Raw genomic sequence first — 144179 nt, 5'->3', positions numbered from 1 at the left:
AGGGAGAAATTAAGATATTCCCAGATAAACAAAAGCTGAGGGAGCTGAGGAGCATTAGATTGGCCCTACAGGTAATGCTAAAAAGAGCTCTGCAGGTTGAAGGAAAAGTACAATAGGCAATCGATAGAAGCTGCAAGAAAAAAAATTAACGATTTCTGCTGAGGATAACCACAGGGGCAAATATAAATGCCAGTATTATTGTATTTTTTGTTTGTAACTCTACTTTTTACTTCCCACAGGATCTAAAAGGCAAATGCATCAAATGTAATGATAAATCTGTGGTTTGGTGCTCAATGTAAAAACCTGTAATTAGTGACAAGAACTACTTAGAGGTGGGGGGATGGAGAAATTCGGAACATAGTTTATGTATATTATTGAAGTTAATTTGGTACCAAAGCAAACAAGATTGTTGTAGATTTAGGAAGTTGATTTTAAGCCCCATGATAACTACAAAGAAAGTATTAGAGAAGAGGCAAGCTCATAGAGACAGAAATTAGAACACAGGTTGATGGGGGCAGGAGGGCAGAGGAAATGGGGAGTCAGTGCATAATGGGAGTAGGGTTTCTGTTTGGGGAGATGGGGACGTTTTTAGTTTTTAGTACTTTAAGTACATTTAATACAATATCATGAATGTGATTAATCCCATTGAATAGCATGCTTGGGAGTGGTCAAGATGGGAAAGTTTATGTTGTATACATGTTCCCACAATTAAAAAAAAAAGTGCAACCAAAGAGACAATGACAATTAAATGCAATACATGATCCTGGATGGGATCTAGTAAGGGAGAGGGAAGGTACAAAGGGACATTATTGAGATGTGTGAAAAATTGGAATATAGACTGTAAGCTTTGTGTCAGTGTTAAATTTCTTGAACTTGGTAACTGCATTTAAGTCAGTTACATAAGTGAATATCCTTATTCTGAGGAAATGTACATAAGAGTAATAAGTGTGGAAGAATAAAGGTATATACAACTACACTCAAGCTTTCAGAAATGTATTGATAAATAGACAAGGACAGATATGACTAGGTAGGTAGGTAATAGATAGATAGATAGATAGATAGATAGATAGATAGATAGATAGATAGGTAAGTAGGTAGGTAGAATGATGTGACAAAGGTTAAAATTGGGGAATCTGGGTATGTGGGGTGTGTTTGTATATATATTATGTCCCCCAGAAAAAGCCATGTTCTTTGATGCAGTCTCATGGCGGCAGAGGTTATTACATTAATTAGGTTGGAAGCTTTTGATTGAGTGTTTCCATGGAGATGTGACCCACCCAATAGTGAGTGAAACCTTTGATTAGGATGTGACCTCTTGCTTGAATGTTTCCAAGGAAATGTGGCCCCACCCATTCAGCTTGGGTCTTTGTTTTAATCACTGGAGTCCTATATAAGTACTCAGACAGAAAGAACTCGCTGCTGCAGCTGAGAGACGTTTTGAAGATGGCTGTTGAAAGCTGATATTTTGGAGAACGCCATTTTGAAACACAGACACCAACAACTTGCCTTCCCAGCTAACAGAGGCTTTCTGGATGCCAATGGCCTTTCTCCAGTGAAGGTACCCAATTGTTGATGCCTTACCTTGGACACTTTATGGCCTTCAGACTGTAATTTTGTAACCAAATAAACCCCCCCAATCCATTTCTGGTATTGTGCAAAATGGCAGCATTAGCAAACTGGAACATGGGGATAGGGGTATATTGGAATTCTCTCTATGAGGTTTGTATTAATTTTGTAATTGTCCTGTAAGTTTGCAAGTATCTCAAGCTGAATGTTTAAAAAAAAAAAAAATAGTAAAACAGACATGATATGGAGAAGATCTTTTGGTGAGCCTCACATTACACTTTTGTAGCTGCCTTCTTATAAAGACATAAAATTAATCCTATTCAGTAAGAATTTTCTTTTTGGATACTAATTGTTTTTTGCATGAGAAATCTAATTCATTCAGTTTTTCTTACAACTTCACTAAATTACCATATCCTATCCCTGCAAATGTTATAATACTTGGCAAACAATGATGGAAAAGAACTAAAAAGTTTAGTGATTTCCCAGGATTCACAGGAAATTAGTCGTAAATTGGGAGTTGAACTTGTAACCATTAGTCCTCAGTCATTTACTTAATTCCTAGAAGCACATAGAAACTCCTAACTTCCATGTTCTGTTATTACTTCCCTAACCTAAAATGTACTTTTTTGCTACCTACTATAGGTGCCACCCATTCTTATGAAGAACATACATAGGAATGTTGTATATTTCTACATTTTATCTTAAAAGAACCCTTTACATGCTACTTCAATGCAAAGTGAAAATGAAGAGGAAATGATTATGATTAGTAAAAAGTGTCATATAATGCAACTTCTTGATAAAATTTTAAGAAAATATAAAAGCATATAAATCTGAGGGAAGAAAATTAAGTCTCCTGAGATAATATAAGAAATTTTAAAGTAATGTAATGTTTCCCAAAATATAAAATTTTAAATTTTAAAATGTTTTCTTGATGTTCTGTGTATAATATTTGATTAGAACAAATTATATAATAAAGTCCAAATTCAGTCAAAACTGATTCATTCAAATGTGTTAAAGTATAATTTTCATGAAAGTAAAATCATTACCCTCATATAAATATAATACTAATATGTGTGAAAATGTTACTGAACTCACTCATTAATGAGGGAACCAGTAAAATGTTAAAAGTGGCTCAAGGACCATTTGAGAAGCTAGTTATACACATACACACACATAACACACATAAAAATGTTTAGATGAGATGATAGCTGGGTGAGGTTCAAAATTGATAGTGTCTTATAAGGCAATAAATAGCATTATCTATTTAGCTTGATACAAATTATTTCCTGAAAAAAAAATAGTATATGAATTTACTTTTAACTTCACTAAGCCTGGAAACTTTAAGTGTACAGTAAGTCTATGTAGATATCTTCTCCTATATCAGCAATTTTGAAATTGTAGTTCCTGGGTCAGCAATCTTCATCACTTGAGAATTTCTTCCAAATGAAAATTCCCAGGCCCCATGTCAGATGTACAGAATCAAAAATTGTGGTGTGGGATAAAACCATCTGTGCTTTTATAAGCCCTTTGGATGATTCTTATGCATGCTGAAGTTTGAAAACCACTTCCCTAGATAATCCTTGAGTGGCCTTCACCTCAGTACGATATTGAAGTAACATGGCATCAACTTTTTTGCCTCCCTTTTGCATATTTTTGCTGTAGCAAATAAAAATGTTAATACACGGCACCCTTTATTTTTCCCATATTCTGAAAATGCCTCCCACTGTCACTTCCACATTTTAGGGCCATCTTCTGTCCCTAATTCCAAAGGCAATTTTATAGGATGAGTGTGAAATAAAAAATAAAGAAAAATGCTAATGCTGTAATATTTTAATAAATAATCTTTGTGCACACAGTTTTCATATAATTTATGGAGAAATTTGAGAGATGTGGGTTGTAAGTCAAATTATAAGTGGGGCCCACAAAGCTCTATATTTGCCGTTTTAAACCTTAGAGGAGATCTCATCATGTAATGCTAGTAGTACATTATTTCTTCTGCATAATAAATGTTATTGTTAAATGAACAGTTAACATCAATTCTTTTGTTGCACATTCCTAACAAAATTATAGTTCTTTTAAGGTGTGCTGACAGGACTAATTTCTAAATACAGTTTTTATAATTTTGTTCTACCTTTTTGCAGTACTGCCAAACAGTACTAAAAAGACCAAGGAGAGAAAAACTTCTAGCAATAACAAGTTTCTTTCACACTGATTCTCATGAGTCATCCCAATAATATGCTGAAGGTCAGTGGCTGGCAGGAAAAAGCAGAGAAGAAATAAGGTATAAGGTTTAAACTTGAATGTTCTACCATAGTATATGAAAAAACTATGCCATCTGTACGCTTTAGGCTATTTAGACTTTTAGATTTTCCATATCTTAAAATTACTCTTCTAAAAAATGATTACTTCTCTATGTATCCACAGGCATGGCATAACATTTGTCTAGCAAACAGAAAGAAAACATAACCAAATACATTTTTTTCTTTATTATACAAACACATTTCTTTTTAATTGCCTCCCTTGTAATTACATACATGTTCATTGTAGAAAAATTAGAAAATACAATGAAAAAGCAAAAATATGAACATCACCCCAAATTCTACCATCCAGGATAATCATAAATAATATTTTAATTTTCATATGAAAATGTATTTATTTTAATGTTTTTTATACTAATGGCCATATATGAAGTTCAGAAAAAAAAAGAAAAATTCTCAGCAGAAGTACTGAAATGAATTATACAAATATCAAATAGTACTTTTCATTAAAAAAAAAAACCACTTAAAGATGCCAATGTCCAAGGAATCTATTGACACAAACAGAAGTTCCAAATTTACCAAGGAAAAAAGCTGAAATTCCCTTGATTATTTTATATATCATAAACTAGCATGATAATTTTAATTTTACCCATTAATTTATTCACCCATTAGGAAGGAGAGAAAACAAAGGTGGCTACCACACCAAGGTGACAGACATTATTACCTTTCATCCATAAGATCACCTTGAAAAATAAGAGTGATATGGAAAAAGAAGAAATGTATAACAGTACTGGAGCCAAAGAAAGGAGTCGTCATCAAATTGGAAATGTGAGGAATTTCTTGAAAATATACATCAGATGGCAGGATGAGTACTAGAAACCTCAGAGGAATGCAAAGCATTAAGTCAGCCAGATTGGTAATGGGAGCAGTTCTCAGGTCAATCAGTGAGCTAATTCATTAAAGAATTGCAGCAGTTGGGCTAGTTCCAACTTGAATGCTCTTTAGCCTAAAGGTTACTTCCCTATAAAAGAGTTAAATAGGGCAGAGGCTCTGACTGCTAGAAGGAGAAAACAACCCAAGAACCAAGAACTTCTGGGCTGCAAAAGTAAAATCTAACCCTCAGATTGGACATAAAGAAAACGAGAGGGATCAGCAGCTCCACATTAAAGTGAGTTAAACTACAGTGATAATTTCTTTATTTCACTATTTAAGCAAGGTTAGTAGGTTGTCTGCCTGTCCTAAGCTGCCTTTTGTTCCCCTACAGGAAGCATTCACATAAGCACTCCCCACCACATTTATGGAGCTCTAAAGTTACTTGTCCCTGTTGGAGGCTAGCTCTTTCTATGAAAAACAGCTTGCAAATGGCCAAGGAACCCCATGATGGCTATACAGAAGTACTCCACATATAAATATAAATGCATATACATGAATTTCCAGGCATGTTGAGGAAAACAGAAAGCAAAAAGAGAGGCACTAAGATAAATTCACAAAACAATGGAGAAAACAGAAAGTGAAAGAAAGATAACTTAAAATTTTCTTTTAGTTAGAATCCTAAAATAGATTTGAAAGTTTATTTCATCCAAAGAAATAATACTATCAGAGGAAGAGAGGATTCTTGGAAATAAAACCATGATGACATAATTTTTTTTTTTTAAAAATGAACTCATTAGAGGACTGAAGAGCAATGAAATATTTGTAGAATAACTTCATGACAGGAAGATAGATTAGAAAGAAATTCTGCTCTCGTTTAGTTGTTTTAGGCAATGAGCAAAGAGGTGCAAAATTTGAGAAAAAACTGTAAAAGTATATGTAAATAGTAGGCATTTGTCATTCTTTTAGGCCATCTAACAATTTTGAACATCCACCAATGCTTGAGGAATTTCCTACCTTGTGAGCCTCGCCAAAGTAGAAGCTGGACACTTGCTTTCCCAGCCTCCCTTGCAGCTAAAGCCCAGCCATGTAGCCTGGGTATGCTTTGCCAATCAGAAAATAAACATAACAATAAAGAAAACCCACAAAGCCCAAACCTCTCTTTATTGAATAATAAATTTAATAAATTAATAATTATTAATAAATTAATAAAATCATTAAGCCTTTGGGAGACTAATCTTTTTTTAAAAGGGAGAGAAGTCACTAGTAACCAGTATCTGAAATGAAAAGAAACTATCATTACAGATCATATTTAAATGTAGAAGAAATTTTGAATAACCTTATATGAAAAAATTGAAAATTTGCATTAAATTTTCAAGTCTCTTAGAGGAAAGCTTTAGAAAACTGGAGACATTTCCATTTTCAGTTCTAACATGTAAAAAGCTTAGAAGTCATCACTCCTGTCCTTAATACAAAAATTGAACAAACTGAACAAACAATTACTTTTCTTGAGCATTTTAGAAAACTGATGCCCCAGGGCAAACCATGGCCTCAAAATCCAGAGGTAGAAGCAAATACAGAGAATAATAGTTGAGATTTCCTTAGCAGTAGCAGAAGCCACTGAAGCCAGAACCCAGTAGGAAACTTTAAATGGTAATTCTGACAAATTGCTGGTGACTGAGTGTGGACAAGTGTGAGTGTGAGAAACTCCTGGGGTTTGCAGTCTTAGGAGGGCCCCCATGCTTTCATAGATTTTATCTCTAAGAACCCCATCAAATTGTTATCCTGATAAGCCAAGAAAGATCCCTTTGTGGCTCTGGCAGGGGGAGGGGAAAAAGTAACCATGTGAATTATGCCCAAAGTGTTCTTGATAACAAAGGCCTACTCTTCAGGGGGACAGACTTTACCAGAGCCTTATTTGACCTGTGAAAAAGGTATTTTCTTGACTCCAGCCCCTTCTAGGCCTTCTTGTCTCACATAACAGGGATTGGGTTGGGGGAAAACAAAGAAATGCTTATGAGGATCATGGAACAAAGGCATAACACTAAAAAACTAAGAATTAATCACTAGATTACAGACTGCTCCCCCATAAACACACTTTATCACCATTGAACAGGTCCCCAGTATAATAACGGTGGATTACAGTTGAAAGAGCCACAAGACACAGACTGTCTCTGAGGAGTAGTACTTAGGGAACCCCAGAGTCAAGAGGGGAGACCACAACAAGAACCCCACAGGAAGCCAAAGCCTGCGGCACCTACAGCGTACAGCATCCGCTAGCATTAAGCATAGCCTAACTACTAGTACGACAAACACTCACCCTGAAGGCCTAGGTACTTCAGTTTCTATAACCAGATAACAACATGTCCAACTTTCAACAAAAAATTATGAGGAATTCCAAAAGGCAAGTATAAAACACAGCCTGAAGAACAAGGCAATCATCAGAATCAGGCTCAGATAGGACACTGATTGATGTTGAAATTATCAGAAAAGGGAATTTAAAATGACTGTGATTAATATGTCAATGGTTCTTGTGAAAAAAGTAAGCAACATGCAAGAGCAGATGGGTAATTTAAGCATAGAGATGGGAAGACTAATAAAGAAAAGAAAATTCTGAAAATAAAAAAAGCACCTTAGGATTAATGAAGAATGCCTTTGATGAAATTATCATGCGTGAAGAAAGAATCAGTGGCCTTGAAGATATGTTAATAGAAACTTCCCAAACTGAAGTGAAAAGAGAAAAAAGAATGAAAATAACAGAATAGAACAACAAAGAACTGTGGAACAATTTCAGAAGGGGTAACATATGCATAATTGGAATACCAAAAGGGAAAGAAAGAAAAAAATGAATAGAAGAAAGATTTGAATAATGACAAAACTTTCTAAAATTAATACCAGACACCAAACCACATATCCAGGAAATTTTGAAAACACAAAGCTTGATAAATACCAAAAAACTGCACCTAGGCTTATCATTTTCAAACTACACAAACCAAAGACAAAGAGAAAATCTTAAAATAAGCCAGAGGGGGGAAAAACACCTTATATCCTTATATAGAGAGAAACAAGGATAAAAATTAAAACAGACTTCTCGTCGGATATCAAGCAAGCAAGAGTAAGTAGAATGAAATACTTAAAGTGTTAAAACCTAGACCTCTGTATTCAGTGAAATTATCTTTCAAAAGTAAAGGAGAAATGAAGACTTTCTCAGGCAAACAAAACTGAGGTAATTCATAAACAGCAGACTTGTCCTGCAAGAAATATTAAAAGAAATTCTTTGGGAAGAACAAAAATTATATAGGGCAGAAACTCAGATCTGTATAAAGAAAGGAAGAGCATCAAAGAAACAGTAAATAAAGGTAAAACAAACTTTTTAAAAATTTTTAATTCAGCTATATGATAACTATTTAGGTAATAATAGTAACAATATATTGAGTAATAACATAAGCATAAGTGAAATGAATGACAGCAATATCATAAGGAAAGGGAGGGAGCAGTTAGAAATACTCTGTTATAAGATACCTGCACAATATATGAAGTGGTATAATGTTTTGAAGGTGGGATTTGATTAGTTAAAAATGAATATTGCAAACTTCAGGGAAACCCCTATTAAAATTTTTTAAGTATGTATAATTCACAGGCTAAGAGATGAAATAAAGTGGAATAATTTAAGATACAGAGAATGCAGAAAAAGCGTGGGAGAAACAAAGAACAATTGAAACGAATAGAAAAAAGTTACAAACATGGCAGATAACAATCTATGTCAATAATCACTTTAAATGTGAATGCTTTAACTATGCCATTCATAGATTGTCAGAGTGAGTAATTTTCCTGTTATTTCTTACCACAGAACAGTCTAACCTATCCTAAATGATACAATGAGATGCTTCCATAATGAAATATCTCAAATATGTGACATTGGCTTTCAAGTTAGGCACTGGGCATTGAGAAAACTGTTATCAAAGACTGAAAGGATAGAAATACCTGCTGTGCTGTGGCAGAAAAAAGAAGTTGGTAAAATCTTTCCTGCAATAACTTGGAAAGCAGACAATATCTCTAATGAGCTTGTAGTTTTAGAGGTGAAAAGACAACATCTTAATAGCATGAGTTGGTTGCATTGGAAATATAGGAATAGTTGAGCTCAAGAAAATAATTGCACAGTTTGAAAATAAGAATGAAACGTAATAAAGTCGAGACATTTGGGATGTCCAGAGTTGGAAGATAAACTGTCTCTCATCTCCCACTAATAGGAAGTGAAACTGACAAATATTAGCTGTCCCTCTTGGGGGAAGGCCGTACTTCTCTGGCGAATTGACATCAGGCTTAGTTACATGATCTAATTTGGCCAAAGAAATGTAATCAAAAGTGATGTATAGAAGCTTTAAAAGCCAATATGTGACCCATTATATTCTCTTTTCCCTGTCCCTGTGATTGTAGGAGGATGTGTTTAGACAGAAATTCTGTGTTCCAAAATTATTGCTGCTAGTAGAACTTCCTTAGTGGATGTACAGATTGAGCAAGAAACCAACTTTATCACTTTAAGTCAGTGAAATTTCCAGTTTTTACTGCACTATATCCTATCCTATCTGAACTGAGAAAGTGCAGAAAAAGTATTAGATAATATTAAATTTTATTAATTTAAATTTTATAAATACTTAGCAAATTATGAATAGAATGGAATGTCCTAATCTTATAAAGGGTATGTACAAAACATACCTGGAGTTTAATTTACTTCTTAAATTATCAATTCAATTTATTTACTAGATATATACAAATTGTCTCTTCCTTTGTGTCAGTTTTGATAATTTATGTATTTTAAGAAATTCATACATTTCTTCTAAGTTGTTAATGTGAGAAAGGAAAGGAACATAGAATAAGCAAAAATATATAATACAGATAGTAATATGGTAGATTTAAGCCCAGATATTAGTGATTATATAAGATGTAAATGTACTTAAATTTTCCAGTTAAAAGAGCATTAAAAAAAGACGGCATTAAAAAAAAATTCAACTATGAGCTGATGAGATACTTCTGGTATTTCTGCATGATCTTCTGAGCAAAGGTCATGGAAAGTTTTGTTCAAGATGTTACATAACAGCAGCTTTGGAAAGATAAAGACTGTGATTCCCTCTGGAGAGATTTAGACATTTCTCCCTGGAGACATTCCAGGGTAAAAAAACTAGTCTTTTTCCAAACCAGGAAACTTTTCAGCCTGATAGAGTTAATGTCATTGTTTGAAGTGGAGGAGGAATGGTTTTGCTAGCAGCCCCATACAAGATTAGGGTTTCCTAAACTCAGTGTTCCATGTTCCATGGAACTTGGGGAGCAGTAGAACCAAAACAAATATGAAGCTCATACTGCTTGCTATGCCGTGATTAACAAACTGTCTAAATCATTTGGTCCTGTAGATTCATTATCAACTGAATTTATGCACGCAAATCTAGTAGCCTCCAAGCTGCCTAGTAGGTGGGGATTGCTTGACTGTCATGTGCTGCTTAAAAAATATATAAGGACATTGAAATAATGAAGGAAATAGAAAGAAGATATACCAGGCAAATGTTAATTTTAAAAAGCTGGTGTAAGTAAATGAGTATCATACAAAGTAGACCTTAAAGAACATTACTAGAAATAAAGAGGATCATTTCAAGTATTTGGAAATTAAATAACACATTTCTAATAACCCAATGTGACAGAATTTCAATGGAGATTAGAAAACAGTATAAAAGTGACGCATCAAAACTTGTGCTTATAGAAAAATACATTTAACTTATATATCAGAAGAAATAGTTTAAATACCAATGATAGTCTCCATATCAAAACACTAGAAAAAGAACAAGAAACAAAGTAGAAGGGAAATAATAAAGATAAGCTTAGAAATTAATAAACTAGAAAACAAATTTAAATAGAATCAGCACAACCAAAATTGGTATTTGAAAAAATTAACATAATTGATGAATGCTTGATATGACTGAACAATAAACAGGGAAAGCCAAAAATTAGCAATATTCAGAATGAAAAGAGATCTTACATGCCTTAAAGGATTTTAAGTGTGTAATGACAACAATTATGCCAATAAATTTGAAATTTAGATAAAAAGAACAAATTTCTAGAAAAATACAATTTACCAAAACTGATTCAAGGATAAAAAGAAATATGAGTGGTCCTGTATCTATTCAAGAAATTCAATCCATAATTAAAACCCCTTCTACAAGCCCAGATAGCTGCAATAAATTCTAACAAACATTTAAAGAGGAAATTACCCCAGTATTACACAGTCTTCCAGAGAATAGTAAAATAAGAATTAATTGCCAAGTAATTTTATGAGGCTAGCATGACCTTGATGGGAAAACCAGACAAGGCTATTATAAGCAGGAAATGTACAAGCCAATCCTTTCCATAAAGATAGACGCAAAATCATAAACAATATGCTAGCAAACCAAACCCAATATTATAAAGATAATCCAAGAATGAAAATTTGGTTTATTATTAAAATATTATTCAGTGTAATTTGCCACACCAGCGGAATGAATTAGAAAAATCTATGGTATCTTGATAAATGCAGAGAAAATGTGCTAAAATTCATTATCCACATATAATGAAAAGAAGAAGAGCTCTTAGTAAATTAGGAATAGGAGAAAACCTCATTAATATGATTAAAAATATCAACCAAAATCAAATCAAATAGAAACATACCACAGATGATTAAATGATAGTTCATTTAATGGTGAAATACTAAGACTATTGAGTTTCAGAATAATACAAGTATGGTGACTAATACCACTTCTATTCGACATTATACTGGATATACTTGCTTGCACAACACAGTAAGTAAAGAAACAAGAAATATAAAAGATTGAAATAAATCTTTCATTATTCACAGGTGATGTGATCATTTATATGGAGATCCAACAGAACTTAATTATTATTAATAAATGAATTTATCTGCATCACCAGATAAAAGTTAATCTATAAAAATCAGTTGTGTTCCTTTTTATATGCAATAAACCATTAGCAAAAATTACGTAAAAGATAATTATATTAGCATTAAACAACAAATATTTACATTTTACACCCTTTAGGATGGCTATTTTTTTAAAAGTGGAAAATAAGTCTTGGTGAGGATGTGCAGAAATTGGAGCCTTCATGTATTACTGGTGCAAATGTAAAATCATGCAGCTGCTCTGGAAAATTTTGGCAGTACCTCAAAAAGTTAAATATAGAGTTACCATATGACACGGCACTTCCACTCCTCGGTATAATGCCCAAATGATTGAAAGCAGGGACTCAGACAAATAATTGTTCCCAGCAGCATTATTCACAATAGCCAAAAGGTGGAAACAACCCAAATGCAAATCCACATACAAAGGAAAGAATAAACAAAATGTGATATATACATGCAATGGAATACATAAAGTTCTGATGCATGCTACAACATGGATGAAATTTGAAAGCATTATGCTAAGTGAAATAAGCCAGACCTAAAAGGACAAATATTGTATGATTCCACTTATGTGAAGTATCTAGAATAAGCAAATTCATAGCAACAGTAAGTAGATTCGAGGTTTCCAGAGGCTTTGGGGAAGGAGAACAGGGAGTTATTGCTTAATGGGTACAGATTCTGTTTTGGGTGATTAAAAAAAAGTTTTAGTAATACAAAGTGGTGATGGCATAACATTTTAAAAGTAATTAATGCCATCAAATTGTGTACTTAAAAATGGTTAAAATGGCAAAATATTTATTTATAGATCTTACCACACAAAAATTTTTAAAACAAACATTTAGAAAAAATAACAAAAGATGTATAAGACTTCCATAAAGACAACTATAAAATTTTATTGACAGAAATGTTAGAAGACTTAATAAAATGGAGGAATAGACTATGATCATGGACTGAAAGAATCAATATTGCTAAATAATTTCACATTAATCAACATATTTTATGTGATTTTAATATTTTTTGGAAAGTGACAAACTAATCCTATAATTTATATGCAAATGAAAATGGCTAAAAATAGTCAAGACAAGCATGGAAAAGAAGAACAAAATGTTATGTTTCACACTATTGGAAGTCAAGGCTTATTATAAAGCTAAAGTAATAGTGAAGACTAGACAAATAAAATCATGGAATTAAATAGAGAGTCCATAAACATAAATATATTGTCATGTGGTTTATGACAAAAGTTACTATTGGGCAACTACAAAAGGGTGGTTTTGTCAATCTATTGTGAAAGGTAAAGCAATAAAGCTTATAGACCATGGCACAGGAGAATATCTTCATGGCTTCTGGGTAGGCAAAACTTTCTTAAGATGGAATAAAGAGCCCTAATCATAAAGGAACTGTATTACAGTTCAATATAAAATTTAGCAATACTTGCGGGAAGTTGGTTGAAGAGTACATAGGACAATATGTATTATTTTTGCAATTTTTTGTGAATATAATTATTTCAAAGTTAAAAGTTTAAAAAAGTGAGAAAATATTTATAACATGTATGTTTGGGAATTTAGTATGTTATAAGATTGACCTTTCAAGTTTAATGGGGAAGAAATGTCCTGGTCCAGGAATTCTGAAACTTCTTTATGCCATGAACTCTTGGAAAAGCCTGAGAACCTGTTCTTTGAGATACTTTTAATTCTATAAAATAAAATCTAAAACAAAAAGATTACAAAGCAAACCAATTATATTGAAATACAATTAATAAATTTCTGGAAAAAAAGAACAGCCCAAATTTGTGAGATGGAAATAAATGTGCTTCCTTATTAATGCATTAAAATAAAAAAGAATACATTTTAAATATTAGCAAATTAAGAAAAATTTTAGTTTAACTTAATTTTTTAAGTTAAGTAGACTGAAAACTGATATATGTGGTTGCTTAGCAATAGCTAGCACTAGCCAGATTAGTGTTGGTAAGTGAGAGCCCATAGTATTGGTTCCATGCATAACCTCCATCCCTGCCACATGGGCATGTCATCCATGTGGCCATTATGCCAGCACTGTGGTGGCCAATGTCAAGTTGGCGGAAATCAACAGGCCAAATCACTTTGTCTACGTGGTTGTTTAGTGGATTTTCTATGTGGATACTTTTGGGTGAGCATTAATATGTAATAGAAAAAGATATTCCCACTTTGTGCTCTATCTCTTACCAGGTCCATCAGCATGTCCATCAGCATTTGTTTTCCAAAAGGTAAATAATTTTCTACTGCAGATGCCATGCCTTAGCACAAAAGGGGCTGAAAAATATATATAGGCACATGCCTGGGGAAGAAGAAGAGGAGAACACAGATGTTGGTAAGTTCCAAAGTGTCTGCCATAGAGATATATATCATGTTGTATGTATTGACCTTTAGAAAAAATGGTGTCTTAAGGTATTTAATCTTTTATGACTTGTTTTCCTTCTCCATGTTATGTTTTGAAGACTATTCCAGATTCATGTGTATCTGTGTTTTATTAATTTTTATTGCTTTATAGTAGCCTTTGTATGAATATACCACGTTTTACTTATCTATTCGTTTCATAATGGGCATACGGATCCCCCTCCCCCAACCCACCCCACACACATTTTCCTGCTAAAAATGCTCAGATTAATAGCAAAAATTTCCAGGGCATGTTTCATGAAGATGTTCAACTTCACAATGCCAAAGTGTTGTGCTAATTTTACCTTTCCACCAGCAGTGCATAAGAGACTATCCTCTCTAACACTGGCAACTGACTTTTACATTTTGTCAATCAAATGCCTATGAAAGGTGCTTCACTGAGTTTTTAATTTGCATTTTTCTAATCTAGTGAAATTGATCCATTCTTTTTTTAAATGAAATGCCCATTTGTATAGATTACCAATTATCTTCATCCTTTTCATATTGACTTTTAGGGGATTTTAAATGTATTATTAAACATAAGTCCCAGTTGTGGCTCATCTCTTTAAATTCTTTAGGGAATATTTTGTTTAACTAAAGTCTTTAATTTAATGCAGTCATGGATCAATGTTTTCCTTTGTTATCATTTTTATGTCTGTTTAAGAAATCTCTCCCTCACCTACAGTGTGACAAGTACATGGACAGGTTTTTGATTGAGTCTGCAGCAAAGATGTGTGGTCTGTAAGGCTGCTGGGAGTTACTCCTTTTTTCTCTTTTTCTTTTCTCCCAGCAACAGACCCAGGTTATTGGGACAGAGGGACCTTCTACTCTGGGCAGCTGGTGTCATTCTCACTGGGCTATGCAGACAGTGGGGGCAGGGTTCCAAGGTGAGTGTCGCCTCATCCCGCCAGCCAGTTTCCCAAGGAGCCTGGGCAGCCTCCGAAAAAGGACAGCATCTGAAGTCTACAGAGTAACCTCTAGAAAAATCTTGTGAGAGCCATTTCATGCTTTTGTTTTTTAGAATAAGAAACAAGGTAATCGTCCCAGATTCTGTCATTCCAAGGGAAAGAGAGGGGAAATTTCAAGTTCCTCAGATGTTTTTAGAGTAACTAATCTGCCATTTTCTAAGAAGGAAGGTCCAAAGAAGACTTCACTCAGAGAATGTGCAGTAGGAGGGCCGGGACGTGCCCAGGCAGAGGCTGCCTTCCAGCTGTCGTGGGCTGCACTGGTGTCCTGGGCAGAGTCAGTGTCACCCTGCGTGTGTGACAGCCACCCTGTCTGAGGGTTCCAAGCTCCATGTCTGTAGTGTAGCATCCCCTACCCTCCACTCTCGTCCCCACAGAGCATGGAGAAAGAAGCTTCATAAGAACTGTGGAATTAACTTGTTGCTGTCTGCTGTTTTAAGGAAGTGTGGGAGTAAACTAGCAAAGGGTTCTGGTTTCTCATCCCTGATATCATCTAGGGAAGGGGCAGTTTTATTGAGAAATGCTTTACAGTTTAAAACCTCCTAGCCTCCACCCTCAGTGCTAGCTTTTCATCTTTTTTTTTCCTTTGCTTCTTCATCTCCTATATCTTTACTCTTAAGTCTTTTCTAGTTTGCTAATGCTGCCGGAATGCAAAACACCAGAGATGGATTGGCTTTTATAAAACAGGGTTTATTTGGTTACACAGTTACAGTCTTAAGGCCATAAAGTGTCCAAGGTAACACATCAGCAATCGGGTATCTTCACTGGAGGATGGCCAATGGTGTCCGGAAAACCTCCATTAGCTGGGAAGGCACATGGCTGGCATCTGCTCCAAAGTTATGGTTTCAAAATGGCTTTCTCCCAGGACGTTTCTCTCTAGGCTGCAGTTCCTCAAAAATGTCACTCTTAGTTACACTTGGGATATTTGTCCTCTCTCAGCTTCTCTGGAGCAAGAGTCTGCTTTCAAAGGCCATTTTCAAACTGTCTCTCATCTGCAGCTTTTGTGCTTTCTTCAAAGTATCCCTTTTGGCTGTAGCTCCTCTTCAAAACATTTGTCTGGCCTATGTCCCTCATCCACTTCTCCTCTTGCCCACGCAAGCACCCGCATTGCTGTGCCTATGATGAACCGTGCCCGACTGCAGATCCTCTCTGCCCCCAACCCTGCCGTCATTGCCATGCTGTCTCTGGAGGAGTCTGGGTCTGCTGAAGCCACACAAATTCATCTCTGTCTGTACAGTTAAGAAATACATCCACCACACTTAATTCCAATGCAAATTATTTGTCAAGTGAAGAAAAAGATTTTCTTCTCATTTTGAAATTCAACAGAACAGTCCTGGATGCTGTTAAAAAGATTTACCCTTCAGGTGTACCTGCCTTCAGAATGACAGTATTTCCTGTTTGAGAAAAGAAAATAAAAACAGAATGATTTAAAAAAAAAAAAAAATAGAATTCTCTGCCTATTCTGATATCACAGATATTTTCTCATATTTTCTTACTAAAATTTCTAGAACTTTAAAGTTTTACTTTTCATATCGAAGACATTTATTCACTTAGATTTGACTTTTGTGTATGATGCAAAGTACAGACAATTTTTTTAATAACCTTATGTATATACAAATTTCTCAGCATCTAGATTAATTATGCTGCATAGCCAATCACTTCAAAATTCAGCAGCTTAAAACAGCAATACTTATTTAATATCTCTTTTGTTTTCTGATAGTTAAGGATTTGGCAAAAGCTCAGATGGGCATTTCTCACTTGGAGTATCTCATGAAGTTGCAGTTTTATGCCCTCTGGTGCTGCAGACATCTGGAGGCTTGTTGGGGCTGAGGAACCCACTTCCAAGGAGACACATTCCAATGGCTGGCAAACGGATACTGGCTGTTAGCTAGGGTCCTTAGTTTTTCTTTACACGAGCCTCTCTAAAGGGCTGCTTGAATATTGTCATAGCATGAAGGCTGGATTTCTCAAGAATAAGCAATTCAAGAAAGGAAGCAGAAGATAAAACACCTTTCATGACCTAGTCTCAGAAATCATGGACTGTCACTTACACTGTTTTCTGTTGGTTGATACAGTTACAAAGGTCTGCTTGGGTTCAAGGGAAAGGAACTCAGACTCCACATTGTTAAAAAGAACATGTGGGATGAGATATACATTTGGTGCAGTCATCTTTGAAAACAAAATCTGCTACAATGCCCTTCATTAAAAAGTCCATCCTTTCCCCACTTATCTGCAATGCCATCTCTTTCACCCACTAAATTTCCATGTCTCCATAGGTCTGTTTCTGGGTACTCTGCTTCTTTCCTTTTGACTCCTTGTCTATAGGACTGCAATAGTATAGTATCTTAATTACAATTATGCTGGTTCTTTGGTATCTGCTAAGACAGCTCCCCGCCCCCCACCCCACCCCCAGTATTTCTTCTGCAAGAGTGTCTTGGCAATTCTTGGCCCATTGCTCTTACACAGGAATTTCAATAACAGTTTGTCAATTTTCATGAAATCCCTGTTGAGATTTTATTGGAATCATATTGAAGCTATAGATAAATTTGGGTAGAATTAATATCTTTATAATATTGAATATCCACATCCATTAACATGATATATGTCCTTATGGAAGACACTGTTGGAGATTACCAATATCTGTTATCTCTCCTTCTTCTTTGGTATACACCTAGCTACATTTTCAGCCTCCTTTGATATTAGGTTTGGGCCATTTGACTGAGCCTGGGCCAATAAAAGGGGAGCAGAAATGGTATGCCTTTTCCTGGCTTGGCCTGTAAAAGTCTCCTACATGTAACACTTACTTTCTTTCTCCATCGTCCCACTGAATGGAGAGAATTGTAAATTTCAAAAGGTAGTTAAAGCTACATGGGTGAAATGACCCAAATGATGTAATATTTTAAGGCAGTTGTGTCATGGTATTTTGCCCTCCTGTTAAAAAGGGATATGGATAAATGGTGATAAATAGAGTCCTGTTACAAATCCATTTCACAGTGGGTCCAGTGATTCCTTGGAACTATCCTGTGGTGATTTCCCCAGTCCGTAAGTGCATCATTGTGATAAATATACACAATGTGTACATGTGATAAATATTCATATATATTTTTATAAATAAATATATCTTATGATAAACTTGAGGGCAAAACCCTCACATTAATTCCTTGACATGTGAAGTAAAAACCTTTATAATAGGAAAGACCCAGTGGAAAACCTTGAAATCATTCCTGCTCAAGCATTACCTCTGGTCAAGAGTGTAAATAAGAAGCAACTATGTATACCAGGAAAAATTACAGAGATTAGTCACGGGTATGCTAGTGTCATTTTATCCTTGTTCATTCAGTTATGGCTCCTGCTAAGCCAAGCTGGATGATGGCATATGACAGAGACACATGAAACATGACTATAGCTCCAATTGCAGCTGCTGCAACATGTTAATATTCTTTATTGGAACAGATCAGCACAGACTATGGTTATACCCCAAATCCTGGGTATTCTTGATTTTCTTAGCTGATTGGTCAGAAACCTGGAAGAAACAAAATTAAAAGATCAGAGACATGGAATTGAAGGCAACGTGAGTGGACCAATGGGAGTGGGCACAAAATTTGGAGATTGTGGTTGTCGTGGTAATGCCTACCAGAAAGCATCCTCTAATGAAGATGCACTTGACAGCCAGGTGGACAGGATGACTTATCCGTTGATGTCATCTCCCTTGGTTGCTCCAGTATACTTACACAATGGGCCTAAACATGAAAAGTATATGGTGACAAGAATTGTTACTATGATTGGGCCCAACAACAGCTCCTTCTCACCTAAGCACACTTAGCTACTGCTGGCACTGGATGCCTGACCTGTTATATTAATGGCATACACTGAAAAGGGGGCATCATTATGGGGCCATCACTCAAGAAGATCAGCCAGCAGTGAGTAGCAAGTTGATTGCATCCAATCTTTGGAAAGGCAGACATTACTCCTTACTGGAATTCAGATCTACTCTGAATGAGTTTGCTTTCTTTTGTCTATAATGCCTCTGCCATTACATCCACAACTTATTGAATACCTGATTTAATAATATGGTATCCTGTAGTACATCACTTCACTCTAAAAGATGCATTTTATGATAAAAGAAGTGGGAGAACAGATGTATGACCATGGAGTGAACTTGTCCTATCATATACTAAATCACCAAAAAGTCTGGCTTAATAGAATGAAGCAATGGACTACAGAATAAAAAGAAATCCCCTTTATTACTATTCTTCAATGTTATACTTTTCTCCAAGATAGTAGTATTTAAAATTTAACATATATTCTTACAGATTTTTCATATGGAATTTATAACTAAGAGCTGTTTTATGCAAATGGAATCACACTATCTGTATATCAATTAGGAGGAAAAAATTGCATTCCAGGACTCATGGTAATTAGACAGATTACCTTAATCCAAAGGGAAAAGAAAAAAAAAAAAGAAAAACTCATTTAAGTATACCATTCTTAAAGGCACAGTAAAAAGAATATATAAATTCCACGGAAGAGACTTATTTTTATTTCCTAGAATTTAACTCCAAGATCCTTATAAAGGTAATATGATAACAAAATGGATACATACTGTGATATAATTATTTTTTTACTTTTTTTAAAATTAAATTCAGTTTTATTGAGATATGTTCATATACCATACAGTCATCTATGGTGTACAATCAACTGTTCATAGTACCATCATATAGTTATGCATTAATCACCCCAATCTCTTTTTGAACATTTTCCTTACACCAGAAAGAATAGGAATAAGAATAAAAAATAAAAGTAAAAAAGAACACCCAAATCATCTCCCCCATCCCACCCTGTTTTTCATTTAGTTTTTGTCCCCATTTTTCTACTCATCCATCCATACACTGGATAAAGGGAATGTGATCCACAAGATTTACACAGTCACTCTGTCACCCCTTGTAAGCTACATTGTTTTACAATCGTCTTCAAGAGTCAAGGCTACTGGGTTGCAGTTTGATAGTTTCAGGTATTTACTTCTAGCTATTCCAAAACATTAAAATGTAAAAAGGGTTATCTATATAGCACGTAAAAATGTCCACCAGAGTGACCTCTTGTCTCCATTTGGGATCTCTCAGGCACTGAAACTTTATTTTGTTTCATTTTGCATCCCCCCTTTGGTCTAGAAGATGTTCTCAAATCCCATGATGCTGGGTCCAGATCATTGCCAGGAGTCATATCCTGTGTTGCTAGGGAGATTTACACCCCTGGGAGTCAGGTCCCATGTAGAGGGGAGGGCAGTGAGTTCACCCGCCAAGTTGGGTTAGCTAGAGAGAGAGGGTCACATCTGAGCAACAAAGAGGTACTCAGGGGAAGACTCTTAGGCACAATTACAAGCGGGTTTAGCCTCTCCTTTGTATTAATGAGCTTCCTAAGGGCAAGCCCCAAGATAGAGGGCTCAGCATACCAAGCCATCAGTCCTCAATGTTTGTGAGAACATCACTGTAGTATAATTTTGCAAAAAACATACACAAATATCCAAATACACTCTTCTTAGTTTATTACTGAAAAAGCATAATGCTATATTATGGTATGTTAGGTTGAATTTTCAATCCCATTTTTTTCACCCCTTTCTGTATCTACATCCTTTAAGATATGACTTTGCACTTACTCCCTCTAAAGGTGATGTATGTTACCTCTCCCCCATCTTTGGCCTTGGCCATCTGACTTGCTTTGGCCAGGGGAACATGGTCAGAGCTAACAGTTTGTCAGTTCTGAGTCTTGGCCTTAAGAATCTGCTGTATGTCTCTGCTTTCCCCTTGAGCTTCTGCCATCACCACGAAAAAAACATGCCCCACCTGGCCACTGGTCTTAGGAAGAAGAGAGACGTATGGCGTAGATCTGGACTGAATCTGAAGCTTGGTGCCAAGCTCAACCAAGACCAGCCCAGATGAACTATTCCAGGTAGTTCACAAACTAAATGCTTATTATGGAATTGTACTGAGATTTTGCAATTGTTACACAGCAAATGGGAACATGAGGAGGTAGCAGTAAGCACTACAATGCCCATCAATTTACATATGCATAGAAAAACCTGAAAAAAAATGAATCCCGAGCTAAAGAGATTAAATCAAAGGGGGAGGGTAAGACTTTCACTGTTTTGATATTTATTTTTGGGTATTGATTTCCTTTGCCTGTGGGTTACTTTTGTAATGCCCCCACCACCACCACCACCAAAGAGAGCTCCTACATATAAGAAGTTTTTTTCAGAAGTTTTAGTTAAGAAAAATGAGCCAGTAAAAGAGGGAAGAGTGGCCAGTTAGGTAGTAGAAAAACTAGAAGCATGTGTTGTGAAATAAGCCAAAGGTGAGGAGTGTTTTAAGGAAGAAGATGTGGTCAGTAAAGTCTAATATTCCTGGAGAGGTCAAGTAAGGCAAAGATTGAATAATGTCCCTTTTATTTAGCTACACGGAGATCAGTGGTTAAAATTTGGGGGGAAAATAATAGCTAACTCTTGTTTTCTTCATTAAGAACTGTAAGGATCCATTTTTAAAGGGTAAGGAATTATTAATTAACTTTAATTAAGTTTCTATTTGACTGTTCCTCCAAAAATGCAATCTTGTTTAATACTTGCCATAGTTTTTGGCTTCCTGGTGTTATTTAACAAATTGAGAGAAGAAACTGTTCCCAGATAGTTTTTACACAACTCTGCTCTATTGGTATGCAGTTTAGTAGGAAAGCTTCTTTTAAAAACAGAATGGAAAGTTAACCTGAAAAGGTTACTCATGGCATTGAAAAGACCTTTATACTATTTAAACCTTATTCCCTTTACACTATTCTAATTAGGTAATTGTTAAACCCCAAGAGAGGGAATTTAAGGAGCAAGTGGTTATTTTGACCCATTCTGAAATCCTTACATCAAGATTAGAGATGTGTGATGAAATTACAATGATTAAATCAATAATTGTGGCTTGTAGTTAGAAGCTCCCAAGAGTAATGTTACTGGCCAGTGTTAAAGTTATGTATAAGATGAAGCAAGTAGATGAGTATTCCACTAGGAAAATAATGCATCAGAAAGTCCAGGCAGATAAGTGGTTGGCATGTAGGCCTGTCTGTTGGCTTACAGTTGCTAGATGGGTTTGAAAGGTTGGGCCTTAAGTCATGTAAAGAGTATCAGCAGGAGGAAGCAGACTCCAATTATAAAAATGTGACCCAACACTTATAGATGGAAATCATTTTCTTCGTTTCCTTTTGCTCCTCACTTGTTCCATAAAAGAGCAAATTCTTCCAACATTTCTATGCTTTAAGGGTGATCTAACTGAGAGAGGCAAAATGTTAATAAATAGAAGTAACTTTCTAAGGGGATCCAGACATTGAAAAAACAAACAAACAAAAAGCTCTTTATTCTTAAAGTTTTAGAAAGAATGTCAGTTTTCAGAGCAATTAGGAGAATGTACCAGACTTGGTTGACACACCTTCTCAAATCTGCTCGATCCCATCTGTCCCCACAATCGCCCAATTCTCGGGTCTCGGCCACCTGTCTTGTTTCCTGGCTAGCAAGATTTCCTGCAATTGTAAAGCCACCATTACTGCAGACTGAGGGGTCCTCACATCAGAGCCAACTGTCAAGGACAGCCCTCCACACTTGCACAGTGGAATTGGATCTGAGGAGGCTCTGGCCTCCTGAGTACTGCCTAGAGTGGCCAAGTAACACAACATAGAGGAACATAGAGTAAGTAAGTAGAGAAAGTCCCACCCAGTGGGGTGGGACTTTGACCTATAACTGGGAGGAGACGGCTGATAAATTGCTTTCGTTTCTTCTTCTCCAACAAATTGTTCTGAGACTCAGTTGTTTCATACAGTGTCTCTGAAGATGTCCTACTAGAGAAAGCGATTACATGTCACAAAGCTATGGCCAGCATTGTAATGTACCTCCGTACTCGCATGCTGTCTTTCGTTGTTCCACCTCTCCTTTTCTTGCACCTGGAATTCTTCTTTCCCTATTCCCAAAGATTTAGTACCCAAACCTTTGTTTCACTTTCTATTTCTTACAGAACTTGGGCTATTCATACCTTGAAAAGTGACACAATTACACCATGTTGTTGTGTAGGATTTGGACATATTTGATACTTCCAAGTGTCAAAGTTATGATCAGGTGAATTTTAAGGTGACACAATTATTGTAAGTGCAAGGCCTGAATGACGTGTAAAAGAGTTAAGATTCTAAAAAAGAATGTAGCAAATATAACAATCACTGTAAAAGAGTTAGGGCAACAAAATAGATTGAGCTTAGTCCTTGGCTGTTTTGGACTAATGGGAACGTATTTCCTTTGTGAAATTATTCAACCTAGGGTGATGAGGGTGGCTAAAATTTGTCTGAGCAAAAAATTTTGAGCAGAATCTTTGACTTCATATTTCCCATTATGCTCCCACCAAAAAAAAATCTAGATGAATATATTTGAAAAGAAATGTCAAGATCCCCCCATCAGTGATAGCTCTCCTCATGAGAAAAGGAGAAAGGACCAATCTCAGGACTAAATTAAAAATGTAAAAACTCAGCCTACAACAGTCAAAACGAATGGGCAAAACCACAGGAAAAAAAAACAGCAAGCCAGTATCACTAATGGTATGTCCCACCTGCTTCTGCAAAAGGGCTATAAAAAGGAATATTTCTGATGCCATGAAAGTAGCAGCAGTAACACTAAGCCTGGAAAGACAAGAAGAGCGTGTGGCAGGGGACACATTGATCCTCATTGGGATCCCGAAGGACAGGCTTGGGAGGCATCAGCAGCTGCAGTGCATAACGCCGCTGAGTTCTGTTCTCCAACTGACTAAATGTCAGGTCAAGGATGAAACCACCCCAGAAGATGGGACACAAAGGCCTAAGAAATCCCAGTGTAAAGGTGAGAGAATAAAAAAATGACTTGGAAACTGAAAGAAATGAAGAAATACAGAGAGACAGCAATGGATCTGGGCACTAGGGAAAGCAGTGATGTACACTTTACTTATAATTCCTTCATACAAATGTGGGGAAATATGCTCAAAAGAGGGCATGGGGCTTTTTAACCACAAGGGGGAAAAGAAAGGCAACAAAATAAGGTTTCAGAGGCTAAGAGGTTTCAAATAGAGTCAAGAGGCTGTCCTGGAGGTTACTCCTATGCAAGTTTCAGCTAGATATACCAAATGGCCACAGTATGGTAAGTCCAAGACGATAGTAGTCCCGTAAACCCTAAGGAATACCTGGGTCCTTGTATGAGACTCTATAAAAGTTTCACTCATTATGTTTATTCTTCAGAATCTTAAATCCTCCTGAGAGCTCCTATGCCAGCTAAGTTCCATAACCCAGAGGCAACAGCCTTTTTAAGAAAATCAAGCAGTTGCATCCCCTTTTCCCATAATGTTGACACCCCTTTTCAACATGAACAAGTTAGGGTGATCACTGCCTAGACATCCCTGAAGATAGGGAAAGTGATTAAACTAGAGGAAAGGGTAGCAACAGACAAAATGGAGTTTAACAAAGGATTATGAATATTGAGTCTCTATATAATTTTCTTTTTCTTAGTTGCTAGGGTATTAGAATAGCTAGAAGGAAAGAAACTGAAAGGGAGGAACTGTAACCCATAACATTCTTTGAAATTTGCTATATAGTTACTTGTTAAATTGTAATTTGAAAGTTATCACCTTTTTGTATATGTGTCATATTTTACAATAAGGAAATAACTGAAACTATGGTACTGTAACCCGTAACATTTTTGGAAATTTCCTATATAATTACTTGTTAAATTGTACTTGGAAAGTTGTTACCTCTATGTAAACATGTTATATTCCACAATAAAATAAAATAAAAATAAAAAATAAAAAAAGAGGGCATGGGGCATTGTCATTATTTAACACCCATGCTCAATTCAGTCCTGGACTGGAGGCTAGAGAAGCCACAAAAGAATGGGAAAGTATAAGTATTGTAAATATACACTATACATGATGGACAGTAGCAGAAAGAAGAGCCCACCATTGCAAATTTCGAATTTTTCAAAAGCAAGAATGTGCCAAATGAAATTCCTGAGCAATAAACCATACACATAGTTAGATATTTTCTCCAAAACATGGTGAAAACATGATAGCAGAATCAGTCTCTTGATGGACAACTACTTACACTTGAGTTGAATTTGATGGGTTTTGAGAATGAGAAGAGATGGTACTTAATTGACAGTTGCCATATAGGCAAGGTCCGAACCAATAATGTTTCTCCTTTTTGCTCCCTTTTTTTTACCACCTTTCACTCAATACACAAGTCAGAAAAAATTTGGATCTGGATTATACTATGTGGTAGAAACAGTGAATTTTCTACTGTAATTTCATCTGTTCTTTCCTTTGTCCTTATTAGCAGATCTCAGATTTTTAGCTGGAAGCATAGCTACATGAAATGTAATGTTTCATTTCCCATCCTCCTCTCCCCTGACTTGTAACTGAGTTCTGACTAATGAAATATTAGCAAAGCTGTTTTGTGGGATTTCAGCTTAAAGAGGGCTGACTTAGCAGGGAGGGACCCTTTTGTTCTTCTGCCTTTCTTCCTTTATCTGGACAGCAGCCGTCTTGGATTGCAAGCTGGTGGAGCAGAAAAATAAGAGCTTAGATCCCTGATGACACTATAGAGCTGTTCCACCAGCCCTGAGTTGTTTTCTTCTGGCCTTATTTGACTTGAGAGAAAAATAACATCTACCTTGCTTTAACTACTGTTACTTTGGTATTTTCCTTTATGTGTGACTAAAGCTAATACTAACTGATATATACCACATACTAAGGCCTAGATACATCATTTTGCATGATTACAATCTTTAAGGAGTGGGAAGATAGTTTGTGAGTGTGTGCGTGTGTGTGCATGTGTAAATGTTTTATTCTTGTTTATCCTATTGTTTTAAAAAGTGAGAGACCAGTCTTAGATTAATTTAATTTTGGAGATGCTGAAGAAACTACCATCATAATCTTCTTTGTTGATTGTAGATGCAACAAAATACCTTAACAATTACAAGCAGACCAGGGCTTGAGCAAACAACTCAATACCATAACTTAATCAACTGACACATAAAACTATCCTTCATGGTCCAGCACACTGCACTTATGATTTCTTACTTAGGTCTGCTGGAAAAAAATGCTTTTCATTTCCTCTGCTATTGCTCTTGAATTCCTGGAAGTCCACCTGGGTGAGGGTCAAGTCCAAGACTGTGAGGCTACGGGGGGTTCCAAGACCTACTAGAGACACTCCACTGCTTTGATACAATTCATTTTTCTTTTAATAAACACCACACACATATGCATACATTTCTTCAGAGTAGGTGTAGAATGCCATCTCTTAACCTCTAGGAGGGTGTCTGTGATGGTTCATTTAGCATGTTGTAGCTATGGATGCTCTCTCTTTGAAGCACTCTGGGCTATCACTGGGTTGAAATCACTATGCAGGTTCTTATCACAGTGAAGTGCAGAGCCTCTGGTCAGGGACTTGATCTTCCAATGTTAGGAGAGCAAAGGGACCACAGGCCCCTCAGAAGAAGCAGGTGTCATCAAGCTCTGAATGGTCAGGAATTTCATATTTAGCGAGCCCTAACATATTAGTGCACATGTGACTCTGGCTACCCCCCTCCAGCTGGTTGTACATTTTACATATAAGCAAATATATCCTCCCTGCTATGTGGTCCTGATAAGAGCTGTCACTGGAATGGAGACAACTCATATATATTAGTGTTGATAATGTATTGAGAACAGACTGGGGCTTAAGTTCTATATTCTATACCCATATGTAGTATATACAAGCTTTCCCTTATAAACATAGGCTGCTAGGCCCATCTGCCTTTTCCTCACTCCTCTCTTAAGCTCTCAATGAGTGTGAGACAGTACTTGTGTGGGATGACTACATAGATGTCTACTCTGCACACAAACTCATCCTTGGGTTCAAAATTGGGGTGGGGGAAGGAAAAGGAAGGCTAACATAAACCTAAGGCCCAAATCCCATTCTATGAATTAGCTTTACCATAATAAAGATGGATTTTAATCCATAGCTAACTTCCTGTGTTCATACTCTTCTTGGTTCAAAAGAGGTGAGAGGTGATTACTGAATACTCTTCCCAACCCCAGCATTGGGTTCTAGTGAAGTTTAGCTTCTAGTAACAAAGCTTGAACCCAGTTCTCAGAACTGTGCGTTATTTCAGGGCTGGACTGACAAGGTAATTTGTTGAGCCAATTCTGTGGCCCTAAAAAGCAAGTAAAAAAAATTCCATTCACCCTGCTGATGCTTACTTTTAAGAACCGTAGTCCAGGATGACACTTAGAATGGTAGTCAGGTGACTCCAAATTAAAGAAATGAGCAATGCATAGTCTTGAAATTGATTGAGGCCTAGAAAGTAGGATGTTGGGCTATTTTATTAGATTTTCTCTAACATCAGTTTGATGCAAATGAGATTTAAACAACATAGAAATCTCTCAGATATAGATTAGATATAGATTAGAAAAATACCTGTTTCTTTGCTTATTTTTTGAAGAAAGAATTTCCATGAGGGGCTGTCCTTGGGTGTAATTTTCAACTATGTCTTTCTTGTTTATGTCGTGGACTGCTTGAGAACTAGCCAATAATACAAAGTTATATAAATTAGAATTAAATTTAATTCATGGATTTTCTTACGCAAATACTGTAAAGCTAAATATAAACCAGTAATCAATGATCTTCCAGAGGTTCACTTGTTCTCCCTTTAGTAATTGTTTGGGTCAAAATGTCATTCTATAAATTATCCCAAGTTACCTGGAAGCAGGATTCTAGGTGTACAGGTATTGACCATACCTTGGGATTATCTAGGACTAAAATTAGGAAGCTTTACTGTGTGCTAAAAGAGTCTTCCCAGAGAACCTCTTTGTTGCTCAGATGTGGCCTCTCTCTAAGCTTACTTGGCTGATAAACTCACTGCCCTCCCCACCATGTGGGACATGACTCCCAGGGATGAGTCTGGACCTCACATTGTGGAATTGAGAAAGCCTTCCTGACCAAAAAGGGGAAGAGAAATTAAACAGAATAAATTTTCACTGGCTGAAAGATCTCAAATGGAGATGAGAGGTCATTCTGAAGGTTATTCTTATGCATTATACAGATATCCCTCTTTAATTTTTAATGTATTCTACATAGTTAGAAGGAAATACCTGAAACTGATGAACTACAATCCAGTATCCTTGATTATTAAAGACAATCATATAACAATATAGCTTATATGGTGTGACTGTGTGAATGTGAAAATCTTGTGGCAAATACTCCCTTTATTCAGTGTATGTAGAAAATAGGGGGACAAAAAGTAAATGAATAATGGGGGGGGGGGGTGGAGTATGAAATGTTTTGGGTGTTCTTTTTTTACTTTTTATTTTTATTATTTTTTGGAGTAATGGAAATGTTCAAAAAGTTGATTGTGATGATGAATGCACAACTCTGTGATGATACTGTGAACAATTGACTGTACGCTTTGGATGACTGGATGGTATATGAATATATCTCAATAAAATTGCATTTTTTTAAAAGTGATTCTTCTCCACACTGATACTGCTTTTATCTGTTTTTAAAAGCTGTTTATTTTCCCATTGTTGTGTTACTTCTTATTTTATATTACTGCCAGTATATGCAAGAAAGGTGACTCAGAATTCCCACCAGTGAAAGATAGGCCTCTACCAAGACTGGCCAATGAATGTACATTTATGTGTTTTAAGTCAAAATATGGAGGGGTGGCCCTAATTTTAAACAGCTCATTTGATTATTACTAGCCTCAACTGCACTCCATTAGAGGGGTTCTCTCTGTAATTTCTTAGAGTGGCTTCAAAATAGACCTTGTTGACACTGTCTCGGGGAAGCCACTTCTTTTGTAAAACTGATAAGGGTTTTAAAATGTGATTGCTGTATAAAATAAATTTAATGTTTCTAGAATAGCCTCCTCATCCTGCTGTAGAACCTAATTTAATACAGTCTCAAGTTTCAGCACCTTTTTTTCCCCCTTAAGTTTTATTTATTTAATCATGAGAATTCTGGAGAGAGGTGGGGGTCAGGATGGGGAGGAGTCTAGGTGTAACATATTGCAACATTCTATTAAAGTGATTTTGTTAACAGCTTTTACACCATGCTGTTTAAGTTATAAGCCGCTTCCAAGGAGAGGCAGTTTGAATTGTGTTTCTACCATTAGCCCCAGATCTTCCCATTTAGTCTCCGTTTCCCATGTGTCCTTCCCAATAAACTGCTGTGTTTATGTGACCACCTTGTCACATGATCCTAGCAACACGTCAAAACTGTTGCACTATTATATACTTGCTTTCTGAATGTTTTCTGTATGCAACCTATTATTCTACATTTCTAATAAATGTCATTGTTTTAAAATCTGGTAAGATGTGTGCATCATGAATGCCATTTACCACTTTTTCTTTAGGTGAATTTGTCACTGATATTGTTTTAATGTTAAATTGATATAAAAATAAACTTGCGTGACAATTTCTCATACATCTCTACTCATTTGCTTTTCCCATGGTTCTCTTTGGTATATCTTTTTTTTCCCCTCACTTTTTTAATTTCCTATTAATAATCTTGAATATTCCAAATAAAATTGATATATAACAACAAAGTTTCTTATTGCATTTGTTACTAGAGTTGCTATTGTTGTGTCTTTATGTTAAAGTTTTGCAGCTGGAATAGTTTAGTTGATTTCCTGGAGTACTCCAAGTGTACATGGCATTGCTCCAACCCAGGAATACCCGGTGTTTGGATATAATTGATAATGGATGACCTAATTGATGTGTCTTTTAAGCCATCCCTTCCCCTCGCCCGCTCCCCCACCCTCTTTCCTTCCCTTCCAACCCGCTCCCCTCCCCCTCCCACCCTCTCCGCCCTACTCTCCCCCCTTCCACCTTCCCCACCCAACCCTCATCCTTCCCACCTTCCAATACCCATCTTCCCTGCTCACCTCCACCCTGCGAGCCACCCTGCCCCATTTCCTAAATGCGGTGGACGCTGAAATGATCAGGACACAGTTTGACTTAATCACTAAAGCTTTATTAATTGAATTTTTATTACATTTAACAGCAATAGAGTATTAGTAAATAGAGAGAATATTAAGTAAAGAGGTACAGCAATAAATGAGCACAGTTTGAAGAGGGGTATGGGTAGGGGTAGGGAGGTGGGAAAGGGGTAGGTAGGAGGACCCGGGCTAGGGAGAAGAGACAGGGGTGAGCAGGGGGGCTACTGACAGGGCAAAAACAAGGATTCTTATTCATCACTTTCCTGTAACTTCCATGAAAAATTACCATCCGTCGTTATCAATTTCATTCCAACAACAATTTTTCAAAGAGCACCTATCCATCCTGTGACTCTCTAAAGGTTTTGCTCACAACTTCAATCCCTGGAATTAATACCCAGGGCAAAGCGACCTCTATTAAATTCTTTATCCAGTCACCTTTTAACTTTCTCCCACTAGGGTTTTTCCATGCCCAGTTAGCCCTAAATAAGTTGTTTTCCCCACAGTTCCCTCCACTTCACTTGAAATCTTTATTAAAAGGGGCAATTACAGGGTAAAGGATCACAAGTAAATACACATGTCCATACTACGGAGATACCTAATACATAATATCATTCTAACTTTCTAACTAACCCCACCCACTTAAGATTATTTAATAGTCCCACCCACCACTAAAATACCTATGATTATATATATCCCCTATTACTTAAATTGATTACATGAAGAAATAATAAACAGTTTTCCACAGACCAATTTGATAGTCCTCTACAATCTGCAATAACAAAGAACTTTACAGTCCCACCAGATGTGTGTTCTCTCTTTAGATGAACACGCAGCATGGTTCTCAGCACCCTTCCTTTTTGCAGTGATCCTTCATTTCCACCCTGGTCTTCCCAGCAGGGTGTTCTCTGATGCCAATCTTGGAATTACATCTGATGTGTGAGCTCTGTGGCGGGTGACAACCAGATCAATTCAGGAGTCCAAGAGGGACCTGCAGACTTAAACAGAAATCCAGACTGCACTGTGTAGATGGGCCCCTCAATTTTGTGCACCTGCAAGTTCACTGTGCTACCTCACATGATTTAGTCAAACTCCTGATTTTCCAGTATCTAATACAAATACCTCACTGCTCAAACTAAATTGACCCTTCACAAATGTATGTAAACTTCCTGTTTCAATATCTTAGCATGATGACCTTAGCTAGCTCTCTCCCGACTTGCCTAACAATGGGAGCTGTTCATTGATTACATTCATTAACACTGCAAACTTGGGCCAATAATCAACTCCTGGCTTTGCTTAACAATTCTGATGTTTTGATTTCTCTATCTCCTTCATGTTGTTATTTTGCTCCCCCTCTAACTTCTTTAGTTAGAGATTTAATTCCTCTGCTTTTCCCTTTCTCATGAAAAGGCATTCTGTTGGTAAATGCCAAAAAGATTTAAAGGATTCGATTAACATTAATTTGATCAACAGCAACAAAATAAATCAATTGGGTGAAAGGAAACTTAATCAAATTCAGATACCACATTACAATAAGCTTGAGATTACTTATCATTAACAACTACATTTATAGATAGTATAAACAGCAATAAAAGCATAGTACACACTGCCAAGAAGTTAATTCACAAGCTTTACTGAAGAGCCAGACTTGGGTCAGGGCCTTTGTCTGTGAGTCAGTAACCCACACCAGCACACTCTTCCTGACCGACTTTGCTGTTGGTCAACGTCTCCAGATTTTTGCTTGCAGTGGTGGCAAATGTCCGTGTGCATATGCCAGGGCTGCAGAAAATGACCCAATTCTAGGCCCTCTGCAGCTTGAAGATCAACTGACAACTGTAAATTTGACACACAACAACTTGATTTCAAATGTATGGAGGATGGACTGATATCTGAGGTAAACTGAAGTATCACTTCAAAGAGTCCAGAAGCACAAATGCACCATTTTACAAGTAATTAATAAAACACAAGAGTGACTGACAAGCTTCCTGATTCCATTGAAGAAAAAAAGAAAAGAAAAAAAAGTTGTTTTGGATTAAATAAGTAGCCAATTATGTCACTTCCTTTAAATTATATATCCCTTTGTGTGATTTTTAGAGGCCCAATCAATAAAACAGAAATTATATGATGGTACGATTGAAGATGAACAGGATGAACTATTATACAAATACTCCAGTTCTCAGGAGCCTTTCATTCACAGTGTTGTAAGAGAAGTTCACAGTAAAGAAATATTTTACGCTACATTACTTATCACTTTCACTTAGTTTAACTCTAACAATTAAAGTTGGATACTACTTTGTTACTTAATGGAAGTAATTTTTGAAAGCAGAATCACCATTTTTAAACACAGTTAAAGGACACTACTGACCTACAGCTAAAGATTCTAAGTATTTAAACATGCAGGTGTAAGGATGGATGATAATGAATACGTGAAAGATGAGGCTGATGAAAAGAGAAACTTCACCGTTAGACTCCACTTCATGATAGGGAATTTGAAATATACACCACGTTATTTTCTACTGCTCAACCTGTGTTTTGGCTATTGGAGCCTGTGTGTGTAAAACACATGCTCCTCGAAGTCTGCCTCTTTCTTCTCTGTGCATGGCAGCAAAATGGAGTCTCAGCAACCAGGGCAGGAAGGATGGCACAAATCCTGCAGCAGCATTAATGGCAGTAGTAAAGAACTAAACAGAAACAGAGAGGTTAGACAAAGAGCTCAAGGTAGTAGCAAGGGACCAGGTTAAAAGAAGTCACGCAGTCCCAGGTTAGCACAAAGCATCCATAAGACACCAGCAGGTGTCCCTGGATTGAGGACAACTCTGTTGTCTGTTGCTTTGAGTCACTGAGTTGCTTTCTGAGGCCTTTTATCCATTGACAGCTTAACATCTCCCTCCTCTAGAGGGGACCCCTTTCCATTAGGTGGACTCTGATTCCTTTGAGGTGGTTACCCATCGACACCTGGAATAAAGGTCAGGTCATCCAGCTGGATTTGAAGCCCTCTAAGGAAGTCCATATCCTCAAGACAGTGTCCAGTGCCCTAATTTCTTCAGCGAGATCCCTCCCAGGCATACAGGAGTGTGGTCTGGGTGCTAAAATCATTTTCCCTCTCTAAGTACCCAATGCTACAGTCTAGTGAGGAACTGATGATGGCATGCCCAGATGACATGGGGGCAGAGACATGGAGAGTACTTCCAAGAACTTCGGGTGGTTGCCTTTCCAGTCAATTAACAACACTCGTGAACATTCTGAACCATCAGGGCAAGTTGGTAGCATTAACTCAAGAGTCTCCTTTAAGAGTAGGGTATGGGGTTTAGGAGTCCTTTTGATTAGCTGCTCTTAGCCTTAGCACACAATTGAGAAGTGGTCACAACATTTCACAACCATCCAACACACCTGAAGCTACCAACGGTCCGGGTTTAATGTGTTGTGGAAGCCATTACTGGCATGATGATGGCAAGGTGTTGTGACAAAGCCCAAGTTCTTGGGTACATGTGATTTGCACTGGGATGTAAAGGCACACTCTTAACATGCAAGAGTCCATCTGAGAGGGCACTTCCTTCTCAGGCTTGAGGTGTTTCGTGTTGCAGGGTTTTGCCTGCTCCTGGGAGAACCAGTCAAGAGTTGCTGCTCCTTGAGAACTAACGGAACCATGAAAGTGGAGTTTGAAGATGGTGAAGTTTCTAAGGGTGCAGCAAGAGGATCACGGAAGCCGTTTCACACTGCACCAATAAGTCAGACTTCCTTAATAAGGCGCCGGTCCTCCAGTATTGTACAGAGAGTACCGAAACTTCAAGAAAGGTCATGTCCTCCTCCTCCGCTCCTCCTCCATAAAGAAAACAGCATTTCCTGTGTTTGCATCAGCTTCTCTGCAAACGTTAAACAGGGCATCTGGCAGCCTAAAATTCAGATGGTAACAAAGAGAGGTTTAGCAGGTAAAACCCCCCAGGCTTCCAGGAGTCACTGGAAAGTAAACTTATTTAAGTGTTTTAGTTAGATTGGCAGTCAAGGTGGAAAACAGAGATAATTTGTTGGTGAATGGTCTTTTGAAGGTCTTTTGGTGCTTTCAGATTTGTGCCAGTCCAGAGTGGCCCTGACCTTCTGTAGCCATTTCAGAGAGGATGTACCTCCAGGTTGGCCTGAAGGTAAAGCAGTCCAATTTAGCACACAGTCAGTGATTGAGAAGCTGAACAGGAATAAATTTTGAAGGCAGAGATCTTGTACTTACAGTGTGCTGTAAGATGAAGGCGGAGGTGGCGGCGGAGGTGGCGGCGGCGGTGGGGGATACTGTGGTACAGGAGGCTGGCGGTACCAGTGTGGATTCCAAGTGATCATAACAGGTACGTATAATGATCTTCCATTTCCATCTTGTCCCACAGGGTACCAGGCGAATCCTACTGGGTAGGTCGGGAACGTATGTGGGTATGTTGGGTATGTTTGGTATGCAGGTACTTGTACATACTCAGTGTACCTTGCCAGGTGAGCTTGGTCGTCTAAATTTGGAATAGAGAGTCGAGGATACTGATTCTGGATGGTGAAATTGTTGGGAGCTCGGCAATCATAAGAAACTTGCAGTTTCCACCCCCTTTTCACCTGGAGAACTTGGGCTCCATTGGGTGCGATTGTTGGAGTAATCAGCCCATCTTTCACATTTCTTGCCACAAAATCTCGGAGAGCTGCCATTTCAGGTTCAGACAGTGAGTAGACATGTCCACTAGGGATACTGTGTGCTCCAGGTATCATCTCGATACTGTTGTCCGCCAGGCGGTGATCTGGGTAGACATGCTCATCTACTGGAGTGTACACATTCTGGACATAATAATACCTCACTGGTTGGTAAACTCTGTATCCATCTACAGGGTAGTAAATTGAGGGTTGTAGTGGCGGTGATGGTGGAAGAGGCGTGTACATCCGGCAGTGGTAACGACAATATTCAGAATCAAAGACGATAGATCGGGTGCTCCAAGTAATGTTGGGATCATGTGTGCTCAGCCAGCGAACCCCGAGGACCACGGGAAAGAATGGAGACTGAGTCACGTCAAATGACAGCACCTCACGGTGATCTCCCATGTCAACTATCAGGTCATGTGTTTCGTGGACAACTGGGCCCGATGCTATGGGGCGTCCATCAATTGCTTCCACAAGTATTGGCCAATCCTTAACTCTTAGAGGAATTCCATTTTGGGCAACGTATTCGTGATCAATGAAGTTGCCAGAAGCACCAGAATCGATCATGGCTCGGACGAACAGGGTGTGTCTGCCCGGAAGATGAATCTGGAGCATCACTTGCAAGTGTGGAGTTGAAGCATTATCTTGTGGGGACCTTATTATTTCTGGCCCGGTCGCTGAAGGTCCCTCTACAGCGGGGCCGGGAAGTTTCCCGCCGGCGAAGACTTTGAGGCTTTGGCAGGACAGCTGTCGGCGTAGTGACCTCCTGTTCCGCAGTAGAGGCAGAGGTTCAGCTTTCTGCGTCTTTCTTTCTCTTCCTGGGTCAGCCGCATGCGGGCCCCTCCCACAGGCTCAGTCGGGTCTACCTGGTGGTGGCCTGAAGTGTGCGGCAACATCAGCGCGCGGGGAGGTGAGCGCTGCATGCGCGCTGCAGCCGCCCGGGCCAGCCTTCTCTCGATGTGGATGCACTGGCCGATCAGCGCAGGCAGCGACTTGGCAACTTCGAGGTGTGAGAGCTCCTCCTGGATGTGGTCGCTGAGGCCCTCGTGGAACTGGTCAATCAGCGCAGGCTCGTTCCAATCCAGGTCCTGGGCAATCATCTGGAAAGCACTGCAGTAATCGATGACCGACCCCATGCCTTGGCGCAGGCGTCTGATCTTGCGTTTGGCAGCCTCTCGCCTCTGAGGGTCTTCGAAGACGTGCTTCATCTCCGTCATGAAGGCTGGGTAGTTGTGCATCAGGTAATTGGACTGCTCCAGCTTTAAGGAGGCCCAGCGGGCGGCACGGCCGGTCATCATGCTTGTCACGAAGCAGACGCGGACGCGATCCACGGAAAAATCTCGGGTGCTCTTTTCCATGAAGAGCTGGCACTGGGACATGAAAGGAGCCAGCATGTCTGGGTTGCCGTCAAACTTCTCCGGGAGGTCTTCTGGGCATTCTTCCTCGCACGGAGGGGGAGGGGCAGCAGCCGCTGCAGCACCACGGAGCTCGATGTTGTCATCCTCTTCCTCCTCAGCCTGAGGGGTGGGCTCCACTTGCTCACGAAGAGAGGTGTTCTCCTCTGCGAGCTTCTGCACCTGGCTCTGCAGGTTGTTGTTCTCCTCGGACTGCTTCATGACTTTCTCGCGTAAGGAGTTGATCTCTTCTGAGAGGTCGTCCCGCTTGCACTCTGTCAGGTTGGCGTACTGGCCCTTCTGGCCGCAGTGTTTGGAGCAGGAGGAGGAGGACGGGTGGTTGGGAGGAGGAGGAGGAGGAGGAGGTGGGCAGTCGGGCCCCAGGGTGACGGCTGGGATGGGAGGAGACCTCCCAGGTGTAGCTTCACTCCGGTGGGGAGGGAGGCCGGGCTCCTGGCCCCCTCTTCCACTCCTTCGTCGTTTGGTTTTCAAAATCCGTTTATTTCTGCAAATGAAGATAAAAGCATAAATTTAAACACAGCCACTCAAAGCAACACAATATAAATACATTATATAAAGCTCTAATTGCTTTCATTCACAATTTTTAAAACCTGCAAAAGAGAAAGAGAAAGAAGTTAGTCAATTAGCACAACATAACAAAAAGCATCATACTTTTTGATGTCCAAATACTCTTTTGTTCCTCAAAAGTCACCTGTTCATTACGATTTGACAATACATAACTTCATTAACAGCATGCTTACCTTCACAGACTATAAAAGAATGCTGAGACACTCCAAAAAAAGCAGTTTTTTATTGAGGGAGCAGAGCAAAAATCTTTCAAGGCAAAGATGGGCACCAAATAAATTACATAAAATATCAGCAGCAAAGTTATATGAAAAGTAGCTAATATTTCAACCAGAAAGGACCAAAAAAAAAAAGGAACAAAAAAGAAAAGAAAAGAAAGGAGCATTAAAATCACAATGCCTGTATTCACCAGCCTTGTCTATTGGGGAGGGGCGGGGGGATGGAGGTGGAGGGGCACCTCTTAGGAGATGGTAACTGCTTATCAAAACAAACAAGCATCAACCACCAGTCCAAAAACCACAAGACTATCTAAATTACCTTTCCAACCACAGAAGTGTCCCTTCCTTCCCCTTTCCTAACACCCCCTCCTGATCCCTTAGGCCCTGCCCCTGCCCCTCTCCCACCACCCATGGCCACCTTCCCTTTGGCCTGGGCTGCTGGTGTGGTCTCTCCAAGAGTGACTGACTACACAGCAAGCAGGATGCTTCAGAGACAGGGGTTTCTTGGTTGTTTTAATAGTTTTAACCCTGTCACTTAATCACTTTAATAACTTGGGCTGCAAACACAATGAATAATTGACATTCGAGGTAAAATACTCAAGTTTAAGAAAAAATTAGAACACACAATAAACACATCATAACCTGTGACACTCTCATTTTTTCAATTCCCTAGAGATATTTTTATTGGTGACCCTCACAATATAAGGTCACAAAATAATGCAATTTTTTTATTAAATTAGGAGTTTTAATGTCCCATTAAAAAAAAAAACTAATAAACACAGGACATGTCACTAAGGTGTCTCTGTCATCTAGACATTTTAAGACAAAGCATTGTTGCAAGACTTTAGGAATATCATTTACAGCATGACCCCAAATCAGGAAGGTCAACAACCAAATGTCAATCACAGCCACTGGGGTGGGCTTTATAGAGTCCCTGGCATCTGAAAAAAAAAAAAAAATGATGGGACAGAAATAGCAACACATTAGGAAATCAGCAAACATCACTATACTGTTTAGGAAAACAAAAGATCAATAAAGGTTGAAAATTCAAATACTCTTGATCCGTAGGAAGGAAATTTAAAACTAAGAAGATAAGGTACAAGGGGCTGGGGGGGGGGGGGGTTAGGTAACATAATAAAGAAGGGCCACAACTAAGTAATTTGGGAATGCATATCACTCTAAAAACAATTATTTTTTATTTTTTAATACAGTGCTGGTCAAACAAACTCAGGGCCTTATTTGGCCTATAAAGGTCACCAGTTTGGGATCCCTGACCTTACTGATATCAGGCAGCACAGCCCCACCTTGGGACTCAAAGTCCTAAAAGATATAATTGCCCAGAGCAGAGTAGTTTCACCATTAGAAATAATAGAGTACTGGGCAGGTAGGTTACCAAGACATTAATTCAATAACTGTGGGTAAAGTATAAAAAAGTTTAAACAGCAAATGGGACACGAATAAGTGTGGAACTAGAAGCATTTTGACTTGATTTGAATCACAGAACTATGGCTCCTTAAACCCCCCCCCAGTTGGGGTTGGATTGGAGAGGTCAGTTCAGGAGGCCCATTCCTGAAAACTCAAAGGACACGTAGCATAAAGCCAAGCTGTCTGGGACAGGCACCACATTTACATATGATAAAGATTTCAGTTTTTATATATTTAGGAAATATCCTCTAAAAATTTCTGTTCTCCAAACACACCAAAGAGCAATAAAGTATCCAAAATCTGCCACCCATCCCATTAAGAAATACCACTTCATTAAGCAAATGTTAGTTGTTTTACATTTTCCAATGTTGTCCAAAGTTCTTTTTTAGTATTATGTTTACTACTTGTGAAAAGCAAAATCTGTTAATATATACATGTGTTTGCCATTATTTTGGACCTCTCTGGTACAGAATTACCAGAGAAGAGGGACACAGGGTGGTAAGGGGGTAAGAAAGGGGACTGGAGACTTACTTAAAGCTGGAATTATGGTAAGCACATGTTTCCCATAAATTTGTATACTTGTTTGGGGGTGGCTGAGGGTTAACAAATTTTGGGAGCTAAAGCCTCAACATCTCCCTAAACAATGGTCCTGGCTCATAGTCTGTGACATATGGAACCAGGTTTTTAAATTTATTCATTCAATTAGAAACAATTTTTAAATGGTGTGTCTGACTGGCAGTCAGTTATGAATTTGTTTTATTTAGATGCGCCAAGCTGTAATTAAGACAGCTCAATTTATATTTTGCATTGTAACCATTTTACATTACACAAATTTTGAATGCCAACACATACCATTAAGTAATCCACTTGTCCAAAATTTAAATAATTAGCTCTTACTTTTTATTTAAAAAAAAACAAATTATTATAAATAATCTTTTAAACGGCCTGTAAAATGTGAGGGAAAGGAGGCAAGAAAGGCAACCCAAGAAAGCAAAGCACCATAGGAAATAGACATGAGCAAGAACCTGAAAACACCAAGCAAGACACTGAATAAAACAATTTTTTCTGGTCATTTAAAACATATTTAGTGAGTGGGCCATGCCAGGCACAGTTTATTGTCTGTAGGCAAGTTAGCCAGGGCTAATTTCTAGAGTTTGAACCACAAAAACAGCTTCACAGAGACACAAATAAACGCCTCATCCTCATCCTTGCTCAGAAGCCAAGGCAGTAGCACTAACACGCCACTTGATAAAAACTCCTAAAAAAGAAATATCAAGTTGTTCCTTATTTTGTATCCACTAAAGCATCCGTTTTCCAAAGGAATCCCCACAAAAGTCCACCAGTGTCTCAAAAAAAAAAAAAAAAAAAAAAAAAACTTAAATGCGAAAATACTTGTTTATTTTATTTTTTATTTGCTGTAGTAAAAACATTTGGTTGGATTTTGCCTTTAGAGGCACCAGCCATGTCAGCTTAGAAGCGCCATGCAAACTCACTATCAGGAGTTTAAATTATGGCATTATGTTATTCAATATATGCAAAATACCTCATAAGTAAATACATACATATATAAAGAACTTCATGAGTAAAAGGAATAATAATTGTTAATCATTCTTAGTTATTATTCTTAAATTTATTAAACACTAGCAGATAAAAAGCAAAACCGGCGCATCAGAGAAACCGTAGGAAGGCGGGGCTGTGCAGCCAGCCTCAGACAGGGAAGCAGCGGGAGCAGAGGAAGGCGGGAGGGTCTGGGGGGATGTGTGCGGCGACGGCGCTCACTCTGCGCAGGCGCAGGCGGGTTCAGGGTAGACAGGGAGGGCAGACCAGCTCCGAGGAGGCAGGCTCAAGGTGTGGCCAGGCATTGGAGAGGCGGGGTCTGGGCAGGCCAAATCAGAGGGGGCGGGCTGGGGAGGGGCCAAGCCTTAGAGAGGCGGGTCTGTGCAAGCCAACTCAGAGAAGGCGGGCTTTGAGGCGGGGTCTGGCTAGGCCATCGCCAATGAATTGGGGCTGGCGAGGCAGGGCCTGGAGAAGCAGGGTATGTATGGAAGGCGCACTCAAAGGGAGGCGCGCTGCAGGGCAGGCGCACTCTGAGTAAGCGCCGGCAGAGGAAGGAGGCGCTAAGCGCGCTGCGAGCAGATACTGCAGAGAAGGCGCGCTAGGGTGGGCGGGGCCAGTCTGAGAGTGGCTGCTAGAGGGCTGCAGAGTAATCGGCTTGCCTTTCCGAGGGTCCTCCCCCCCCAAACCCCTCCCATCAGACTCCAACAGCCAGATTCATTTCTCACCGCAAGAGCAATCACCCCTAGATCCAATCCCACCCTCCAATACTCAGGAAACCAACAGTTTCCACAAACTGTTGCTGGACGCCAATTCCCGCCACCGCTACAACTACACCGCCGCTTAAGTGCAACTAGGCAGGCAGCCCGTTCTGCCACCACCGCAAGATTCCTTTTTACACTCAAGTCAGAGCCTCTCCATTCCACTGCTATAGCAGGAATAGTGTGGGCAGAATGTTACACACATTTTTTTTTTGCCCGGGGCTCCATTTTGTCTAACAGCACCATCATGCAGCGAACCGTCCTGCAGAAAAATATAGTGGGAGCCATTCCAAAAGGTGTATTAGAGACAAAGGGTGGAGTCCCCCTCTAAGAATAAAGGGTAATCTCACTCTAGTTGCTGTCCCTAGACAGCTGGTTTTATTAGTAGTGCAAATCAGCCTGCAGCTTATGTACCCCTGCAGCTGTTACCAGTTTGTAGTCAATTTTAGGTATAAATTGTCCTGCAGCTCATGTACCTCTGCATTTCATATGGTTTGTAGCGCAATGAAGCGCGCTTTTGTAGTGTTCACGGTTATCATTTCTGCAGCGCTTTTGTAGTGCTAATCTGCAGCTCAGATTTTGTAGCGCATTTAAAGCGCAAATCAATCTTCAGCCTGCAGCCCATGTATGTCTGCTGTTCATACTGGTTTGTAGCGCATTTGAAGCGCTTTCGTAACAAACCAGTTATGTTTCTCTGCAGCTTTTAACAGTTTATCGCGCACTGAAAGTGCATCAGCGTGCAGCGCATTTGAAGCGACTATCAGTTTGTAGCGCATCTGAAGCGCTCATCAGTTTGTAGCGCATTTGAAGCGCCTAATAGTTGGCAGCAAACAAGACTTGATAGCGCATTTGATGAGCAAATTGCAAGTGGATCTGTAGCTCATGTCCGTCCGTAGCTCATATCTGTCTACAACCCTTACCTGAACTTGGGACCTGAAAACCAAAGCCCTAAAGGCTTGGTCTCCTCATTCGATTTTGGGGTACAGCCAATGAAGGCGTGACAAGGTTTGCATGGAGACGTTCTGGGGCGCTATTCCATCTCCCGCAGCTTCAGATAAGAACGCCGAATGAATGTGATGTTAAAAAAAAAAAAAATCCTCACCGCATACTCACCACGCGAGGACCCCTCTGCGAAGACAGGAAGGACGGGGTCCCACACCTGCTCAAGGCGAAAGCGTCGCTGGGTGCTCTGCAGCCCGGAGTGGCTCCGGACGCGAGCCCGCTCAGCGAACCTTTCGCGAGGCTCGATGGAACCTCTTCGCTGGTCTCCCCAGGTCTGGTCTCCCCAGGTCGTGGTCAGGTTTCTTCGACACACACCAACCGAAGTTGAAGCGCGTGTACCGAGAGCGCGGACTAGGTGCCTTATATAGGCAGAGCCCAGGAGGGGGGCGCCAAATCCCAGCGTGCTCCGCGGGTTGGGGGGCGGAGGGGGGGGGTTAGGGGTGATGGGGGAGGGGGCCATGGCCACCCTACCCTTGCCCGCCGCTAGAGGGAGTACGGGATTAGGGAGGGGGTGCAGGATGCTGATGCTGAACTGGCCAAGCTGGGAGGAAAGAAGAAAGGAGGGGAGAGGAGAATCGAGGACGGACGGCCTAGCCAGGCCACGAATGCAATCGCCCGGGTGGTGGGAGCTGGGAGACCCTTGTGCTTGGACGGGACAGGGACGGGGGACACGCAGGATGAGCCCCGCAACTACTGGCACCTTCTTGCTGACAGGTTAGTGGCCCGCGCGCGACTGGAGGTCCTGGGGACAACAGGCCGCCGCCTCCCCCTCCCCCGCCCGGGTTCCGGGTACCCGGGCGCGCCCTCTGGGTGCCAGCCCTCTTGCTGCCCCGAGGACCCTGGACCCCTCCTCCAGGACGTCCCGCGCCCCACTTCTCTGGCCCTGCACGTTCCTGCCTAGGCTTGACCTCTGGTCTTTTGTTTTTCTCCGCGCCCCCGCGCGCCCCTCCCGGCCGGGCGCTCACAAATATTCCATCTCCAATTTCCATTCCCAACACGCCCCCACCCCACCCCAGCGACCCCGCCGCGGACCTCCCCCGGTCCCTGCGGCACAGAGCTGGGGGTCGTTGACCATTTTCCTAGGGCGCGTTACCCCGCGATGCGGGCGATGCGGCCGGGATACCAATCTGCGTCTCCTTTTACATAAACGTCTGTTCTCATTTTCTTGAATCTGATCGGGAGAGAACACTAAAATGTCACATATGAGGCACTAATTTATCCCTTCTTCCTAAGCGCATTTCTCGGCGGCGGAAATCCCGGTTTTCGTAGGTTTTAAGGCGCAGGGAACTGGAATCATGAAATGCTGGGAGCTAAACAGGGCGTTCAGGGCAGGGTTAACCCCGGCTGGGGACCCGAGACGCTGCAAACAGCCTCGTTTGCCCTACCAAGTGCACACTATTTCAAGAAAGCAAAAACGATTAAAAACAGCTGTGGATGCCTCCAGTGTGGTTGGCGAGCTTCGGAGACTCCAGCTGCAGGCTTTTGTGGTGATTACGAAATGTACGCAGAAATCTCGCTCTCCCTGCAACGTTACATTTTTCTAAATTTTGTAAGATTGAATGAATGCGTTTAGTCAAAGTTACCGCACGTTTAATCCTTTCAAGCATGTTGCTGAGATTCGGCCACAAATATTTGCAAGTATTTATAAGTATAAACACATACATTTTACGTTAGAGAAAACTGCCATGGTTTACAAGGCTCTAAAACACTGATGAGGAAGGATGCTCAAACAGCTTAACGCGGATTTCCATGTAAGCGCGGCAAAGTGTTAGCCCTGAGAAAACTGACAATCTGTTGATAATCCTGGCAAAAGAAGTTTAAATTAAAATGGAAAACCAAATGGTCTACAAATCGAGTGAGGTTTCTAAAACACGAAGGAAACATATTTGTATTTGAAGGCTAAATTGAGCATATTTTAGTAACTTTGCTACAGGTTATTTTATGCATAGGGGATAAATAAGAATTTGACCCACTGTAGATAATGAGAGAGCTCGCCCTTAAAGTGAGCCTTTCTAGGAATAAACAAAACTGTAGCCCCCCCTTTCTTTTTAACTAAGAATTAGTTTTATTAGAAATAAAGTGTTTGATCATCAGAAGTATGAATGAATTGCCGACTTCAAACAATGAAAGACATTTTCCTAGGAAGTTGGGTGAGCGCAATTATAATTTTTAAAAGTGCCTTTCAATTTAATCTTTAAAATGTTTACCCTCTTCTGCAAAATATAATAATAATCAGGATCTTTATGCATTTTATTGTCCTGGTGATGATGGTCTGTCAAATTCTTAGTTTTTTTTTTTTTCTTTTTAAATACAGGAAAGTTATTTCACCTCGTTGTTGACTGATAGATATTTTTTCCAAAAGGTGTCATTAAAAAGCAGAATAGAGAAAAGTAGAGAAAATTCAAGACTTTTGAAAGTTTGAGCAAATTTGTGTTTTTTTAAATTTCAAACTGTGAACTAGGCTTTTTTTCCTTAAAAGCTTCATATTATTTTTTTCATAATAAAATAATTCCTACTCATTGTACAAAATTCAGGGGGAGAAAGCCAGAGAACTGTAAAGAAAATCAAGCTCACTCATAACCTTATCAACCTGAGATAGCCCCAGTAAACATTTTGAAGTCTACTTTTTCACTTTTCTCTGTGTGTATATATATACCTAAATAATATATATTTTCATAGTTAATGTCACATATCAATAATTTCTAAAACTTAAAAATAGGATCAAATTAATTCTCTTCAATTATTTTCTTAGCAAGGAGTCTTAAATGTCAAATAACATTAAATTTGTAAAGATTTTTATAATAAACAGTATTCATTAAATTTTCTAATTTAATTTTTAAATGAACAACCTAGTGCCTCAATGTTTAAAAACAGAAAACTGAAAAGAATTACCTCTGATGTCACTATTCTAACATAACTATCATTTTGGTATATTTCCTTGTGTCTTTTATTCCTCTACATATGAACAGATTTCCACTTTGCTTAGAAATATAATTTTCTAAGGAAAAAAAATCAACATCTATAGATACGTTCTTCAGATAAAACTTGTTATCTAAAACAACAGAACTATTAAAAACAAGAACATCAGTGAACACATATTTTAGATAACTTTTTCTTAGATGAAATAGCAAAACAACATTAAAAACCAAAAAACCCACCCTCTCAAAAAATTAATAGACAAGTGCATTAGATAAATACTTTTTGCCGGTTAGTATGTCATAAGTGAATTTTGAATTTTCTCCAATATCTGTTCTTGATGTTGAATATTTCTTACCCATTTTGAACAAGATTACATGCAAAGCAAAAGAGGTGCTAATGTGCATTAGTTATCATTTTATAATAACTGGAGTTGTATTTGGACATTTTATCAATTTTTGTGAGTTTGCTGTGGATCTATAAAGCTGTTGATTTATCACCTGCATTTAACTTCTAGTTGTGGTGGGAAATTGTATTTCTAAACAAAGTGGAATTTTCACTTGCAAATAATAACTGGACTTTCTTTGGACATTTTATCCATTTTTAATGGCAGTTTGCTGTGACTCTATAAAGTTTCTGATTTACCACATGTATTTGAGTTCTAGTATGGTAGGGAAAATTTACATCTGAGCAAGTAGAATTTTCACTTGTCAAGTAGTAACTAGACTTTGTATTTGGTCATTTGATGCATTTTTATAACAATTTGCCTTTAATCTAAAAGCTGTTGATATACTTCATGTACTTAGCTTAACTTCTAGTGTGTGGACAAAGTGTATTTCTAAGCAAAGTGGAATTTTCACTTGTCTCATAGTGAGAATAGAAAGGCAGCACCAGAGAAAACTAGTGAGAGGCATCCTCGATGAGATACAGGTAGCATGGCATATAGTTTCTAAGACTAGTTTTTACTACCGATGATGATGATTTCATGGTATACACGAAATGCTGAAGCAATGAAGAAACCCTGACTTTTGAGCAAGTCTCAAGTCAAATATTCAGTGTTTCGGAATCCAGTAAGTGCAGTGTTAATAGATCACATTTTCTCCAAAATAAAAAGCTACTGTTTTTTCTTTGTTATAAACTGTTCATACTTCCTTTACCTGATGCTTTTTCTTAAAACTTACCTTTACACATTCTCTGTTCCAAACTCCAAAATGCAAATTCTATAACAGATCTTCTTTCCTACTCTTAGTATAAAGAGCAAGCGACTAGGTGAATAGATGATAGGGGTTTATGTGTCCCTTAGAGAGTGTTGGGCTGCAGGGGAGAGCTTCTTTACACTTTTTCTGTTTCAGTCCGTAGACTGACAGAAGTATTGACATGGTGACTTTTTTCTTTCCATCCTTTCCTAATCTCTCCAACAGAGACAGAGGACAGGCACAACAGACAAAAGGACATGGATGGACAAACATACACGCGTGTGCTCACACACATACACACACCATCCAGGCTTTCTCTAAACTTCAGGATCTAGTTATCCAGTCTATCTCGCTGATTTCCAGAACTGTCAAGCCTAAAGCAGCAATGCAAAATTCAAAAAGAAGAAACTGGTGTTCAGTAGGGACCTAAAAGGGTTCATTCAACAAGTCCTTTCAAATGAATATTTTTCTGGTTGGGGTTTCCAGGTTGGGAGAATCAGAGAGTACGCAATGTTCTTAAAGCTATTTCACATGAACTGCCTCAAAGCACACTTCTCTCTAAGCAAAATTCCCAGTTAAATTTTTTTAACAATGTATCTATATTAAAGACAGTATTCACTAAAGAAAAAAAAAAAAACATTCCCCGAAGTCTGACACTGCAACAGCATTTCCATTAATGCTTCTCTTCCAGTCTTTGTTCCATGTGCGTACCTATTTTTTACACTATTATAATTTTAATATATGTAGATTTTTTTACACTTTGTGTTGAAAAATAAGTGAATCTTGTTTTCAGCAAAGCATTTGTGAAGGTTGCAGGATCCTCCTGTGTGTAAGGTGGTGTGTAGACTAATGAGCAGCATTGCTCTTTAAATGTGAGGCACGCTGAATCACCACCCTCTAGAGTGTAGGTTACTGGGTTTGGGTCAGGGAGGTGTCCCTGGTAGAGGACCACAGGCCTTTGCCCTTGCCCTTCTCTTATTCAACATTTTATGAATGACTTTGATGAAGATCTAGAAGGCTTGCTTTAAAATCTGTGGATGACTTGAAAAGGGATAGCTGTTACAAACAGATAACAGAATTTAGAGTTCACATGGTTTAAATAGGCTGCAGTGCTATGCTGAAACCCAAAAGATATTTTATAGCAGTGAATGCATCATAATTCAGTGGTGTGGAAGGAAGGAAGTAACTTTGGATAGTGGCAGTTCTTCTGGAAAAAGAAGATTAATATGAACCAGCAGCATGATGTGGCTGTGAAAAAAAAAAAAAAGAAAAAGAAAAGAATTCAAATTTAGCCTCTAGTAATAGTACGGTGTCCATATGTCACAAAAATTAATAGCACTGTGCTCTAATCAGGCACATCTGTAGTATTGTGTCCATTTCTTGCTGTCACATTTAAAGAGAGACGCTGACAAATTAGACAACTTCCAGAACACTCTGCGGGGATGGTGCAGGGTCTGGAAATCCTGTCATTGGTGGTATCCTCAAAGGGTCTGGAAATGTTTGATTTGAAACAACTAAAAGACATAAACTCTCTTCTGTTTGCTTTGGAAAGCAGAGCTAGCATCAGTGGGTAAAAGGTAGAGATGGGTTTCAACTCAAGACCTTTCTAAGAGTGCAGCTCAACAAAAGAATCAACATCTTTACTTATTTTACATCTTTTAAAATATCAGAAATATTCACCTTTACTGCAGCAAATATTTAATTTGAAGGCCATAATAACATTTTAGTATAGGTGGCAAAGGTACTTGTAACTGAGAAATTTATTCTGATAAACTTTCTAAAAAGGATACTCCTATCTGTTGCAAGCTGATGTCTTAAAACTTGAAAATAGCTACAAAAGGCAACACAACACATACTCACTCTCCTTCCCATTCCATTTCAAACATGAAAGTCTGAGAAGAAAATAAGAAATTTTTTTTTTCCTGTAAAGTGTCCTGGCCTTAACTTGCTTTCCAGAGTTGCTCCTTTTCTGTTGTTTCTTGCTGGGCACAGCAGGTTTCTCCGGCAGAGGAGTTGGGCAGGCAGGTGCTGGGGGCACCCAGGATTAAGGGGAAGCAGGTTGGCTGCTGGCCACTGGCCGCTGGCCCTGGACAGCCTGGCTGCGTCTTACCCAGGGGGGAAAAATGGGGCAATTCTCCCTTTTGCATTTTTTTTTTCCTTTTGTAACATATCTTCCTGCATTACTGAAAATTACCATTTTTTAGCTTTTAAATAGCAAATCAAAAAGTAACTTCTGCCTCTTGCTCTCTTTAACCTTCTCCCTGTTTTAGGTCAGCCTGTTTCTGACAGCTTCAGGGGCACATTCTTAAATGTCTCCAACATGTCTTGGGCAGATGTTCTTTTCCTCTTCTATCTGCCCAAAGATTGTTTATTTTGATTACTTCATCTAACTTTGAAAATGTAATTGCTCAAAATTAATTTGTGGGTTATGAACGGCTTCCCTCCGGGATCCCTCTTGTGGAGAGTGATCATCTGTAGGCTTCTGGCTCAGTAGAAGCTATCGTTATGCCCCAGAGCCTTGAAAACTAAGGGGACTTCAATGAGACACTGGAAGAAAGAAGAGGAAATGTTTCTGTCATCTAATCAACTTTTTCCTGCGTCTCTCACTCCTCCCTGTTTCCCTGCACTACAGCTTTCTCCCCTGCTCAAATTGTTAGGTCAGAAATACGGTCACTCTGACTCTGACTCTGTGAAGTCTATTTTTTAACGCTGAACAAGTTTTTTCCCCTCCGTCTTTTCGCTATCTTTTATGAAAATTCCATGCATTTTTGTGAGATTGTAATAATGCACATGCAACTGGCGGTGAGCTCGCATCCCAATTGTTGAAGATGCCACAGGCGTTCCTTGGCTGAGCTCATGTTTGCGAGAGAGGAACGTTCACAGATGAGCCCCTGGCAGGTCAAGGCTCACCTGATCCGCAGGTGACTATTTGCAATGCCTAGAATGCAGTGTTTGCTCCCGCTCCTGTGGTTGGGGAGAAAATAATCCACAGCGTTTAAAATTAAAAATTTAAATAAGTTATCTTGGGAAATTGGTAGCCTTAAAACTTGAGTTGCTGGCATGATTATCAATGTTAAATTCTTGAAAACATTAATATTTTTGTAAAAGCTAACATGCTGTTTTCTTCTTGGGTCACTCCTAGATAGAATTTTAATTTTTTTGTAACTTCATCTAAGGAGTAATTAAGCAATAGTAATTTAAATGCATTTTATTATCTAAAAATCACTCGTTTTTAGCACATCTCACTTGCTACCTAATTGCCTTAGGCTAATCAGGTTTTTAGAATAGATCTTCAGCAGTACTACTGTACAACGGGGATTGCCATGCATCTGCTGTGATATAAAAGACAGATTCTAACTGACAAATGAAACTGCTCATTTGAAAATGTTTAGGAGTGAGGCAGCTCTGGTGTAAATTCTTTCCTATGCTTTACATTTTCACTCATTTATCTGGTCCCTACTTGACTGTGGAGATACAGAGTTCACTGAGAATTCAAAAACAGAGATCACAGTAAATTCTCCTATAGCAGTTAAAGTGAAATGAAATATTTTAATTCCTATTTCTTCAGCAGTAAGCATAGAAGTAAAGGTGATCTTTTATTTTGGAATGCAAAAGAAAAGGAAAATGAGCCCCAAAGGGTTTGTTGTTTTTCCTCTTTAGCAAACTAACGTCTCTTGCTGTGCGGTAAAATGACACTGGCTTTTCTCTGCTATGAAATAGTTAATCAATGTAAGCTCCTTTAACAGCTTTCATTTTCCATAGTCTAATCAAAGACCAGTACTGCAGAAGTGGAAACAGAACAGATTGCTACATGTGCCTATCAAAATGTGAAATGTAAACTAATTTTGTCTAGCTGTTTTACTTCTAGAAGTTTAGTTTCCCGGTATACTTACGAAAGTGCTGAAAGACACAGATATAAGGACGTCTGGTATAGTACTGATGCTAATAATGAAAAGCTAGGAAAAATAGTGTTCATCTTTACTAATTAGTAATTTTTTTATTCATTCATTTATTGGGTGCCGACTAGTTTTGAGACCTCCGTTTGATGCTGGCAACACACGGTCCCAGTGATCATGGAACTTTTACACTAGTGGGGTTGACAAGGATTAATCAGATAATCTCATGAGATTATTAGAACTGTAAGTGCTATAAAACATTATGAGAGAATTATGTAGGTGATTTGGCCAAATAGGTGGGTTAAAGAAGGCTTCTCTAAAGACGTGCTCAGATTGAAGTATGAGTAAGTGTTAACTGGGGGGAGAGGAAAGGTGTATTTGAGGTAAAAGGAAAAGCTTGTGTAGAGATCCTAGGGCATGATGGAACGCGGCAAATAGAGGCACTGAAAGAAGTCCAGTGGGGTTCAAGCAGAGAGCGAACGGAGAGCATGATGTGAAATGATCTAGAGAGGAGGTCAAGGAGCAAATTTTATAGGAGCAAAATTTGTAGACCACCTTAAAAGGGTTTAATCTTTATCCTAAAATGAATGGGAAGTCCTTGAAGGGGTTTGGGCCGGAGGTAATCAGATTTGCATTTCAAAAGGAGCATTTTAGCTGCTTGTGAAGAAAGGGTTGGAGGAAGCAGAGTAGATGGCCCCTGGCCGGTGGTTAGAAGGATATTTTAATAATCTTGGGTAGAGAGGTGGGCATCCCGGGCTAGCATGTTGATGGGGGAGATAACAATAAGAGCATTTTGAGAGGTAAAAATCAACAGGAGTTGGTATTGCACTGAGTTTGGGCTGGAAGTTGGAGGGAAGAGATACCAAAGATGATTTCTAGATGTCTGTCAAGTGCATGTGGATAAATGGTGGTGACATTCACGAAGATACAGGATGTTAGAAGAGAACCGGATTTTAAGGGGAATATCACTAGTACTCCTTTGGACAGACTGATTCCAAGGTGATGATAAATAAATTGTGACTAAACTACTCCACAGAAAGCAATGCAGCCTTAAAATATGGTATCATGTAAAAATGTTCAAGATATGTTAAGTGGAAAAAGTGTGATCCCGTTCTGTAAAAAAAAGATCATGTTATTGTATGTTTGTATATGCATGGAATATGGAAAGATGCAAAACTATTAAGAGCGGGTAAACTAGAGAGAGGGCATTAGAAGGACTGTCATAGTAGGTGAAAGTAAACTTTTATGTTTTACACCTTCCTGGATATACTACTTGAATGTATTACAGTGAGAATGTATGGCTATTATAATAAAGAAAATCAATAACAATTTAAAATAAATACCCAGTGTGAGAGTATTTCTCTTTCAAATGTTTCTTAATTGGAAAGATCTTGTAAGCAGTATTGAATTTTTTATTTTGAAAGAAAGTATTTCCTACAGTTTTAGTTCTCTAACCCAACAGCTTTTACACTTTGCCTTTTAATCTTTTTCCACTAGATTGCACTATTACACTAGACTTCACAGTCATCATAATATTTTGTATTCTGCTTTTCATTAATTCTGTTTATTTCAAAACAATCCAACATTTTGCAGATGAGGACATTAAATTGCAATGGTTCATATAACTACTGCATGTATTATATATCCTTTTATTAAGGGTCCCACCGTTGTTCCTTATGCACCCAGTATTTCTGAGGTAGAGCACAAATAGATAGTTTTGTATCCAGGCAGTGGAAGCCCAAACTTATCTTCCCAGTATATGCCTTGGTTGGACTATTTGAACAAAGCAGCAAAGACTCCCAAGAGAAGTGAGCAACCCTCTCTTCTTTATTAACTATTCTACCAAACTAACTCTTCTTTTATTTGATAAATAATTGCTCCCAGTTTTGATATTATACATAATGCGAAGTTGAATCTTGTGCACATATTTTTTATTTTGAGTTAATGAGGGTCAGATAGAGTATGATTATCAGTGTAGCTCTCAGTTCTCATTACACCTGGTTTTCCTCAAAAGGTTTATGTGCCTTGGTATACGTCGGGGGATGGTGTATGGGTTTGCTAAGATGCCATCTACGTTGCCTTCAGGAAGGCCATGTGTTGTTTGTGATGGTTGGAGCACCAGGGCTATTGCCCTGTCTTGAATGGCCTCCAGTGTTTACTCCATTCTGCTTTAGAAATGTCAGCTTTTCATATGTGCCATGAATGTGAAAAAACGTCATATTACATAATGCCAGCTGTAGTGGCAACAATTTTTTATTTGAAGATTTACCCAGAAAATTACATTTAAAGAAATCCAAAATTTCCTTCAAGTTTATTGAGTTTAAATGCAATAACAGCTCACATTTTTTTTTGAGACTTCATAGTTACTAAGTACTCTTCTAAGGGATTTAAGTATATTATATCATTTAACACGATGTCTCTACGAAGTGGGTACTTTTATGTCCCTATCAGATGAGGAAACTGAGGCACAGAGATATTGAATAACTTGCCTAAGAGACAAAACCGGGATCTGAACTCAGTCTTTCTCTAGAGTCTTTGATATTAAACAGTGTGCTTCTGTACTCCAATTTTATTTCACTTTTAGTCTCTACTATGCCACCTATCTTATGCTAAAATGATAAAATTCTGATCATTTTTAATTGTATTAAAGAATTACCTACATTCTGCCCTGCCGGGCTCTTCTGTTCTAACAAGGCAGCTTCTATTCTGGTGTCTGTTTTGAAGGTTTGCTGTTATGCTTGTCTTAGGAATTTCTCTTCCTGACTCCCTTCAGAGGTTGGAGTAGACAGCCCTCCTCAGCAAAGCCTTTTTTCCCCATTGGTTCTGACTAACTTGTAGCTTTCTTCTTTCAAGGAATTACTTTTCTTACGAATATAACAAGTGGGATTCATTTCCATGGGCATTGCCTCATTGCTAGCTATTTCTAATCCAGTAGTCTGGGGAATTTAATTTTTTTCTAGAAAGAAAAAATAAGTTGAAAACTACTACTAATATTATTTCAAATTACATAATCCTATAGTTTACAAATTATTTTCCCAGTTGACTATTTGTGAGTAGTATTGCATGTAGATGATACAGACTTTGCAGTCAGCCAAGAAATGTGTTCAAAATCTAATTCTGCCCCTTACTAAATGAATAGCCTGGCATAAATTACTTAATTTCCTCATTGTAAGATGGAATTAATTATACCGACTTCATATAGTTGTTGTCAGGATTAAATATTTAATATGTGCAAAACCCTTACTATAGTGCCTAGCACTTAGAACTCAGAACATGGTAGCTAATGATAAGAAGTAATGGTTAACTAACATTTTTAAAGGAAGAAACATATGGAAACAATTTTTAATATAAGAAGCAGTTTTTAAAGTCTTAAGGAGAGTTGCAAAAAGATAAGTAAAGGAAGAGAAAAATGTAGGAGTTAAAGTAGGAACATGGTAGGGGGGTGGTGTTTGAAAGAAGGGAGGAGACGTTGGGGAGATGAGCTATATATCCAGCTTCTGAAAACAACGTCTCCGCATGAGCTATATATCCAGCTTCTGAAAACAACGTCTCCGTCCTCTGAGCAAAATATGAAGAGACACGTGAGAGAGTGGACAGAGAAAGATTTGGCACTTTGGTTCTGAGGTGAGTATGCTAATCAGATTAAGTTTCATTTGGCATATCCTGCTGTTTACTTGGACAGTGATGTCTGAGCAAGTTATTAGTTATTACTCCTACCCCCTTGACATTCTGATTAGCTCATCAGCAATCAGTCACTATTCACAGCTCTTCAATTGCGTTTATTAAATAGCAACTCCTCCCCCCGCCCCAGTCAGCAAATTATTCGGGTTTGGGAAAGAGTAATGTCTCTTCAGAGAGTGCTTGCCCCGGGCCAGATAGAATGTAGTCATGCTGCTACAAGACTGAAAATGAATGTCGAAATCTTAAGACAAACTTTAAATATTGTGTGGTTTCTAGGGAATCTAAGGGCACACCAGCCTCTTTGGGATTCACTCAGGCTTTGATGAGTTTGGAGGTGGGGGGACAACATTGAGGAGTTACCTTGATTCCATACTGTGATATGCTGGCTAATTGTGGGAATGTCTTCTTAGTTTGGGCTGCATGCATCCAGTATGCATGTGATTCTTTGCTTTTGTGTTTATGAATTAGAGCAAAACTCACATCCAGGTTTAAGTGTAGCACAGATTATCATGAATGCAGTAAACACAATGGAGTTCTCCTCAAGATTTCTGAAGATGGTCCATTATTTTAGGAAGAAGTCCAAGAACTATATACAAATGGGCGTTTCTTTATAAGTTATATTTATTCTTGAAAACTTGTGTGTATAGAACAAATGTTTTTAATATTGAGACATATTTTCCCATCCTAACTAAGGAAATTTCTTCTTACGGAAAGAAAAAATTCATTGGTCCTTTTCTAATGAAAATGAATCTCTGAAATACTAGCTTTTCCTCCATAAGCATTCTGCACTTGTCAGCATACAGATTATGATTTCTTATACAAGAAGTTAAATGAGTGGATCTGTGATCTGGAACACACAAATAGTTATTTCCATGTTATTGAGATTTTTCCCTGAAGATGTGGGACTTGACTATTTAAGCAGCCACATCCTCCATGGTGTTGCTGCTTGGCTTTGGTGATATTGTCTGGAGAGTAAGCCACAGAAAGATGCCTGTTTTTTGTTTAATTGTTTATATGACAACAGCCACTTGCCTTCCAAGCATGTGGTCACAGTAGGACTTTAGATATACAAATATAAACTTTTAAAAAATGAATGTGCTAAAACAATACTGGCCGTAAAATAGTATCTGTAGGATGTGTTTGAATCCTGAAAAGCCAACTGGACTTCCCTTTTACTGGACCTGGGAAGGATGAACAATGTTTTTGTTGGTGCACTGGGGCAAGGACGAGCAGTGTGTTAAATCTTATGCCAGGGTTAGTTAGGTCCTAGGAGCCAGAGTGTAGGGCAAAAATCCCATAGGCTTAAAATTATTTTAGTACATCCTTAAAACCATGCATAAAGTACAGCATGGTAGTTTTGTGTATATAACCCTGAGCAGTAATTCTTATGACAACATAGTCTAAGAACCACTGAGATAGAGTAAAGGCAGGAACAAAAGGGGTGTTCTCTGAACCCTCAAACCATTCTTTCTTTATGGTAACCACCCAGTCCATGGAGAAGTGGAGGATTCTAAAGAGTGCCTGCTTGCTTGCAGGATTCATCCACTCTGCTTTAAGACTAAGCCTCTACAATCTTCAGCCATGTTGATAGATTCATTTGGTTTTGTGAGGATTGAACTAGACAATGTAGGTGAAAGCACCTTGCACTGGACCAGGTGATGTAATGCATTTAAATTTCAATGTTGCTTGTCAGCTCCATGTGTACATTGTTCCTTGGAAAGTGGCAGAGAAGAATTTGACCACCTGCTTCCTATCTTTCTAGGTTGAGATTTCCCACTTTCTAGCAGTGACTTGCATGTTCTTGCAAATTGGCTGCATCTATGGGTCAGTTGGAGGTGGGAATGGGTGGGATATTCAGTTCTAAAGTCAGCCCTACATTTGGTGCATATATTGAGACTCAGCTGAATATCCTATATCCCTTGGGTTCTGTAGTTCCACTCTCAGTCATCTCGAGTTGATAGTTGTGCATGAGAATCACTTGATGAAATTGTGTATACCATTTAATCAGACTCCATAGTGGAGCTGTGAATATGCATTTAAAAATTTTTGTTTATTGATTTTGGGGGTATGTGTGAATATGTATTGTTGGAGACCTGCCTCGGTGATTCTTACGTAGCTGGCATGTTTCCTTTGGAACCCAGTGATCAGGAAAACCTCGGGGGTGGGGTGTTTTGCCACAGGGGACAATTAACATTTCTGATCCTGTTTTAGCTTAAACCATTTAGGAAATATCTTCTGTATTTTTCATCTGGATTTTAAAGTGCATAATTTCCATTATTAAGTGAGTCAACTATTTATTTATGTGAATCATTCATAAGATTGGTAGTTTAGTAGATATAAAACTAGTATACTTGTGTTTATATATTTAAAAAAATTGAATACCATTTAAGTAGCTAATTTGCTTGGGGTCTTAGGGTCTTTGATTTCCACTTCCAGAACTCACTGAACTAATAGCCTGAGGTTTTGTTGGTTTTTAATAATGTGCAATTTGAATTGAATTCTTTTTTATATTTTAGAAGGGAACTTAGTATTTCTCTTTATATAGTTTAAATTTAAAATATTACTGAAAATTCACTTTGAAAAGGAAATTATCTTTCATCTCTGATATACTAAGAAGGTAGAACTCTTTCAACATTGTTTCCTAGTATCCAACAAATGTGTTTGTCTTTGCTTGTCCTTATTTTCTGATTCAAGTATTTCCCTTTACTTTTGTTTCCTTGGTCCTACCCATTCTACTTTATCTTGGATTGTGTCTCATCAGTTATGCTTCTTTTCTTTATCTTCAGTCTCTTTCTTTCCCCTTACTTTTTTTCCCTCAGTCTAGCAAAATTTGTTTCCCCGTGCTAAAATAACCAACCCTCCTCTCCACTTCACTACTCTTCGGTCTATCATTTTATATCTTTGCTTCCCTGTACTTCTAGTGTTCTTGAAAGATTAATCTATATTTGTTGCATCCATGTTGACCACCACTGAACTTTGGCAATCTGACTTCTACTCTCACCATTTTATTGGAACTCAACTTTCAGGGAGTAATCTGTGACTTCTCACTTTTCAAATCTAGTTGTCTTTTCTAAGCTTTCATCCTCTTTGACCTTTTTTCAGGATGTGAGGATGCTGAACACATTCTCTCTTCTGTTGACTTATATGATACTTCAGTCTCAATTGTTCAACCTCTCTGTCTTGGCTCTTCTTTTGTTACTGAATCATCCTCTCCATTTGCTAGCTAAATATGTTTAATAACATGTTCTTCTGCCTTTACTGTTCCTTCTATTTTTTTGTGCATTCTTCTTGCTACATTTCATCTCCAAGACCCATGACAAATCTTTTGGGGCCTCCTCATGAGGTAGACCCTGGGGACTCTTGGGCTGAGCTGAATCCACAGAGAACTTATCTGAGATAGCCAGAGGAAGTGAGAATACAATAGGGAAAGTCAGTGTTGTAGTCAGAAAAGTGATGCCAAATAGTCTGAAAGGTAAGAATGGAATATGGAAGAGTAAGCAGTAAGAGTGGTAGCTTGGATGCTGAGAAACAAGATAGATGAATGGATCAAGAGCACGAATGTTTTCTCCAGATCTCTTTCTAAATGGTGCCTATGTGTATTCCTGGGGCATGGCATCTTTAAGGAGGTATGCTGGGCTTTGACTTCAACAATCATTACTCTGGAGTTGAATTTCAAATCGGCATCTGAAGGCTTACTACATTGTTTTTACGAAACAGAGCTCTATTCCCATCTTCCTCCTAGATGGTTCCACCTAGACATCTAACTGGTACCCTAAATTTAATAAATCCCAAATTAAATTCATCTTTCTCCTGAAACTGACTCCTATTCTGGGGTTCCTGTTGTATCACTGTTCTGGGCCATACTGGATCTAAAATTCAAAACCATCTTTGATACTCCCTTTGGCCCAACATCCAGCAATTTGAAAAGTATTATCAGTTTTATCTTCATGATACCTTGTAACTGGCCCCACATTTCCTTTCTTTTGACTTCAGTGCCTGCTTTATGCCCTGACTCCATCCTATTTATTACCACCAGAGTAATGTTTCCAAAATTCAACTGTGAATTTAAAAGATACTTTAAATTTACCATAGCATTTCTAGCCAGAAGTAAATTTTTCCCCCTCATTGTTCCCATAATACTTATGCTTTCTGCCATATATATATGCACACACACACACATGTGTATATATATGTGTGTATATATATGTATGGCATGTGTGTATATATACACACACATATACATACACACACGTATGTATTTCTGTACGTGACTTTTCAACCCCTATAGATTATAAGCTCCTTGGGGGCACAGAAACTGTGTCTTATTTACCTTGTATCCCCGTATATTCTTCTGTTGACATGCTGTAAATATTTGTTGAATGGAACTAAATAGCTAGCTGGGCTGGAAGGAATCTGATCCCAGTTAATGGTAGGTGACCTGTGATAGTCATGTTTAATCTGACATAATTTCATTTTTTGTGCATTTGTTTTATTCTGAAAAGCTTTTTTATTAAGCTGTGCTGATGGCATAAATGGAACAGTTAACTGGAAGACCAAACAGGCCAACAGTTTTATTATCAGCAGAAAAATGGCTGCTGGGAAGAAAGATGGTGAGTTTAGGTTGTAAATCTGAATCCCTTTTGGGGATTCAACTAAATGTCCACTCTGATTCTCCTTTTTCTTTTTCAGTCATGTGTAGTTTTTATGTGTGTGTGTGTGTGTGTGTTTTAATAAGTCAATTTGAAAAAATCAAATTTTGTTTTCCTTATCTTCTAAAATGTCTGATCCTCTGCATTCTTAATTGTTAATTTCTAATTTTCTAAGTTTTATTCTTTTGCTGTAGCTTTGCCTTTTTAAACTGAAAATAATTCCTATGTTTTTAACCTGTTGTTGCCCCTTGTCCAGTCACCAGCTTGTCACTTATAAAAATTGCTCCACTGTGATTATTTTAACCAATAATTTAAAACATTGAAAAACATTAAGAAGTACATTTAACAGATATCATTATTTTAAAAGCCTTGGAAAAATGGTCATAAGATATTTTGGCTAATTTTGGATGATTTTCCTTGATATGTTTTGCCATTAAATAATTTGTTGGCATTTACATTCTATTGGAAAGATGACCTGACCCTTGAATGATTGATTGTTCCTTTTAAATTTTTCTTTCTTATCTGTAAATGTATCCATCAGCGAGTATGCCAGGAGTTTTGAAAGAAAACATTTCACTAGGGAGAAAAATGGCTTAGTGAAAATATTGGTTGTTTTCAAATTATCAATTACCTTCATGAACTATCACTTAATCTCTCTTGATTATTTGGCTTTAAGACCCTCTCTACTCCCAGTGTTGGCTATGTGTGGTTCACGGACAATAGTAGAACACTAGCCTGTTATTTTATATCTTTGGGGCAACCAACATCTCCATAAACATGATAATACTTTTAAAATGTTTTTAAAAGAACAGTAATTGTATGTGATAAAATGGCCTTACTGCCAGATAAGATCTCAGGGGTAGCTGTAGGGGTGATTCCTAGCTTACTTCATTTTCCTTCTAGATCCCTGAGGATGGGGTCACTAATTTTCTTCCAGCTGGCACCAAATTATTGGTCAACTGTAATCTTCTACTCCCAGACAAAGGTTTCAGCATCCCCCTACCCTGCTCCCTCTGAAACAAACCCACAAACACAATTTCATTTTTAAGAAATGTTCACTGATAATATCTGTAAGCAAATTAGAGATTTATAACTATCACTTCCCACGAGACCACACAACAAGCTGTTCTGAAAGGCACTATAGACACTTGTTCCAGACCTCATAGTCCTTTTCCCAAAGTTCACACTTTCCCTGGCTCTCCCCAGGAGACTCCCCCTGGTTCCTTCATGGGAATCACCCCTGATTACCCTTTTCTGGCTGCTTGCTCAATCAGGTGAGGGGCTTCAGCTTCTTGGGGACACCCACCCGCCCTGTTTTCTAATTTTCTTTTTAGTAGCGGGTTCCAGATGGCCTGCAACTGTTGCAGTCCACACTGTACTTCTGCTCGGCTGGCTCTGAAAGCCTTGGAACCTGCCTGGGTCCTATGGCCCCACTTAAGATCCCCAAAGACTCTTTTCTGGACTTCACATCATTTTTAACTAAATTGCCACCATCCCTTCCTTTTTCTTTAGTTTCTTCCCTTTAACTTTAATCCCAAGAATTCTTTCCTCTCTTTGGGCATGTCCCTCCTGTTCCCATTTGCTTTGCCAGAAGAATGCCCTCTAATCACTCGTTAAACCCAGCTTAGTCACCTTTTAGGATGCTGTTCTTAGTGAAATGCACTATTCCAAGACCCTTTCATAGCATCCTCTGAAATCTCCACGAGATATTGATCTCCTCCTATTGGAAACGTGTGCTCTCATTGTACCTTAAACTTATTTTTTCCTTGGGACCTGATAGATACTTGCAGTTTTCAAAATAGAAAAGATCAATACATTTTGAGTCTCCTGAGGTAACCAGTTCAGGTTACCACATTCTCTGATTTCCTTAGTTTCTCCTGAACTCAGCCTTTAGATTTCTTTTCCTTTCTAGTCTCCTCATCCTATTCGAATCCTATCATTATAGTTTTGTATTATTAAAATATCTTATACAGAGAGTAATAAGTTTCATCAACTATATGAAAAAATTTGTTTCATCACTTTTATAGTGATTATAACAAATACTGGTAACCTGTGTAGGAAGGCTATTTTAAGTGCGATCTCAGTTATCAACGGATGGAATCTTTTAAGATGTTCTTGACCATGAATCACAGACATTTATTTTTGACATTTTCTTCAAAAGAGCACCATGATTATACAAGCATTTATTTGGTGAAATAACTTTAGCAATTGTATTTTTTGGTGTAGCTTTCTATTTTAATAGTCCCATTCTTGACTTTAATGTGGGATGGTGCCTTCTCTGTAAATAGGATTCTGAGGAATTTGAATGCTACAGACCAACACATTTGACATCATATTTTTTTGTTGACACACCTTAAATGGTTTTAGAAATCATAAGAACACTCTAAATATAGATTGTTTTCTTTTTCCTGGCATATGTGTGTGGGGGTGGGGCGGGAGTGGGGGGCAGTTAAGATTTATCCCAGGAGTAATTTAAATGTAAAAGGAATTGGACGTCACATTAATCATTTATATAGTTCACTTACATAAACATGTTCAAATTTTCCTATCTTCGGGTAACTCGGGTTCTAAAATGCATTTGCCTCAAGTTTACTGCTACAGTTTTGTTCTAGTTTGCTAATGCTGCCAGAATGCAAAACACCAGAAATGGATTGGCTTTTATGAAAGGGGGTCTATTTGGGTACAGAGTTACAGTCTTAAGGTCATAAAGTGTCCAAGGTAACACATCAGCAATTGGGTACCTTCACTGGAGGATGGCCAATTGCGTCCGGAAAACCTCTGTTAGCTGGAAGGCACGTGGCTGGCGTCTGCTCCAAAGTTCTGGTTTCAAAATGGCTTCCTCCCAGGACGTTCCTCTCTAGGCTGCAGCTCCTCAAAAATGTCACTCTTATTTGCACTTGGGATATTTGTCCTCTCTCAGCTTCTCTGGAGCAAGAGTCTGCTTTCAACGGCCATCTTCAAACTCTCTCTCATCTGCAGCTCCTGTGCTTTCTTCAAAGTGTCCTCTTCAAAATGTCACTCTTAGTTGCACTGAGGTCCTTCTGTTTGTCAGCTCATTTATATGGCTCCACTGATCAAGGCCCACCCTGAATGGGCAGGGCCACACCTCCATGGAAATATCTCATCAGAGTTATCACCTACAGTTGGGTGGGGCACATTTCCATGAAAACAACCTAATCCAAATGTTCCAACTTAATCCCCACTAATATGTCTGCCCCACAAGATTGCATCAAAGAATATGGCTTTTTCTGGGGGACATAATACATTCAAACCAGCACAAGTTTCATTGCTTTTTCCTAGAGAATCAAGAGAAAGTTAAAATCATCGTGTCCCAGTTTCCTGATTACTCTCCCCTTACATTTGGAAAATTTAATCAGACACTCATGGGAATGAAGTAATATGTACCCTAAACAACGTGACAGAATTCTCATCTACTATTTTAAAGGAGACTCCTCTTTGGCTTCCTGATAGTCAAGGGACTGTGTGGTCAAAGATAGAAGTGTCTCTCTAGATGACTTCTTGTCTCCATTGGTTGGAGAAGAGCAGGAAGTGCCCCTGGGGCTGAAAATACGTATTCATCTTTTCTTCTGAAAGGTGGCAAATTCAGGAGGGAGTATCATAAAGTTCTAGGACTGCAAAGAAAGATGTGAGGTTCTCCTTCCAGGCTCTGGCTACAAAGACTGAAACGTTTCCTCTTCTGAATTTCAGTTTTGTTTCTTTCCTTAAACACTAATCTGTTTGAAATTATGATTATCTACTCACTTCCTCCAATTGGACTGTGTAAATAAGATAACTTCATGAAATAATACAGTGAACTTGGACTGGCTATCTATTAAATTCTGGTTTGTCATAAAACAAGGAGAGAGAATGAAGAAAATGAAGATGTTGTGCAACGTAAGTTTACTGTAGTGGGATGTAATAATAGAATGTACAGTCACCAAATATATTAACTTATGTTTCAAAATCAGCAGAATACATGGTGACCCAGGTTCAAGTCCTGACTCTTCCTCTTGCTAGTCCTCCAGGTAGGCAACGATTAATTAGTCTCTCTAGGTTCAATTTTGTCATCTCTAAAATGGAGGGCTGAACTCTCCAGGAGAGTAAATGCCAGTGGATTTATTTTTAAGACAATGCTGATTGGTAGTAACTGTCAGGAATTCTGGGTTGGGTAGGATGCTGAGACCACATTCAAGTTCAGTAGGAATTAGTGCTATGATTTATCTCTTAGTAGGGAAAGATATTTGGCATGCCCAGACAGGAAGACATCTGAAGCCCTTTTCAGGTATAGCATTCTGTAAGACTAAGTTTATTGATCACCAATTAGCAATGGTTTCCAACCCCTTTCCAACCGACATTTAAGGGGGAATAAAAGCACCATGCAAATATTATATGGAATAATCAAGTTATTTAACTCCAGTGGAAGAAAACTAAAGTGTCTTTGGTTGGAAGAAAACATTTCATGGAGAATCCTTTCTGCTTTTTTGTAGAAAAAGAGGCAAGGAGTGATTTCTCTTCTAGTTCATGTAAAGAAGAGTGACCATATCTCTTAGAGGTGGACTGGAGTTTAAAAAAGCAATCTGGTGCCTTCTCTATGATGAATCCCACAGCTTAGGCAAGGCGAATGGACTACTTGTTACCGAAACAGAAAGAAGAGCTGACCACCAAAAAATGAACAGCCTGCAGTGCTTTGATGTTGAGTGGTCTCAGAGGTGAAGGGTAGACTGCTCAGAAAAGCTTTTGATTCAAAACCAAGATTTATAAAGCTGGATTATTAAAACACAAGGAAAATCATAGTAAGAAAGAAAACAGTTTGTGTATCTGGGTATTGATGTCACTTAAAATATTTTCCTTCTGTGATTATCAGGTTAATAATTAAATATCAATTTGACTATAGAAATAACTTGTTGAAATATAAATTAGGAAGGAAATGATAAATATAGGAAGCTCTGAAAAACCCACAAAGGACTCCCCTTGATGCAGAGATAGCAAATGGGTTTCATCTCTTGTAATCAATTCCAATTAATTGGAGTTCTGTGTACCCAGGGACTCTGAGCCTCATATATGGCTTTTAACTGTTAAAACTGTAAAACATAAGACAAGAAGTCTTATTTTTCTTAAAATTTTTAATTATCAGGGGTGATCAAACCTAGCTGCTTGGCAAAAAATTATTTTTAAAGCTGGACCAAATAAGTGGCTATTCACTGTTCTCTTCATATCCAAAGTGTATTAAAAATTCTTCATCATTTTTATCTAAAACGTTTCTGCCCTCTATAAAACTTACCACTAAGGCAATATCAAGAACAGCATCATTTAAAAATCAGTTGGAAAATATACACTATCTTATTTCAGTCATTTGGACTCAGTTAAAGCACCTTTTTGATGCTTTGTAACAAGCAGCTTACATCTTAAAACTCTGGATATGAGAGGTAAGTGAATACAATTGATATGCTTTTAGAAATAGACTTTAATTTCTTCTTAATAAATTATTATTTATGGTTTTTTACAATATTCTTAGGCTGATTTAGCTATTGCTAAGGGTAGTATATCATTTAATCAATAGATCTCTGTTTAAATTATATAGTATATTTCCCCCACATCAAATTTGTAAGAAATTATTTTATACAGCACAGTAAGTCCATTCATTTTGATTTGACAGTTTATGATTGTGCAATATGTGGGTTGGATTAAGACTTTTAGTTATGTACTTATTTGTTTCCGAATTTACTTAATGTGGAGTTACGCTTCCATCACCTTAAGTAATGGCTCTATACCAATTACAGTAAGATCATCTATTCAGAAGTGTACTGCATCAATTAAGAACCAAGAAATATGCCACAGAAGGATTTGGGGGCAGCTAAATTAGATGCTGCAAAATGCAGGCTCCTGATTTTTACTTCTAGCAGAGCTCCGTGTGTATTAAGACAGCACGTATTTGTTCTTACCTTACACACAGTTTCATCCCATTTGGTAGTCTGGTTTCTAACCCTGCAGCAGATTAATGGCAGCAAATTAGAAGGGATAGAGAAGGAAACATACTAAGAGCAATGAGAAATGACAGCTGACAACTTGCCTTTAGAGGAGAAAACAGGAAATCTATAAAACACACAATCTTAAAAAGCATAGCAGACTGGAACCAGCCAGCATGATCGGTAAATGGCACCCAAACCATCCATAAGGGCGTCACTGTATAATAGTGCAGAGTGCAATAACTGATGTGCAAAATGATGACCTTAAACCATCAGGCAAAAGGATCAACTGCTAGGTACTTGGAATATTCAGTTCTCTGGAATGATTTGTTCCTGGGGGTTCCTGATACACTGAGATTTTACTGTACCATCTTAAACCTTAAAAATTAGAAAATGAAGATATAAATGGACCTTTTTAAATGATTAATTTGTTGATAAAACATCTAAGAGTGAGATGTACATAAGATAGTCACCTAATAAAGGTCACCTGAACATGAATATTGATAATACTAGACTTTTCAAAGATTTCCAAAGGGAGGTAGCTAAATGTAGTTGGAACTTGCAAGGTCTCATACTCAGCAGCTATTTTGCCTTTATAACCATGTACTTTTTCTTGATGACACAGAAACAGGACTGGTACCTGTTCTCTGGACTCTTTTTTGGCAAAGGGGTTGCGTGTGTGCTATACATACACACATGCCATTAAGAATAATCATTGTAATAATTATGAAATTATATGCTGTACATTCATTAGCAATGCATCACCATAATCCTTTCAAAATTTAGTGTTTACTAAATACATCCAAATTTGCTTTTGTTTTGAGGTGATTGTAAATAAACACAATGCACACCCTTATATTTTCTTCACAAAATTGCTCTTGGAGAGAGGAAATTTCAAATGGACTATTAATAAAGGACAACAGAGTGCTATTTAACTAGTAAATGGTCCTACTTTATTGCTACTACTAGCATATTCTGTTACTTGGTTTTTGACTGTGCTGTCACATAATCTACAGATATTCAAATGGTGTGTAGTTTCTACATCTTATGACTAAAATGTACAGTTTCACGAACAAGATTTTGGCATCAGGGTGTTGAGATACTTTGGAGCTACATCTGGGGATGGGGAAATAATTTTCCCAGCCACTTGTCCACATACACTTTTGGCTCTTCTCCACTCAGATAAGTATCTTTCTCCTAAAAAAAAAAAATTCTATTATTTATGACTATCTTCAGGAAAGTTTAGTCTTTGAAATCAAGCTAACCTTGCTATTTGAAGATGATGTTTTCGATCCCCTGTGGGTTGGGTGTTTGGTTTAATTGTTTTTCCCATTAATGGTGATGGATTTGCATGGATTTAGCCACACGCTGGTCTCCAGTTTCATTTGTATCCAGTGGCATGTGTTTGCAGAGGTAATGGATTTGCAGCTGTAGAAGATTGCAAAGCCATGTGATACACAGAGAGGCCAAACCCTGTGACCTTGGCTTGATTAGCATGGCACCGTATACATTTATATTTCAGAGATTATTAGATCTTAGTATTGTGGCTTCTTAGCATGTTTAAATTTGCTTTTCAAGGCTTGCTCTTAAGGACAAACTGCTTCAGGCTTACAATTTGCAGGTACTACCTAGGCATTGTGGGTGCAATGTGTGTTGACTGTTAGTAACTGCCTTTGTGAGTGTCAGTGCAGACCCCATCAGCATTTATTTGTAAGCTCATGTTTAGAACAAGAGCCTATCGCTTCTAATTCTCTCGGTCATTTGTTGTTTCTGAAAGAAAGCACAGGTATAGATACTGCCCAAATAGCCTCTGTTGAACAGCTGTTTGTTTTTCAAGTAACAAATGGCAAAAAGTAAAGTCACTTCTCTAATACGTTGTTTGGTTGCCCATAATTTAAACTGATGCTATAGAAAGGAAGTATTCTTTTCATGAACAAAACATAGTGGCTTGGTCATTTTCTATTTCTAAATGATGAATGTATCAGATATCTGTATCATGTTTTTTCTCAAAGTGAATACTTAAAAGTGAAGCAGGCTTTACTGTGGAGTTGCCAAGGTAACTGACCAGCAAGTATGCAGTTCAGCAGACTGCAGAAAGGCAGTTGATTACACATGAATACAGAAATGTGCATGTCATCTTAAAACCCAGAAGGGCCATGGTAGATTGTGCTTTGGCTCTGTGGGTTGCAGAAGTCTTTATAGGAGGGCAGAAACTGAGATGTTCTCTACTCTTCCTTGAAGTAAAGGGATATAGAATGGCAGGTACACTTTGATGGTTTACTTCCGGCCCTGCCAAGGGCTATATATAAATTAGAATCACTTCAATATTATTTAACATAAACAGGCTTTCTTTTTGCTTTATTGTGCTAGCTTTCACCTGCCTTATGGCAGCAAAAGCTAAGGGACACTATTAGTAGTTTACAGTGTAAATGGAGGATAGAAATCCATAAAGTGCTACACACAAATGGTGGCTTATTCAAACTGAAAAAAAATGAAATTTAAAGTAAATATTATATATTTAGTCAGCAGACAGAAGAGAAGTGTTTACTTAAGCAACACTTTTTATTAGTGTATCCATCCATTCTGGAGACATTGATAAAATTATTAAAATATGCCAGACACTCTTGCAGGTGCTGAGAAAATAACAAAAGAAAATAAAAATCAAAGTGCTGGACTTCAAGTTATTTTTAATCTCTGAAAAGAATATATTAGATAAACTGAATCATTGAGATTTTGAAAAATATTTCTATGTTCTGCTTGTAGGATTGTGATCTAGAATTTAAACCTCTTTACATATAGAATGAAATGATGATCCAGCAGGAGTTCAAAGCTTCCCTAATTTGACTCTTCTTGTCTCTTCAGACTTTGTTCCTGTGCTTTAAAAATACTCCAGGATCTAGCATTGCTGGCTTAATTCCTTTTCTTAGAAGTGCTGCACAGTATGTCACTACTGTGTCTTGCACATGCCGTTTCCAGCGCTGAAATGCCTGAACCCCAATCTCCAAGTTTCAGGACTAGTACTTTAAGAGCCATATCCAATTCTTCTTACATAAATCTTTCCCGGATCTTTGCAGTCTTGATTGCTCCTCACCATCCTTCCAGATATTGCCAGAACAGATCACCCCTCTGGGATAACACCTGGTCAGGTGAGGGTTGGTCTGTCTCCGTACTCCAGTGGTGAACTCAGGGAAGGCAGAGACAGGTCTCGTTCGTCTTCGCTTTCCCCATGTCTCCAAGTGTTCAGGGCACATTGCAGAATCAACTGGCAAAAAATGTCACATTCTCTTCCTCACTTGTTTTCCAGGATTCATTCATTCTTGCTTTTGGAAAATAATAGGACTGTTTCCACAGGTGAGTGCTCACAGGTAGAAGTTGGGGACGCTAACTGCTGTGGGAAGACCACTGATGAATATGGTATAAAACAAGTCAGAAAAGAATGAGTCTCCCAAATACCTAGTTTAACCTGAACCTACTACAGTGTTCCTTTCCTACTTCGAAGTTGTGTTTTTGGCATCCATCCACAGAACTGCAAGGGCAAGTTTTCACAGATAAAGAAACATTTTGTAGGCATTCCTATTTTTATGCTGAAAAATTTACTGTCAGTGATCTTGCTAAGCCAAGGCTTTTAGTAAGTTGTGAGACTGAAGCAAGCAGCCTTGGAATTTTCAAGGTTAATTACTGCATTTACAAATCCATCAGTGACTAAGAGGAAGAAATGGCCTAAGAGGGTTTATCTGTTGAAAAATGGAAAATCGCAACTACTAGCCAGTCAGGAAGATAGAAACTCAGAAGAGATTGTAGAGGTGATGAGGGTAATGGCATTAATGTGTTAGTGGAAATGACTGTATCAGAGAAAAAACAATAGGTGGAAACCAATCAAACCAATTGGCCAGTTTAATGTACCCATATCCAGCTGTCTTGAGTAACCAGTAAATCATGAAATCTGTTCCCATTTCACTTACAGAAATTATTTGCATTGAATTTTATTATGTAAATAACAAAATTGCTTATTTAGGATGTTGTTGCCTATTTAGGATGTAGCATAATATAATAGATTATGTTGTTTGAATTATTAAATGTCAAACACTGGGGAATAAATCATTTCTAGGTGAGATGGGGAATGAATACTCATAGAAAAAGTATCAGTACCTTTTTAAAAGTGTATGTGAAAGTCACCTCACATATTTTGATGTTATTATATGGCCTGATGTGCTTTGTCTAGCAATTAGTGCAATGTAGCTTCTTAACCATTTAAGATTGCTCTATGTACTTTGCTTTAAAAAAGGAAAAAAAAAAAAAAAACAAAAACTGTAGCAGTTATGTAGGCAGCCAGTCCCCATGATGTATTTTGTTGGTAATAATTTCAAGTCAAAAGAAATTACCACCTTCCCCGAAAAAAGCAAATTACCTAAAGGTATTATGAATATCTTCATTGTTTAATAAGAATTTGAAACATTAAGTGTACCTAATTTTGAATTTGTAACATAGTATTTGAAAAGACTCTAGTACACCAACTTTAAAGAGTCCTTACATGTTTTGTCCTAACATTATTTACCTTTAAAATAAACTATTATTAACAATTATCTTGCATGTTGCTTCAATTTCCCAGAAATTGCTACACAGTGAAACCGTTCACTACGGTGTTAGCTGAATTATCAAGGGCATATCTCACTATTTGTCTTTTCTATCTCTTATCTTTACTCTTTGTTTCCAGTGTACACTATTCTCTCAAAGGCGCACTCTGATCGAAATGTATACCCGTCTGCTGGAGTCCTCTTTGTACATGTTTTGGAAAGAGAGTATTTTAAGGGGGAATTTCCACCTTACCCCAAACCTGGTAAGTTCTTGGTGGGCAAAAAAGTGGTTAATTTGATAGATTTTTCTTTTTGTTCAATGTGTATAACCTAGATGGTATATGATCAGGTATCACTAACATTATTTGAAATGGACTTTATACATGATAAATTGGCTGCTGCAGGATATTTCTCATTTTAAGATTAGAAATTTAATTACAGAAGAAAATAATTCATTTTTGAATTTTATAGAAAGCATATTTCTGGATGCCTAGTCTTGAGTTTTATGCCTCTGACAAATGATCTACCTATATTCACACAGAAATAATTAGAGCTGTACAGTTATGATTTTTAATATTAACACTTGGATTCTTACATTGGACATTGATTTTTGAAAAAGTATACATATCTTATAGAAGAGAATGGATATGGTGTTAAGAAAGTTCTCAAAAAAGCTTTTACAATATGAAATAATTTTATATAACTTCATAATAGTATAATGGAGATTAAATTTTACCTTCCAAGTAATATCAGTTATGAAGTCTTATCTTATTAAATTCAATATTGGTTTAAATATGTTATAGTGAATTGTCACATATGCCATCAAATTTATGAAGAGAAAGAGAGAACAGCAAGAACAAACATATTAAGTTACTATAACTCTTACTACTTAAATAACAAACAAAAATGAATTTTTTGAAAATTATATTTTGTAGGAACACACTTCTAGCATTAGTATTAGTATATTCTTTTTTGTGTATTATATAATGAATAACATACCTGAAAACACTCATAAAATAATCATGATCTCAGTAGCTCTCAGTATGCTGCCTGCAAGAAACAAGATAGTCTTTTCATCAGTTATTTAAAAGTGTTTTTATAAGGCATTATATGTTTGTAAAACTATATGGCTAACACTCATGAGCAGCAACTCCAACATATGAGAAGAAAACATGTCATTAAGAATACAGTTCTTGGGGTCAGACAAGGATTAAATTTCAGTTTACAATTAATATGACCATGGAGAAGTTACTTAATTTCTCCAAATTATATATTCTATCAATAAAGTTAGAGCTAATAATAGTACTACCTTCATAACTATGTTGTGAAAATCAGATGAAATAGTACCTGTAAAACACATAGCACAGGGCCAGGCATGTGCTAATAAATGAAGCTATTATTATTGTTTATTTTTAATAAATGCTTCATTATTATAGTTGTTTTGGATTTGTAATATCTTTTTCATCCCATCTTTCATCTTTAAATTACATTATTTTTTATTTGATGCTACTTTTATAATTTTGAGACATCCCTTAAGATTAGTTTGATAGTATTCAGAGTTTCATGAAAGGAAGGCCTCTCAAAAGTATGAATACATCAGTATAATTAGGTGTTTTCCTGAAAGAAAGTTGTCTCACTGGCAGAACTGTCCTACTACTAAGTAATAAAAAAACAAAAACAAACAAACAAAAAATACAACCTAGAAAATTATATGAATTTGCTTTCTTTGTTGCATCAAATTTCTAGACAAATTAAACAAACCAAAGGACTTTTGCTTTACATGGAACCCCACTCTAAATTCCTAGATGGATTTCTTTTCTGTTTATTTAGTTTGCTACAAATGTAAGGGAAACAAATACATAAAATTTTAGACAGAAATGTTTTGATTGAAACTATCAAAGCAGATTTCTGAAAACAGCTGTCTTATGTCTTAATTCTTTGTTATCTAGGTGAGATTAGTAATGATCCCATAACATTTAACACAAATTTGATGGGTTACCCAGACAGACCTGGATGGCTTCGATATATCCAAAGGACACCATATAGTGATGGAGTTCTGTATGGGTCTCCAACAGTTGAAAATGTGGGGAAACCAACAATTATTGAGGTAACTTATTTACAAAGAACAAAATTAATTTTAGTATTTTGTACATAGTAGATAACATTTGGAAATGTACCATTTCTGTTTATTCATTTAAAAGTTTTTTGTTCCAGCTTTTATAAAAAAAGTTACACTCAGTGAAAAAAATAAGACATTTTAAAGAACTAGAAGGATTACTGTAAAAAGAATTCTGTTTTAAAAAAATAAAGGCAAATGCAAAACAATTAATTTGCTCTATGCTTGAATTTCAAAGCCCATGTTCTTTCACCAGATGTCTTCTGGACCCCTCCCACGTTCCTAGCTTTGTGCTAGGTGCTGATGATAGAATGATGAGTAAAGATGAGCCTGCCGTATCTTTGAGTTTCAGGGGTTGGAGCACTGAGATGGAATACATGCTTAGCCAATTCTGTAACAACTGCTATAATAGGAAGGTGTTGCTTGATACAAAGCTGTACAAGTATAAATACTTCACAAAGTAGAAGGAAGGATATCTTGGGCAGAGGAAGCAGCACATCAAAGTCATGGGGGTCTTAAAAAAATCACATGATGCCAGAGGCCTACAAGAATGGCTAGAGGGCAAGGATGTACCCCAGTGGGCAAATGATGGGAACTGAGGTGGTGTTGGCGGGTTAGATCTCTGAGGGCTCTGTAAGTCAAGTGGATGTGTGTGTGGACTTTATTTTAGAAGTGATGGGGATGGTGTAATTCATCAGATTTTCATCAGTACCTAACGTTGTACCTGGAAGATATTAGTAATTAAACAAACAAAAAAAAGAAACCCACTGATCACTTTGAAGTTTTAACGGCAGTTAATACTTTTGACAAAAAGACTGAATATTAAAGCTGAAAGTGTTTTACTGTTTACTATCTCCAACAAAATGAGCATTATTATGGCAATTACCAGCAGTATATGTTTTAGGCCCCGAGGCCTCTAGGATCTCTGATTCTAATTTAACTATTCAATTCCACAGGCATTTACTGGCAGTGACTAGGCATCAGCAAAAGAACTCCCAGTGGAATTGCCAGGAGCTTGTATAGGTCTTGCAAGGCATTTTTCCACCTGTACAGACTCTCAGATAATTACATGCCTTGAGTTTTTCTCCAAAGTTTTACTCCATCTTAGACTGTGGATGTGTGCTTCTTCTGTGTTGGCCAGGAGAAGAGGGCTTTTCTCCATTTGAGTTGCAGTTTGTATTAATGTGGCTTTTCAGTGATTTCCATCTATAAACCTGCAAGTCTATGTAGAAAGAAAATGATGAAAAAAAATTATTTTGAATTATTGTCAAAACTAAGTTTTTAAACATTCAGTATATGTTATAAAAGAAATGTATAAATGTAATTCATCACATTATCAGATTAAAGAAGAAAAATTGCATAATCATCTTAATAGATACAGAGAAAGCACTTAGTAAAATTCAATACCCATTCTTGATAAGAAGAAAAAAAACTAGGAAGAGAAGTGAGCTTCCTTAACCTGTTAGAGGTTATCTACCAAATATGCTAGCAAACATCATTCTTAATGAGAAAACAGAAGCTGTTTAAATTGAGAACAAAACAGGATGACCCCTTCTACTCCATCTATTACAGAACATAATAACCAGTTCAATAAAGGGAAAAAAAAAGAAATTAAATGATTAAATGTACAGGGATTTGAAAGGAAGAAATTGGAACAATTAATGATATAAAGACTCTATAGACTAATTATTAAAAATCATAAGTCTAGCAGAGTATCTACAGAATCAATATAAAAATTCAGTTACATTTTTATACATGAAAAACAAGTATTGAGAAAATAATAGATGTGTTAAAAAGGTACCATTTCTAAGAGCAACAAAAATTATAAGATACCTAGGAATAAATCTAACAGAAGATACACAAGGTCTGTAGGGGGAAATTTTAAAACTTTATTGATACTAAAGAATACCTACATAAATGAAAAGATAAGGGATAAGAAGACTCAAAATTACAAAGGTATCATGTTCCCCCAATTGATCTATAAAATCAATATATTTCCAATCAAAATCTCAATTGGATTTTTCGTGGAACTTGGCAAGCCAATTATTAAATTTAGAGAGAAGAATAAAGGGACAAGAATCATTAAGACACTGTGGTAGAACGAATTATGTACCCCCAACAAAAGACATGTTCTTAATCCTAATCCTAGTTTCTGTGGGTGGGAAATCCATTTGTAAGTAGGACCCTTTGAAGATGTGTTATCAGTTAAGGTGTCAATCCATTTGTTGATAGGATCTTCTGAGATCCTACTTAGGTGTGGTCAAATTGAATCAGGGTGGGTCTAAATTCTTTTTACTGGAGGCCTTATAAAAAAGAGGAAATTTGGGTGCAGCCAGTCAGTAGAAACTAGAAGAATCCAGATGATGTAGAATCCAGAGCCAGACAAAGCCAGAGGAGGAGACCAGGAGCAAAGCCGTTTAACAGCAGACTGCCATCAGGAGAATGCCCTGGCTTCAGGGAAAAAGCATGGCCTTGTTCATACCTTGATTTGGGTCTTCTGGCCTCTAAAACTGTGAGCCAATACGTTTTTGTTTAAGCCCACCCTCTGTGTGGTGTTTTTCATAGTAGCTCTAGCATCTCAAGACACACTCCTAAAAGAAGGAAAAAAGAGTGATATCAAGATTATAAATTAGTAGTAGTCTATTGCAGTTGTATTGATACAGGAATAGACAGATCACCAATCAATAGAATAAAGAGCCTAGAAACAGATCCATCTACATCAGGAACAATGTGACATGTATGTAGAGATGTCACAGATCATTGGGGAAATGAATATCTGTTTATTGATTGGTGCTCAGACAATTAATTATCGACAAGGAAATGTAAAATTAGATTTTCTGCACTAAACACAAAACTAGATAGATGAACTAAATATGAAAAGCAAAATTTTAAACTATTATATGAGAATATAGGAGAGTATCTTTCCTCTCCTGGTGTAGGGAAGGATTTCTTAAACAAAACTAATTTTTTATGTAAAAGAAAAGTTTGATAAATTTTACTGAACTGAATTCGAAAACTGATATTCATCAAATGAAACCATAAAAAAACAGACAAGCCACAAACTGGGAGAATATATTTTCCATACATGTAGCTGAATAAGTGTATCTAAAATATAAAATCAGATTCTACAATTTGATAAGAAAAAGGCACAGACATTTCACTAAAGAGACACATATGCCAATAAATTTAAGTATGGAAGATTAATTGTATCAGTAATGAGAAATAGACAAACTAAGGCCACAACGAGAATTTTACCCTCAGTAAAATTCATCGTGGATGGGTACAGGAATTAGCTTTGTAAAACAGTACACTTTGGAAAACAGTACTGAAATATCTCACATGGTTGAATATCACCCTATGATCCACCAGTCCTACATTTAGGTATATACCCCAAAGAAACACTTGCATATGTCCATGTGGAGACATGCACCATCAGGCACATTGACCAATGATCATAGAGCAAAACACTGCAGACCCACAAAACAGCAGAGACCCCAAAGTCTGTCAGCAAGAGAATAAGTAAATTGTGGTATAGTCACACAGTGAATGTTTACTGCAGTGACAATGACCTTAAGCTTGCCTGGCAACGTGGATAAATGTAAACATAAATCCCAGCAACTACCTACAGTATGGTACCATTTTTACAGAGCTCAAAAACAAGCAAACTAAACAATATAGTTTAAAGCATACAGGCATTTCTAATAAAACTGTATTTAAAATGAATGGGATGATAAACATAAAATTCAAAATGGTTAACATTTGGGGAGAGGCAGGGTACGATAGGAAAGAAACGTGTGCGTAGTCTGGGGTTCACAGGTGTTCATTATGTTCTTTTACCTTACTACTATCATATAACGTTACATATATGTATCAAATAATATACAAATGAAAAGATGACAGCATATCTTTTATCTGTAAATAACTCATTTTTCTGACCATATATGGCAACATTTAAGTATTTTTAAATATTCTATTAATTAATATAGTCAAAAGACTTTTGCATATCCTAAACTAATATTGAGTGCATATTAATCTGCTGATTCATTCATTCAATAAGCATTTATTCAGGATCTAAAATAAATCAGCTACGGTTCTAGAAACAGGATCAAAATAAAACACACACATATAGCTTCTACTCTCAAAGTCTTCATGTCATAATAAAAGTAGAATTTGTTCGAGGGTATTGCAGTATTTAAATATCTCATTAGAATTGATAGAAGGACTGCATTCTGTCATATCTGTTGAAATTAAACATTAACTTCAGATAATAAAATTCCTTCTCCTGATATGGAATGTTCTTCATTCCCTTTAGTAGCCTGTGATTTAACAAGAAAAAACTTTTTAGAATTTATGAAATTTCCAGTAATGACATTTGTGATAAATTTGGGAAGAATAGCCTTTAGAATATTGCAATTAATTTGAAAATATCTACTTTCCTTTCTGAGGTGAAGCTTCAAAATATAACAAATAGAAGAGGATTGGTACTTGTCCTAGTTTGCTAATGCTGCAGAATGCAAAACACCAGAGATGGATTGGCTTTTATAAAACGGGGATTTATTTCGCTACACAGTTACAGTCTTAAGGCCACAAAGCGTCCAAGGCAACACATCAGCAATCGGGTACCCTCACCGGAGGATGGCCAATGGCCTCCGGAAAACCTCTGTTAGCTAGGAAGGCAGCTGGCATCTGCTCCAAAGCTCCGGCCTCAAAACGGCTTTCTCCCAGGACGTTCCTCTCCAGCAAGCTTGCTTCTCTTCAAAACATCACTCCCAGCTGCACTCTCTTTCTTCCCCCCGAGTCAGCTCATTTATATAGCTCCACCGATCAAGGCCCACCCTGAATGGGTGGGGCCACGCCTCCATGGGAACATCTCATCAGAATCATTGCCCACAGCTGGGTGGGGCACATTCCAAGCAAATCCAACCATCACCAAAACTTCTGCCCCACACAAGACTACAAAGATAATGGCATTTGGGGGACACAATACACTCAAACCGGCACAGTACTTTTTTGTTGAAAACATGATTAAGTTTTTTTGCAGGGAAACTTTTAAACTCAGGAATATTCCCAAATCTGTTTTTTTCCTTTTACATTTTTTATTTGCTTCTTTGTGAACAGTAGTTTCTAGTTTATCTTAATGACTGGTATTGATTTTGGTGTTCAGCATGAACCTAATTAATCATGTCTCCCAACAGATAGCAGCAATGAAGTAATTAAGTCCAGGGGAAATTTGACATATTGTGGAGAAAGAAGTTCTTTTAACTTCGTGGAATAATATTCCTTTCAGAAAATTTACCTCTTAGATATTGTTAAAGGTTTGGAATAATCCAGAATTCTGAGTTTTACTGTTTCACTCTTGAATAGTATTTCCAGTGTGTATGATCTGTTTCATTTGAAGCACATGTGTGAGGCTATAAAAATCACTGTTATTTGTTTTTAAATACACAAGATATTTTTTTTGGTTTGCATCCCTTTTATCCTATTCTTTCGTCTCATGTCAACTACAGCTGCAATTACTGCCTGAAGGCTAGTGCTGGGATTCTAAGATTTTTACACAATCATTTGCTTTGTTGAGGTACTGCAGACGTGTCTGAATGATTTAATATCTGTTATAAAGTTAATTAGTTCTTGAATTTTGAAGCTATACCCTATTATTGGCCTTGGCTTTGCTTGTTGTTTGCAGTGGTGGTTTTTGAGTTGACTTTGGTGTAAGTTTATTTGCTCTGCAAACGTTTACTAATATTTGATTCTATGAAGGGCTGATTTGTGTTTTTGAGCATGTTCCATAAGCTTCATAGATTATGATTCTTACTGCTTTATCTTCATCATATGATTTCCGAAAGGTTATCCATGACATTTGACTGGTTGGTGTGCAGTTTAGTATTAAATACAAACAACAGAGATGTGTTTGTTTTTTTGATGTGTATTTCCCAGCATAATCCTTAAACTCCATTTAAAAGTATGAAGGTACATTGTTTTGTTTCATTTTGTTTTGATTTTGTAATCTTAGAAAGTCACTGCTAAGTAATTCAGAATTGTTAGTTCATTTACTAATGATGCAGCTGCATTGCTACCAGCTCTTAGGACTTCTGTGAAAGGGCTTGAGTTTTACTTTATGTTTTGGCATGTTAAATAGACCTGACTAATGATTTGTTTTCCTATAATACTGCTAAAAGCTCTGAGTTCTTAGTTCCCAGAGAAGGAATATTTTTTAGGTATATAAATAAATAATGAAAATGGACAAAATGACAATTCATTTTTATTTTGTCCTTAATAACTTCATTTTTTGAATAACATTCTACTTCTTTAATATGCTTTTCTTTTTCTAATAGATAACTGCCTACAATAGGCGTACCTTTGAGACTGCAAGGCATAATTTGATAATTAATATAATGTCAGCAGAAGGTAGGTATGGAAAAATTGGTTGATGATTGTTTCCTTATTTCAAAAAGTCTATTTCATTATGTTTTAGACCTATATAAAATAGGGTTAAGTATTTTAAAGCACCACATCCCTAAAATAACTGATGAAATAATAAAATGTGGATAAGAAAATAAAGCAATATATCATTCATTTTAAAATATCATGATATGTTATGGTGGTTAAGAGCTCAGGAGATGGAGCCAAAGAGACAGCCCAATTATTTCTCTAAGCCTTGGTTTCTTCATCTGTAAAATGGGGCTACGAACATTATTTCTCTCATAAGTCTGTGTTAAGGATTACATGAGTTAAGGCTTGCAATGTGCTTAATACAGCATAGTGCACATAGTAACTATTAGCAATTTTCATTATTTTGTTTTAAAACTAGTAAGTTTTAGTTAGTATTCCAGTGGTAAGTGAAGATGTCAATTTGTTGGGATACGAAAACAGACTGTAATTTGAGCCACGATTTCCTTCCTACATAACTAATCATACATCAGTAATTGCTGGAGTCCATCAACAATTTAGAGTTATATATGCTCAAATTATAAGTGATTTCATGAGGATCTTGAAAGTTGGAGACAAAGGAAACATTGTCTCATGCTGTCAAATATTTGGCCCCCATTTTGGTATTTGCCTGGGAGAAACATACAACACTGAAAAGTTTGTAGTTAAAATTTGTAAATATTGGATAGTGTTTTCTATACTAAATATCATTTAGGAGGGTGACAGGAGAGGAACTGATACCAAGGGCTTTTGGTAGTTACACAAGTTTGGAACAGGGAGACTTTGTTCTGGGTTGTAGTTGTAATTGGATGCTTGCATCCAGTCTAAACTGCCCTTGTAGAATACTCTTAGTGAGCAGAATAGTTACAAAGTTTCCTTCCTTATTGGAAATTCATTGATATAATTTTATACTTATATTACAGTGGACATGGATGAACTAACCTCACTATTATACTCTTAGAGGAACTCAAAACCCTTTGACAGAAAGTGGCAAAATATTACAATTGGTGGATATGGGTATTTGGGGAGTGGGACTGAGGGTATGTTGGGGTTTTCTGCATGGAGTTTGTATTATTTTTGCAACAGTTCTGCAACTATCCTGTAAGTTTTACATTATTTTAAAATATAAAGTTAAACAAACAAACAAACACCTTTGAACTCGCTACGCACTGACATAGCCTGGTCTACGATAGAACTTCCTTCATCTTGAGGACTGGGCTCAGTTCTGGAGCTACAGAGTTCACAAGGCAGCTTACTAGGTGTCCACGAAGTGTGGGGACCCATGATCATACAGACACTAATTGAAGACTGCTAGACAACTGTAGGATTGAAAGTGGGATTTTGGAGCTGTTTGTTTAAATGAGGGTTTTTGATGCCATGCTGGTAAGGGACCAAGAGTAGGTAGATTTGGGGAGTTTGCACCTTTACTTCACGCAGAGTTGCCCTGCTGCTTTCGTGTAGGGTTCAGTGGCCCAAAAGTATTTGAAAACTACTGAACGACATGACACATGTTTGTCCTTACTGGTTGAGACAGAATGTAAATGGGCAATGGAATGTGTATCTTTGAGCGTGGCCTGTACACATGCAGTTTCCTCCTGAATAAGGTTTAGGAAAAGAAACAGCAAAAGCTGAAAATGAAGACAGTCATGCTCAGACAGGCTCCTTGCCCAGATGTCTCCTGCTCCAAGAGACCTAATGGGAAATTAGTCATGTAGCACAGAGCTCGAGGAGAGTGTATAAAGTGATTGTCCAAATTGGGTTTTTGTACTTCAGAGGCCTGCTGCCAATCTGTTGGCCTGCTGTTCCCTTGGCCTCTGTGATGTCCAAATATAGCAAGGATGGGATTTCCCCAAAGTTGGAAAGCTGTTGTGACTCATCTCTGGGAGGCCTGGCAGCAGCACTTGGCTGGGTAGACAGCAGGCAGCTGTGAGGCCCAGAGGCTCTGAAGGGTATGTGTGGCAGCAGTGGGCACTGCAGGGAAGGGCCACAGAAAGAATCCAGGCCCCATGGATCAGGAAAAGGCAAAAATCAGTCCCCCTTAGAGTGGCATCAAAACTTTTTAAAAGTTTTACAAGCTTTTTAAGAAAACTGGATGCAAACACACTGAATAAAATTAATAGATAGATTTCTGGCATACTCAGAAACTATATTCTTTATTGTTTACATAGATTATATTATTAATTGCCAAGAAACTGCTTCATGACACAATGCTGAACGACTGTTTCTAGGTATAGGGAAAATGCAGCATGATTAAGTTTTTGTTTGTATAAAACAGAAAATATATTTATTTGTATGAAGCAGGAAATTTATCTGCATGAAACAGAATAAATATACTGTGTTTTAGAAGATCACAGATGGGCTATACATCAAACAAATCGAACACAGTGATAAGCAGAATAAATGACAGTATAGGAGATGAGTAAAGATATTCTGTGATGAGGGGCTTGAAAAACTAAATCTTTAGGAAGAGACAACTATGAACTGTATTCCAGAAAACTGTTGAAAACTCAGTTTTCTATCCTGACTTCACTCCTGACATCAAAGTTTCTTTAATATCAAAGAGAATTCACAAGAAATGAGATCAAGATTTCAGCAGCTAATTGTATAATTTTTATATTTTATTTAATTATTATAGAAGAGTGAAGTGCATTAGAGATGCATTCATTGTTATTGAAATAAATCTGAGGATATACATAGTATAATTACTGTTGGCAGCTCTAAATCTGTGTACAGTTCAGAAACTTTTACTTTTTGAAGAAGATTTCATGTAATCAACCTGTTTATATTATTATAATGAGCTAAAATATGACGTTTTAAGTTCTTACTGTGCATTAGGAATTCTGCTGAGCACTAAACATACACAATCTCCTTTAGCATACATAAAAATCACATGGGTATGTTCAAACTGTAAGTTCCTAAATCTCTCTAAAGCTCAGCTTTTTCATCTGAAAATATGCAGAAAAATGCTAGTACCTATTTGCTTGTTGTGAAGATTAAATGTAATAATTCACCTAAATCTAAATCTCTTAGCTTGGCCTGCCTCATAGTAAATATTCAACAACATATTAGCGTTTATGATTATATAAAGATTATAACATAAAATGAAAGCTCTTCTTTATGTTAGATCAATCAGAATATAAGAAATGGTGGTCCCCAACTCAAGAGTAACATTTGAGAAGCTGAAATATTTTTATATTTATGTAGAGGCTCTTATACTGATAATCTGAATTTGTCATTGGGTTGGTTTAAAATATTAATTTTTGAATGTTCAGAGGGAAATTTTGATGAGACAGTGAAGACGGGAAAAAAGCTAAGAAAACTTAACAATGTGAGATGTGAAATTTCAAAAAGAATTTAAAATTTAATTTTTCAAGAAGTTTTAGAGTGATCAAAATAGTGAAATTGCAATGACTTTAGAATTCTTACTGAAAATATGATCACTATTTGTTTTTAAAAATAATGTTTCAATGTACTCCAAAAAATCAGTAATATCACAAATGAAAAATAGATTTCAATCATTTATAAACAACCCATACGTAAGCAGGATCTTTGGTGATGTCTTCTCTATCTTCGTGTTCAAATGGGACAACATTACCTAGGGTGGTTGTAATAATTAAATGAGACAATGTGTTTGAAAAAGATTTGTCAATTCCAAAGTACTACAAATACAAAATATTATTTCTACCCATGTAGAGTTCTAGAAATGCTTGTTCTACCTGGTTAAATTGAAAAGGTGTATCACTGGCAAGTTAATCCAAACTCTGAGTTTGAGGCAGATTTGGCTTTTTTTCTTCTTTTTTTCGATCAAATCCTATAATTATAAACTGAACTGCTGTACTTTGGATTTGATTATATTGTAAAGTTCGGTATCTAAGGTATGCAATGTTTTTAGATATGCTCCTTGTTACCCAGAAAGCTTTTACTTAAAGTCGGTGTTACTGTCCTTCCCCAATGCCAGGACTTAAGACAATTTAAGAAAATCTTAAATTGTTCTTTTGTTTCCCTTTAAATAACTGCTTCATTAAAGATATGCATATTTTTCACCAAAATCAGACTTCCTGTTACCATATCAAGCAGAATTCTTCATTAAAAATATGAATGTAGAAGAAATATTGGCCAGCGAGGTGCTTGGCGACTTTCTTGGGGCTGTGAAAAATGTGTGGCAGCCTGAGCGTCTGAATGCCATAAACATCACGTCGGCCCTAGACAGAGGCGGCCGGGTTCCGCTTCCCATCAATGACATGAAGGAGGGGTAAGCAGACCTTTTCCTCGTTGCCTTAAATATGGATTTTAAAATATGGTGATCTTATCGGACTTATTGCAGATAGAAGATGGCCTGTTGCAGTTTTCTTTTTAATAAGAAATAGATATTGTAAAGATATGAAAATACTAGCAATTTTCTATATTGACAAAGAGGTTATGTTAATGGTTCTTTATATCTCAGATTTCACCTCCTGTGGAATCTAATTGTAGATGAAGATCAGCATCATGAATTACGACACTAAGTCTTTTGTACCTTCCCTAGAGAGGCTGATTATTTAGGGCCCTGAATTTCAAAGGAAATTGACGCCCCACTTATCAGCTGCAGAAGTACATGCAGAGGGCTAACTTTATTCTAGGAAACTATTTCTTCGCCTTCAACATTCTTTCCACCATGTGTCAGTGACTGATGACTGTGGTGGATTTGAAACCCATTCCTGTGAGACAAGAGCCTAAAGCCTGGCCCTGTCACTCACAAACTGGGTGACATTGAGCACATTGTGGAACCCCTCTGTGCCTTGACTTCATCTCCTCCTGTGGGAATTGTTCTCTTACAAGGTTGCTGTAACGATTAAATGAGGCAATGTATTTGAAAAGGATTTGTCAACTCCAAAGCCCTACAAAAGGTGACTTGCACTTTTCTAGGGATCTAGAAATGCTCCTTCTGCCTGGATAAATTGAAAGAGTAGGTGAGTCAATGTCCATGTCAAGTCAAACTTTGATTTCAAATCTGTAGGTTGAGGCAAATTTGCTGTTTTTGTCTTTCTTTTTTAGGCCAATCCTATAAAAGTACAAGCTGTGGATAAATCATATTTTGTGTAGCATATCCATCCCTTTCCAACACCCCCTTTATCCATAGTCCTGGTAACACTTTTATATAGAGGATAACTGATAAGAATTTGACTAAGGGCAGCTTTAACGGGGCACTTGGTGGAAATAAAAGAAAAAAATCACAAATAGACGTAGATGAGGTATGAGGGAGTAGGCACAATGGGGATAGGAGAAAAGCAGTGAGCTGCAAAGTCCAACTTAAAAATTTCAGAATTAAATTGTATGTTCTACCTTATGGCAATGATTTTGGAGTCAGTCAAGCACACATAAAAGTGCTTTGAGGAAAATAGTTGCTTTATCTCTTGTCTGTTGGTTGGCTCTTTCTATGAAAACATAATTCTAGAGCTTAAATTTTCACTTCCGAATTATAGCATGTTTCTCTCTTCCACTGAGTAATTAAAGCAGAACCACGGTAAGAAATGAACAAGTGGTATCTCCCCTGAACACGTTCTCTAAATACGGACCCTTTTCAAAAATTTTCTTAAGGGCATGTGTTCCATGATGATTATTAAAACAACAACCAAAAGTTGTTGGAGGAAGCAGTATGAAAGCTAGACATTGATTGAGTTTTCCACGGCTGTACTTTTTTCTGGGCTCACCCCTCTAAAACTAGTATGTCAGATCCCACCCACAGAGGCACTTTTAGAATCTGAACTAAGCTAAATTGAACTAAGGACTCTCTAAACCAAACTCTCACCCCAAGCACTGCCTCCTGACCATGTCTAGCCTGAGAACTGCCAGTAGAGCTTTATTAAAAATATAGATAGGGTCCTGGCCTCCAGTTCTCCCTAGAGATTCTGGTTCTTTAAGCCTAGGGCTAGGCTTGAGCATGTGACGCTAATTTAAGAACACAATTTTTGTTCTACAAGTATGTGTGAGAGAATGCTGTCATTAACTGACTGACCCCTAGCACCTGCTAATGGGCGGCGTATGCTGTCAGACATTTGAGAGACTCAGTCTGGTGGCATATATTTGGACCCTATTGTCTCAGATCTCTTCCCAACTTGACATGTTTTCCATGAGTTTTAATTTAATATTAAGCCTTAACCTTTAGAAAGTATTCATGTGAGAAGTCTTTTAAAATAGCATTTCTATAAATTGCACCCAATGCCTACTCTTTTACTCCAGTGTCCCTATATGAGCACCAATGTAATAAAATCCTGCTTGTGTATAGTTCCAGAAGAAAAATTTGTCCCTGGGAATGATTTAGCATACTTTCTTTAGTTGGCATATAATGTCATGGTCACAAAACAAGTTTTTAACTGTATTGTCTTACATTTAGAAACAAATCCAGGGCTTAACTTACCTTTGGTGACTTCCTTCCTTTTTTGATAGTGTATATCATGGTTTTTATTTCATTTAAAAAGAAAAAAAGCTTTTTTCTTCCGTTCTTTCTTTTGGAAATACCAGGGGCTACAGATCCTTTTTTAAAAATGCAATAGTGAAGAGTTCAAGAGGCAGGATCAGAAGTATCAAAAGAATTGTAGCCATTGCTTTTCTAGAATTTTATTCTAAAAATGTATTCATATGCTTCAGAAGTATTGGTTAAGTGCCTAGTAAATGTATTCCACTTACGACTTAGTATGTATCTTAGTTCCTGATTTTTAAATAATTTCTGTGAAATAATTTCCTATAATTCAAGGAAGCCACAATCCACTGACTGTCAATACCTCTTAGTTTTTTTGTGTAGTCCATTGACAGCAAATGACTAGGAAGAGGTCTCAGTAGTAGACTCTCAGAATAAACCTACTACCCTTCCACAACCCAAAGCACCGTTGTCAATCGTTAGCATTCCACTCTGCAACATTTCAGCAACTCATCCTTGATAAGCATTTTTTCAACTCTGCAAAACTCACTGACAGCATTCAAACTTTTCCTTAATCAAAAAGAAAACAATTAGAAAGGTTTACTTCAAAGTGAGTAAGCTCCTGCAAGGGAGGGCTGAGCCTCCTGAAAAGATTTGTATTGACTTGCTAGATCCATATCCCCAAGACAACTGTATTCTCTCTGGGCGAGACCTGGAGCTGCTTTTGCTCCTGATACCGAGCCAGAGACTAAGGACTCATGTGTGTATTTAGCCTGGGGTAAAGCTGGTGGAAAGAAGAGCAGGTTCATATTTCATTCTAGGCATGTCATAGCTGCCAACAAAAGCTGAGTGATGCGGTGTAAACGGTGGCTGTGACTGCAATGATGGGGTGTGAGGATTAAGGAATATATTCACTTTTCATAAGAGATTGTCAAACCTACCACTGTTTCCTCTGGTTACCAAAGCATGTGGATCACCTTCAGTTAGCAACAGAGAATCCTAGTTTATTCTCTAGACCATCTCATAAAGTATCACTCTAATTAATTGTCTGCTTTTTGCCCCTTATCAGATGCCTCAGTGAGAAGGCATTATTGAGGAAGAGAATGCCTCAGTGGCTGCCAAATATTGGTCTGATGCAAGTTTGTGATCCTGGGCCAGTTCTTAGTGCTCTGCTAAAATTCTCACCATCCCTGGTGATTTACGGGGCTGCCCTTTATTCTTAAATTATGTCCTGTCTATATTTTTGACACACATATCCTATCTTTTATGTAATGATGGTGATATGAGATGGGAATTTTTTAAATGGTTTTAATAAAATAATTGGATACTTTTTTCATAAGCAAAAAAATTATTAAACTCAATAATAAATGAAATCAACACAACCCTAAGTCTAATATCCCTTCTTCTAAGTTCTAGCCATTGATTCATTTTCTTTCCTTTTGTATTTTAACATTTACTTAGTATTTACTCTGGGGAAATATTGTATTAGTCCTGGGGACACACTAATTTAAAAAACACAGTCTACACTCACAATCTAGTAGGGACCAGGCATGTATCAGATAATTAAAGAACAGTGCTCTAAGTACCACAATTGAGGTGTTCATAAGAGGGCAAATCACCAACCCCAGATCCATCCTGGAAAAGGTTCAGAGAGGAGATGAAGCCTGATCTGAGTCTTAAAGTATGATTACAAATTAGCCTTATAAAAAAAAAAAAAAATGGGTAAGGGAACATCTTGGGCAAAACCCTTTTGGTAGGAGCCTATGGAGGCTTTGGAAAACTACTCAGTATGGAAACGGAGGATAGAGATCAAGAAGTGATAATTACCAAGGAGGCAAAGACCCAGATCATGTAAGACCTTGTACCATGAAAAATAGTTTGAATTTTATCCTGAGGCATTACATATCTTTGCAGAAAACGGTTTATGTTTACATTTTCATTTTAGATCACATACATTTTGGAATATGGGAAGGACTGAATGGAGGGATTTCTGAATGGAGGCACCCCAAAGCATCCATGTTCCCTGCCAGAGGAACATGAACCAGTTGAAAGATAAGTGTTAGAGAGATGGATGTCATAATGTCTGCTTTATAAATGATAAAGCTAAATGGAGAATGTGGCTTAGCTCTGAATTGAACTTATCCGCTAAAACTGCCAGCCTCCCCTGTGGGGGGTATGTGGGAGGGAAGTTGGACCAGGCCTGCCCTGTTAAGCCAGCCATGAAGTGGAAAGAGTAGACCAATCAAATGCCTCTTTCCTGCAAACTGAAAAAGCCACCCCAAGAAAACTAGAAGAGCTTGAGTCTTGTCTGCCAGTTCCCTCTTCCTATACGATAACCCATTCCTTCTCCAGTGGGGAGGAGTAAGTGAGGGATGGAACTAGAATCTAGAAGTGTTATTCTAGCCAAATTCCTGCTCCTGGAAATATGAGGCATGGTGAATAAGTGTTGACTCCAACAGCAGGGAGGACAATTTTTAAAAAGTTTTGTTGGTAATTCAGGTAAGAATAGATGGCAAAACTAGCCAAATTCAGCAATATATTAAAAAGCATGCCAACAGTGAACCCTAAGCTAAACTGTAGTTAATAGAATTATAAAAATGTGTTTTCATCAATTGTAACAAATGTACTTAAACAAAGGTACAAAACAAAAGTGTTAATAATAGGATGATAAATGGGTGTCCTGAATTTTATGCATGATTGTTCTGTAAACCCGCAACTTCTCTAATTAAAAAAGAAAGAAAGAAAAAAGAGATCATGACCAATTGGGCCTATCCCAGGAATGCAGTCAGTTTAACATTAGAAATTCTGTTAATGTAATTTACCTTATAACTACATGACAGGAGACAGGTTACATAATTATCTCAGTAGATGCAGAGCAAGCATTTAATAAAACAACACATATTCATGACAAAAACTGTAATTGTAAATAGAAAGGAACCCCCTTAAACTGGTAATGACTGCTACCATAAAACCTACAGTAAATGTGATTCTGTATCATGAAACATTAGAAGTGTTTCCTAAATTCAGGACAGAGACGACAGTGACCATTATTACCGTTAAATTCAACCTTGAACTGAAGCACTGAGCTAGCACAACAAGACAATAAAATAGTCAAAGAGTGAAGAATTGGAAAGGAAAAAACAAAGCTATCACTATTCACAGACAATATATAATTGTGTGTGTAGAAACCTGAAAATAATCTACAGATAGATTTTTACAATTAATAAAAGAGTTGGTCAGTCTTGCTGGATAAGATCAACCACATTTCTATACACCAGAAACTGTTAGAAAATGTAATAGAAAAAAATACACCATTTATAATAGAAACAACAATGAAAGGAACCTACAAATAAATCAAAGTTGTACATGATCTTTACAAAGAAAATTACTATTGAAAAGCCCTAAAGCGCACCTACTAAATTGATATGTATCTACTATGTTCATGGATGGGAAGATTCAAAACCATGAAGATCTTAATTTGTCTATGTGTACACTAATTCAAATCAAAATTCCAACAAACTTTTTGTGGTACTTTTTTTTTTAATTTTTTTTTTTCATTTTTATTGAGATTGTTCAGATACCATACAATTATCCAAAGATCCAAAGTGTACAATCACTTGCCCCTGGGTACCCTCATACAGCTGTGCATCCATCACACTTAATTTTTGTTCAATTTTTGGAAACTTTTCATTACTCCAGACAAGAAATAAAGTGAAAGATGAAAAAAGAAAAAAAGAAAAGGAAACTCTAAACCTCCCCTATCCCTAACCAACCCCTCTCAGTTGTTGACTCCTAGTATTGATATAGTATGTTTGTTACTGTTTATGAAAAAATGTTGAAATACTACTAACTGTAGTATATAGTTTGTAATAGGTATATAGTTCTTCCCTATATGCCCCTCTATTATTAACTTCTAATTGTATTGTCATACATTTGTTCTGGTTCATGTAGTGATTTCTAGTATTTGTACAGTTGATCATGGACATTCCCCACCATAGGATTCAGTTTTATACATTCCCATCTTTTGACCTCCAACTTTCCTTCTGGTGACATATATGACTCTGAGCTTCCCCTTTCCACCTCATTCACACACCATTCGGCACTGTTAGTTATTCTCACATCTTGCTACCAACACCCCTGTTCATTTCCAAACATTTAAGTTCATCCTAATTGAACATTCTGCTCATACTAAGCAAGAGCGTCTACATTTCTTCCACAAGGCAGGAGGGAGAGTCAAAGAAGGTAGAGAGGCAAAAGAAAGAGGAAACAAAAAAATGACAGCTAGGAAGCAGCAAAAGGAAAAATAACCTTAAATCAAAGTAGAATAAAGAATCAGACAATACCACCAATGTCAAGTGTCTAACATGCCTCCCCTATCTCCCCCTCTTATCTGCATTCACCTTGGTATATCACCTTTGTTACATTAAAGGAAGCATAATACAATGATTCTATTAGTTACAGTCTCTAGTTTATGCTGATTGCATCCCTCCCCCAATGCCTCCCCATTTTTAACACCTTGCAAGGTTGACATTTGCTTGTTCTCCCTCATAAAAGAACATATTTGTACATTTTATTACAATTGTTGAACACTCTAGATTTCACCAAGTTACACAGTCCCAGTCGTTATCTTTCCTCCTTTCTTGTGGTGTCTCACATGCTCCCCATCTTTCTCTCTCAACCGTGTTCATAGTTACCTTTGTTCAGTGTACTTACATTGTTGTGCTACCATCTCCCAAAAGTGTGTTCCAAACCACACACTCCTGTTTTCTATCACCCTGTAGTGCTCCCGTTAGCATTTCCTGTAGGGCAGGTGTCTTGTTCACAAAGTCTCTCATTGTCTGTTTGTCAGAAAATATTTTGAGCTCTCCCTCATATTTGAAGGACAGCTTTGCTGGATACAGGATTCTTGGTTGGTGGTTTTTCTCTTTCAGTATCTTAAATATATCACACCACTTCCTTCTTGCCTCCATGGTTTCTGCTGAGAGATCCGCACATAGTCTTATTAAGCTTCCTTTGTATGTAATGGATTGCTTTTCTCTTGCTGCTTTCAGGATTCTCTCTTTGTCTTTGACATTTGATAATCTGATTATTAAGTGTCTTGGCGTAGGCCTATTCATATCTCTTCTGTTTGGAGTACGCTGCGCTTCTTGGATCTGTAATTTTATGTCTTTCATAAGAGATGGGAAATTTTCATTAATTATTTCCTCTGTTATTGCTTCTGCCCCCTTTCCCTTCTCTTCTCCTTCTGGGACACCAATGATACGTACGTTATTGTACTTTGTTTCATCCTTGAGTTCCCGGAGACGTTGCTCATATTTTTTCATTCTTTTCTCCATCTGCTCCTTTGCTTGTAGGCTTTCAAGTGTTTTGTTCTCCAGTTCCTGAGTGTTTTCTTCTGCCTCTTGAGATCTGCTGTTGTATGTTTCCATTGTGTCTTTTGTCTCTTGTGTTGTGCCTTTCATTTCCATAGATTCTACTAGTAGGTTTTTTGAACTTTTGATTTCTGCCGTATACATGTCCAGTGCTTCCTTTACAGCCTCTATCTCTTTTGCAATATCTTCTCTAAACTTCTTGAATTGTTTTAGCATTAGTTGTTTAAATTCCTGTATCTCAGTTGAAGTGTACGTTTGTTCCTTTGACTGGGCCATAACTGTTTTTCTTAGTGTAGGTTGTAATTTTCTGTTGTCTAGGCATGGTTTCCTTGGTTATCCAAATCAGGTTTTCCCAGACCAGAACAGGCTCAGGTCCCAGAGAGAAGAAGTATTCAGTATCTGGTTTCCCTGTGGGTGTGTCTTAGAAAATTGCTCCACCCTTTGATGCCTCGGGTCACTGTGCTTTTCTGCCCAGCAGGTGACACCTGTTAGCCTATAATTCTTGACTGGTGTGAGGAGGTATGGCCGTGTTCCCCCAGGCTCTGGGGTCTGGTTCTGAATGGAAAGGGCCCCACCCCTTTCCTCCTAGAGAAGACAGACCCCTCAGGTGGAGGTCATTAGCATTTCAATGGTCTCACTCTCTGCTTGTGGTGTCTCCACCCTTCCCAGAGTCACAGCCCTGGAAACTGAAAATGACTGGGGCTTTCTCCACTGAGCCAAAAAAGAAACAGATAGTCCCCTTCAGACCCAGTCCAAGGCAACCCTCCAGCTCTCCCAGGTCAGTCGTCACCCAAAGCCTCTGTCTGTTTTTTGGGGCTGTGTACCTGTAGTGAGCAGTTCACACTCGCTACTTAAAACCCCAGTTGGAGCTCAGCTGAGCTGTATTCGCTTGCTGGGAGAGAGCTTCTCTGTGGCACCACGCAGCTCTGCAGCTCGGGCTATGGGGGAGGGGGTCTCCCAACCTGGTTCCGCAGGTTTTACTTACAGATTTTATGCTGTGTTCTCGGGCATTCCTCCCAATTCAGGTTGGTGTATGATGAATGGATGGTCTCGTTTGTCCCCCCGCAGTTATTCTGGATTATTTACTAGTTGTTTCTGGTTTTTTGTAGTTGTTCCAGGAGGACTACTTAGCTTCCACTCCTCTCTATGCCACCATCTTGCCCGAGAGTTTTGTGGTACTTTTTGTGATAACGTAATTCAAAAATTTATATGGAAGACCAAAGGGTTAAGAACGTCCCAGACAATTTTGAAAAAGAAAAAAAGAAAGTGAACAAGGTGGAGAGGGTCTGACCTGCCAGATTTAAGACTAACAATTATAAAGTTATAGTAAGTAGGGTAAGTCAGCACAGAGATATACAAATATAATAATGGAATGGTACAGGGAACTTGGAAACAGAAACATATATCTTTGGAAAATGGATATATATGACTGAGTTAGCATTGCCTATCAGCAGGGAAAGATGGGCTATCAATACAGAATTTATATTTGTATTGGGGGGGGAAATTATTCCAATTCATTCAGACAATCTAATAGAAAAAGGGGCAAAATAAAGAAATAGATGATTCCCAGAAGAGGAAACCTAATGACTAGTGACCATAGAAGATGTTCAACGTCACTAGTGATCAAAGAAATGCAAATTAAAACATGATGATGTACCATTTACTATCCATCCATTTGACCACAGTTACAAAGTCTGATGATAACAGATGTTTGAAGAAGATGTAGCAGTAGGGGCCTTTACACTATGCTGTGGGAGTGTAAATTAGAGAAAAATTAGAGAAATTGAAAATGCAATTTGCTATCATTTGGAAAGCAAAAGTTGTACATGCCTTGTGACTCAATAGTTTCACTCCTAGGTTTATACACTGGGTAGATCAAATGTTGCACATGGAGGCAAGGAGATATGCTCAAGGGTTTTTATAGAAGCTTTCTTAGTAATATTAAGTGATGGAAGCTACCTATATGTGTACTAACAAGAGAATGGATAAATAAATTATATATACTCATAATATAGACCAAATGAAAATGAATAGACCTGTACACATCTGTGGCTATAAATCCCCAAAACATAATGTTGAAAAAATAGAAGAAGGAAACATTCAGTATGATACCATTAATATAAAGTTTAAAATATGGAAAACACATCTACATATTATTTATGGCTGAATACAGAAAAATTATGAAGAAAAGTATGGGGGTAATAAACTCTTAAATTCAGAAAAGTGGTTATCTCTGGAAAGGAGGTGAGTGAGGTCAGGAAGGAGTCTAGTTGGCTTCAACCCTGTTTGCAGGTTTTTTTCCTTAAGTTTTGGAGGGTGGGTTCATGAGGATTCACTATATTATTCATTATGTTTCAGTGCATATCTGAAATAATATAATACTGAAATGAAAGAAAAAGTTGATTAGACCATAAAATAATTTGCATTGAGAATAGAAATGTTCAATCATGAGCCAAAAATTACATCTGTTTTAAGTGAAGATTGGATTGACTAGCTAAGAAGTGGTTTCCATCACTAGAGCAATGACAGTGGAGAGGTCACTGTCTTCACTAGAGAATGAGGGAGTGAGCAGGAGGTAAAAAGCGGAGTCATTGACTGTGATTGCATTTTTTTTAAAGAAGTTTGACTGAGGAGGAGAGTGGGAGGGCCTTGTGGAGACTGAAAGCCTGACCCAGTTGGTTCTGCTCCTCACTTCTTTGCAGTGAGAGCTGCCTCACTATGCCCTCCCTGTATGTCCCTGACTTTTTCAGAGGTTATTAAGGGAAATAGACATACGGAAGCTGCTTTTCCCTTTCCTGTTAAGCCTGTTTAAGACATTGCTCATTGTATCAGTCATTTTCTCCTGCAAGATCACACATGAGAAACTCGTTTTAGAATTTGGGGCCATTAAATCCTTTAGGTCTCAAAGAAGCAGCCATGCCTCCTCTAATAATGAGAACTGTAACATTTACTTTATTTCCTATTTAGATTTGAGTGTAAGGAATATCAGTGCCAGGTTCAGTGCTCTGAATTACAGTGGAATTATTAACCCATGAGTTTTTCAATGTAATTGTGATTGCTTTTTCATTTATGTACCCTATTTTATTTTGTATATTTTGTTTAGTCCCATAAATCCTTTGTTCTTTAGTTTTTATTTTATTTTGTGATTGGTTGGTTGCCAATGTGCACAGAAGAATAGAAGGGATGGGGCAAAGAAAGGGAGTACGTGCTCCTTAACTTTTAAGGGCTCGAAAATTCCCAGGCAATGTGTAACACATCCTTTTCTAAACTGTCTTTTATCTCCTGTATACGTAAAATAAAGAATGAAATATGGTTGTTACTTGGACAGTTAGGAAAAAATACAATCATTGGATCCATTTATCTGGCTATTGTGAAAAAGTTTATTTTGACTTAAATTATTTACCTGTTTCTTGATTCTCCACACAGTATTTTTAAAGGCCTCAGTAATTACAGTTTACCTCAAAGAAGGGAAATTGAATTGTTGAAATTTCAAGAAAAATTTCTTCACAAGGAACAAGTTGTATCTAGTATATACCAATTCGTAACATTCTGAAGCACGAAATTTTGTTAACACTGAGTCTTGTACTTGATATTACACTCTCATCCCATCTGTTTATGCACATTTGAGAATTTGAAAATATTCTGCTAAGGCCATAAGGATATCTCCATTTCACTTCATAAAAATTTTAAATTTCTGTATATCAAAATGCTAACTAAATGGGAAACAATAGATTTGGAAAACATAATTTTAGCATGTATAACATAGTTGTTATTGTTATACCTGGTCCTCATACAAAATTATTTAAAAGTCAATGTGTTCAAACTTGCTGGTTCTACAAAACAAACAATAAATATGCATTTTTTTAACCTGAAAAGGCAAATCCAATGTCCACTCTCTTGAGCAGGACGTTTGTACTCTCTATACATTGGTGTTGCAGTTTAAGCTGATACAAAGCTTTTTATTAGTTCATTCAGCAGATAGGCTTCCAGACAAAAATGAGGAGAAAGACTGGGATCAAAAGAACAATTAGGGGGCTGTTGATTCACCCACTGTGGGAGGTGACAAAGGCTAGAACTAGGTTTGTAACAGTGGGGATGGAAAAAAGTAAACGGGTGTGTATGAGAGTTATTTCAGGGTAAATGTCAGAGACTGATGATGGATTGAATATGTGGTGAGAGGGAGAGCAGTCAAAGATGATGGTGCTTGTGTTTATGGCTTGAGCGTCTGGGGATGCCAGTCACTCAGAGAGAAGATAGAAGGAGGAACAGGTGAAGGTGGGGTGGGATAGAGTGACGATGAGCTCAGTTTGGAACATATTAAGTTTGAGAAGTTTATGGATCATCCAAGTAGAGATGAAAGTAATTTGGCTGTATGCATTGACAGTCAAAAAAATGCTTCCATTGCTTTTTACTTATAAAATAGTAACATTAAAGAATATGCACAGAGATGGTATTTGCAATATTTATAAAAAAATGGAAGCAACTTACATGTCCAACTCTGAAATAATTGCTGAATAAATCGTGTGCACTTAAAAAATTATGTTGCCATAAAACTATAATTACAAAGACTGTACAATATGGAAAATGCTTATGATGTATTAAGTGAAAAAGCAGGGTGCAAAATTATATGTTTGGAATGATTGCAATTAGGATAAAATATGCATATTTGAAAAAATTCTACAAGGTACAATGAAAAATGAAAATAGTTCTTTTGGCAATATAAATGAATTTTGGTTTTCTATACCAAGTTTTCTGTAATGTTTTTATGTTGCTTTTATAAATTAAGAAAAAAACAAAGCCTTTCAAAGCACCTAAAACACTTAATGCCTATTACGTCATCTTGGAATGACTTAATTTAAAAATATAACCAATTATAAATGCAAATCAACATCATGTTTAATAAGAGGGCTGTGAACAGTTTTAAGAAATATTCATTCTAAATTGCCTTCATGTGAAGCTTAAAAGTAATAACATGTTTTAAATGGAATATGTTTATTTGCAGTGATCATCTAAATACTTTACCAATGATTTCTCTTATCCACTTTAGTTCTGCATTTTTAATTTTTAAATTGATCTTTAATTTCAATCCATTATATTCTATTTGTGTTCCAAAGGTACCATAATTTTCTTAATGTTATTTCAAATAAGTCTGAAGTCGTAATATATTTGACATAAAGAGCATCAAATGAGTTTGTGTAATCATACTCTGGGACAGTTGTCATCTCAGGTTTGGGTGTGATTTCATGCATGCATTTAAATAGCTTTGAATTTTTGTACTGCACTTTCATTTCATTTTATTTTGTTACTAACAGCTTTATTGAAATATATCTCACATATCAAGCAATTCACCTATTAAAAAGTATAATGTTTTTTCATATGTTCACAGAGTTCTGAAACCATCATCACAATCATTTTTGGCATTTCTTCATCCAAGCCCTCCTTCTCATACTACATTAGCAGCCACCCTCCCCCCACCCCAGCCCTGGGCAACAACTGATTTACTTTGTCTCTATAATGTTGCTTATTCTGGACACTTCATAGGAATGGAATCATACATGTTCTTTTCTGACTGGCTTCTTTCACTTAGCATGTTTTCAAGGTTCATCCATGTTGTAGCTTCATTTGTTTTTATTGCTGAGAAATATACCATTGTATGATGTATCCCCTTTTCTTTATCTGTTAATCAGTTGATGAGCATTGGAGTCATTTACATTTTTTTTACTATTATAAATAATGCTGCTATGCACATTCATGTACGAGTTGTTTTAGGCATGTTTTTTCATTTCTTTTGGTTATATACCTAGGAATAAAATTGTTGGGACATATGGTAACCCTGTGTTTAACCTTTGAGCAACTGCCAAGCTGTTTTTGAGAGTAGCTGCACCATTTTATATTCTCATCAGCTGTGTTTAGGGTTCCAGTTTTTCCATATCCTCACCAACACTTGTTATTATCTGTCTTTTTGATTATATGTATCCTGGTGGGTATGAAAATTGTATCTCATTGTGGTTTAGATTTGCATTTAGCTAATAGCTAATGAGGTCGAGCATCTTTTCATGTGCTTATCGGCCATTCGTGTATCTCTGGGGAAATGTCTATTCAGATCCTTTGCCGATTTTTAAAGTAGTCATTTGTCTTTTTATTTTTAAGTTGTAAGAGTTCTTTATATGTTCTAGATACAAGTCCCTTATCAGATATATAACTTGGAATTTTTTTCTACCATTCTGTGGGTTGTCTTTCAGTTTCTTCATAATGTCTTTTGAAGCAAAAAAGTTTTTAATTTTGATGTGCAGTTTACCTATTTTTTAAATTATTGCTTAAATTTTTGGTGTCATATCTAAGAAACCATGGTCTAATTTTCTTCTCAGACTTTAATGTTTTAGTTCTTACATTTAGGTCTTTGAACAAGTGTGATTTTTGTATATGATGTGAGGTAGGGGTTCAGCTTCATTCTTTTGCAAGTGCTTATCCTATTATCCCAGCACCATTTATTGTAAAGACTCTTGTTTCCCCGTTGAATAGTCTTGGCATCTGTGTCAAAATTCAATTTACTGTAAATGTGAGGATTTATTTCTAAACCCTCAATTCTATTCCTTTGATTTCTATGTCCATTCTTATCGTAGTACCACACTGACTTGATTACTGGAGTTTTATAGAAAGTTTTGAAACTGGGAAGTGTGAATCTTTCAACTTTATTTTTCTTTTTAAGTATTGCTCTAGCTAATCTAGATCCCTGAATTTCCATATGAATTTTAGGATCAGTTTCTCAATTTCTGCAAAGAAAACAGCTGGGTTTTTGATAGGTTTATTTCATTTTATAAGTAGATATGACATTGGTATTAACGAAAAAATAGAGAATTTCTTGGTTTTCTCTTTTCTTTTGAAAGGCCCATGAAATTCCTATCTTCTCAGGCTGCTCCAAGATTATTTAAATGCTATTGTTACTATCTTCTATTTTATTATGAAACCCTTATTGGGCAACTAAGTAGAGTTCCTTTGTCCTACTTGCTAAGATGTCCACCAAAAAAATAAATTTTGATTCCTGGCTTTTGTTTTCCAAACAATTGTTTTCTCTTACGTAACTTCACAGATAAAAGATTGAGTGAAATTCTAATGAGGGACCAAGCAAGGGGTTTCATAGTAGAAAAGTTGGCAGACTCAATCGTTGAGTAGAATAGCAAAGTCTGCAAAATCCCTCAGGCCTCCAGAGATATTATTTCATGAACTTACTAAACTGAAATCAAAGTGAATATTGATTGCTTATAATCATTTATTATTTTAATGATAGTATTATTTCTGAGCAATTTTCCTAAGGTAACATTTTTTAAAATGTCAAATGAAAGAAATCTATCCAATGCCATAATCAGAACTTGATACATGATTATTTTGAATTAAAATATATAAGATGAAATAAATTTTTTTCATTTTAGCATATAATCAAGGGAGTCTACCAAGGCACTTGGTAAATATCAGTTGAATAAAGGAAAGAATGAAAGAAAGCTCCTACATGAATCACCACTTTTAAAACCCAGGCCCCTACCTTAAGGAAGATTCTAGATAATCCCTCAATTCAAAAGTATAAATCCTACTTTCAGGGTAGATTGTTTTTCAGTGTTTCCAGTTTTCTTAAAGGATAACCTGAGAGTTTCACATTTTACAGAGTTTATGTCATGGTTGGTGCCGATGTCCCATTTTCTTCTTGTTTACGAGAAGTTGAAAATCCACAGAATCAATTAAGATGCAGTCAAGAAATGGAGCCTGTAATAACATGTGATAAAAAGTTCCGTACTCAGTTTTACATTGACTGGTGTAAAATTTCATTGGTGAGTTTTTGTTTCATTTTGTTTTTGCAAATATAATTAGGAGTGATGTGGCTGGAGATAAAGTTTGACTAAATCCTGAACTGCTTTTAGGGGCAAATCCTGGCTTTACTTTGTTAACTGCAATTGACTTCCCTTGAATTTAAGGATTTGGCAAGCTTGTTGTTGACAGTGCATCCATTTAGGAAAGAGTATCTCCACTTTTGTACTCATTCTACCCTTGATTAGTTGCTGGGGCTGGATTAGCTTGGCAGGTGGTCCAGACGAACCCCCTGGACATCCAGGTGGCTCTTAGAGTAAATTATAAAGTCAGGGTGGCATGTGAAAAAAGTCTCTTAAATATGCTGCCACTACTCCACTTTGGAGAGAGAGACAAAAGTGTAATAATAAATCTGACAGTAAAGCAATATTGTGCAATGGTTCAATGTCTTGGAAACTCAAATTGCAGGGAAAGTTCAAGGCACAAGAAACAAATTCAAATGAGGAAGGCCAGAATCTTACCCACAGCCTTAAGAATAAATTCATAAATATGAAGTCTTTCTTTCTAAACCTCTTTTAAGTTGCATAGTAAAAGAGTTATGAAAATGTAATTATGATTTCATATATATGTAAGATATATATAATCTTTTACATATATCATTTTATAATATATTTGTATATATATAATATTTTGTTTGATCCTACTTTCTAAGGCAGGGAGGTTGTTTTACTTCTTTAGTGACCTTTAGATTTAACTTCTGTCAACTCTTGATGATTGGTGGTGAGTGAATTAGATCTAAGTTTAAAATTGACATTTGAATGACGTTATTGACACATAAACACAGTTGTCACTTCGTGTCTCAGGGAGCCAACTGCAGGCAACTTTCCTGGATCCAGTACTGGAGAACATGTTACTCAGGCTGCAGCACTTCGCATGCCTTATGGCCTTTGCCCTGGACTCCTGTTCATGTTGCTTGTGTCTTAGGAGAATAATGCTCTTTCTTTCCCTTCTTAAATCCACTAAAACAATTCAGTTGCTGTGGTTTATGTGTACTATAGATCACTGTTGAATTTGCAAAGCTCCATATTTCAGACATGGTGCTAGTCATACTAGGGTGTGAAAGACCGAACAGTTGTAATCGTAACCAAAAAGATTCCTCTCACTGGAGTTAGATGGCAGGTCCTCACAACACCATTTTACTTGTGGTTGGGGTATACAATGAGTTTAGGTTTAGGAATGTTATCTAATTTCTAAAAGTTTGTAAATGATTTATGCCTTGGAGATTTTAGTTTATGGGGAAAGGCTTTGATAACTGGAAAGTGTGTAAATTTTCTAATTTTATTTTATATTTATTTACTTATATGCCATATCTTATCACAGACCATCTCAGGAGGCTTAAATAAGAGTCATACACTAACAATAAATAAAATATAAAGGAAATGAAACACCAGGAGCTAAACTTTACAAAAAAGATAAGGATAAGATCAAGTTTGACAACAGGACTTCTAATGTCCAGGATAAAATGGGTGGAGATTCATATTATTTAGTTCTCCTTCTTTCAGAGGAGGCAAAGATCAATTCCTTGCAGAAAATATAGTTTTTACTAGTATTGTATTATTTTTAAAAATTCTTCGAGTGCATTTTTTTGGAAGAGGATACTGAATAGTGCCACAAATAATGTTCTTCACAACATTTTTTTAATAACAAATGTAGTAAAAAAATTTCACATGGCTACTTTTTTTTTTTTTTTTTTTTAGTGTTTTCAGTAAAAGCCTTAACAGAATGGAATGCAATTTAGTGAAAGCAGTGCAATTAATGTGGAGGTAAATTAATGTGGTGCAAGTATTTTGTATTTTTAATCCTGGGATAGAATTTAGTAAAACTGGATCATTGGATGGGTCACATGCTCCTTACACTATCTTACCTAAAAATTACTTAGCTGGGTGGCAGAAATATCAAGGTTATACTCACTTGGAAATTGTCCCTCATTTTTTTTTCCTTTTTTCTTTCATTAACCAAGACACCATTCCTGGTTATCAGCCTCCTCACTGTTTGCTAACATCTGCAACAGAGGCTTATCATTAGGAAACAAGAAATTTACATAGTGGTGTGAGGGACATTTGCTTTGAAGGAAGGAGACTGAGAAAGAACAACAACTGTACATGTACATGGTACATCTGTAATGTGGGAAGGACATAGAAAGTAGGCAAGGATGAAGCCTTTAATTTATATTCTTTCATTCATCACCTCTCCCTAACCCCAATAAATATTTGCAAATTCAAGGTGATCAAGCGATTGGGAAAGATTGATTTTTAGGGAATTTATCAAACTACGTTTTGATATTACTAGATCATAAAATTTTGTAATGTTTAAAGCTATTATTTTGATGTGTAATTGTCTTCTTTTGTGTCAGGTTGATAAAACAAAGCAAGTGTCCACCTATCAGGAAGTGATTCGTGGAGAGGGGATTTTACCCGATGGTGGAGAATACAAACCCCCTTCCGATTCTTTGAAAAGCAGAGACTATTACACGGATTTCCTAATTACACTGGCTGTGCCCTCGGCGGTAGCACTGGTCCTTTTTCTAATACTTGCTTATATCATGTGCTGCCGACGGGAAGGAGTGTGAGTACTTTAAAACACTAATAAAAATTGTAGAGCCTATTAGGATAACAGCATATAAGATTCCATTAAATCAAGGTTTCATTTAATTCATAAGCTACTTTATAAATGAATTAAAAATGTGTTTAAGTCAAACAACAGTACCTTTTTCCTTTAAGATAGTTTTGAGTCTAGTAAATCAAATTAGGGAATGTAATTATTCAAAAATTGTTAAGGGCAAGATGTAAATTTCTGCTGGCAAAACAGTCCCAGGAATAATATCTGAGGCTAGATATTTTGGTTATACAAGCCATCTTGTGTGAGCAGAGAATATGCAGAATCTATAGATACGGTAATTGCACTTGAAATAAATTTTTTTAGTCCGTTTGTTCTGAAGTGATGGTCAGAATTCTCCTTGAAACGGTTCTGCTTTCAAATAGGGTGACAATCTAAACATCTAAAATATTTTTAAAAAGCAACTTAGGAGTAAATTAATGAAAAGCAAGGTATAATTTGAGTAGTGAGTCTCCACTTCATGAATAGTTAGTGCTTTCAGGACATCTATGTCAATTAAAATAATCTCCCGAGATTATTATGGACGTCAGAGTAATCTAACCGAGGGGAAAAAAAAATAATAAAAAGCAGCAAGTAACAAATTCTTCCATTTTTACATGTAGCCTGATTTCATTATGTCATGCAGTTTATTTCAATCTTGAGCTTGATTCTTAGTCTCCATTTTTTTTTTTTTCTGTGTATTTCCCATCAGTATTCCATCACTATATGTGTACTCATCCAAGTAACGTCATCAACCTCGTGGCAAATGCTGCCTAGTTGCATTTGATAGTAACAATGTCAGCATTTCCACATCATGCAAGATCCCATGAGTAAATAGTCTTAATGTTCCAAATATCAATGCTATTATTTAATTCATAAATTTTGTTTTGTTTCTAGGGAAAAGAGAAACATGCAAACACCAGAGTAAGTGTCTTCTTTCCTGTTATTTTCTTTGTCACTTTTTTTTTAATTTCGCAGTTGTTTGTCATGCTACATACATGCGTGTCATACTTGTTTCTCATTTATCATGTTTCATAGTTTATTTCATAAATGTTAACGCTGCTTTCTAAATAGAATTATTTAGGAGGGGTAGAACCTAAAAATAAAAAGGGTTTGAAAACTAAGATTACATAGCTAAAAATTAAACCTAAAATATTTCAGATTCAGAATATTAACTTGCCATTTATATTATATGATTTCCCAATCTGCATTTCTATAAACCAGAGAAAAGATGAAAAGACCTTTCGTACAAGTTTTCCTGAATCTACAGTAATAACCTACCATAAAATGAAATTTCTGTGAGTATTTATAAATGTCCCACCAGCAACAACAATATAACTATGATAGCTTTGTCTTAATCATAGAAATTAAATAGAATGCTAGTTACTTAAGGCTGTAATATTAACATAAGGCTTCGTAGCTTAGTTTAATGAAAGATTTATTTCAAAATTAATTTATAATTTTCAAGTTTTCTGTGTTAAAACTAAGTGAAATACATGTCTTTCTGAAGTAGTTTGTAGAATGCCCAGAGTGCAGTAATGTCTTCTTATTTAAAAAAGAAAAATTGTGTAACATTTTTCAAATTGATGACCCATCAGGGCTAATACTTGATTTTAAATGTGTCCTTTTATTTCTTTTTTGACCTAGTATCCAGTTGGTCCATCATAGTGCTATTCAGAAATCTACCAAAGAGCTCCGTGACATGTCCAAGAATAGAGAGATAGCGTGGCCACTGTCGACACTTCCCGTGTTTCACCCCGTAACTGGGGAAATCATGCCTCCTCTACACACAGACAGTTACGATAGCACTAACATGCCATTGATGCAAACGCAGCAGTAAGTATCCCTTAGGATCATAATTATTATTGTGCATGTATATTTTTATTTAATGTCTCTAAACACCAGGGTGGTTATTTTCATTTTTTTGTTTGCTTGTTTATAAAAGGAAAAGAAAATACCAAAGGATATTGATACTATAGGGTTCTAATTCCACTTTGCTGACACAAATGAAATAGAATAATTTCAGGAAATCTTCTTTTGTCATTTTTTTTTGCTTGTTTGGATTTCATGAAATTTAAAAATTTGAACTTTTTTTTCATTAATCCAAATAAGATCACATTCACCTTAATATTTAAGAAATTGACACTTATAAGTTAAAATATTTGTTTTCTCAAAGATGAATTCTTGTGAAAGAAAAAGCATATCTAATTATTTTAGAGATATTATTAGAATTAACTGCTTTTGTTAATGTTTCATTTATTTTATTATCCCAGAATTACTGAATATAAATTTTTTGCTTTAGGATGGATTTTTTTGGTTGCCTTTTGTAATCTGCTTGTATATCAAGACAAACAGTTCCAGTTTTGGCTATGGTCACATATTTTATTAGTCAGCCTCTTTGCAGTGCTAGAAAGACCTTGGTCAGGCAGCCTGTAAGGGCCTTGGTAAGGGACAGGGATGGGGGGCAGGCAGAGGAAATTATACATTTGTACCTGAGGAACCCATGCTGTATACCCAGATGCTAGGTATTGGTATAAGGGAATGGAAGGTAAAACTGTTTATTTTTAAGACCATGGATCTTTTTGTTTTCTTTTTTAGCCATATGTTAAAGTGGATTGAATTCAATTTCCCCAAGGACTAAAAGCCACAGTTTGCTTTTTCACCTTACTTTCATAGGTAGAATGGATGTCATGCAGAAAAAAAAAGTCACTCTCACATGTACACACATATACATACACACATGTAAGGCTTAGGCTATGACATCAGACTAAACTCTTGTTGATTAAAACTTTTATCTGAGATCCCTGGTAGGTGCAAACTATTTCCCATTATTAATTCTTATTTTGCAAACGTGGTAATTTGAAGATTAAATGATAATTAATTTGAGTAGTGTAGACAGTCAGATTAGCCAATTTAGTACAAAATGCTTTGGAAATCTAAAAGTATTATGAGTATATATGTGTAGGAGTAATTAATACAAGTTCTCTTAAAAGTGGGGAAAATTATATACAATTAAAATTTTGAATTTGTAAACATCAATGTTACATTGGGGGTATAAAATTTGAAGTCTCCCAGCATTTAATTTTACTGCATGGAAAGGATGGATTCTATTTTCTCTACTGGTCAGTGGCCTGTCCATGATAGGTAATTATAAAACCTACTTTAAGAGGATGAGATACTGATAGGAAAAAAGTTAGTAAAATTTCTTAATAATTCACTGTTAGCAGCCTGTCCTGCTTTTGTTTAAAATTGTGAACAGCCTTATCATTCATTCTCAAACTGAAAAGAATTTGTATTTATTTTTTAAGGTTAGCATTTCTTATATTGCTTTCTGTAGAATCCTAGTGTGCTCTAAACTGCTGACTATATATGTACATATTCTTCAAAAAAGAAATGGTCAATTGCACTTGAGAAATAGGTTTTGCTTGTTTTTTAAGCTACAGTAGTTCTCAGAGCTTTTAATGTGTAGACCTACTTCGTGAATCCACATAGAAGGCCAGGCTGGGTAACTCTTCCAGGAACGCAGTTTGGAAAATGTCTCTATTGATAAAGTAACAGTGCTATAAAATTTTGGAATAGAAAAATATTTATTATAAGGAGTAGAGGAATTTGAATGTGTTTGTAAGTCAGTAATACTCAACTGCTGGTGAAGTTTGAGGGAGGGAAAAAAGGCTGCTGTCATTTTTTTAGATATACTTTCTAACCATATATATTGAGAATAGGAACAGCTCCTTAAAATTATTTCAATTCTCTGTGGTTAGGATTTTGCATTGTGGTTACTAATACACAGGCAAAGTAAAATTTCCTATTAAGTTTACAACCAAATGTATCTTCCTGGTCTTTTTGTAACCCCAAGAGCGTCAATGGGTTGACCAGATCTCTCTATCTGCAAATACAATGTTATTTGATTGACCTTGCAACAATTTGATGTATGTATTTTCAAGTCCAGAAATCTTTGTATTATTCAGATTTCTGCTAATGTCAAAACTCCATTAACAAGCACTCCTGTATAAATAAGGTACATAGATAATTGATGATACTCACAGTGATTATTCTAAGACACAGCAAGATCATCAAGTGTGTCTGACTCATCAGAGGAAAATTAAATTACATTCAGTGTAGTTTCAGTGTTGAGTGTATATTATCTTTCTTTTATTCTTGGAAAATGGATAGTATGTACATGGTCTCTATGGTAACTCCCTATAAGCCAGAATAAGTGATTAACCTCATTTTCCAACCATGCCAGATAATAGGGGCTTTATTGTATCGGTTCGTCACAGCTGTCCTTTACGCAAATTCAGCCTTTATTCCTTACTTTAGAAACACATAGCCTGGTTTTTAAGGTTTTATTTCAGCATCAAGTAGACACAAATATTTTAGTCCTTTGAATCGAACCGAATTCTCAACATTAAAATAAGATGTTATATTTGATGAGGCAATAGCACTTGATAGCCAGGTAGATGCTTCAATAATGTTTCCTTGCGTTTATTAATTAACCCTTCCTAAAAGGCCATGCATTTCATCTTCTCATATTTATACTAAGTATACTGAATTTATCATTCATAAACAATTTGGCTAGCAACCAGGATTTTATTCTTCAGACTTGACACCTAAGGTACTCAGGCATAAGGAAGAGCTAAAGTTTAATTTGGGATTCTAAACAAGATTCAAGAAAGTTCAAAGCTTCCCTTCAAAACTGCTTGGAAACTGGTTTGTTTTTTCAAACAAGTCAATCCATCTCAGAGATATAGAGAACTCATGACAGTTGTGAAATGAGGAACTGTTACAGTTATTTATCAATTATATAGAAATATTTTCTTTTTGGTAGAATGCTTCACAGGACTCCAGACTGGCACCATGAATTAGACCGTAAAAATATTTAATCATTTGCAGATGATAAAAATCGAGACATTGATAAAAGACAAAGCTAAATTAGGTCAGAACTGAGATTAGATTATTTACCTATCCTGATTTCTAGTCAGGGATAGATAATTTGGTCATTGACCTCAGAAGTATCTCAGATCCTGGATACAAGCAAGGCAATTAAAGAAATGGTGGAAAGGAAAACTGGAGCAGAACTGGGAGATGTAGCACTTGCTCAGAAAGGAGGGTTTTCATTTAGTACAGTGTTCCTTTTACTTTTCAGATTACAGAGACTATATACGTTGTAAGGCTGTTGAAGTGATCGCGTTATAAAAAGTTAACATAGATTGTGAATGATCTTTGCTAATTTATTTTCTTAATAAATGCTTTACTTTGAAATGATGTTAGAGGTACAGAAAAGTTGCAATAATAAAACAGAGAATTCTCAGATACCTCTCAACAGTTTCTCCCATTGTTAACGTCTTACATTACCATGGTACATTTGTCCACAACTCAAACTGTTAACTAAACTCCAGACTTTTTCCAGATATCACTAATTTTTCCACTGATGTCTTTTCTCTGTTCCAGCATCCATCCAGTCGAGGACATGACATTGCATTTGAATCATCTTGTCTCCTTAGTCTCCTCTGGTTAGGACAGTTTCTTAGATTTCCCTTCTTTCCCATGTCCTTGATAGTCTTGAGGAATATTGGACAGGTGTTTATTATAGAGTATCCCACAGCCCCTAGTTCAATCAGACTTTCTGCATCTGTGCTTAATCCATTATCTTTGTAACTCAGTGAATAAATTTTTAACAGCCATTAATAGTAGGAAAGTTTTTCTCCTCCCTAGGCAGTCCCCTCATTTATTACAATTCATTTCTGGAAACCATAATGTAGAGTAATCTTTAAAGTAAATTGTCTCTGCCTCAGCAGTCATTGTTGTGACTGGGGGTTATGTTAGAGACCAAAGAATCAAGAATATAGTACACATTTGACTGATACGAAGAATTATGTTTCAAGTCATAGAGTGGTAGGACCTAAAAGGTATGTTGAGAGGGATAAAAGAAGGTTGAGGGAGAATTTTTCTAGCCACATTGTTCCCAAACCAAGTTATACATCAGAATCACCTGTAGAGCTTTTACAAAACAAATCCTAGTGGCCCTACTTCTGGGGTTCGGAGTCTGTTGGGAGTGTGTGTTACAGAGCAGGAAACAAGGTTGAGAATCCCTGACTTAAAGCCCTAAACAACATCAGTTTTAGGATAGGGGAAGGGAGAACCTCTGGTATTTCTGTCAGGGCTGTGGTTTGTTAGTCACACTCCTTTTATGTAGAGCTGAGAAAGGAGAAGAGCTTGCCCTGAGTAGTCTGCGTGGGGATGTGAGAAAGGGGTGATGCGCATTCATTGTCCTTGCCTAGACAGTTGGGGCTGTTTGTGGGTTTGTGCTCATCAGCCTTTGGATTTTTCCTACTTAAGCTGCCTGAGGAAAATGGTGCTGAGAAGTGAGAGATGAATGCTGATTAGAAAACAGTGCCTGCCTGAATAGGAAGAGAGAAATGCTAAACTTTGAAAAACTAAAAGCCACCGAGAAATTGTAGTAATTTTGCACTTTTATGCTTGGGGAAAGGGGCATTGACTGGAGGGAGTATCTCAAATATTTGATATTATAAAAAATAATTTATTCTTAAATTTGTAATGTATTATGTGTTGGGGGGGTAGATATTGCCTCCTCATTATGCTTTTCTTATGCCAACATTAAAAGAATAGATTTTTTCCTGACTGTGAGGCATCTTCAGAGGCCACCCTTATGTAATGAATAATAGGGGGAAGTGTCCCACATATTTTCTAGGAATATTTTAATTGGCTATGCAAAAATTTTCCTGCTTCATCATAACATCTAATCCAAAATAATTGGGGCTTCCTCAAAACAGGAGGCAGGTTGTGCCTAATCTTTTGTAAATTAAGAAATATGAAAGTAGAATTAGTTGTCTTCTAATTAAAGGTATTTAGTAACTAATTATTTTAGCTTTTATTTAAAGTATTTTTCCATTTGTCTTCACTTTGGCAATCACAGGAACTAACTTTAGGGTAAAATTCCATAAAAAAAAAGTTAGGTTTTAATAAAAGTTAATATCAGTTGAAGAGAATGTTTCAGGGGACCAAGATAATGGTTTCCTGTTGACAAGAAATGTCAAGCAGCCAAGGATATTTCAGAGCCACTGACATTTTCATTTTTTAATTCTGCAATTACACACTAAAAGTGATAGATGCAGTATCTTTTTGATGGATTTTGGATCTACAGGTTTACAATACTTCAGTTTTAAAGCTGTGGTAGGCTTGGTTTTGCATTTAAACAAATGATGGGTGGTGGTGATAAAAAATAAATGTCTCATTTGTCTTTTATATTCCATGCCTACTCACATTGCTTTCAGTTAAAATTAAGGTTTTTGAAATTAAAAATTGTGGTGATGTTTCTGATTTCTTTGTGATCATTCATTCTTCTTTTTTTGCTTTCATTTTTTCCTTTCTTTCTAAATCCAAATAATGACATGATTCTCTGGTAAAAATAGTTTTGAGGTCAAATCAGGATTTTTGTAGGAAAAAAAATTTGTAGAAAATTCAGGGTTTGGGCTGTATCAATTTTGCTGAAATAACTGGGAAATTTCAAAAGTATATTACTATTACTTGTTGTTAAATTACTCCATACTAATTCAAAAGAAAATTTGTATCCCACATAATTAAACTAAAGTCATTTACTTTCAATTCTGGCACAGATTCTGTGACTTTAGGCAAATCCTTAACTTGCTTTTGAGCTTCAAACAAGTAGGAATATAATCAATTCATAATCATCAACCTTGCTCATAGAATTACTCTGCAGGATATCTAAGAATGTCCAACTATCTTAAAATGGATGTACAAATAATAAATAATTGTGTGCCCCCCCAAGTCACTTACTAATTAATTTTCAAATTACTGCCTTTGTTTTCTTAAAGAATGAAGTTTGTGCAATGGCGAATCTACACAATTTTCTATTTAAATGCATTAATTAATGGCATTAAAATCAAGTAATTAATACTAATTATTAGAGAATTAGAGTTTTCTTAAATCTTATCTCTATATAATGCAGCTTAAACATAGTAACCTTTCAGTTTACCCATTAGTAACATAATTATTGTAAACAGTTTTATGACTTTATAAAGGTTCTTTTTTTGGAGGATTGTAAGGGCCTCTATTTGAAGTCAACCCCCACTCTCCTTTATAATTGCCTTTTGCAGCCTGCTTTTACCAAAGATGGGAATTCTCCCACTTTCTTACTACATTCTCTGGTTCTTAACTCTAGCAGTTAGTTGCAGGTGTTTTTCCAGCATGCCTTAAGCAGTGCTCTTATGAGATGCCTCCCTGCAACTCTTAAATAGAATATACAACTTCAAATGTGCCTATCACAGATGTTTTTACCCTCTGAACACCTACAAGCTCACATATAGTCACAAGTTTGGACAGCCACAAAAACAGTACACACCTTGGAGACTGGGGGAAAGTTGGATCTCAGCATATTTATTGTTGAGCACCTTTTTGCACACATAAGCACTTCTGATATAAGTCATCTAAGTTTCAGAAGAACATGAGCACTGTTCAGATTTAACCAGTTGGGACACATGCTGAAAATACTTATCAATTCCTAAACCAATTCAGTTTATGCATTTGCTTTCTCACAGTCTTCTCCACTTGTTAAGTTAGTATGTGGCATTTTCCCAACCAACTTTTTCCCCTCAGTCCTAGGCAAGCCCATTGGTATTTAGAAAGTTTAGCAGTGAAAGCAGAAGAGGAAAAAGTAGAAGCTAGAGAAGAAATGACAGGGCAGTGGATTGACTTTGAACAGTGATTTTCAAACTATGTTCCATAGAAGGGTAGGTAGGGACGACTAACTAGAGAGGGGTACCAACTACCTCATCCTCATATTGATTTTGAATTTTGGGTATCCTTGATCTAGGACTTTTTTTATCTATATACTCCACAGTTGATTTTGAAAACAACCTTTTCTGATATATTTCCAAATGAATTTGAAATTACAGTTATCTCAAAGTACATAGAAATTACCCATATTCTCCTATAAATGAAACAATGATAAAAGAACACTTAACATATTATTTAAGGACTTCAGCATAACAGAATTCTCTTCTTCCAGCTTTTCAAACTATTTTTTCCCATCTAACCCAATATGTAATATTTGACATTTGGGTTTTATGTGCATACAAAACAGACACATTTGTCAAAGTGAGCATAAGATTAAACAGCATCCAGTTTCCTTTCTGGATATAAATTTTCAGAGGCAAGGTGGTCCAAATGGGAGCAAAAAAACTGACTTCCTCATGAAATAAACTAGATAAACAAAAATTAAGAATAATGCTAAAGATTTATTCCATACCATAAATCATTTTCCTATCCTTCCAGCATACAAGTGTGCACTCTGGGTGTGTGTGAATCAAAACACTTCCAATCAAGATTATGAACCTCTATGACTAGGGATTTCTAATTCAATAAAATGCCCTGGGGTAAAAAAGAGAGGTAGTATAGGTGAATAGAGGACATTTGTCCATCAAGTTATAGATATCTACTTAATAAAGTGGTAGATTATTTCAAAGTCCCAGTGGGCTCAGATATTGACTTGAGCCTGGAAGTGATATTCTAATTACTTATTAATCACATTAGAATGCTAGCCATCACTGGATTAGTTACCTTAAGGTTAAACACTGGAAAGAAATGATTGTTACAAAACACACACAGAACATAATATTTTGTGGTTCTACTATTTTGTTTGTTCCATTATTTTTGCAATTGGGGCAGGATAAGCGGTCCAATTTGTTTAAGAACATTTAATGTACCCCATAAACTGTCTGAATCGAAGATTTTTATTAATTCTTCTGCCAAACACAACATTGATTTCCATCTACAATTATGTTTCAAGATTAAAAAAACAAGTCAATTGAAAAAAAAAGTTGTGGCCATGAGCTATGAAGCATTACACTTTTAACACGCTGACTGAAAAACTTAGAACATCACTGTTAAGATGTTAATCATTGTTGGCCTTCAGCAATGAATGGATGCAGCTTTACTGTGACTTCTCCAAAAATGCTTTGCAGCAGCTAACGCACTGCTGTTAAACAGTCTCAAAGTCGAAGTCATTCCCATAACAGAGATCCTCAATAATAAGTTGTTCCTGTGGATCATAGCTCCCAAGTAGTTCAATTTTCGCTTGGCAGATTTTAACTTCACTATCTTTTCTATTCATATCTCTCAGATTACTTTCATACATACATAGTCTATAATCAAATGTGGCAAAGTCTTCTTTGGTAACCTGCTGGGCCACGTGATTCATAGAAATATCATGCTGCTTCACGCAATTTTGCCCTTGATAATCAGGAGGGTTTCCTATCTCATAAGTGGATGTTGTGGCACAGTATATCCTCCAATTATCTGAAATATTTTGATCAGTTACAAGTTTTTGGAAAACTGCTTCCACAAGGGTGATCGACAAATGTTACCCAAACATGCAGACAGCACCAGCTTGGGCGTCTGCACTGCCATCTTCTCAGAAGCAAAATGTGGCAGAGAGTGAGTGCTTTTGTGTCTGGTGTGTGTGCCTATGTATGTGTGCCTGGGGGGTGAGGGGCTGTATCAGTTTCTAATGTAGGGTAGACCCAAGTGAGTTGTATTTGAGTAGTTGCAATAAAACTTATTCCCCTCTCCAAATGCCTATGTAATTGCATTTTGACTTGTATAGTAAAAGTCTGCTTTTCCATCTTTAAATCTAGAACTTATTTCCCTTTTTTGGTTTGTAAATTAATCTTTTTACTTTCATGAGCAAAACCAATATAAATATAGTGCATGAAATACAGAAAGAACAAACAAATAAACCAAAAGAAATGCTCTCTTAGATCACACAAGGATAATAAATAAGGCTGATAGGTAATAGCAAAAGGAATGTAATTATTGGGATGAATTATTATCTTCCTAAAAATTGAATTAGAATTGATTCTGTTAGCTCCTTAAGAATATATTTTAAATGGAACTGAAAGTGTTTTAAAAATCACTTGAAGTTATTAACATTCCTATAAATTAATTTAAGAGTTTAGACAGTATTGAACTGGCTTGTCCCTTTTTCCGTTTTAGATTGTTGTATTTGAAACACAATATTTGCCTGTTTGAAATGATTCTGATCAATGGTTTTCAAACTCTGTTTCATGGAGGTTTCTTAGAAGTGCATTAGGGCCCGGCATGTGGGGCCAGAGAAAAAAAGCAGGCGGGATTCCTGTTTCCCTTGTTTCAACCATGGCCACCTCACATTTATCGCTTTTGTATGTCACAGTTATGCTTAGGCTTTCCATTAAAAAGAGCTCTACTACTGATGAGAAACAAAAAACTTTGAAAATCCCAAGCTTGGATCAAGCCCTACTCTATATCAAGGGGATGACTCCTAGAATTTCTTACACATTAGAGCCTAAAGTATATATTTTCATAAACTAATTTTAATATCAAAATTTGAAACTAAATGGATGTGTGTGTGCATGTTAATAAACACGTGTATTATTTAAGTTTTTTAAGTATCTTCACTTGCATGTATACATTTAAAAACATTTTTGCATGCTTACTGCCAAGGATACAAAACAAAATAGGATGGTTCTTATTGCTAAGATACTTTGGGGCAATTAAATATTATGTAGGGAGAAATACAATGACAGTTGGCATTTATATGAAAGCATGTGAAATGGTAACCTAGTTGGGGATGCTCAGGGGAGTGAGGAAGTAAAGAAGTGGTACTTGAGATGCTTTTTTTTTTATTAAAAGTAATAAGATAACATTTAAAATAATATTCCTTGTGGAACTGTTTAAATTCCAAGGGCAATATGTGTACACTGTACCAAATTTTGAGTTAGGTTTAAAGGACAAATAGTAGCTGGCTGGGTGCAAGAGATGATAGTGGTTGTGGTGGTTGGTTGGGTTGGTTGTTCCTTTTCCAGCAGACGTGGAAGGCTTCGTGTGGGATCAGGATCTATTGATGGCCTTCTAGTCCAGGCTAAAAAATACTGATACTTATTTTGCAGGTAAGAATAAGGAAGGAAATACTGAAAATCATATAAGTATTTGAATAACATAATCATATTTGTTTTAGAAAGATCATTCTTACAGCAGCATTTAGAGTGGATTATAAGGGAGCAAGAATGGGAACAAGGAAAAAAGCCAGGCCAGTTGTAGTGATCCAAGTTAGAAAAACGAGAGCTTCAAGCAAGTTATTAGTGATGGAGATGGGGACAAAGCAAGACAGATTCAAAGGAGAATAAGGAGAGTGGTTGGGAGTGGGATGTGGGATCTGAAGGAGAGGGAAGGCTCAAAGGTGACTTCTGCATTTTGACTAGTGCAGCTGGGTATGTACAGTGTCATTTCCCAGGATGCAAATAGAGGGGCACAAGTTTGAAATGGTGAAGGAAGGCAGTTATATAAGTTGTTCTGAGTGTGCATGTGGATACATGTAGCTTCTAGACCTGGATCTGAACGTAGACAGATTAAGAACACAAGCCCTGGAGTCCCTGTGTTCAAATCTTTATCTGTTTCTTCTTTGCTAGGTAGCCTCTGACCTCTAAGCCTGCTTCCTCATGTCTAAAATGAGAAAAGTAATAATATGTATCTCGTAGGGTCATTGTGAGATATTTTAGAGCATGATATATAAGAGCTCCATGAATTGTTATTACTTATTCTCCCAGACCTTAGTTTCCTCATCCATAAACTCTAGAGTGCGGGGGAGGAGTTGTGCTGGATTACGTGATTTCTGGGGTCCTTTCCAGCTATAAAAGTTTTCATTCTAATATGTCTCCTCTCTTTACATATATGTCAACAAACACAATTTTACCCCCAAATGTTAATCATTTCTAGGAACTTGCCACATCAGACTCAGATCCCACAGCAACAGACTGCAGGTAAGTACTAAAAATTTTAAGTTTGATGTTTATGGATGTAGCTAATAGATTAAAAGATAATTATAGTACTGTATAATTTATTAAGATTTGCTTTACCCAGTAAAGCAAAAACAGTTGTGTCATTCCTTAATCAAAGTTAGAACCTCAGAATAATAGCTTAGGTTATTGTCTAGATTGGCACCAGAGTGATAAACACAGGGTAAATGATCTTAGAGCAGAAACATCCATGGAGGTCCTGTCTAATTAAGGAAGACTGAATAAAATCTCCTTCCTTCAGCGAAGCTCCCCATTCTTCACCTTGGTTTGAAAGATTCTTAGCTTGGATGCATCCAGGATTTGTCTCAGTAAGTGAGCAGCTTGAAACTGGCTCTTACAAAGGGAAACCATTGTGACTAATCACTGGGGCTTCAGGGGGATAAATGAGAAATGACTGGCCTGGTTTTAAAGCTGCTTTAGAAAGCTATTATAACATGACCAGGGACGACAAGATGGCGGACAATTCTCTCCGGACTATTCTGTTTCCCTAAGACTTGCTTTCTTTAAGTTTATTTCTTTCAAGTGTCCCTAAAAATTTTCCACAGCCAATTATTTCATTCATCTTGGTACCGAGTAGATAACTTATTCATGATTGTCTTCCAATTAGTGGTTGATTCCTGGTTCTAATTGCCAGGCAACCAATAATGCCTTTGTAGCTCTTTTCGAAAAGCAAGAGAAGTTTGAAAATGTAAGGTGGATGTGGAATTCTGCGTATGAATGGTGTCATTGTAGTAGGAATGCCATTAAGTAAGACTCTTAAAAACTTCAGGGACATATCGAAATTTATTGAAAGTTTTCATTCAGAAATTATCTTCTCTGTTAATGCTTTCGGGAATTTAAGGAGCTTTTCGTTTGACAACGTTTCAAAGATTTGAGGCAAGTATAATGAAGTTGTTCATCAGATTTTAATTACAAGATAACATCTATCAGAATTTTCCCCACAATTTTGATTACATGTTTTAATCAAACACTAATGTGTTTCAATAAGACTGTTCAATATATTGATGCAGTTCAATATATAGTGATGCAGTAGATTGATGAAGGAACAAACTTCCTTATAAACATGTGTTGCCTGCAGAGTGAAAAAATAAATGAATATCTAGTACTACTAATTAATGGCTTCTTTTTGGAAGTGGAAAAAAATTAACAGAATATTTCTACAAAGGCAATACTAGAACTTCTACTACTAGATTCTGTCCCTTTTAAGATTTCTTGCTTCTGATTCTTAATTATTTCAAGCGTAGAGGGAGTAGAAGAGGGTGGCTTTCTGGAAAAATAATAAGTATTTCTTTTAAGGTTTTGAAAATCCAAATTTTATATCATTAGAGAAAATAAGGAAACGAGTAGATGATATTAGATGGATTGATTTCATAGACATAGATTCTAGCAAGTAGACTTGCTAATGTGCTACACTTTTAGTAATAGGGAGCACTTCTAAATACAAGGACAATTTGTGCCTGAACAAATGTGATAAGAGCCAAAAAAAAATCTCCCTAGGGGGACTTTAGGTTGTTCAACCTATTTTTCTGAATTATTTTTCAACAGGGTTTGGAGAGCAGGCATTTTGCTTGAGTAAAGAAAGCTTTGATTTCCTTTTTAGTTAACCCTGTAGCCTTTTACCTGCTTGTTTTCTTGTATTTTTCTGCAATTTAAAGCATATTATTAACTAACGTGCATTATCTCCCCTCGTTTTGTTTTGTTTTTGTTTTTTTGAGTGAGTCCTCAAAGTAGTTAAGGGCTAAGGGGAGAAAGACCAGCCTACCAATTTTTATAATAATTATGATAAGGTGGTTGTGTTTCTACCTCTGGTAAATTTTAATAAATTTATGCCTCTTGGAGAGAGGAGCTTAATGTGCAGATTGCATTCCTTCTTCCCATTGGACTCAATTGAAGAAATAATGTTCAACACTCCGCACCCACCCCCAATTTCCAAGTTATTCTGTTCTGTCTCTAAATGCATAGCTGGATTCATTATATATTTCCCATACTCATTGGGTATGGAAAATACCCCTGATGTATTTTCCTGGGTACAATTGCTTTTCTGTTCCTCCACTCTGGTTACCCTCTTACCCCAAAGAGGTGGCAACATCTCTGCTTGATTATTATGAAACAGTAATTTGCTTTTGCCAAGTACCTCAAAGCTCTATGCTAGTATCACAGTTTTTCGTGGTTTTTGTTGTTTTTGTTGTAGTTTTTTAATGAAGTTAGTTTAGGTACAAGGTCTGTCTTTTGGATATCAAATAACTTTATTTATAGCTACCTATATGGAATTCATCGGGGAGAGTAGATTTTGAAGTTTCTGTTTTATTTAGTTATTTTCTTGTAAATTCTCACCAAAAGTTTAATAAATTAACCATTGTTGTTATCCTGTACTTGGGCCCTAGCTGGGATAATTGAGCACTTACAGATTGACAAGAGCAATCCTTTTTGATCTAGGCCCAAGCCATTAGGTTTGATGCCCCTTCAGGTTGTCTCATTTTCTCTGCCCTTCCAACTCATATGATGTTTCTTTAAAAGCCATAATTAAAAGGTACAGTCATACATTCTATAGTCAAGGTCATTCTTTTTGTTTATTGTATTAAGAAATACAAAACATTATAGTTTTGTTCCAAGAAGGAGAGGACTCATTTAGAATTTTTCTTTTCTTATTTTTGAAACCAAATTCAGAGAAATAATGCAAAACCATTGTTTTCAGTTAAGCTAAGAAGATAGAAAATTTCTCCTTGCCATAATTTGTTTTGCTCAAAATCTAAAAGTATCTAAGCCCTTACTAACATGCCCGTATTCATTCTTACACATTGCAGGTAAATGGTATCCCTGAAGAAAGAAAATTGACTGAAGCAATGAATTTGTAATCAGACAATATAGCAGTTATGTCTTATTTCTTTTTTCTTCCAATAATGCATGAGCTTTTCTGGCATATGTTGTGCATGCTGATATTATTAAGTATGTACCAGATAATACAATATAACTTTCATTTTAATAATGTATTTTTTTTGTACTTAAAGCACTTTTGACAATTTATAAAACTCTAATGACTTTATTATATTTGTTACAATAAAAAGTGATCTTTAAAATAAATATTATGAATGAAGCCCAATATCTGGTGAAAATCACTTCAGAAAAGTATTTGATTGCCTATTTAGTAGGAAATCTTTTAGTTCACATGTTCATCCCTCATTCAGCAAGTTCTTATTAAGTGCTTCCTATGAATATATAAAAAGTCTATGCTTCTGTGTTCCAAATGAGCAGCTCACTGATAATACTTTTATCTTTGTGGCCTGTAAAGCCTGTTACTTTATACACACATGCTGGAGTGCTTTAGGGCAAATCAGTTTTATGGCTTGTGGATCTGATGACACCCATTTCATGAAGGGCAGCGCAGGTTGCATGCTTACCTGACTCCATAATCAGATGTTTCACTTTAGAAGTAAGCCAGGAGCTATTGTTGAAAAAGAGAAGAATTACTTGCTAATGGTAACGTGAATCAGCCCCAAAACTCCAGGGTTCCCGCTGTGACTCTACCTTCAAGGCTTAGCAGAGTTTCCTTATACAATGTAGGCCTGCGTCAAGCACCTTGAATACCATTGGATCAAATACAGCCATCAGGCCGACTGACAGGGCAGCTTCTCTTACGACTGCAGCAGCTGGGGGTAACCTTCTCTTATTCTGCTCTGGGCAGATTTCTATGTTACTTGTTAACTTGGTTAGAGGACACACAAATGATATCTAAATCTGCTTCCAAAACCCAAAAAGATTCCCTGTTAGTCTTCTGCACAGAAAACTTGGTTTCCACTTGAGGGGGGTGCTCTGTTACGTCCTTGACATCAGAAACCTCCACCCTCTCTGGGACTTACCAGAGGTTGTAGATTCTTCCATTTCTTTAAGACTTATCTCATTCCTATTCCCTTACCAAGATGACTAGGGTATTGCCACTTACTGCTCTCCAGGACTGATCGGCTCAAGATTGAAAATGTCCTAGATCATGTCCTAGGAGGAAGAAAAGGTTGTCAAGGTTACAAAGGACTAGACTGTGGCATAGAAGCAGAGAGTTAACAAACTGTTACCCCTGCCAGGTGGAAGCAAACAGTTTGTGGTAGTCCAAGTGAGCAGAAACAAAGTAATACATAATAAACAAATTGGGAACTGCAGATCTGGGGTCAGGAATTATCTTGATGGGTTTTATAGTACAGAAGCCACTGTGGGGACTGGAAAATGCAGCTGGAATTAGCATTGGTTTTTGCACTAACCATGTTGAGGAATTGAATGAAGATAGGAATCATTGGCCATGTCACAAATCTTTGATAACAGCATTAATCTCTGCAATGTCCCTGAAAAAGTGGTCTTGCCTTTGACTTAATTTTTTTCTTTTATTAGAGAAGCTATAGATTTACAGGAAAGCCATGCAGAAAATACACAGTTCCCATTTACCCTCCACCCCCCACCCCCACAGTTTTCCCTGTTATTAACACTGCATTAGTGTGATACCTTTGTTAAAATTGATGAAACAAGATTATTTAATTATGCTATTAACTATATTCTATGCTTTACAATAGGGTGTACTGGTTACATTGTATAGTCTCATGGTTTAAAAAATTTTTTCTACTAAAATAAAGACAACTTAAAATTTCCCCTTTTAACCATATTCAAATGTTAGTTACATTCACATTGTTGTGCTACTATCACCCATTAATTACCAAGTTTTTCATCAAACCACACAGAAACTCAGTACCAATTAAGCATTAACTCCTGTTCCCTACCACCACCCTGGCTCCTGGTAGCCTATATTCTATTTTCTGACTCTTATAGCTTGCTTATTCTAATGATTTCATATTTGTGAGATCATACAATATTTGTCCTTTTGTGTCTTGTTAATTTCACTCAACATGATGTCTTCAAGGTTCATGTATGTTGTCACATATATCAGAACTTCATTACATTTAAATTCTTTTTATTTATAACTAGAGAAGTTGGAGGTATACAAGAAAATCATGTGTAAAATACAGCATTCCAATATGCCCTACTATTGTTGACCCTTTACATTAGTGTGATTCCTTTGTTACAACTGATAGAAGAATATTAAAATAGTCTATTAACAATAGTCTACATTTACTCTTCTAATCCATGAACATGGAATATCCTTCCCATTTTCCAAGTCAAATCATTTCATGGTATTTGCTTTCAGCAGCTGAGGAAACTAAAACAAAATTTGGTACCAGGAGAGTGAGGTGCTACTATTGTAAATACAAAAAAAACGAGGAAACAGCTTTGGAATTGGGTCATGGGTAGAGGCTGGAAGAATTGTGAGGTGCTTGACTGAAATGGCCTAGATCACTTTGAACAAACTACTGGTAGAAATATGCCCACTAAAGGTACTTCTGATGAGGCCTCAGAAGAAAATGCTGAATGTGTTATAGGAAACTGAAGGAAATGTTCTCTTTCTTTTCAAGTGGCAGAGAACTTTGTGGAACTGAGTTCTGATGTCAGCTGGAAGGTAGAATTTGAAAGTGAGGAACTTGGATATTTAGCTGAGATTTCCAAGCTAATTGTGGAAGTGAAGCCTGGTTTCTCCTTGCAGCTCATAGTAAAATGTGAGAGGAAAGGCATAAGCTGAGAACTGAAATCCTGGGCACAAAGAAATCAGAAATTGATGGTTTTGAAAATTCTGAGCTTCTGGAAAATGCATACCCAGAGAATAGCGCCCATGTGAGGGTTTAACGGAATATGAATCCAGTCACCCATTTCAGTGCAAATCAGGATTGGAAATGCAGTTATCCAGGAAGGACCCCTGTGTACTACATGCAAAATTGACAAGTTTTTGCAAAATCTTTATGAACTGAACTAAAGCATGGACTAAAAGGGAGAGAAAAGGGACAGATCGATGGAAAAATCATTTCATGGGCAGGAACATGGAAGCTGAGGACTGGACCAAAGACATCTCAGGCCAAGAGAGTGGGCTCACCCATGTGTATGGGAAGGGTGAGTATACCCTGGCATTTGGAGAAGGTGGGCCTTCTGCCTTGTTCTTCAGAAAGAGTGCTACCACCCGTTTTCTGAGACGTCCTGGGGATTGCATAAAGTCTGGCAAACACCTCAATGCTTGAAGAAGGTGGAACCTTCACCCCAATGTTCAGGGAGAGCATGGCCACTTTGAAAGCACTTGGAAAGGATGGGGCGCCTGTCCTTTTTGCGGGGTACTATCTCTCTGGACTGGTTGCCATTGGTGAATCTCTCCTGTCCAGAAGTCCCAATAAATCTTATGTATTTCTGTGCCTGGCATGTTTTCCAGCCTCATCGCAGCATCAACCCACGCTTTGCATGAACTTGGTCTGGGCCTGAACAATTGGCGAGCCAGCCAGGCAGCAGTAGTTATGGGTCTGGGAAAGGAAAACTCAGCAGGGGAAATCCAAGGTTGGCCTGCATCATCCATGTGGGGAGGGGTGGCTGCCCTCCTGGATGGATGGGAATCACCATGAGAATATGGGAATACCCTGAAAACTCTGACGGTGTTGCTAACTGTTCTGCAACAGATAGTAGGAAAACTACATCTTAGCAAAAAGAAAGGAGAATGCCAAGTAGTGGCAGCCATTGCCTGGACCCTTTTAGGAGCCCTACGTATGGCCACAGAGTCAGAACAGTTGGCAAAAACAATAGCCCACCATCTAGAGGAGGATTAAAATTAGAAAGTGACACATGGCTCACTCAAGCAGACATGAAAGAAGCCTTAACCAAGTGCTTGTGTCATGTAGGGAGACCAATTTAGCTTGTAGATTATGCTCAAGCCTGTGGTCTAAAATTACCTGAGTTTGAGTCCGAAGAATACTGACTAATCGAGGATGGGGCCCAAAAGCTTGGGGCCCCATAGATTCTTCATCTGAGGATGAAGAGGAGGAAAAGGAAGAATATGAGGAAGAGGGGCCACCCTGGGAAGTACGCCCAGTGCTACAGCAAAAAATAAAAACAGGTCAGGAATGACCTAATGAGGTGAACCCTTAGACTTTACAACCACCTGAACAGAAAATCCACGTTACCATGAGAGATTATACTGCTGCTGAATTAGGTGACCTTGGGAAGCATTATAGGCAGAAAGCCAGGGAGTCATTACCTGACTAGCTTTTATGATTATGGGATGCAGGAGCTGAGGGTATAATATAACCTGGGGTGGAAAGGAGTAACCTAGCATCTATTACAATGCATGCATCCCTACTCCAGTGCCCATATGCTGCCTTAAATCATGTAGAAAATATGTTGTTATTTAGATCATTTTAGAACATTTTAGTGATTTCCTTATGGTTTACAATATACATTGTAATCATCTTGGTTGCATTTAAATAATACAATATTGTTTCACAAGCCTTGTGAGGACCTTACGACAGTTTATTTCCTATTTGTCCTTGCAACTTTTGTGTTATTGTTGTCATATAATTTACCCTTACATATGCTATATACACAATACTTTATTCTGTATTATTACCATTTTTGCTTTAGACAGTCAGTAATATTTTAAAGCAACTAAAACAAGACAAAATGAAAAAAAAAAATCATGTAAAAATGATATCTTTGTTAGCCTGACTAATAGCTGTATGCAAGGCTACCTGGCCCAGTGAGGGAGCTATCCCACATACCCTCCCCATTGGCAATCTACGGAAGAATTGCAAGATGTTTTCAGGGGTCTTGGGATGAAACATGGAATATATTCTGAGATTTTTGCAGGCCCCGACAATGAATCTTTTACAGCAGGAATGAAATACACCATCCTACACACCACTCCCAATCATTTTTATGGGCCCTTTGTGTCCATTTTAGGTCCTCTAATGGGACAACTTGTTTTGAGAGCTGCTCAAGCCATAGCAGATCTTGGGGACTCAGAGTGGCTCTGGAAGAGAGGGATGACGGCCATGGAAAACTTCCTGAGAACTGGCTCTAACTGAGTCTCATATAAGAAAATGTGGGCTGGTCTAATTGCCACAGGGACAGTAATAAAAGCCATAAACAACCAAATGCTGTCTTAGCTAAATTATGAAGCAAATTACCCAAAGGAAAAAGGTTTCCTAAAATAAATCCCTGAACAGCTGAAGGGAAAGATAAACCACCTAAGAAACCCCCTTTTAAAAGACAGTAACCCTCTGCACCCCTAGAGAAGACTTGGCAAGCTCCCTTTCCCCTCCCATAGGGGTGGGGTGAAGACTCCTAGGTACGAGCAATAACCAGGGACCCCAGGGATTGGAGGCTGCATGTAGAATTAACTGTTTATTGGTCCTACTAACAAACAGAGAGTGTTAGCACTAATAGATACTGGGGCTAAATGTACTCTAATTTGGTATATGGCCCGATTTAATGGACCCATGCAGTCCATAGGCAGTTATAGGAGAAAAACAATCACAGCCAAACAGTATAATTTGATCTTAGAAATTGGGAGATTGCACCCCCCCCCCCAGGAATATGCTGTATATATTTCTCCTATAAGCAAATATATATTTGGAATTGATTTTCTCTTAAAATCCACATTACAAACTACCATAGGAGAATTCCACCCCTGGTGTAGAGTAGTAAAAGCAATCTTAAAAGGGACAGGCAAAATGGTCCCCTGTAAAAGTACTGCAACCTTGGAGGATTGTAGCCACTAGCAATATAAGCTCCAAGGGCAACATCAAGAGATTTATATAACCATTGAGGAACTAGAAAGAGTGGCAATATTAATACTAACCCATAGCCCCTTTATTTGCCCTGTGTAGCCAGTACGGAAACCTGACAGAACCTGGCACATGACAGTGGATTACTGTGAATTAAATAAAGTAATGCCACCTTTGTATGCAGAGTTCCAAACACCACCTCTTTACTACAAGAAATTAGCACTCATTTATGTCATTATCATTATGTTTTAGAGTTATCTAATGCTTTCTTCAGTATTCCCTTTGATAAAGCAAGTTAACCTGCTTTCACCTTCACCTGGGAAGGACAACAAAGAAATTTCACCATGCTCCCACAAAGCTGTTTACATAGCCCACCTATTTGCCAAGGCCTAGTTGCAAAGGATGACCAATCAAGAGAACCCAAATTTGTGGCTGTTTTTCATTATATTGATGATATTATGTTAACTGGTGATTCTACTTCAGAACTAAAAGTGGTGTCAGAAATACCCATCTCAATATTCCATCTCAAGAGCCAGAGATGGGCACTCAATCTTGACAAGCTACAAGGCCATGGCTGATCTGTCAAATTCCTGGGTGTTGTATGGTCAAGTAAGACAAAAACTATTCCTTCTGCAGCAATTGATAAGGTACAGTGTTTACCCATGCCACATACACCAAAGCAATTAATGGTGTTTCTAGGACTACGAGGATATTGGAGACCTTTCATTCCCCATTTGGCTCAAATATTAAACTACTGTATATGCTAATTAGGAAAGGTCATATTTGGGAATGGGATGATCCCAGCAGGCTGCTTTTGAAAAAGCAAAAAGGCAATAGCACAGGCACAAGCACTGAGGGGGTGTGGAGTAGATCCTGATTTACCTTATGAATTGGATGTGGCTATCACCAACATTGGCTTTGGATGGTGTTTGTGGCAGAGGCAACATTCTAAACAAGTACCCATAGGTTCTGGTCACAATTATGGAAAGGATCAGAATTAAGATATAGCCCCTTAAAAAAGAATTGTGTGCTGCATATAATGCTCTATTACAAGTGAAAAGTCTGGCACAGAAATATCCAGTCACTTTGAAGACCACCATATAGGGGTAGATTACAGACATAGCCAATAAGTCTCAGTGCACAATTAAGTACCTTAACAAAGTAGAAAGTTTGTGCTTGCTTGTAGCCTTAGGAATTCCCCTGTTTACAGAAATTTGATTGCCCCTTCTGCTCCCTATGAAATAGACTTTCTGCCCCTCCCAAGTGCTCAATTTTATTACTTAAAGCAAGGAATCCTTTCCCCCAGGCTGCTTTGACTTGCTTGTTTTTTACAGTGCTTTAGTTATCTGTAAGCTGCTTCTGCATGTTGGGCAAGTTCTGGGAGGGCGAGCCTGAGGCAGGTTTCCTAGTACAGTCTTCAGGCTGCATCAGATAGGATGGCCCCAACAAACAGGCACTGTGGCATGCACATAGAGATTACTCTGCTCCCTCCAGAACAGAGCCAGGGACCCACAACTGGAGCACAGGCTGGCTCTTCACCACACCTGAGAGGGTGTGAGAAGGGGCAGCAAGGTTGTCATGAGCATCTCTTACCATTTTTTAAGGCTTGTTTTCTTGCTTTGGCACTTGCCTAGTAACTGCAACCCTTTATTTTCCAGGGTTCTGAGGAAGATGACTCTGCTAGTTTTTGCTAGTTGTTCAAAAATTCTCTTGGAGATCAGTTCCCTGGAGCATCTTATGTGACTGTCTTGGTCAACCAGAAGCATCGCTGACTTAATATTTTGATGAGGACAAAAATCCCAGTACGTTCCCCTTGGTTGTTCCTATCCTAATAGTCCTTACATTATGCATCAAAATGTGATGATTCGTCTACATGCTGAGGATTTCTATCCTAACTATATACTCCCATAATAGTTAGACTATCACATGGTGAGTTTGAGGTCCCCATAGCAAACTTAGAGGAAAACACCTTTTTTCAGTTGGCCATATTTGGCAGTTGCCATAAAAAATAACTGAAGTGGGTTCCTGCATTATCGGGATTTCAAGCAAACTTAAATTCAGATTCCCTAATAGTTTGGGATTTTCTTTTTTCCAAGGTATAACTATGCATAAATAACTTTGGGGAAGGTCTAAGTTTCAATTACCATATAGTTTGTACCTCAGGTTACAAGCTTTCCCTTCATTCCATAGGAACCATGTCTATAAACTGCCTCTTAGAATTGATTAAAGGAACATGATTCCTGAAAGCACTGACCATGGTGAGGCCTTTTTCCACCGAACTGGTTATGTATTTATTGAACTATATATTCACTAGGATCTCTCCCCTTACTTGGCCATCAGAGGCTGAATAAATGTTTTAGGGTAGTGAGAAACAAGGGAGGTACCTGTAGACAAAGAATGAAATTGGAAGCCTCCTAAAAATTTACTTTGGTCAGAATACACATTTAAAAGTCCATGTCTTTAGGTATATACCCCAAAGAATTGAAACTGGGGACTTGAGCAGATATTTGCACACCAATGTTCATAATGGCATTATTCACAATTGCCAAAAGATGGAAGCATTCTAAGTGTCCATCAACTGATGAATGGATAAACAAAATGTGGTATATACATACAATGAAATATTATTCAGCATTAAAAAGGAATAAAGTTCTGATTCATGTGACAACATAGATGAACCCTGAAGACATCTTGTTGAGAAATAAGCCAGACACAAAAGGACAAATATATGATCTCACTGATATAAAATAATTAAAATAATTAAGCTCATAGTGTCAGAATCTAGAATATAGGTTTCCAGGTGCTGGGTTAGGTGTAGGGAATGGGGAGTTAATGCTTAAATTGTACAAAATTTCTATTGGGGTAGATTGAAAAGTTTTGGTAATGGATGATGATGATGGTAGCACAGCATTTTGAATGTAATTAACAACACTGAATTAGACATATGAATGTGGTTAAAAGGGGAAATTTTAAGTCTATATGTTACTAGAATAAAAATTAAAAGAAAAAAACAGGACTGTACAACACAATGAACCCTATTTTAAATGGAATATAGTTAATAGTACATTTCTAAAAATGTTCTTCATGAGTTACAGCAAATGTACCTCACTAAGTGCAAGGTGTTAATAATAGGCTGTTATATGGGAACTCTGTTTTATGTATTTGTGCATGGTATTTCTGTAAACCTACAATCTCTCTAACAAAAACAAATTACTAATTAAAAAATCCACATCTTTAAGTCTCCTACACTGATCATAGAGATGTGTATTAAGTAAAAATGTTAAGACTAAAGTTGAGGCTTAAGGAATACTTAGGAGACAATTAAGTAGAATATCAACGTCAAGGCCAGAGCCTCCAAGTACAGATATAGCAAGTAGGTGTATGACATCTGGGATCAATAGTCTAATATATGAGCTGTCATTTCCTGTCCTGACCTTATTCAATTGAGTGATTGGATAAAAACCTTCAAGCAAACCCTCCTAAGATGGAGCAGCATCACAAATTTGCATTTTGGAATTTCCTACAAAACGTGCCTACCATCTGCTTATTTATTGCATGCCTAATATGTTAATATGTCAGGCACTTTTTTTTTTTCAGTTTTTAAATGCAATTTTATTGAGATATATTCACATACCATACAATCATCCAAAGTGTATAATCAGTTTTCACGGTATCATATAGTTGTGCATTTGTCACCACAATCAATTTTTGAACATTTTCATTACTCCAAAAATAAGAATAAGAATAAAAATTAAAATAAAAGTAAAAAAGAACACCCAAAACATCTCACACCTTTCCTATCCCTTATTATTTATTCACTTTGTCCCCATTTTTCTACTCATCTATCCATACACTGGATAAAGGGAATGTGAGTTATAAGGTTTACACAATTACACAGTCACACCATATAAGCTATATAGTTATATGATCGTCTTCAAGAATCAAGGATACTGAATTGCAGTTCAACAGTTTCAGGTATTTCCTTCTAGCTATTCTAATACACTAAAAACTAAAAAGGGATATCTATATAATGCATAAGAACAATCTCCAGAATGACCTCTCGACTCCATTTCAAATCTCTGAGCCACAGAAACTTTATTTTGTTTCATCTCTCTTCCCCCTTATTTGTCCAGAAGGCTTTCTCAACCCAAGATGCCAGGTCCAGGCTCATCCCTGGGAATCAGGTCCCACGTTGCCAGGGAGATTTACACCCCTGGGAGTCATGTCCCACGTATGGAGGAGGGCAGTGAGTTTACCTGCTGAGTTGGCTTAGACAGAGAGCAGGCACTGTTTTAAGGATAAATTGGTGAGCCAAGCTAGACACAGGCTTTGCCCTCATGGAGCTCTTTTTCTAGTAGGAAAGACAGAAATTAATCAAATAGTCATACAAATAAATGTCAAATTGCAATTGTGATAAATGCTATGAAGGAAAAGTAATTGGCGCTATTAAAACCTATCATAAGGAGACTTGACTAAGCAAGGTCAGAGAAGACTCCCTAAGGAAATTTGCGATAATATAAAAAAGATGAGTAGAAATTCATAAGATGAAGAAATGCAAGAAATAATATTTGAGGCAGAGAGAAGATCTTACCTAAGTCCTTATGGGGGGTCGACTAGTTAGTATAAGATTCTATCAGAAAGTCCAGTGCAGCCAGAGAATGGGGAATAGGGAAGGGATGTTAGGAAAATGTGGGGGAAGTTGAGGTTTAAGAGAAAAGTAGAAACTAAACTATGCATGGCCTGAAAGGCAATTAGTAGAGAAATAGAAAAAGTCTTTGAAGGAATTTAAGAGTGAGGGATGGTGATGTGATCATATTTCACATCTCTATAAAATCAATCCAGCTGTAATAAATCTAGATGTGGGCAGATGGGCCAAAAGGATTTGGATAGACCAATTAGGAGACTATTGTAGAAACTATTGTAGACACTATTGGAGAAATGATAGCTTTGACTAGGTTATTGATGGGAGAGATGGACAGAAATGGACAAATTCAAGAGCTATTTAGGAGGTTTAATAGACAGCAGATGTTCATATATTGGATATAGTGGTAAGGGAAAGAAAGGAACCAATTCTGACATATGAGCTTTTCTTGCTTAAACGATAGTGCTGTCCAGTGTGATAAATAATACTGTAAAAGAACGGATTGAGACAAACAATATTTCAGTTTTATGCAAGGTGAACTTTAGGTGCCTTTGAGAAAACCAAGAGAAGAAGCAGTTGGCTATATGAATTTGAACCTTAAAGTAGAAGTCTGGACTGAGATATGAATTGGTGAATCATCTGGATAGAGGTAGTCATTGTAGTAATTGAGTTGATGAGTTGCCTGTACATTCACTGTACAGTTGGGAGTTGTCTGTGTATTCACTGATCCTCCAAGGTTGGTGTTACAGTTATTCCTCCAATACCTAGCAAAAAGGAGAGGGTAGATCAAGTTGGATATTTACTAGAATCTAATAGTTAGATAAACTCTGTCATGGTACTTTACTCTTAATTTCACAAAATTAAAATATAATATTCTTATGTTTTTCATAGAAATCTTGTTACTTTATTTTTAAAGTCTTATATTTTTAAAGGTTGCACATGTGCTACAAGGATTTCTGTGGTCAGATCATTTCACTTTCCATTCAATTAATAGGGTACAATTAGTTCATCCTAGGTAATTTATCATCTAGTTATCATATTGGTATTGGTATTTGTTAAAATTGTATGTATTCCATGTTACTATTTGTGGCAGCCATGGATGCATGCCACTTGGATCTGTCTTTTGGAAAGAATTTGCCATTTAGCTGCAAGGATGGCAATTAGCTGACAGCTTCCAGTTGTTAGCACGCTCAGGATCTGTCTTAGCCTTTGCAAAGAAGATTACATCTTCCTAGGCAGCCACCTTCCAGCCATGACTGAGCATGGTAAGGGTACTAGGGCTTAGCCAATTATTTCCAGTGTGGGATTCCCTTAATGGGAAATCTTTGCTCTGAAGCTCCTCATTGGTTTTGCTGAGAATTTGTCAAATTTGCTTCCCACTCTGAGGATTTTCTTGCCCAATTCTGCTTCTTCTCCACCTCCTTTCCTTTCATAGATGCCAGATTTGCATCATGGTTTGAAGATTTTTGTCTCAGTGCCCTGCTGCTATCTCAAATACCACACAATGCATTGGCTTAAACAATGGGAATTTATTGTTTTATGGTTTCAGAAGCTCCCAGGGTTGGTAGGGTTCTGGCTACCCAGCAGTCCTTGGGTTCCTTGGCTTCCCCATCAAAAGGCCATGTCCTCTTCTTTGTCTTCTGTCTTCTGTTGACTTCCAGCTCCCAGCTCTTTCCCATGGCTTTTTCTCTATAAGGGCTCTAGTAATAGGATTAAGATCCATCCTGATTTAGTTGGACACACTAACTACAAATAACGTCTTCAAAAGATCCTATTTACAATGGATTCACAACCACATGAATGGAATTAATTATGTAGTTCAATCTACCATAATTTTCCTAACTTAATCTTGCTTCTTCCCCTCTAGTGTTTCACAAGAATTACCCTCAATAAACTTCTTGCATTACTAATTCTGTGTTGGCATCTGTTTTCCAGAGGATCCAACTGGTCACTATAGTATTATTTACATTCCCAATCTCAAGTGTGGATCAATGGTTCAAAAGTGGTTCAATGAAGAATTAAAATCATAAAGATAGATACACTACACACACACACACACACACAATAACTCAAAATAATTCCATTGCTGTTTGGGGGTTCCCACAACTATCCTCAGGTTCAGCGATTCTCTAGAAGTAATCACAGAACTCAGCAAGGTTATTATACTCATAGTTACAATATGTTGTGGTGAAAAGACACCAATTAAAATCAGCAACAGGAAAAAACACATAGGTCAGGGTCCTGGAGAAACCAGGCACAAGCTTTTACTTGTTATCCTCAGTGGAGTCATGTGGACAGCACTCAATTCTCCTAGCAACTCTAACAACATGCATGGAGTATTGCCAACTAGGGAAGCTCACCTGAGCCTTGGTGTTCAGTGTTTTTATTGGGCATCAGTCACATAGTCATGCCTGACTTTTCCTCTGGCTGACCTCCAGTCTCCAGGCCCTCCAGAGATCAAGCTGATACCGTGTGGCCTAAGGCGGTCACCATAAACTATCTGGATTGGTCCAAGATCCCTAGGCAAACAGAGACACTCTTATCAGGCAGACTACTCCAAGGGCTTAGAGTTTGCCCCCCAGAATCAGGACAAGGGCCAAACTATTCTTTGGAATGTGCAGAGTGTGGTCAAGACTTGGCTTGCTGAGTTAATCCTTTCCTTCACATCCATAAATATAAGCAGATATTAGAGCTCCATTACTAATATAGAATATATGTCTCTATGTACTAGAAGACATGATTTTGTGAGTCTAAGGGTTTTACAAACAAGAAGCCAAAACAGAACAGAAAAGTGCCTATCTTCATAGCAGATTTTATTGGATCAGAAATCTATTCACTAGCACCACCTCAGCGACCAGTCTATCTGTTTTTGTATGATTTTCAAATAATGTGAGATTCCTTTCTAATATGAAGTCAATTAATGCAACAGAAATATTGAATTAGTTTTGTTCCCTCCCCCAAAGCACTTAGTTCATTTGGGATGTGATCTGGGAAGCCAGGTGTGATATCAGGAAAAGTGAGGAGGTTAAGAGATTTGGAGGGAAAACAAAGAGTACCTTCATCTGGCTATTCTAGAAAATGCAACTCAATCCTGTTGGGGATCCTCTAGTAAATTGTGTAGAATACACTTCAGAATTTTTCCTCCATGTGACAGGATATTTTGACATTCATCCCTTGACTCAAAATCCTATATGTTGAGAGTTGCATTAACTCCCACGCACTTACAGGTTTTGGCTCTGAGTGGGCTCAGCAAGATCATGATGTGCTGTAGAAGGCCCTTGGCCAAAGAAGCTGAAAGAGGCTGTGGAAACTTGAGGTGAGAAACTCAGAAAGCTGAACAAGCTATTAGCAAAATGTCTTGATCAAGGGACACTGCTGGATTTTGCATGGTATCATTGATGATACAATGTGAAAAGTCAATTTACCATCACATATTTAATAGAGATTTCAATTTTCAGTGGGTTGAAATCATTGATGCATAGAATATAAATCAAATTGTGACATACATGGGTTACATATATGAAGGAAAATTGCTTAATGAGGGTTTTTGCTCTATTTATCACTGAAAACTCATGCTATGAGAGGATGGACTTTCACTTAAAAAAAAATGTTTTGTGAGTTGTTTTGATGTCACAAATATACCCTAGAAAACTCAGTGACTAAAACAATAGAATTCACTGCTCACTCATATCATGGTTTAACATAATTAGGGCAGCCATCCTTTATCTTGTAAGCTATGTCATCTGGAACACATGATATCCAGGATTGCTATGGAAAGAATAAGATTTGGAGGATCATGTGGGCTGTTTTTAAGAGCTGAGACTGGCTATAGCTTCTGTCACTTCCATGCATGTTTCATTGGCCCACTGTTAGCACAGCTCTTCTTTCATCAGCACTTGACCACATATTTTGTCCCGGTCCATATTTGTGTGAAAGACAGTGTTCACCATACCATTTCCTCTTCTTGAATACACAGGAAGACTATGTTGGAGAATGATTTCCTTATATTCTTTCTAGAAAACTATATGATTATAGGACTACAATCCCTTCAATTGTAAAGTCCAAAGAACTCAATGTATTTTCATAGGTTCATAGCAAACACATATAATTGTAAAACTTGACCTGAACTGAAATGAACATGCCTATGTTGTCTTTATCAATCCTATTTGGTATGATGTTTTTCTATATAAGTATTAACATATTTTATTATGGATGTTGCCATTAACCCACTGAGTATGTTGATAATATAAGGAATATGCCTTATATTAATTATCTTTCTAAAATCGGGAAAAAATTAAATAATGAAACATACCTAGTCCCAACAGATTCCAGAAATGTATTGTGGACCTGTATTACTAATTTTATAAACATTCGGTTTAAATTTTATGAGATTAAAGTTTTTTATTCCTAACATTAGGGGGTCCATGTGTGTGTCTCCAGCCAATTGGACAGTCAGATGAAGAATGTTTGAGATACAGAGATCAAGCAGAATAATATATCCCCATTTTTATTATTTTTCAAAACACCTCAAAATGTCTTAATGGGCTGAAAATCAGGGCCATTTCATTCATTCATTCAATGCATATTTAATTAGGGCCTATTATGTTCTAGGCATTGAATTATGCAGTGGTAAATAAAACATAGTGTGTTATGAAAGACAATTAACAAAGTCTAGTATACTGGGACTAATAGGTGCCAAATAAATATTTGCTGAGGGAATTGATCTAATGTCATCAAGTAAAGGTCATGAAGATGAAAGTGTTGTAATAGAGAACGGAGGAAGTGAGCTACTTAGATTAAATGATCAAAACAATCTCTCTCAAGAGAAAGCATTTAAAATAAGATTAAAGAATGATCAGGAGCCAGTATGCTTAGCAATCTTGTCAGATTGAAGAACATGAACATATATCCAAGGGCAGTGCAATGGACTAAGTAGTTTTGTTGCCCAATGTCCATTTACTGTTCTTCTGGCAAACATTTCTGCTTCTCTCTAGACAAATACTCCATATGATACTTCCAATCCAGGTACTTCCACTACAGTTGACTCCACACCCAGCAGCAGAACTCAGGCCTGGCTCTTCAGAACACTGCATCCCCCTGGACAGGGTTCAGGACTTTGAGCCAGCAGAACCTGTGAGATAGAATTCTATTTTTCTTGTGAGACAGAGGAATGGGTTATTTTCTGATATACTAGAATCTTGGGTAAAGATCAGGACAACAGAGCAAAATAGAGGGGCACAGAGTGGTCAGAAATTAGACAAGTGAATAAATTCTATTTGTTTTGTAGACAGTTGGATTGGGTTTTCTCATACTTCAGTCTCTAGAATACGAAGGAGTTCATAGTTGGAGCATATTGAATGAGGTAGTAGTGGGATTCAAGATGATTCTGGAGATGTAAACAGAGTTTCAATGGTTTTGTAGAATTTCATCAAAGAATTTGGATTTTTTTTGTAAGAGAGTGATAATGAAATACTTAAAGTAAGGATGTAACATGATCCAGTTTCCATTTATCAATCACTCAGCAAAAATGGCAAAGGAAATACTTCCAAAAATTCTGTCCTCTATAAAAGCAAAGAGAATGGGGGGAAATGGTCAAATTCAATGTTTTCAGAACCCTAGAATTTAATCAATGGCTTGCAGCAATCTGGAGATGGTTTATTTAAAAAAAAAAAAAAAAAAAAAAACAGCTGAATCTTGGTAAGAACAATTTGCTTCATGGCATTTTAACTTGCCCTATTCCCATCCTCCCCTCTCCAGCTCCAGGGTAGACTTGAAACCAGAAGACTGCTAACATAGTGGAAACCAGCAGTCTGATGTCCATTGGAAAAGGCAGAATGAGGTTGGAACTCTTTCAAAGCCTCATTGCTAAAGAAGTGTTATTATTTTACTGGACTGGTGATTCTCTGGACGACCCCATTTGCAAGGTTTTCTTTATTTGACCTGACTTAGAGTTCATCTAGTACAAAAAAGCTTTTTCCCCAAGGGCATTTGTTGAAAACAATTAGAAGCAATCGATGACCTTTGTGGCTTCCTGGGGCAATGAATAACAGTTGGAACAAACATTAGGCCATCCAAAGAACTTAAAATAAAAACCTTGGGAATAAGAAGTCCATTAGGGCTTTGAAAAACTCCAACATATTCTTGGAATCTAGCAGGCACATGCATGCACAGGGCTGTGTACATGCCCAGGGCTGTGTACATGCTCAGGAAAGACCTAAGAAGGCTCTTAGCTCTTAACTTTGGCTGACTTTGAGGGTTGGTGGGTGCAGGAAGTGAAGGCTAAGGCAGATTTGTCAACCCTCAGCCAGGGTGTTGCCCCAACAGGCAAGATTACCCTCAGGCTCAATGTTTCACTAGATTCAAAAGCTGTGTTAATTATGTTTACAGTTTATTACAGTGAGAAGACATAGATCAAAATCAGCAAAATAGATCAAAATCAGCAAGGCTCATGGGGAGAAGTCCAGGACAAACCTGGCACAAGCTTCCAGGTGTCACTGCCTGGTGTAACCTCATGTGAACACACTTAATTGTCCCAGAAACAATGTGTGGCAACACATGTGAAATGTTGCCAACCAGGGAATCTCACCTAGACTTGGTGTCAAGGGATTTAATTGGGGTCAATCATGAAGGCATGCAGCCTACTCAGACTCCAGCCCCCTGCCCTTGAGCAAAAACAGACATTCCCCATAAATCACATTGTTAAGGATAAGTTTATCTGGTAAAATTGGTAAAGTGTGACCCAAGGTCTCAGGAGCACAAAAACACTCTTATCAGGCAGGACATTCCAAGGACTCAGAGATTATCCCCCAGGATCTGGCTAAGGGCCAGTCCTGAAGACAGACCTTTCTTTGAAATATGCAGTGCTTGAGTGACCCAGCCTGCTGAGTTAACACTTTGGGCGCAGGGGTTCAACCACACATTTGAGCAGGCTGGAGAAAGAATCAGTGAACTTGAATATAAGAATTTTGAGATTATCCAGTCTGAACAACAGAAAGAAAAAGAATGAAAAAAAAATGAACAGAGCCTTCAAGAATTGCAGTACATCATCAAACCTACCAACATATGCATAATGGGAGACCCAGAAAGAGAGGAGAGGGAGAAAGGAACAGAAAGAATATTTGAAGAAATAATGGCTGAAAACTTCCCAAGTTTGACGAAAAATATCAATCTATACATCCAAGATTCCACCTAGGATAAATTCAGAGACCACACCTCCACACACCATGAACTCTGTCAAGTCATCCATCTGTCTATCTTTTTGGCTGTCTGTCTATATATTTTGTTTCTAAACATTTGAGGTTGTATACATCCTGCCCCTTGAACACATAATAGTTCCATGTACGTTTCCTTAGAACAAAGATATTCACTTATGTAAACACCTTAAGTACAGTTATCAACTTCAAGAAATTCGATGTTGATATAAATCTTCCAGTCTATATTCCAATTTTTTCATATGTCCCACTGATTTCCTTGTGGGCCTTTTCACCTCCACTATTGTATCCAGTTCAGGATCATGTATTGCATTTAATAGTCATTGTCTCTTTAGTCTCTCTCTTTTAAATTGTGGAAAAATATTTACAACATAAAATTTCTGATCTCAACCACTCTCAAGTGGGTTAATCACATTCACAAATGTTGCCATACCTTCAACATCATCCATTACCAGAACTTCCCCAGAACCCCAAAAATAAACTCTACACCCATTATGCATTTATTCCCCATTACTCTTCCTCCATATCCCTGGTAACCTGTACTCTGGTTTCTGTCTCCGCGAATTTGCATATTCTAGCTATTTCATGTAAGTGGAATCATACAATGTGCCTCCTTTTGTGTCTGGCTTATTCACTCAACATGATGTTTTCAAGTTTCATCCATGTAGTAGCATGCATCAGAACTTCATTCTTTTTCAAGGTTGAAAAATATTCTATCCTGTATATATCATATTTTATTTATCCATGTATCTGCTTTCCATTTGGATTGCTTCCCCGTTTGGCTGTTGTGAATAATACTGCTATGAACATTGTCTCTGTCTGGGACCCTGCTTTCAGTTCTTTTGTTTATGTACCAAGGAGTGGGATTGTCAGCTCATATGTTTAACTTTTTGAGGAATCACCGAACAATTTTCCATAGCAACCGCACCATTTAACATTCCCATCATTTTTCTGCAGCTTATCAGCTCTTGTTATTTCCCATTTTTCTTAAAAACAATAACAGACATTATGGTGGGTGCAAAATGTTATCTCTTTGAGGTTTTGATTTACATTTCCCTAATGGCAAATGATGTTGAATATCTTCTCATTTGCTTATTGGCCATTTGTATATCTTCTTTGGAAAAATGGCTACTCAAGTTCTTTGCCCATTTTTGATTTGGATGTTTGTCTTTTGTGGTTAAATTGTAGGAGTTCTTTATGTATTCTGTATATTAAACTGTTAATAGATATTTGGTTTCCTACAAAGAGGGAATCTTGAAAGCAGCAAGAGAAATGACTCATAATGTACAAGCGATCCTCAATAAGATTAACACTGGATTTCTTATCAGAAACCACGGAGGCCACAAGGCTATGGGATGACACCAAGTACTGAAAGAAAAGACTTCCCACCAAGAATTCTATATCTAGCAAAACTCTTTTTAAAATGAAGAAGAAATTAAGATATTCCCAGATAAGGGAAACTGGGAAAATTCATTGCTAGTAAACCTGTCCTTCAAGAAATACTAAAGGAAATACTTCAGGATGAAATGAAAGGACACTAGACAGAAACTTGAATCCCACATGAAGAAATAAAGGGCACTGGTAAAGTTAACTACATAAGTAAATAGAGAAGACAGTAAAATGTTATATTTCATTTGATACCCTTTTTTCCTCCTATCTGACTCTTGAAAGACAATTGCATAAAACTCTTATTTATAAATCTGTATTGATGAGCACACAATGTATAAAGATGTAAATTGAATAGCAATAACAGTTCAAAAGTGACATAGGTAGGAATGGAGCTATAAAAGGGCAATGTTTTTGTATCCTATTGAAATTAAGTAGATATTAATCCCAACTAGACAGTTAGACGTTAAAATATTAACAAAACCCAAGGGTTACCACTGAGAAAATAGCCAAGAAAAAAATAATAAAAGAAACAACCGAGGAATTAAAATGGTACACTAGAAAAAATCTCTTTAACAAAAATAAGGCAGTAATGAATGTATAGAAAAAAAACAAGCATATAGAAAACAAATAGCAAATTGGCAGGTGTATATCTTACCTTATCAGTAATTATATTAAACATAAATGAATGAAACATTCCAATCAAAAGGCAGAAATTAAAAAACATAATACAACCATATGCCATCTACAAGAGACACACCTTAGATTCAAAGACACAAATAAATTTAGAGTAAATGGATAAAAAAGGTATGCTATGCAAACAATAACCAAAAGAGAGATGGAGTAACTATCCTAGTATCAGACAAAATAGACTTTAAGACAAAAATCAATCTGATCCATTACATAAATATTTAGAAAAAAATTTTTTCATGGCAAAACTACTATTAAAAAAGTCAAGAAACAACTGACAGTAGCTTTTATTCTTGAAGATGATTGTATAACTATACAGCTTTTATGGTGTAACTGTTTAATTGTGAAAGCCTTGTGGCTCACACTCCCTTTAACCAGTTTATGGACAGATGAGTAAGAAAATAAGGACAAAATAAATAAATAAATAATGGGGGGTGGGGGATGTGGGACAAGGGGTAGGGGATGTTTTAGGTGTCCCTTTTAATTTTTATTCTTATTTTAATTTTTTTGGAGTAATGAAAATGTCCAAAAATTGATTGTGGTAATAAATGCACAAGTATATGATGATACCATGAACCATTGATTGTACATTTTGGATGAGTAGCTGGTATGTGATTATATCTCAATAAAATAGCATTAAAAAAGACAACTGACAAATGGGGAGGAAATAATTGAAGCATATATAATAGGTAAGAGGTTAATATTACTAATTTATAAGAATGCTTAGAATTGGGAAAAGGACAAAAAAATCTGACAGAAAATGGGCAAAGGACATGAACAGACAATTCAAAAAAGCTATATTAATGCTCAAACATAAGAAAAGATGTTCGAATCCACTAATATTAGGAAAAGGCAAATTAAAACTATGCTGAAGTGCAATTTCTCACTTACCAGATCAGTGAAAATTTTAAATTCCTACAATGTGTTCTGCTGTAAGGAAATAAAGACTTTCAGATATTGCTGGTGTTTTAGTCTGCTAGGCTGCCGAGATGCAATATACCAGAGACAGGCTGGCTTTTAACAATGGAAATTAATTAGTTTAGGAGCTTATAGTTCTGGGGCCACGAAAATGTCCAAATAAAGGCATCATTGCGATGATACCTTCTTTCTGAAGACAGTCAACTGGCAGTCATGAACTGCTGTCAAATGGCAAGGCACATGGCAATGTCTGCTGGTCTCTCCCTTCTCTTCTGGGTTTCATTGCTTCCAGCTTCTGGCTTCTGTGGCTTCCTCTTTGTTTCTGTGGCTTTCTCCCTCAGCTTCTGTCTCTTGCTCTCTGTATTCATCTCGTTTATAAAGGACTCCTGTAAGAGGATTAAGACCCAATCTGATTGAGGTGGGTCACATCTTAATTTAAGATCCTACTCACCCAAAGATCCTACTTACAATAGGTTTAAACCCACAGGAATAGATTAACTTTAAAAACATGATTTTCTGGGGTACATAGCAGCTTTAAACCATCATAGTCGGTGAGAATGCAAACTGGTACATCAACTTGGTAGGGAATTTGGCAATACCTAACATATCTATTTGTTTTTAGCCATATCCCTCTTGTAGTAATTTACCTGAGGAACACTTCTAACAATACAAAAATACTTTTGCCCTAGGGTATTCATTGTAGCAAAAATTATCTGTAATTGCAAAATGTTAGAAACAACTTAAGCCCATACCTATACATCCATACATGAAGTACCAGTTAGCTGTAATAAAAAGAATGAAGACTAAATCTATGAATTGTTACAAAGTGATATCTAGAATATACTAAGTGAAAAAAAGCAAAGAGAGGATGTTAAATTTCTTCAACTTGCTAACTGTACTTAAGGTAGTTGTATAAGCTGAATATCCTTATTCTTAGGAAACGTACATGTAAGTGTTTAAGGAGCAGGGTGTGTACAACATACTTTCAGATGTTTAGGAAATAGATAGATGGACAGACAGACAGATTTAAATGACAAACATAGCAAAATGTTAAAAGTTGGTGGATCTGGTACCTGGGTGTGGGCTGTGTTGGATGGAGTTCTCTTTATGGGTTTTGCATTATTGATGCAACTGTCCTATAAATTTGAAAGGATTTTAAAATGAAAAAGTTTTTTTAAAAAAAATCAAAGGGAGCTTCAGCGTTTGCGCCAGCGGCTGCCGCGTCTCGCTTGTCACCCACCCCCCTCCAGCCTGGCGGCGCCCACCCCCACTCCACCTCTTCCCTCCCTCCGTCCCTTCTTCTTCTCCCTTCTTCCTTCCTCCTTCCCCTTTTCGACGTCGCCGCCACCACCCAGGACCACCGGCCGGGGACAAGCTCGGGGCAGCAGCCAGGAACTTCTTAACCACATAACCTCTCAGAACTAAACCAAAACAGCATTGTTCCTGGAGCACCTTCTTTAAGAATGCAGCAGAGTGGCAGCAGCTCCAGAAGGGGAATTTCCTGGACAAAGAAAGCATAACCCCTACGGTAGAGCTAAATGCACTGTGCATGAAACTTGGGGAAAAAACCAATGTACAAGCCTGTTGACCCTAACTCTCCGGTGCAGTCCACCTACAACTACAACATGAGAGGAGGTGCTTATCCCCCGAGGTACTTTTACCCATTTCCAGTTCCACCTTTACTTTATCAAGTTGAACTTTCTGTGGGAGGACAGCAATTTAATGGGAAAGCAAGGACGAGACAGGCTGCAAAGCATGATGCTGCTGCTAAAGCACTGAGGATCCTGCAGAATGAGCCACTGCCTGAGAGGCTAGAGGTGAATGGAAGAGAATCTGAAGAAGAAAATCTCAATAAATCCGAAATAAGTCAAGTATTTGAGACTGCACTTAAACAGAACTTGCCTGTGAATTTTGAGGTTGCCCGGGAAAGTGGCCCACACCATATGAAGAGCTTTGTGACCAAGGTGTTGGTTGGGGGGTTCATAGGGGAAGGTGAAGGGAAGAGCAAGATTTCAAAGAAGAATGCTGCTATGGCTGTTCCTGAGGAACCGAAGAAGTTACCTCCCCTGACAACAGCTGAGCGAGTAAAACCCAGGATCAAAAAGAAAACAAAACCCTCCACAGTCAAGTTACAGACAAGACCAGAATATGGCCAGGGGATGAACCGCATTAGCCGACTGGCCCAGATCCAGCAAGCGAACAAGGAGGAGGAGCCGGAGTACGTGCTCCCCACAGAGCGAGGCCTCCCTTGCCACACCGCAGAAGGAACGGGCACCAATAAGAAAGCGGCCAAACGAAGTGCAGCCGAGAATATGCTGGAGATCCTTGGTTTTAAAGTCCCACAGGCTCAGCCCACCAAACCAGCACTCACATCAGTGGAGAAGACACCAATAAAGAAACCAGGGGATGGAAGAAAAGTAACCTTTTTTTGAACCTGGCTCTGGGGATGAAAATGGAACTGGTAATAAAGAGGATGAGTTTAGGATGCCTTATCTTAGTCATCAGCAGCTGCCTGCTGGAATTCTTCCCATGGTCCCTGAGGTTGCCCAGGCTGTAGGAGTCAGTCAAGGACATCACACCAAAGATTTCACCAGGGCAGCTCCGAATCCTGCCATGATAGCCCGTGAATTGTTGTATGGGGGCACCTCACCCACAGCCGAGACCATTTTAAAAAATAACATCTCTTCAGGCCCACGTACGCCACGGACCTCTCATGAGATCGTCTGAGCAATTGGACTATCTTTCTAGAGTCCAGGGATTCCAGGTTGAATACAAAGACTTCCCCAAAAACAACAAGAATGAGTTTGTATCTCTTATCAGTTGCTCCTCTCAGCTGCCTCTCATCAGCCACGGCATTGGGAAGGATGTGGAGAACTGCCGTGATATGGCTGCACTGAACATTTTAAAGTTGCTGTCTGAGTTGTACCAACAAAGTACAGAGATGCCAAGAACAGGAAACAGACCAATGTCTGTGTGTGGAGGTGCTGAACCTTTTCTGGCCATGAACCATTATAAAATCCCAACATACATACTGAAAACATTGAAACTGCTTTGAAAATTTGGAATTTCTGATACCTCCAGTGGGCTGAGAGACACAGTGGATGATGAACCGGAGAAAACAGTGGCGATGCAGACGGGAACACAAGGAGGCAGCTGTGGCTGGGTTTGAATGTGTTGGTGGTTTTTTATGATGGGGCCTGAGGAGAGAGTGCCAGCGGGGAACTAGCAGTCTCCACCCAGAGCAGCCTGCGGAGAAGGAGCTGCTGAGCAAGGTGGGGCCACCCGTCTCCTGCTTGCTTCCCAGTAATTCCATGTCCCAGTGCACCTCAGTGCTTGGTCTTTTTTTGTTGTTGTTTTTGGCTGTGAGAAAGAAGAAACAGAAAACAGAAAGTATGACCCTCTTCTCAAACTGGCTAACTTAACACTTTGGGATAAACACTGGACAGCCACGCCAAAAAGAGGCCTTAGACTGGCCCCAAACCTGAAAGCACCAGAGAAAATCAAATGCTTCCTGCTCAGTGTAACCTGACCTTTCTAGAGTGCTGTGGCCCCCACCGCCCCAAGTACTCACACCATAACCACTGCTTTCTTTTCCAACAGTGACACGTATTCTTAGTTTCATTATTTTCTTTTGATTGAAATGACACTATATAAAATTTTTATTTGAAAGTTTCCCAATTGTATCTAGGTACATAGCACAGTTTAAAAACTTGTTTGAGGCTGATGTTATCAGTAGTCTAACCGGCAAAGATCCTATCCATGTGTATGTTATACATTTTTATTTTATTGGACTAACCCAGGAACATTTCAGTGATGCAATTTGTGGGCTCTCTGGGTTAGCGGAAACAGTCTTGGGCTTCTCAGAAACTTAGATGAAGTCTCCCATAGTTGTACAAATTGACAATTTTGGTATTTTAAACTTTAAATGATCATTTGGTTCCTTTTCTATTTTATTTTTATTTTGGTTAATACAACAGGACTTAAACAAGTGAACTTTGATTTTATTTTAAGGATTATTAAAAAAATTTGTGTGTATATACATATGGTCTTCAGGATATGTAGCTTTCACTACACTAAGGATATGATCTCCATGTAGTAGACATAAAACTGCAGATTGATTTTCCTTGAGTGCTTTATACTGTTAATTACATGTCCATGTAGGGCTGAAAAGAATGACCTATGTTTATAAAACTGTGTTGCTTTTGATGCTGTGTGCACACAGAATCGTGTGCAGTAGGGGTCTGCATATGGTCCATGTAAAAAGCACGGTAGCCTTGCAAGTTGAGTACTGCTTTGATTCATTTAAAAAAAAAAAAAAATCAAAGGGAAAACAGTTTCTATAGTGTTCTGTTTTTCATATAGGGAAAGTTAATGAGGCTATATGAAAATATACATCACTCTTCTTATTTGTGCAAAAAGAAACAGAGGAAGCATAAAGCAAAAACTAATGTGATTGGTTGCCTATGGAGGTAGAAGGTAGGAGATGTGAATGGGGTAGAAGGATGGAAGGTGGGGAGTGACACTTATTTGAGTTTTTAAAAAAATGTTTTATTATCTTTTGGTATGGTTCTGACCTTTAGAACCATATTAATGTTTCACATACTTAAAATAAGTAAATAAATAGAACAAACATGTAATAGAATACTCAAAATAAAATACAAATAAACACAAATGGATGAAACTTGTATTTAAAATGAATAATATAACCCCTCTGAAGCAGTGAGGAGTAGAACTAACTTATGTAACTGCAATACAATATTTTGACTATTTGCCTTAAGGTAATGACAAAAAGAACTATAAACAAATGTTGTACTCCAGATTAGCAAATGAGTAAAAATTTTGTGGATAACATGAGCAAAGTTTCTCATTGTTTAAGCGAGTTACAAATATGGAAAGAGGAACGGTTAAAATGAATCTGTAGTGTTCGATTGATATTGGAGGTATCAATATAAATCCATAGTTTTTAAAAAACTTATAAATAGAAGATGTGGGTGTGTGTGTGCATACATACATATATACATTTCCGGGAAGGGCCTAGAAGCAATGCCACCCTATGAAATCTAGCACCCAGATTCTGGATTTCTAGCAGGCAAGACTTATTTGAGCAATGTCTGATTTCAGGGTTGTGGTAGGGATAGCTAAATGAACCTGGAACATCCTCTTGTGTCAGAAAAATAAGGAAATGTTCAAAGAATGATGGAGCTTTGTCAGAAGAACTCAGGAGCCAGCTAGAAGGGGCTTACACTGACTAAATCTGGGACAATTTGATTGACAAAAATAAATAATGATAGTAATGTATTATAAACTATAGATGAGAGTTCATGAACCCATACTGTTATCAACGAATGAATAAATGGATGGATGTTTACATAGATTGGTAGATCCATCCATCCAAACATACATACATACATACACATTCATTCTTACGGGAGAATGGGAGGGACCTATTAATAAACATAGAAGAAATAATGGAATTAGAAAATCATCATTTGGCCACCACCACAGAAACAATTATTTCATGCAAGAAGCTTCAATAGATGATCATCAAGAATCCAATATCTAGGCACTTGATGTTTTGTGGTGTCATTGCTTCTAAGCCCTTTCCTCAGTGCAAAGTGCTGGAAAACATATAGATATGTGCATATATTTATACACACACATCTATCTATCTATCTATCTATCTATATATATAAATTTATAAGTAAAAGTATGCGAAAAATAAAATATTTAAATGGTATCAAAATATCTCCCTATGGTGGCTTGGTGCTGTATGTACCCCAGAAAAACATGTTCTTACACCTAATCCATTCCTGTGGGCATAAACCTATTTTAAGTAGGACTTTTTAATGAGGTTACTGTAGTTAAAGTTTGGCCCACATCAATCAGGATGGGTCTCAAATCTTATTACTGGAATCCTTTATGAGCAGAATGAAATTCAGACACACAGAGAGAAAGCCACAGGGAACAACCAGAAGCTGAAATTCAACAGAGTCTGGAAGAGAAGGGAGAGGTCAGGAAAGGCCGCCATGTGCATTGCCATGTGACAGGGGAGCCGAGGACCAAGGATCACAGCTGGCCGGCCCCAGGACACCAGTCTTCAGGAAGAAAGCATCGCCTTGATGATGCCTTGATTTGGATTTTTGTTTAGCCTCAAAATGATGAGCTAATAAAATTCCCATTGTTTAAGCCAACCCATTGCATGGTATTTGCTTGAGCAGCCCAGGAAACGAAAACACTCCTCATAAGGTAATGATTAATTACAAAGGGAAAATTTGTAACTTTAATAGGCTGAAACCTGTGAAACACTACCTAAACCAAATGATCAGTTAACATCACCAGTAATGATTCCATGTGCCTTCTGACATGATGCAGTGAGAATACAATCCCATCTGCCCAAACATGCATTTCCTAAATCTAAAAATGAAAACAGTAATCTGACAACACCAAACTGAGGGGTATTCTATAAAACAACTGGACTTCCTCTCTAGAACTGCCAATATCTTAAGAGGTACAGACTGAGGAACTGTTCCAAATTAAAGGAGTCTAAAGAAACATGACACCCAAATGCAATGTGTGATCCTAGACTGAATTCTATACCAGAAAAAGGACCTTATTAGGAAAATTGGTAAAATTTGAATAAGTTCTGAAGATTAGATATTAGTATTATATCAATGCTAATTTCCTAGTTTTGATAATTGAACTGAGTTTATGTAAGAGAATGTTCTTGTTTTTAAGAATTTACACAAAAATATTTAGAAGTAAATGAGAGTTATATCAGCAACTTGTTCTTAACTATTTTAGAAAATAAATTTTGTAGGTAGGTAGGTAGAGAGATAAAGATTATTGGATGAATGGATATGTAGAAAGAAATGATAAAGTTAATGGAGTAAAATGTTAACATGTGAGAAATATGAATATATGGAAATTGTATTATATTTATAGCTTTTTGTAAATCTGGAAATATCTCAAAATGAAAAATCTAAAAAATAAAACTCTTCCCAAAATATGAAGAATGTAGAGAAGGGCAAGAAGTTAGTGCAAAGAGGAAAGAAGAGCAACTGTTTAGGACTAGTACGGGGAAGAAGAAATGGAAAGAAATATATGTCTCCGAGAAATATTTTTATATAGATTTCTTTGATAAATATTTTATATATAGACGTGTTAGAAGTTCCTGGTGAATTGCAAAAGAGAAATGTGGAGAAAGGAGGAAAGAAGATGATGTCCAGGATTATGGCTTGAGTTCCAGGATGTGTTATGATCCATTTACTGAGTTTGAGAAGGCTGGGAGAAGATAAAATTGATATCAAGGATAATTCCAAGAGTTTAGTTTTGAGCACTTTTTTTCTAGTTACAAAGGCTGACTCTTACTAGGGCAAAAAGTAAGGTGGACATGCCATCTTAGGGAGTTTTTAATGCCATCTGGCAACTTTTGTGTTTATAGGTTGTGGTAAGCCCCTGAAACAAATTTTAGGGACTACAACAGATAGTATTAGTAAAATATTAACTGGCCACATATACTAATGCTTGGTAATATCTATAACAGTGCAAAGCATTCAAAGGTTCTGTCATAGATAAAGATAATACAGTCCAGGGGTCTTGTTTCAGGTGAATGTGTGACACAGAGCTATCTTAGACAAACCTAAAGAGGAAAAAACACATTTCAAAAGTAAATAGTCAAAGGAGTTATGACACTGTGGGTCAATTATTTAGGTTGGGTTTGACTAGAAGGCTCTTCTGGTCTCAGCCGGATTCCCTCATGTGTCTTGGAGTTGGCTGGCTGTTGGTTGATCAAGGATGGCCTCAGCTAAGATCATGGGAACACCTGGTTTCCTCCAAGACTATCTTTGTCTAATTTAAGGAGGCTGGCATGGGCATGTTCTCATGTCATGGCAGATACCCAAAAAGGAATAATTCAATCATGCAAAGGTTAAGAGAAATACGTGCATTTTGTTTTAAGCCACTGTTTGGGTCACTTTTGCTAATATCCCATAGATCAAAGCAGGTAAATTTTCTGAGTCCTGAATCAGAGTGGGAGAGATGTATAAGATTATAGGATAGAGTGTGGCTATGGGAAGCTATTAATTGGGGCCATTATTGCAATCAATCTGCCATTGTCTACACTCCAGCCCTAACTATTTATATTCCTTCCATTTGCAAAGTATACTAACCATCTTTTAAGATCCTCAAATTCTCATTCAAACATGGCAACAAGGCTTAAAACACAGGATTTCATGATCTACATGACGCTTAAATGGGTCTCTTTGGATGTGGTACCTGTTGATATGGAGACATGTATTGAAACTATGAATAATCTGCCCCCTTCTACAACCAAACATAGAATGGTGACACAGAGACATGATAAATACAATAGATACTCCTTTTTAAAGGAGGAAAGCATGAGAAACATTGCAGTCATTGATTTATGTATTAGTTTTCAATTGCTGTATAAAAATTATCACAAGCTTAGCTGCTTAAAACAATACAAATATAGTTTCCATGCATCAGGAGTCTGGGTTCAGGTTAACTGGGTCTCCTGCCCAGGGTCTCACCAAGCTGAAATCAAGG

General features: G+C 37.2%; 3 protein-coding genes across 5 annotated transcripts; 2 read left to right on the top strand and 1 right to left on the bottom strand.

Moving 5' to 3' along the window:
• Positions 1–30033: 30033 nt before the first annotated feature.
• On the bottom strand, positions 30034–41936 carry PEG10 (paternally expressed 10). The gene is given in 3 exon segments (XM_037836697.1): positions 30034–35395; positions 35398–36578; positions 41719–41936. Coding segments are annotated over 3 exon segments (2346 nt in total). The 5' UTR covers positions 41724–41936; the 3' UTR covers positions 30034–34235.
• Positions 41937–42155: 219 nt separating this feature from the next.
• Positions 42156–115203, top strand: SGCE (sarcoglycan epsilon). 3 transcript variants are annotated; one of them, XM_037836693.1, is made up of 12 exons: positions 42156–42332; positions 68637–68759; positions 70446–70603; positions 76945–77017; positions 81092–81290; positions 96468–96630; positions 99021–99232; positions 100160–100186; positions 100910–101098; positions 112055–112098; positions 112976–113010; positions 114939–115198. In XM_037836693.1, exons 1-12 carry the CDS (start codon positions 42224–42226, stop codon positions 114987–114989), a joined length of 1383 nt encoding a protein of 460 aa, XP_037692621.1. In that variant the 5' UTR covers positions 42156–42223; the 3' UTR covers positions 114990–115198. The 3 variants fall into 3 exon arrangements, with proteins under 3 accessions (XP_037692621.1, XP_037692622.1, XP_037692623.1); XM_037836694.1 differs by lacking the exon at positions 100160–100186 and having other exon boundaries at positions 114939–115203; XM_037836695.1 differs by lacking the exon at positions 112976–113010 and having other exon boundaries at positions 114939–115193.
• Positions 115204–137170: 21967 nt separating this feature from the next.
• LOC119534395 (double-stranded RNA-binding protein Staufen homolog 1-like) lies at positions 137171–138869 on the top strand. The gene is given in 3 exon segments (XM_037836696.1): positions 137171–138037; positions 138039–138305; positions 138307–138869. Coding segments are annotated over 3 exon segments (1482 nt in total). The 5' UTR covers positions 137171–137185; the 3' UTR covers positions 138670–138869.
• The last annotated feature ends 5310 nt before the right edge of the window (positions 138870–144179 follow it).

The sequence above is a fragment of the Choloepus didactylus genome, chromosome 5, assembly GCF_015220235.1.
Source record: "Choloepus didactylus isolate mChoDid1 chromosome 5, mChoDid1.pri, whole genome shotgun sequence".
In the NCBI taxonomy this organism is placed as follows: domain Eukaryota; kingdom Metazoa; phylum Chordata; class Mammalia; order Pilosa; family Megalonychidae; genus Choloepus; species Choloepus didactylus.
This window is presented reverse-complemented; position numbering and strand designations above follow the sequence as displayed.

Bases quoted from the DNA above. Each gene is read 5' to 3' on its own strand.
- SGCE (XM_037836693.1), top strand. From the start codon at position 42,224: ATGCAATCGCCCGGGTGGTGGGAGCTGGGAGACCCTTGTGCTTGGACG. The intron at 77,018-81,091 runs GTAGGTATGGAA...CACCAAAATCAG, and splicing joins TAATATAATGTCAGCAGAAG to ACTTCCTGTTACCATATCAA. The intron at 81,291-96,467 runs GTAAGCAGACCT...CACATTTTACAG, and splicing joins ATCAATGACATGAAGGAGGG to AGTTTATGTCATGGTTGGTG.